Source organism: Anser brachyrhynchus, assembly GCF_964034855.1.
Source record: "Anser brachyrhynchus genome assembly, chromosome: 2".
NCBI lineage: Eukaryota > Metazoa > Chordata > Aves > Anseriformes > Anatidae > Anser > Anser brachyrhynchus.
Genome location: NC_137695.1, coordinates 72,563,685 through 72,707,863, shown reverse-complemented (window position 1 = coordinate 72,707,863; position 144,179 = coordinate 72,563,685). Strand labels below are relative to the sequence as shown.

General features: G+C 39.0%; 3 protein-coding genes and 1 long non-coding RNA gene across 11 annotated transcripts in view; 3 read left to right on the top strand and 1 right to left on the bottom strand.

Annotated features, from left to right (window-relative positions):
* MYO10 (myosin X) overlaps window positions 1-51,198 on the top strand; it is a 552,927-nt gene extending 501,729 nt beyond the window's left edge. For all 3 annotated transcript variants that reach the window (XM_080580154.1, XM_080580153.1, XM_080580152.1), the window contains exons 20-41: window positions 18,011-18,135; window positions 18,269-18,383; window positions 21,661-21,767; window positions 22,820-23,029; window positions 23,356-23,395; window positions 23,804-24,706; window positions 25,980-26,103; window positions 27,435-27,678; window positions 29,762-29,857; window positions 33,121-33,214; window positions 33,954-34,009; window positions 36,578-36,720; window positions 37,867-38,061; window positions 39,153-39,310; window positions 40,632-40,755; window positions 42,533-42,830; window positions 44,515-44,722; window positions 45,340-45,476; window positions 46,349-46,469; window positions 48,475-48,927; window positions 49,302-49,493; window positions 49,781-51,198. In XM_080580154.1, coding sequence (XP_080436280.1) covers window positions 18,011-18,135; window positions 18,269-18,383; window positions 21,661-21,767; window positions 22,820-23,029; window positions 23,356-23,395; window positions 23,804-24,706; window positions 25,980-26,103; window positions 27,435-27,678; window positions 29,762-29,857; window positions 33,121-33,214; window positions 33,954-34,009; window positions 36,578-36,720; window positions 37,867-38,061; window positions 39,153-39,310; window positions 40,632-40,755; window positions 42,533-42,830; window positions 44,515-44,722; window positions 45,340-45,476; window positions 46,349-46,469; window positions 48,475-48,927; window positions 49,302-49,493; window positions 49,781-49,891 — 4,254 coding nt within the window. In that variant the 3' untranslated portion in view covers window positions 49,892-51,198. The remainder of the gene's footprint in view (window positions 1-18,010; window positions 18,136-18,268; window positions 18,384-21,660; window positions 21,768-22,819; window positions 23,030-23,355; window positions 23,396-23,803; window positions 24,707-25,979; window positions 26,104-27,434; window positions 27,679-29,761; window positions 29,858-33,120; window positions 33,215-33,953; window positions 34,010-36,577; window positions 36,721-37,866; window positions 38,062-39,152; window positions 39,311-40,631; window positions 40,756-42,532; window positions 42,831-44,514; window positions 44,723-45,339; window positions 45,477-46,348; window positions 46,470-48,474; window positions 48,928-49,301; window positions 49,494-49,780) is intronic.
* Window positions 1-53,545, bottom strand: part of LOC308189764 — a 55,729-nt gene extending 2,184 nt beyond the window's left edge. The window contains exons 1-6 of one of the 2 annotated variants that reach the window (XR_013946590.1): window positions 53,487-53,545; window positions 42,765-42,971; window positions 39,974-40,130; window positions 33,099-33,226; window positions 19,227-19,325; window positions 1-10,963 (exon numbers count right to left, since the gene is read on the bottom strand). The exon at window positions 1-10,963 is cut by the window's left edge and continues 2,184 nt beyond it. This is a non-coding gene — a long non-coding RNA (uncharacterized lncRNA). The remainder of the gene's footprint in view (window positions 10,964-19,226; window positions 19,326-33,098; window positions 33,227-39,973; window positions 40,131-42,764; window positions 42,972-53,486) is intronic. The other variant, XR_013946591.1, reaches the window with a different exon arrangement.
* A 9,705-nt stretch (window positions 53,546-63,250) lies between these two features.
* RETREG1 (reticulophagy regulator 1) lies at window positions 63,251-128,576 on the top strand. Of its 4 annotated transcripts, none has more exons than XM_080580218.1 (9): window positions 63,251-63,600; window positions 76,353-76,459; window positions 78,130-78,160; window positions 115,971-116,097; window positions 117,892-117,976; window positions 118,526-118,663; window positions 120,518-120,582; window positions 121,730-121,856; window positions 123,117-124,318. In XM_080580218.1, exons 1-9 carry the CDS (start codon window positions 63,368-63,370, stop codon window positions 123,362-123,364), a joined length of 1,161 nt encoding a protein of 386 aa, XP_080436344.1. In that variant the 5' UTR covers window positions 63,251-63,367; the 3' UTR covers window positions 123,365-124,318. The 4 variants fall into 4 exon arrangements, with proteins under 4 accessions (XP_080436344.1, XP_080436342.1, XP_080436343.1 ...); XM_080580216.1 differs by lacking the exon at window positions 123,117-124,318 and adding an exon at window positions 124,334-128,576 and having other exon boundaries at window positions 63,259-63,600; XM_080580217.1 differs by lacking the exons at window positions 78,130-78,160; window positions 123,117-124,318 and adding an exon at window positions 124,334-128,576 and having other exon boundaries at window positions 63,259-63,466.
* Window positions 128,577-128,805: 229 nt separating this feature from the next.
* ZNF622 (zinc finger protein 622) lies at window positions 128,806-138,009 on the top strand. 2 transcript variants are annotated; one of them, XM_080580214.1, is made up of 8 exons: window positions 128,806-128,962; window positions 129,428-129,513; window positions 130,595-131,203; window positions 133,290-133,544; window positions 134,280-134,442; window positions 135,236-135,348; window positions 136,379-136,522; window positions 137,106-138,009. In XM_080580214.1, exons 3-8 carry the CDS (start codon window positions 130,597-130,599, stop codon window positions 137,231-137,233), a joined length of 1,410 nt encoding a protein of 469 aa, XP_080436340.1. In that variant the 5' UTR covers window positions 128,806-128,962; window positions 129,428-129,513; window positions 130,595-130,596; the 3' UTR covers window positions 137,234-138,009. The 2 variants fall into 2 exon arrangements, with proteins under 2 accessions (XP_080436340.1, XP_080436341.1); XM_080580215.1 differs by lacking the exon at window positions 128,806-128,962 and adding an exon at window positions 129,281-129,334.
* The last annotated feature ends 6,170 nt before the right edge of the window (window positions 138,010-144,179 follow it).

Sequence of the window (144,179 nt, the reverse complement as noted above, 5' to 3'; positions counted from 1 at the left end):
AATATTTATTTTTAAAAGTCTTTATTTTAAAAAATCCTTAATACAGTGGTCCAGCTTCAAATTTTTATGCAAATCCTACTGCAGTTTATCTCGAGCGTGTACTTTATACACCAGCCTCAGTCCATCAGCAGACTGGCATGTAGATGTCTTTGTGGTTTTTGTTGTTTGCTTTTTTTTTTTTTTAAGAGGCTGAGCCCAGCAGTTAAAATCTAAAAAGCATTAGGCTCTAAATGGAGGCATCTTTATGGTTTACTGACTCAGTTGTAGAGCTTTGGGGTAGCACTTCTGCAGTGAAGCTGCAATGTTTGGTGGTGCTGGGAGCTGGCACATTATGAGGTAAATTTGACTGGCTGTCCATAAGAAGAAGAGAACAGAAAGCCTGGTCATTGCCCTTACAACTTCCCTGTAATACTTTGAAAGTAAAGGTAATATATGATGTGGCACAGCTACAACTGCAGGGGGTGTGTGGTACTGTCTGTAGAAAGCTATGGTCTGGTAGTATTCATTTAGAGGTGTGTAATTGCTCATGTATTAGAGATCCTTCCTGCCTATTTTAAAAAATTGTCTTTAATCTCAGTTGTTCTCAATAAATATTTGTCTTAAGAAGGCTCTCTGGCTGCCAATTACTGCTGTCATTGCTGCTGGAGGAAGCAGAGCCGCAGGCTCTGAGCACGGATCAGACTTGCCGAGGCAGTCCGGGTATGGCTCAGAGCGCTGCTGTTTGGGCTCATGCTCCTGGAGAGACCAGCCATTTCCCCAAAGCAGAGCATGTTGCCCCGCTCTCGCATCTCTTGCCACAAGTACACAGGGCCAAGTATGAACTATTTGTCCTTACTGCTTTAACTAGCTCTCATAAGGCTTTATTCTTCATCAGGAAGGCACAGTCATAAGGTATGGCACCATGCCCAGCTGATGCTGCTTAATTCAGCTACCTGGATCTTGTCGCCTTGGGTTTTGCAGAATTACATAGCTTCAAATCAAGACTTGTGGAGTATGTCCCAGCTGCATCATTTTCTGGCACATCACTTGAGTAATTAGGTCAGGCACTAGAAGACTCCTCAGGTAAAAGTGATAAAGGGAGTGGGTGTAAGGAAAGCAATGCTTGCTTGCAAAGTGCCAGCAGTAACGTTACATGTGGATCTGAACCCATGGAACAAGACTGTTCCTGCAGCGAGTCTTGTGCTGCACAGGCACTGCCCAGCTTCTCTGATGTCTTCACACAGCGTGCCAGTAATGCTGCCCGGGGTGCCCCTTTGTCCCTGTCTCAGAGCACAGCTGCTTGCTGGGCTGAAGCAGGTCATTCCTCTCTCCAGGCAGTTGCCCAGACAGGCATGTCCTTCTTCTTCATCAAGGTTTGTTGCTAACTAAGCAGGGCTGACAAGGCATCCCTTTGCTAGTGTATTAGAGTTTCTTTCAGTGACCACGTGTAAGGACTGTAAAAAGTGAGGTGTTTAAAGCTCGAGAGCTGGGATGGGTGCTACCAGAGAGGGAGCAGGCGCTGTGTTGCAAAGATGGCAACAAATCCCAGGCAGTATAGGCAAACAGACTTTTTTGAGTGTTTTGTGAAAGTGCCCAGTTGCCAGGTTCTCCAGAAAGACCATTTGGTAGGAGTCTGTCCACAGGTCATTTTCAGATCTCTGGTAAATGTGGTGGTGTCCTCGCAGGAACAGGGTGGGAGGCTGTGTGGAGAGCAGATGCTGCTTTGGGAGGAGGTGGCCCAAGCAGCGAGCTCCAGACCAATTTGGGGGGGGGGGGGGGGGGGAGCCTAGGGTTGGAGTATTTTTCGAGTGCAACACTTGCTGTGTAGTTATTCTTTCTGAGCTGATCCTTGTGATATTTAAAAGTGAGAACTTGGACTGCCGCAGCAGTTCCTCTGCCAGCAGCATAAGGTCTTACCGGTCTTACTCTGCATTTTGCACTACCTGCTGGCTTCTTTGTGTGTTTTCTGAATTCCTTTGTATGTGGTTAGGTGACATGGACAGGCATTTGCAGAATTGCAACTGCTGATCGCAAATCTGAAGTAGCTTCTTTTTATATATACCAAGCAAAGAACTTGGCTTTTCTTCCTTCTGGTGCATTGGCACCATGTATTTGAATTGCAAGCATTGTCATGCAAAATGTGTGCGTGGAAAAAGTGTGTACTTCATCAAGCTTTCAGAGTTTTCTTTTTTTAAATGCAACAACAAAAAAAAAGTCCTCCCTCATCTCTAGGTGGCAATTTAAATTCAAATCCTGTTTGCTGTGTTCTCATGGTAACTACTACAAGGGAATATGCAGAGTCCATGATAAATAGCCATCGTTAAAACTCCAAAAGCGTATCTGGGGCAGAGAGTATTGTTCTCTAGCAAAAACTTTAGCATTTGTAACTCCCTTGCTGAACTGTGTCTTAGGGCATTTTGTGCGTTTTATCTCTTAAGATTTAGGAATTTGTTGGCTGTGAAATATATTTACATTCTTGATGCTTATAAAGTGAGATTAGCCCTGCTGTCCTGTTAGTCAGGAATATCTACAGCGATTGCTGTAGAGCCAGCCCTCGCTAGGCTTGACTTCCTTTGAGTGCAGCAGGAATGAATTAAGCAAGTACAGCCAAAGATATCACATGAAAGACTTGAAATACCAGTGAGCTGAAGAAAGCCCTGGTCTCTGTGTGTGTGCATAGCTGCAACTGCTAAAGATTCAGTTTTTCACAATGGGTGAACGCTGAAGGGTGAAGAAGCCTTAAAAGGTAAGGGTCTAATTCATGCAGTTGTGTTTTTGTTTTTAATAATTTTAATCTTGCATGCTTGGAGCTGCAGTGGACTTGTAGAAAAAAGAAAAGAAAGTGCCTAGAGTTTGGCAGAGCAAGCTGTATTGGAAATGTTTCTGGTCTTGTATTTTCTTTTAAAGAGGCTAAATGCATGCAGAATCAGGTTTATGAACAAATGACTAAATTAAGGGTCTAATCATATTTTTGAACGCCAGGAGAACTTTCCTTCGAAGTGGTCTGCTTTACTAAATCATGCTCTGTTTGAAAGTTAAAGGAGTGATTGTTCGCAGAGCAGGAAAAAAGTCAGCAGAGCTGGAGCTGTGTGTGCAGAGGGGGGAAGATCTGAGCTGTGGCGATGGTCTGCTTTGTGGAGAAAGATCTTTTCTGTTGTTTAGCAATTCATGGCATAGATTCAGGAGAACCAGCTATGTAAAGTTTAGGAATGTAGTATCCCTGCACTTTATTAAGGCATAAGGCACGGCTGTAGTTTGGCTTCGATTACATTATAAAAAAGTGACAGTGGGGACAAATGCATTCGGGGGTGGGAGAGTCTAGTGAGATTATCTGCAGCACCCAGAGGTTTAAACTGCTCTTGTAGTTCTGCTGGTGAAACTTGATGGGACACATTTGAGCCAGTAATTCTTTCACTGTAGAAACACAGGAAACTGAATGTGCCTGTATATATATATATAAGTAACGTAAAGGATATTATAACATCATTGTATTTTGTCTTTGCTCTGTGTCATTTGCCTCCTTCTGCCCCCCATGAAACAAGCCCCACAGCCCAGCAAGTAATACAGCTCTGTTCTGGGATCTCCATTTTGCTCTTGTTTTCCCACTTAAAGAGCTTGCCTCTGCGAACATTAGAATTCAGCCACAGGGTAGAAAATTAAGCTAAAATTGCTTGAGAGAACCTGTTGTGAAGGGAATTGGTCTGATCCTGTGTCATTGAAGTCTATGGGAGTTTTATTCTGGTCTCAAGACGACCAACCCTAGATTTGCCTTGCAAATCTAGATGGAGGTGATATGATCTGATAAAGTGCATATGGAACTGGGAAAGGGGATTCTCATAACTCCTGACTGTTCTTCTCGTGCTGATGTTAAGATACGTCCTTCTAAACCCCAAGTGGTAACAGTGGCAGTAGGTCAAAAAGTAGGTGGTATTTTTGTTGTATGGAACATGAATTAAAGGTATTTGGTATTTCTTTTGCTAAAACTGCTTAGCTTCAAAAAGGGGAGCATTCATTTTGTTTCTCATTTGTTGTTATTTGCTTATTCAAAAAAAATGTAGTTACAACCTGTGTACCTTGCAACATAAATAGAAGCATAACAACATTGATTTTTTTTTCAATACAGCTAGATTGCTGATAGGAATTATCTGGAAGTTGTAGTATTCACAAATCTTTATCAGAGACACTCTCATAATACAAAAGTCATGTTAAGAGCGGATGGTAATGTTGAAGAGTAGACTTGGGTCAGTTCTTAAACTTTGTCTTCATATTTAACTGTATCTGTGTATGTATGTGTGGCTTTCGTTAATTTAATCAGAGTATACTGAAAACAAGCAAAGACTTCATGGGAGAAGAACTCACTGTGAAAAGTTCATGAAGTACATCTTGCAGTCACCTTGTAACATACTTCAAACATGAAACAGCTGAAAGGGCATCAAAGCATCTTAATTTTGTTGAAAACACTCAAATTGTTTTCTAGTGTTTTTAGGAAGTTGATACATCTAAGAAGCAAGGCATGTCCATTCCTAACACTGTTGTTATGTCAATGTTAGAGAAATGAGATTGCTTTTTTAGTTGTATGAAGTAGAATTTAGTTGTAAAATCCATGTTGCAGGACAACAGCTGAGTCCTACCTGCGTGATGGCAATTAGCCTAACCTACAGGAAGAGTTTGAGGTTGCTGTTGTTGGTCTGTCTCCCCCAAGCTCCTGATGCATGCTCCCTGCTCCAGCAATAAGGAGCTGGACGGCAGGACTCAAAGCTCCCTGGAGCTTTGCTGTGGAGGTGGTAGAAAGCAGAATTCTGCAGGCTCTGTGGACAGCATTAAGTTTGTTGTTTGGTCCCAAACACAGGGTAAGTGTACACTTTAGGCATCCGGTCTGCAGAGTTCCTGGTTTTCTGCACATGAGCCAAGAAGCACTTTGCACTGTGTAAATCATTCAGGCCACTGAGAAGTTTCTAGTTTTGGCTGCCACCTTGGATTGTCTCACACACCTGTGAGCATTACACAATGTTTGGTGTAGAAAAAGCAAGTTTGTTGCTGAACTTAAGTGCTGTGCTATATTTTCAGAGCTGACATGATGAGATCTATAATGGCATTTTCAAAACTTACTCTCTGTGGACCTGGAAATCTTAAACATTAGGTACGTAGTAACTAGGGGATTTGGTTGGTCTCAAACTTTTTATAATCAAGCAAAGATAAAGTAGATGAATTACGAGAATATATCCACTTTCAGAAAGCCAGATAAATGCCAAACTTTTTGTGACACCAGCTTTCTCAAATGAATGGCTGCCCCAGATTCAGCATGAAAAGGACCAGTATATCTGCCTACAGTTTGCCAGCCACACAACTTGTGCATATTTAGACAAAAAGAGATGGTGTCCAGCCTCAGAGCTACACTATCATTAACTAAGTAGTCTTTCATAGGCAGAAATGATGACGTTTGCTGAAAGTGGCCTAGCACTTAAGTTAGCATCACAGAAGTAGTTAATGTAATCAAATCATTCACAGAGCAAACAAAATCTTGTTTAGGAAAGCTGATTCTATCTTCAGTGTCTCTTTCTGACTCAAACATGTAAGGGTTCTGTTTTGTTGTATACTTAGCGCCAGTGTATAAATTTCTCAGAGAAGAAATTGCTGTTCAGCCATCCAAAATTGCTGTTTCCCTGTGACCACTGGCGTGCTCAACCTAGAGCATCTCAAGATCAGCCAAGTTCTTAAAGGGCATATACATCTCATTGGCTTCAGTGAGCATGTCTGAATGCTTTGCTTAAGTTATTCATGCTGCTTTGGGTGTGCTGGTCAGCACATAATGGAGTACCTGGAGCTTTGGAAAAAAAAAGTGAGGCATATGTACAGCTCTCTTACAATAGTGTACCCAGACTGACATTGCAAGTCATCTGTGCAAAGAAGCAATATCTGTTGCTCCAGTGAAGTGCAGTCCACAATGCTCTCCAGTCCCAGGAAAACGTAGGTTGGGTATGCCAGCAGTGAAAATGCATCTTACCAGTCATGGTTTCTCATGATTGTGTCTTCCAGATTTTCTGATCATGGTGAACAGGGATAGAGGAAAATACACTTCTGGGGGGCAGAAAGAGGCACGTTCTTATTTAAATGTGACACAGCAGATTGTAAAACCATAAATAAGGGCAGAGCTTTTTTCCACAGGATCTTCTTTAAAAAAAAAAAAAAAAAAAAAAAGGATGGAGTCAACTAAGCATGTGCTTCATGTAACTACGAAAAGATGGAACTTGCCTTAGAGAAACAAAGGGCCATTGATCAGTGTCCCTGAATGTAAATTCTGCATGCTTCATGGAGATGAACAGTGGCATCCCAGTTAAATCACTGAGGTGGTGGTTGAAGGTTAAATTAATTAGGCACTGATGTCATTTTATCATCTGTTATAATTCATTCTCTATGTGTATGTGTATCTATATATTTATACTTATACTATATCTATATAAATACATATTTATATAGATACACACGTGCAGTTAGATCACTTAATAGCTGTATTAATTGTTTTTTTAAATGGCATATTGGTGTTAAGGGAGAATTCTTGCCATCTATTTTGGGTAACTCTGGATCATGCAAATACTGCAAAGTCAATCGACTCTGTAGTTAGCTCTTATTTCACAAGCTACACGGGAACTGGAACAAACAAGTAAGTTGGTGCAACTTCTTTTTGTGAGAGAAAAATATACGGTCACTTTGTTTGCAAGTGTTAGCGTTTGCCAGTATGTTATCTATAGCAATGAAATCACAGTGTTCTTTTTGTTTGTTTTTGGTCTGCCAAGTGAAATTATTAGCAGTGCTGGTAGGAAGTGTGGGTAGCTAGCTGCTGCTGCTCTAGCCAAGCTTCTGCCGCTGATGTTGACTCATCTGTTCCTTCAGCCTGGACACTGCAGTAGCACAGCTAGCTGTGATCTGCATGGGGGGGAATATAGAGGGAAAGAGGTCCTCCACCCTTTGTTTAGATAGTATATCAAGAAATCAGTAAAGAGGCTTTTTGTTTGGCTTAGGGTGGAAATTGCAGAACTAACAGAAAAAAAACTAATTTGATTTTGATGTGGTTCTCTCAAACATCAAAGAAGTCATGTAGGAGACTTTCCAACTCTTAATTAAAGAGGGGGGGATCTGTTGCATTTTAACAAAGGAGTCCAAGGAGAACAAATGCATTGCCTTTTTCTGTGATATGCACATACAGAAGAACAAACAACTGTCTTCATTTTCTGTTCTTCCCCTGCAAACACGCGCACAGATGTATGCGCATTTCAGTTGGCCTTGGTATCTGGTGTTCTAGCTGGTTGTAGATTTGCAGAGCAAGCCCTGAATGCATAATGTAAGAATGTGTAGAGATAGAAGAGCAGCAAGAATGAAGGACCAAATCCTAAGAAAAATGCCAAAGTTAGACTGATGCTATCTGAGACGTGCTGAGATAAAAGAAGCGGTAGTATTTAACATACTGATTATACGGGACTAAGCTGGGTCATTTATCCAGGCCATCATGCAACTCTTGTCAGCCATATAGATGTCTGTGCTGATCATGGGGATCCTCATGACTTTCTTCTGTAAGCTTGATTGTCCTCCTGCACGCTAACACCGTATCTGAATGTAAGTATCTGAAAGATCTGAAATGCCCTCTTACAGGTTTTAGAACGTAAAGCAGCCCCTGGATGTCCTGGGCACCCCCAGACTGAACAACGAAGTCCTTGGTAGTGATGTGAAATAGCAAGTTTTATGTGGTGGTGGAAGGGGTAACTTCGGCATGGAGAGCTGTGCAAGCCTGCAGCTGCTGTGGGCTGAGCACGGGGGTCCCAGGGGGCCGAGGAGCGCTTGTGCCTCGGGAGCACTGGGTCATGGCACTGCTGCAGCCAGCAGCAAGAGCTGGGGCCATGCGGTGAATGGAGCCCTGTGCCTTTGCCGGGATGGGAATAATCTGCCCTTTCAGTGCTGCCCGACCTCTGGTTTCCCAGCAACTCGAAGCTGCGCGGCAGAATATTTTGCAGCGTTCCTAATTTACACATATCAGATATTGGCCGGGATTGAAGCCTGGCTAATTTCCCATTACAACTTTCCAACAAAAGGCTTGATACATGAAGAAGAAGAGAGAGGACTCCTTAGGAGATAACTCCTTTAATTCAGATCTTTTCCTCGATACAGGAATTGCACTGGAAAGTTGACTTTCATGAGAAAGCAGCACATCTGCGCGTTATATCGTCTGCGTGCTCTATAGGCTTCTCTGTGGTCTGGTGAGAGAACAAACTGTGTGTAGGAGCGAAATGCATCAGAGAAAAAGAAACTGCTTGTGGCTGCAGTATTGAAAAAGGGGTGCGATCAAGTGCTAACTTCCTAACATTGCTTGAGTCCGTTTTTTGATTTTCAACTAGGAAGTTGCTGGCCTTCATGGACATGCAACAAGCACATACGCTCCACATTTAATTAAAAATAACTCAGTTTTTTATTAGTTTTAAACTTTACAGTTTTCAGAAGTGTGATTCCTGATTGTTGTAAGATTTTTTCCTTTTTTTAAAGGTTGGAGTTGATGATGTGAAGGATTTTTTTGTTACTTGCTGCCAAATGCGTGAAGGGTTTGTAATGACTTAATCTAAGCTAGTCCACAGTGCTGCAGCCTGTCTTAGACAGTCAGCCAAACTTCCCTTGTTGGACTGTCAAATACTTGCATAAGAAATGAACCTGCTCCCTGCCAAGATGAAGCTTGTGTCTGGGAAGCGCAGTTCTGGATTACAATGAGCACTGTGGGTCAGGAGCTGGGTGTCTCCTTCCTATCCTCGATGCAAAGTCCGTGTTTGGGAATTCCCATACCAAAGGTTATAGAAGCCAGCACTAAGCTTTTTAAATAAATAAATTAGCATTTTTTCCACAAATAGAGTGTTGAAAGGGGACCACTGAGATCATTTAGTTGAACCAGCTGCATGGCAAACTGTAGGGAAAATAGCACCTGCTGGAAGAAGGAAGTCCGGCATTTTCTTGAAGGGTCTAGTTCTAGTGGTCTTAGAGGGTCCCACCATCAGGAGTAAGCTATTCCAGTTAACACAGTCGGGGGGGGAAGTAATGCCTTTTAGTTTAAATATGTCTTCTGTTGAGTTTCATGCTCTTTATGTCTTTATCTGCTACATTTTAGAAACTGTTGTTGAAGGTAAACTTTTACTTTAGCTACTTACAGATTATCATCAAGGCCTTGCAGATTTCTCACTGATGAGCTTCTCAAGGCTCTTATTGAAGTCCCTTGCTGCTTTTTTTCAGTCTGATCTTTGTTCTCATGGCTCCTCTCTAAATGCTTTCCAGTTTAGCATCTTCCTTTATTGCACTTCAGATTTGGATGCAATATTTCAGTCGCAGTCACACAGCTGAGGAACACAGGTTAGCCCACAAATCACTAAACTGATTTCTTAAATACCAGAGAGCTTTTAGCATTCTCTTAAGAGCAATGCCCCAAAACAGAAGACTTAAGTCCTAAATGGCATTCAGGTGCGTGGTCCTAAAGGAAGAGAGTGTGACCAGATCAAGAGAAAGTGTCAGGTTGGTGCCCTGGGACTCAAACTCAGATTATTATGATTTGGATTTACAGTTCCTCTGCTGCTCTCCTTGTGCTTCGTGAGCTGGTGTCTTTGTCCTCCTGTGAGTGCAATGTTAGCTCCTTCCACCCACGTGTAGCCAGTAAGCTCTTGTGGCTGGAAGTGAAGTTATTCCCAGCCATTTCTACCTCTTTCTTTCTACTTACTTGCAATAGAGAAGAGGAGATAATATCCCTGTATCTTCTCCCTTCCTATGGAGCTGCAGCCTGTATAAAAGGCTTGCTTAGTTTTGTGTCACCCAGGGAAAGCAAGGGGAATTGCAACAGTGGTGACAAAAGTCATCTGCAGTACTATTTCAGGATGCTTAACGCAGTACCACTGCTGAAGTAATACTGTGTTAGCATTTTAGTGAGAACTAGCTACTTGGAAGGTTTCACAGACTAAAGTGTGAGATTACTTGTAGTAACGCTACAGTAGACATAAAAAAGTAGACAGGATTAGGTTCTTACAGGGATAGTTACAAGAAATGGTTTACACCTATGTCAGACTTTGGCCATGTAAGATGAAATTCATCTTAGTAACAGGTTCTCAAGTATTTTTGTCCTAATTTTCTACCCTTCATAAACCTTCGGATCTTTCAAGAATAAAAGCATGACACTAAACACCATTATCTGTGCCACGTAGGCAAGAAAAAATCCCATTATAGTAACGATCCTAAAATAGGATTTACTGCTTTTAGATACAGAAATGGACTTACGGTCAGCCTGCCAATAAGCTGTCAAGTTAAAAAAAAAAAAAAAAAAAAAGTCATAGTTGAAAAGTCTGCTGTAAATGACTAAAAGTATGGTGAAAAAAATGAAAACAAAACATGGGTGGAATCCTTGTCTGTGTAAGTTATCTAGAGTCACCACTGACCTGGAGGGTCAGGATTTCACCATGTGCAGTTGGTTTGTATGCAGGCTTAGCAGACATGGAGCAGTGTATGTATGGCACAGGCATGTGACATTGTTCTCTTAACCATTGTAATGAACAATGGTGACACTGGTGTTGGCTGTCCTGACGCGCGGTTGGTAAGGAAGGACAGCTGTCCTTGCAATTAGTACCTCACAGTGTGTTTCTTCATGGTATGTCTGTAGCTATCAGGCAGCCTGATTGATTCTCTTCAGGAGAGGCCTGCTGACCGATCACAATGTGGGAAGAATGAGGCCAGATTTGGGTTTAGTCTGCACAGGTTGGAGGTTTTAATTAGGACGACCTCAGTTGAAATGGCAATGGATTACTCACAGGTGGAGAAGGAGGGTCCATGAAAAGTTCCAGCTGGGGACTCTGCTGTGAGTTGCACCTTCTGGTGCTACCCTGGGACTCTGCCAGAGCTGCTCCAAATCTGAAATCCCTCTTTTTCCAAATGCTCTTTAATCGTCTGTTTCACATGGATGGTCCTGCAGTCACTGTTTGGGGACAAATGGCTGTGAGACCTGCTGTGCATTTCAATGGACTCTCTAAATAATGTATTCAAGTAACAAAGGCTCACTTCAGCAAAAAACTTAGCCTGAGCAGAGAAGGCTCTAAACATGCTCAGATAATTTAGGCTTAAATACTGGAGATTTCTGTGCCTTTAACAATCTGTTCCTGTTCCATGAAGTTTTAATTAGTGTGTAAGAAATTATACACTGTCATTCTGAGGAGGTTGCATTTCTCTAGGTTTTTATATCACCACTAGTTAGAGAAGTAGACAAATCCTGTCTTCAGATACCTTTAGAAAGGAAGGTTCACAAAGAGGCTGTTGTTTGTTTACTCAGGATAGCATTTAGTTCATATGAAACACCCAAAAAGAAAATTTCTCTGAAATGCAAGACTACAGGGACACCGACTAGCAAACTCATTTAAATAGCTCCACGATTGTGAGTTTGACTGTTGTTGATTAAAGTAAAAAATCACAGCAAGCCAGTCAGAATCATTTGAGCATCCTTCCCCCAGTTATGAAGCTAGTTCCAATTCTTATCTACAGACAAGCAAGCAAGACCTGAAATGTGACATCTTTGTCAATGGACCTAGCTCAGTAGTGTTCCTGACCCAGCTGAAATTGTTAAACTCTAGTACAAAGGGTCAATGTGGAAATACCAACTGCTGTATAGCTCTTAAATGGCTGCTTTCTTTAAAATTACCTTGAGACGTTCTTGCTTATTAAGTAAGCTGAATGACAGGCAGAGGATAAATACAAAACCATTTTTACATTAATTTATTAAGTCTACTCCTTTGACTGTTTTGGTGCAGTGGAAGAACTCTAAGATTACCATGTTCTTTCTATGCAGTATTATTTTTAACACTGGCATCTCTAACCTGCAGCATGAGAGCGACTAAATTCTGCAGTTTGTCACTTATCTGAGCTGTTCAGGGTTGGGAGAAAAATCATGCAGGTCAGATGCAGTATTTGGAACTGCAGAGAAGATCAGCTAATCGTGTGAATGCTTGCTGTTAGTAAATGTAGTACTTTCATGTTCAGACCTGTAGAGATTATATAAATGAGGCAGCATATCATTATTGAGTTAGCAGTGAAATCCAACCTGGAGTTTGCAGGAGAACTTTTTGAGGCATAAGTGTTGATTTAATATATGTATGCTCTTTTTCTGTCAAGTTACCACCAGCAGTGTTAGTATTTTTTTAAAGGATTTTTGTTTTTTTGGGGGGGTCATGTGAATGAAAACCTGAGAGAATTTTGGACATGCAAAATACCGTTATTTTATGTTTATCCAAATACTGCTTGGCTTTCTGCTGCCATGAAGCGGAAATATGGAATAAACTTTTTAGCTTTGACATATTCTTTGTTTTTTATCCTCCTGTACTTTCATGGTGTTTGTCTGTGTAGACACACATACTCTGGGATAATGAGGAAACATCTTCAAAAACAAAGCCAGCGTCAAACTTGCTACTTTTTTTTTTTTTTTACCTGAATCTCTTCCAGTTACAGTTAGTTGCATGCTTGACAAGACCACAGAGGGTTTCTTTTCTTAATCTTTCTCTGAAATGTGCATGGTCTTAGATCTGTGGGATTGATGCTCCACTTCCTTGGAGAGGACATGCAGGTTTTCATGCTCATTCTGTTCTAAGGGTAGCAGTTCTGGGGTTGAAACCCTGTTGAAGAGGCAGACACTATCAAAGTTGATGGTGCAAGGAGCTGAACAGTGGGTGGCTGGAGGAGCAGGGGTAGAGAGGTGAGACGGTTTGTGCGAGGTAAGACGGTGACCAACATGGATGGCACTACAGTGCCCTTGAATTCAAGGGCTCTTGAATGACAGCGAGAGTGCACTAGACCCTGTCCATATCCTGTCTTTGCGATGTGTTTTCCTATTGAGACTGCAGCTGTTTCCTTTTCACTTCTTTCACGTTGTTGGACTGAATCGTTGGCATGAGTAGAGGCTGCCAAGTAGTGTGTGTGGATAAGAATCACTAAGCGTCACGTGGTTTAAAAAAAACAAACAACGAGAATACAGAAATTTTCCTATCAGTTCAGCCAGATTATGTATTACAAGTTAACTTATTCACGTTTCAAATCCATTTGGGAGAAAAGCCTGGCATTAGTTTTGACTCGAGGAGTTGCTGATGGAGATCAGTGGACCGTGGGGAACTGTTTCAGAAAGATCTGGTTTAGTAAGTCCCCCTGTGCAAGCAGGGGTTACTTTATTTCTGAAAAAAAGATACCAATGCACTTTGGGATGCAAAAACCCACTACAAGGCAGGGGAAGACTGACCTCTTTTTAATTCATGCTGCTTTTTTTCCAGAGTTAAATTGCCAAGACTTCATTCTAGGAGTGAAGGAGAACAGATTTAAAGAAGTATGACTGTGAGAAAAGTTACTGTTTTTTTAAATAGAAAGTTACTTTTTCACATCCTTGTATCTGTTGTTCATCTTTTCCATCTCTGTACATACCATCCTACTTAAATTGCCATAGTGAGATCTATAAGCAAGGCACTGTTTTTTTTTTTTTTCTCCTGATCTCTCTATGAAGTTCCTCCTGCCTAAATAAAATCGTGAGACTGTACATAATCTGTCATTATTGTGGCTGTGCTCTTCTGAGGCAGCTAGGAGTTCTGGGATGAAAAAGGATGTCTGACTGGTGAAAGTCAATTATCCTCTTTGTCTGAATGGAGCAAACGATCTGCAGTTTTGTGTGTGTGGTATTTGCTTGGGGCCTCCACTTACGGTGCTGTCCAGGGAAAAGGGATGTTCTTCTTCCCAACCTCAGTCAGACTGTAATCTAAGGAATGATTTTATAATGAAAATTATGCGTAGGTGTTAGATGTCTATCCTAGTGGCTTCTTTTAATTGTGATTTTAGGCAGAAGCTTTGCCCTTTAGGAGGCTCACAGCATATCAGAGCAATCATTTAGCAGCTTAAGGAGCCACAGTCTCGCCAGCACAGACTCCAGGTCACATTAAAGCCTTGGCTTTAGTGCTGTCTGGCCCAAATTCAGGGGAGATGTTTGGATGCTGGAAATGATGCATTACAAGTTGTACTGTGAAAGAGTGCACTGAAAAAAAGAAAAAAAAAGAAAACAGAAAAAAACACCAACAAAACAAAAGCAAAACCCAAAACACCTTTATCAGGCAGAACAGTTCTGACTTGCAGCTATCAAAGTATAAGAAATTCCACGTAGATGTTGCTCAGTGCCTGAATGTGGCTGTGATGCATATGAGTCCGTAGACTTTGTCTGGCAATTTTGTGTGTCAGAGGGGTTTAGTGGTAAAAGTGAAATGTTTATGTTCCTCCCATGGGCAGGGACACCTCCCACCAGACCAGGTTGCCCAGCCTGGCCTTGAACACTTCCAGGGATGGGGCATCTGCAGCTTCTCTGGGCAACCTTTTCTAGTGCCTCACCACCTCTGGGTGAAGAATTTCCTCCTAAATTCTTCCTAATATCCAATCTAAACCTACCCTCTTTCAGTTTAAAGCCATTACTGCTTGTCGCTACAGTCCCTGACAAAGAATCCCTCCCCAGCTGTCCTGTAGGCCCCCTTTAGGTACTGAAAGGCTACTGTAAGGTCTCCCCGAAGATAGATGAAATATCCTTTGCATGGATATTTTATGCTGTTCTACACTTAACACCGTTGTGGCTGTTCTGAGCACAGTTCAAGTGGAGGTGGTCATTGCTCTCCATCTTGGAAGTTGTCTACAGTGGCATATGTATAGCCCTTGTGCACTGGTTCAGTAAACGCTTATGCAATTGATTTTTAAGTACGAGGAGCCCTGCTGACTGGACGTTGTGCCTAAGGTTATCCCTGCCTGTAAGCATTTATATGACTGAGGCTGAAATGCCCCGTGTCCATAATGTAAAACTACCTGATGTGAAATGTATCACCAAGTCATAAGGTGCTGAATGCTGAGGTATGGTGCACAGGACTGCATTTGTTATTTCTTCTGGTTGTTTTCATAAGACATGGGAAACCATGGATGCATTCAAGTGTTTTGGGTTTTGGCTCCCTCCCTGCCTGCTGCCTGGCTGCAGCTCTCCTTGTTGCTGAGGACTGAAGAGTTTCTGGGATGGCCCAGTCAAAAACCCCCAGGTGATGGGAGCTCTGTCTCTTCTGGTTCTTCATATTGAGAAGGGTAGGATAGAGTCCATCAAATCTCTTACCACTGCCCCCAGAGTTACTCAGAGCAGCCAGATTTGTTACTGGTGTAATTCCGGTGATAAACCAGGGCAGGATTTGACCCTCCAATTTAACAGTCTCGTGTCTTGGAGTGATTAAAAATAATTAGTAATGGGAAGTGAAGGAAATTCACGGATGTAAATAAAATTGCATTGGTCTTTGTGTTGCTTTGCTGATACCACATTAACATCTATTGCAGTGTTCTGAGTTTCTGCTTAAAAATCCAAGCTTTTGAAGTTGGGTGAAACTGACAATCTCAGCTTTTGGTGACAAAAGGCTGTTTCTAACTTCTGTAGTTGCAGGAAAAAAAGTCTTGAAAATGTTTCTTCCCTTGTGAATCAAAACATGGCTAAAAATGAAAAGTTTTTTTGTTCTTAAAAAAAAAAGTAATGATCATTCAAACCGGCCTTGTGGATGACTTCTGATTTGTTAAGTGCCTGGGGCTGGTATTAAAAGGATTAGGTAGTGGAGCAGCCAGCTGGCTCTGAGCAGGAGGTGCTCCCTCAGGGAGGGAGAGATGTCCATCTGTCCGTCCGCAGTGTCACTCCTGGGCTTTGGTGTATCCTCTCCCATTCTCCCATCTAAACACGCTGTCCTGACCGCAAGTCTGGCGGGGAATGCTGCCCTTTGAGCCAACACGTGTAGGAGTAGAAGGACCTCATCGCAGCCTACAGCTTCCTCATGAGGGGGAGTGGAGGGGCAGGTGCCGATCTGTTCTCTTTAGTAACCAGTGATAGGACCTGCGGGAATGGAGTCAAGCTGCAACAGGGGAGGTTCAGGCTAGACAGACATCAGGAAGAGGTTCTGCACTGAGAGGGTGGTCACGCACTGGAACAGGCTCCCCAGGGACCTAGTCACGGCACCAAGCCTGTCAGAGTTTAAGAAGCGTTTGGACTGTGCTCTTAGTCATGTGGTCTGAATTTTTGGGTAGACCTGTGTGGTGCCAGGAGTTGGACTCGATGATCGTTGTGGGTCACTGCCAACTCGGGATATTCTATGGTTCTGTGACAGAACCCTTAACCCAACAGCAGCTGTTGTGGCGCAGTGGATGCAGCTCCTGAGCCTCCCTGGGATGCCACGCGCCCATCTCACTGGGCATGAGCAGCTGGTGGTGGCTGAATTTCTACATAGCCCCCATCCACCTGCTAAGGCTGGATCAGGTCCTGCAGCCATGCAGCGCTGATAACCTGAAGCAGGGCAGGGCTCACCACTGGGACCAGCCACTTTAAAAAAATAAATAAATAAAATTGTTTTCATTTTTTGTTTAGTGCTATTGACTGTGGAGGAGGGTTCAGGCTGTAGTATGAATTTCAGTCCCTGTGCCAAAGGAAGGGGTCAAAAAATTTTGCTGTGTGTGGAACAGTGAGGGCTAAGGAAGCCTTCTCCCTCATGGCTCTGTGACAGCTCTGTGCAGAAGGGCTGTTGCATATACAGAGAAGTTGCCTCTCACTGCTCCAGAGAAGAAACTAATGAAGAATTGTAATGCTTTATTTTAGACATTCTGCCTTTTAAAGGAAGGGTTTAAAAGCTAATGTATCAATATTTTTGAAGCTAGCAAATGAGTTATCATCACTAGTAGGGAGTTTTTTTGTTTTATGCATTAACAGATGAAAAAAAGTTTAGACAGCTGTTTTTAATTAACTTTTGAGTCTGCTTTCATGAAATTACTTCTGATAAGTTCAAATTTGGGGGAGTCATTTATTTGCCAGGTTGAACAAGAAGCACGATTAAAGACAGTTTATAAATGACAGGAGAGTCCTCTGATTTACAGTTGCTCAGGGCTTGATCTTGCTCTCATTTCTATCAGCTGCAGAACTTTGAGTGTGAGCCACTTCAGTTTTTATATAAACCAGCTATGAGATCCTGCCTTCCAAACTTTCAATTGCAAAATACCAAAGACTGCCCTCTAATTCTGCAAATGACTGTGGGAGGATAAACTGGTGTGTTTGAGTGGACTTCCAGCTGGTGAATTTCGAGTGCGTTTACCTGTGGTGTTATTTCAGTGACAGGACTGTCAGCATTTTGCAGGGTGGTGATTAGCACTGTCCTTAGTAGCTTTGTGTGGCATTGGCTGACACTGGCTTATCTCAAGACCTGGTAGTAGAAGCACAGGTGACTTGGAGGCTTCAGAGATGAAACTGGAGGACTCCTAGGAGCAGGAACACAACTGACCAGTATTCACTGGTTTTCATGATGGGGTGGCTAGGGTTATCTATTTTCTAAATGGAAAATGGTTCCAAATGGCATGCAAACTAATAGACACTTAGAGAAGTTTTTTTTTATATTTACAGATGAAAACATCTCTGATGTTCAGAATAGAAACTCCTTGACATACAGCTTGTTTAAGGTTTGAGGTGTTACTGTCAACAGTAGATGAAGTGTCACTACATTAAAAATTAAATCTTTTCTGACTTTATGGTTTTGTTTTTTAAAACTATCACAGCACTATAATAGTGTATCTTCGATATTTGGAATTGTCTATAGGGACTGTAAGTTCAGTTGCTAAAGAAACAAAATAATTGAGCTTTGCACTGTCAGCTGGTCTGTGGTTCTTACCATCATTTTGTCCTGCATTGTAGTGGTTAGTTTCATATGAGAAATGGAAAGAGATAGTTGATTGGATTATAGGGATGTACATGTTTTATCTATGGAAATTGTTATGAATTTACCCTTTTATTTTCAGATATATTTTCATATGTTCTGAGCTGCTAATGTGCTTAAGACATTCTGTAGCCAGTTTTTAGCCTTTGTACATGTTAGATTCATATATTTTTCCCTGTGTTTATTTCCCCTGACATCTCTAACCATTGCTATTAAAATCTTTATTTTGAACTTGCTTGTTTTAGATGCCAGACCAGTTTGATCAGACTGTGGTGCTTAACCAGCTGCGTTATTCTGGGATGTTGGAGACCGTCAGGATTCGGAGGGCTGGCTTCCCAGTCCGAAGGCCCTTTCAAGACTTTTATAAAAGGTAAACACAATGACTTGTGTACTTCAGATGTGAGTCATGATGAGGAATAAAGTGAAAATCTAATATTAAAAAATAAAAGGTAAAAATAGAACTTTTCTCTTAAATGAAGTAATAAATACTTTTTGATTGCCAGGTATAAAGTCCTCATGAGAAACTTAACTCTGCCTGAAGATTTAAATGAGAAATGTGCTGTCCTACTTCGTCTGTATGACAACACAAGTACTGAATGGCAGCTTGGAAAAAATAAGGTAAAATAATCTGACTGCTACAGTAGCTTTTGCTTTTACAAAGTCGAGGGGATGGGATTTAGACTGCACAGCTGCAGAAGTGTAGTTGTAATGTTAATTACCTTTGGGCTTAGAGGAAGCTGAGCATGTCTATTGATGCTCTTGAAACCCCTATAGTAACAACTCAGAGTTGTGCTAAGGAATTTGCTGTCCGAAGCACTTAAACGTACTGCTGATTTCACTGATGGCGAAAGAGTCCACTTGGATTTTACACCAATGCTCAAGAGCATGAGCACTGGCGAGGATCACGGCAGAAAACACGGTTGCTGGACTTTGTCGTTCTCAGAAGTACCCACCCTGTGAGGCAGTACTCTGTTCTGCAAGGCAGTTCTCTGTTCATTCCAGTAAATCCACCTGTCTGGCACCTGCTCAGTTGGGGAAATCACGGAGAGGAATTGTAGCCAGTGTTGGTGTGGCAGAGTTGAACTCTACATCCATTTGCCATCCTAGTCTAAGAGTCTTTTTCAGAGGTACATGAGACCCCAATATGTGCCCTTCCAGACAACCTGAACTTTGCACCATTTTTTTCTTCCAAAAGAATTTCAAATGGTGTTTATTAAAAGAGTGGAATTTTACTTTGAGTGACAAAAGAGTCCAGGCATTTCTGCATGCTCGTTTTGCAAGTTTGATCTTGGACAACAGCTGTATGCAGAGCTTCTATCTGTCTTGCAAATTAGTATTCTTGGACTTAACAAATGATATAAAAGTATTGCATGTTCAGGAGAAGGTTCCCCACTGCAAGATCTGAGATTTCCTAAATACTAAAATTGCATCGTGCAAAGGACTACAGAGTGGATTACAAACCTCAGGTCATCACTGCCAATGATCCTTCCTGCCAGGCTTCTGCAGATTGCGTGCTTTCTTTTTCTCTAACTCCAGTCACCTCTCCAAGGGCTTCCATAGCTGAGAGAAAGGATACAAATCAAGAAATAAAGTTAGCTGAATTATATACTACTCTTGCAGTTTTCCTGTCAATTGTTAAATACAATTATGAAAAAGCTTTCACATTACCATGAGGTAGCAAAAATATTTTATGAAATCCAAATGATTTCTGTGTGAAGTGCCATTCCTCCTCATACTCTTCTCCCCAGAACTGCATGGCTTTGAAGAGTTTCCTGTGTTTCTTTGCACACCTAAGGTGTCTCAGAGATGGTATTGGAAAATTTGATTAAATCATTTTGAAGTTAAAACAGAAATGAGACGTGAAACCTGAGTTTTTCTGATTGCAACTGGAGTCATTTTTCATGCCATTTTTGTAGACCAGGGCTTGCAAATAATACAGTGATGATGATCAAACACAGAGCTAGGTGTTGGTTCCCCTTATTCTTTCAGATGCAGTATACTAATAGTATTTATGCACAGGCCCTGGACACAGCTTTAGCGTCTTAGCAAAATAACATTTATAAGAACCCCAAATTGTTTTCACCAACTGCTCAGCAGGAACCAGAGCTCTGTTGTAACCTCCCTTACTGGGGCCTGGGATAATTGCCCCCAAGAGCTGCATGTGCATTTTTAAGAGTCTTCATAAATAGCTTATTGTAGAAGAGAACAAGGGGGCATTGGTTTCAGACTGAGTATAGTATGGGGCACTATGTTATTTAAAAGGAGTAGTAACAACATTGCAATGATTCAGCTCCAGTGTGAAATTTTCTTGTTTTTTACATCTCAAGCTGCAGTGCACCTGCTCAGGAAAATGCATTAGCCTGTGCATAATATGTGCTTAATGTCTATTTTGGTTCAGGAAGTAGCTGAATGCCTTTCTGAATGAGAATTTCAGTACGTTTTTAAAGCCAGTGTGTGCAAAGCAAAGGAAAGATCGCCCACTGAGTAAAAGAAAAGGCTTTTTATGTCACAGCTTATTTAATATATGAGCAAAAACCTTATATATAAAAAGCCACCCAGTGCAGCTCAGATAGTGGAACTCTGGGACTTTCTATGGGACTTGTTATGTTCTTAGTGTTGGTTAATTTGTGGCAAAATCTAACAGCATTCAAAACTCAGAATCGTGCTTTTCATCAGTATTTCTGCTGCTTTTGCTTCGATGATGGGCTTTTGTCTCCCTAAACTACCTTTTTCCCACTTGAACATCTCCAAAAGTCCACACTTTTTTTTTTTTTCTCTTCCAAGAAAGAAGAAAAACACTTCAAGGAAGTGGTCCTGCTTTTAGCTCTCTTGTAGTAGCAGAGCCCACGCTGTCCGTGCAATTTCCTTGTTGCCACACTCTGATGTGTAGCCTGGCTCTGATCCTAAGTAACCAAAGTATCACTGAGCAAAGTATCCCAGCTACTCACGTCTCTTACCCTGCAGAATGCCAGGCTGTTGCCACTATAGGTGATACCACAAGATTTATCCTTCATTATGTAAAAGCTGAGAAGACCTAGAAGAAGCACTGGCAGCAGTTAGCTCACCACTTGTTGAGTGTACAGTAAAGGACAGACATCAAGGTATATGGAAGAAGTAACCACATCCGCAGTGCCTCTGCTTTGCTGGAGAAGCAGTTCATTTCATTTAAGGCAAAATTAGCTGGATTAGCTAAATGCATTTCAATGCTGTATGCTAACGTTGCCTCTAAGAGCCCATGCCATAGAGACAAACTTTCCTTCAGCCTTTCTAGCCTCTGCTCACAGTTACCTGTGCGTTAGCACTGAGCAGTCGAGGTGAATGATTCAGGTTTCTCAGCCCTGCCAGAGACAGGATGGCTTGTGGAATGGACAGGTGGTACGCTGTAGGAGAACTTAGCAGAATTTCTTCCCAGATCTATCTGCACAGATAGTCTGCCGTCACACTTAACTGAGACACCCATGCCTATGTACACTTCCAGCTCCTGCCAGCCAGGGCTTTAGTCAGAGGAGGGGTGTTGTATCTGCTGGAGGAACTGCAGTGATATTGTGCTGGGGATGGGCTGGTGTTTCCCGAGCTGCTTACGAAGCTCAGCTGAGAGCTTGGGCAGCTGTCTGTCTGCAGGATGCTGGATGGCTGTGATGGATGTCTGGCCCCAGCAGATATTAAAATGCCTGTTATGGTGCTCAGGCTTTTCCTACTGAAATCCATAGTCAGAGGATCATCTGCAGGCATTTTAAGAGAAATATGTTTTGTTTTTCTTTTCTATTAAGGAAATGTATCATTTGACTCTGAATACAAAGCTCAGGCCTGCTGCTCAGAATGACGTTGGCAGCACCCTGGCTGTCCTTTATATGTGAAATTATCAGCAAGTTAAGCCAGAAGTTTTCTTGTGTAGGTTTTCCTCCGTGAGTCCTTGGAACACAAGTTAGAGAAACAGAGAGAGGTGGAAGTCACCAAAGCAGCAATGATTATCCGAGCACACATCTTGGGTTACACAGCCCGGTAAGTGACTAGAAGAGAATATCAATACTTGAACCTTGGTATGAATGGGGGAAGAGGGGGGGGAGGAGGTAGATAAATAAATACCTTGGGTACAATTCTTAACCTTTCACAGAGGTCTGGCATCCAAATACTGTACGTGGCTTTTGAAAACACCATCTGGTATCTTTACCAGACCCATGAATAAAACAAAAAGGTGTTTGAGTCATCTTGATGTAATGAATAGGACAGAATGGAAGGTTGGAGGTCAGCCATCCATGTAATGGCATCATGGTATGAGATAACGTAGTAGGAAATCTAGCAGGATGGCACCTAATGGGGCTACCCCAAATTAAATTACCAGATGAGATGCAGATTTATCTCTGCTTTTTCATGTTGAGAAAAGAGAGGGCAAATAAAACTAGTCAGTTTGGTTCTTAAAGAACCATGACATTAGGTAACTGATTAATGTTTCATTTGTTTACTTGGCATCCTGCATTATGTATTAGGTGGAGTTCCTGATCCCATCTGTTTATTCCTCTGCTTTTTCTACAAATCAGTTGAGGATAGTTTAAGGAAACTTGTTTACATAACGAGGTATTTTCTCCTCATGTGTAGAATTAGTCCTGTCCCTTATATTCTGACCAGTATGTTACTCAAAAACTGTATTCCATTTTTAATGGCAGAACTTCCTGTGCATTATCTTTCTTTTCGGAGATGTTGGATGGATACCTATGTGTCTTCTTTCTCCACGTGTGCACGTATGCAAGCTCTACTTGGTAGCATCTTCTTCTCAAGGGAATAAGAACATCCAAGATTGATAGTGTGTGTTTTCTTAATGAAAACGCAGCTCTGTCATAGTAATAAGAGAATCTCTTTCCTCTCCTGGGGAAGAGAATGTGAACTAGAATGGGGAAACCATCACAGAGCTAGACATAATAAATTGCTTCACTATTGTGGCTTGTTATTGCAAGTCACTATGGCAGGACCTCTTACGACTGCTCATTAGTCCCTTGTTTCCTTAGAAATTTGCATTATTTTGTGATCCCCGCCCCCCCCCCCTTTTTTCTCTCCAGAAAGAGGTATAGAAAAGTTCTTTACTATGTGGTTGTGATACAGAAGAACTACAGAGCATTCTGTAGTAGGAAAAAGTTCCTTTGTCTGAAGAAAGCAGCCATAGTTCTTCAGAAGCAGCGGCGAGGCCAGCTTGCTAGACGTGTTTACAAGGAAAGACTAGAGGAGAAGCGGAGACAAGAGGAAGAAAGAAGAAAAGAGGAAGAAGAAAGGTGCAGTATGCCCTCTTGCATTACACCCTACGCCATGTTAGATTTTGCTCTCTCTGTGCCACATTAGATTGTGCTTTGAAGAGCCTTTTTTTGGGGTGGGAGGTAAAATCAAGTGATTTTGGTAATCTTTTTTCTTCTTTTGCTAGAAGATGCACGTAGCTATCATGGTAGCTACATATTCACAAACATATCCTTGGTGACCTTATTTTTGGCTGTCTTTTGCATCTGGCAGATGATTTGAAAATTGAGCTATTGCCCTAGCAAAGGCATTTGATGAGTTTATGTAGAGCTTGATTTGATAACTTGTTTTCTTCCCTCACTTTTAGGGAAAGACAAAGGCAAGAAGCAGAGCGTCTTGCCCAGCAGGTAAATGATATTCTTAATGCTTTTAGCCATCCTGTTTATTTGAATATCTCAACCCAACCATTAAAAAAAATAAAAGGCATCTGTGGCATTTAAACTAAACTTATTACAAGATTTGGCAGATAAAGCTAAAGGAAACTTGATACAGTTGTTTGCATGGAAATTTCTTTCACCTCATGCTTCATTTAATTTTTGGCAAAGACTAAATTTTCTGCATATACTTGAGCTTTTCAGTATCTCTGAGTAAATATAATCATGATTTAATTTCTCTTTTTCTTTCATTTTCTTTTTGATGTAGGGACAAAGGTCCTTCTAAATGAACAGCATGGTGGGAGTATAGTATTTTAGAACAACAACAACAAAATCTAGTGTTGGGGGGTAGTATTTTATTTTATTTTATTTTGAATGCAGGCTGAAGAGGAGAGAAAGAAGCAGGAACTGGCTGCCATTCAGAAAGCCCAGAAGGAGGCAGAGCTGAAGAAAGAGGTGGAGAGGCAGAAAGAAAGCAGGCAGGTGGAAGAAATCTTGCGTCTGGAAAGAGAAATTGAAGACCTGCAGCGCGTGAAGAAGCAGCAGGAGCTGTCTTTGACAGAGGCTTCATTACAGAGGCTGCAGCAGCTCCGAGATGAGGAACTCAGGCGGCTCGAGGATGAAGCTTGTCGAGCAGCCCAGGAGTTCCTAGAATCTCTGAACTTTGCTGAGATAGATGAATGTGTCCGAAACATTGAGAGGTCACTCTCCGCGGGCGGTGGGTATCCTGCTGAGCTCACTGAACAGACTGGAAACGCCTGCAGTGAAAAGCCCAATTTTAACTTCAGCCAGCCATATCCCGAGGAGGAGGTAGATGAGGGCTTTGAAGCTGATGATGATGCATTTAAGGATTCGCCCAATCCAAGTGAGCATGGCCATTCTGATCAAAGGACCAGTGGCATCAGAACAAGTGATGATTCCTCAGAAGAGGATCCGTATATGAATGATACTGTAGTGCCAACAATTCCTGCTGCTAGCAACACCATGCTTATACCTCCTACCCATGACACAGTGAGTCTCCACAACTCTTCCAGTGGTGAATCTACATACTGCATGCCAGAAAACGTATCCTGTAGACCCCCAGACTCTGTGGAACTTATTTCTCCCGATGGAGACTATGATTACGACCAAGATGATTATGAAGATGGTGCTATTACTTCTGGTAGCAGCGTGACCTTCTCTAATTCGCACAGTAGCCAGTGGTCACCGGACTACCGATGCTCAGTGGGGACATACAACAGCTCTGGAGCATACAGATTCAGTTCTGAAGGAGCTCAGTCTTCTGTAAGTATCAATTTTTGTGTTATCTAATAATTGATTTAAGATTTCTGATATTTTTTCCATTGTACAGCTGTACAGTCACTGTAGCTGTTCTTAGAAAATTCTGTATCGTGTAGTTTGACTTATTTACACTGCGTATGGACATAGTTATCTGTTGCAATCTCAGTGCCACTGGGGTGAGCATATTAGAGTCAGAGGCAGCTCCAGCCGTGATTGCAGTCCAAGGTTATACAAGGATATGGTTCTGTCTGTTTTAATACAGAACTGTGCATTATTTCGTGAGGAGCTCGGTGCACGGGCGTGGATGCAATTCATAAGCAAAATACCTGTGTGCGCACATTTGGCATGGGGTAGTGTGGTGGGGAATTGATTTCAGAAAATACAGGTTCCGTTATGCATGCAAGTTGGAACAGTGTGAATAAACTGCTTGCAGAAATCCCCGATATGCCAGGTGTATTTGAAATTACTTTCAGAGTAAATTTCATACGATGGCAAATGGTAGAATTACTGAGGCAGACGCTTACAATGAAGAGCTCTTTTTCAGTGCTGTTTACTGAATTTACTGTGGTGTTTACTCTTCCAAAAAATATTTTTGGAAGAATATGATTTCCTCCACCACTCACAGAATACTTCTGTGAAACTGTGTGACTGGGAAAGTGAAAAAGTATTTCAGCAACACTGACTTATTTGGAAGGAATATGTTAGCACTAAAATATCTATGGCAGTGGAGGTAATGAAAGCCAAAGAGCATGATCAGCGTGGTCATTGGGATAAGCCAACAGCTCTTGCCTAAGAGGAAAATGCTTTTAACTGTCTATTTATCTATCTACACTGAGGACTCCTTCCTGTTGCGTGGCTGTGGGTGGGTGTCAGTCATCAGAACTTCTGTTCTATATCTGGGCATGGAGGAAAGCCATCACCACAGCTTGTGGAATAGGTTCTTTTTCAGGGCTTCTCTAAGCAGTTACCCACAGCACTTTGGTGATGGAGGGGGATCGAACACAACAGCATGCCCTCGTCATGCTCTTGCAAAGATCAAGATCACCTACAAAGCAGTTTCGTAAATTTGTTAAATGAAATTAGGGCTACTGTGTAATCACATAGGACAGGCTGTAGTTTACTACTGTGTACTCCCCTTTGTGAGCTGGACAAGAAGCACCAAGGAATCATGTCCTTTCAGTACATCATAAAACGTTTTAGTTGAAGAATTCTAAACCAATTCTCTCTAAACTCTTTCCTGAGAGATTATTCCGCCTTCATTCCTTTTCTTTCCTAGTTTGAAGACAGCGAAGAAGATTTTGACTCCAGGTTTGATACAGATGATGAACTTTCCTACCGAAGGGATTCAGTCTACAGCTGCGTCAGCCTGCCCTACTTTCACAGCTTTCTGTACATGAAAGGTACTGTGTGAATCAGAGATTGCTAAGTGTACAAGCTAAACAGAAATGTTTACTAAACCTTGCACTCCAGTTCTTGTGGAGTTAAGCTATTTTCAAAATCTTCAAAGACTGATGCAAAAGTTTGGAGGGAGCTGCTCTCAATTTAAGTTACTTGCAGTGGCTTACATCTGGCAATGTTTTTCCCCTCTGCAAAGAAACATTAAAAATTTTAGACTGCTTCTGTTTCATTTTACATATTTGCCAGGTCATAACAATGGAATATCCAATATAGGCATAGCAAAATAACTCGCAAAGTCCAATTGTACCAAATTTTGAAGAAAGCCAATTCCTTCTCCCAAAACCTTATAACAGACAGCATTCTGCATTGCAGATCAGTTTTACTGACCTCAGTCAACTTTCATTTGGGATCTGAAAGACTGAAAGGAAGGGTATGCATAGCAAAGGGGCATGAGAGACTGAAAGAATATACACAGGAGTTCTCTGGTTAAGATTCTTGGGTTTACCTTCTAATGATTGGCACTAAATTATAATCTAGAATTCTTCTATCATAACCATCACTATAAATTTCTTGGAATAGGAACAGGGATGAACAGGCACATGGGTACATTTGTATGAAAAATAATGTATGCAGTCATCATTAGCATGGATTTTTACCCTCTGACGTAGTTAGCAAGAAGGAATGACAGGAGAAGATTGGTTTGGTTGAGGTTTTAGTACTTACATAACTACAGTGCAAGCTGTGTTGTCTGTCGTAGCAAAACTCACATGAAGTTTACACAGTATAGCTATGCTTTGGTATGACTGAGCTCACACTGGTATATTTCCCACTTTAAGTATGCTTTTTCCAGGTTTTATAGTTTTGAGTTGAACATTGCTACCTCCTAATAGCCAAAAGTATTGAAGAAAATTGGAGAGAAGAAAGGGTTTAATGCTTATTAAACTTCCTTAGGTTATCATCGAAATGCACTGAAAACAGTGTTGGAGACCTGTTTCTCACATACAATAAGACCTCTAAATAATTTATTTTAAATAATTGTTGTATATGTATATAGCAAATATATAGTATATGTTAATATACATTATATTGGTTTTTTTTACATTTATTTATTTATTATAATTTATAGTTCCAGGGTCTTTAGGTTGCCAACTGTATGGTGGCCTTTAGGATATGTAAAAATGAGGTCTTTGGTTTCATAGCTTACAGCAGAGACTCAGTTCAACTGCACATTGTTGGTCAGCATCTTCCAGCGTTGGTTTGGTCACAGCTTCTGTTTTATAATATAATTGTGTGTCTTAACTACCTATAAACCTACATCTGCCTCTTTTGCCAGGTGGCTTAATAAACACATGGAAGCGACGCTGGTGTGTCCTGAAAGATGAGACCTTCCTGTGGTTTCGTTCCAAGCAGGAAGCACTTAAGCAGGGTTGGCTTCATAAAAAGGGGGGTGGATCATCCACACTTTCCAGAAGGAACTGGAAGAAACGATGGTTTGTTCTCAGGCAGTCCAGGTTGATGTACTTTGAAAATGACAGTGAAGAAAAGCTGAAGGGTTCCATTGATGTCCGAATGGCCAAGTAGGTTTACATGTGTTCATATGCTAGCCGTAGTTCCTCCTAAATACTTCTTGGGACTTAATCTGGGAAGATACTGAGTGCTCTGCCCTCAAATTGTACGAATGCAAGCATGAGCGTGTGTTTGATGAAGATCTTGAAAGCAAGTGTTGTTCTCACTTGGCTCTCTCTTAAGTCTGATCCAGAGTTAAGCTAGAGCCAAATACTTCAGAAAGCTGCTGCTATAATGAACCCATCTATGCTTTCTCCCAGACTGGAGGCCCTACTTAGTCTGTAATGATTCCCAAGGCAATTCAGGGCATGTTGCCAAGTCTGTTGCCGCAGGCAAACACAGAATGGAGAGGGTGGAATTAATAGGTGATGAATATATTTAAGTTAGCATGGGTCAAAACTGTATCCTTGGTATACATTTATGATTTTTTTTACATTTGAAATAATTATGGTAGTTCCACAAAAAAAGTCTTTACAATGGATATATATTCATTTCCAAAGTCTACAATTACTAAACCCAATTTAACAATTTGTCTTGCTAACAGAAGTTCCTTATGCCTTAAAATTCTGTTTCATAAAGCATGCATCAAAAAAAAGTTTTCTAAGGGATAGCATTTTTCATTTTAAACAGTCAACATGTTTTATGACCATAGATTAGCTAATTTAAAAATTACAGTTTACTGATATTGGTAGTCTTATTTCTGTGTAAACATACCTAAGCTTTCCTCCAAGGTAGAGAAAAACATAAAGAGCTGTAACACTTGCTTTCACTGAGAATCTTGTAAACTGCAATTGTCTGTTTTATTTTGTTCATTTAACAGAGTACTTGAACTAAACTAAAAGCTTAGTTTAAGCTTTTCTTTGGAAGTCTTGGTTGAGCCTTGGATTCAGGCAGGACAAAGCAAATAGTTTTGGTGAGCATCCTGACATGCCCTTGTAAAACCAATGAGCTGCTGGCTGTCAAGTAAAACTCCATATAGACTAAATTTCCTACCACAATTTTTGTGTTGAAACTGAATTCGACTCTGTCTTGTGTGTCATAGCATTTATTTAGCCCTTTTTCTAATACATTTAAACCTTCTTTTTGTTGTCACTATGTTGTTTCATTGACTGATCCCTGAAGAAGTTCTTTGCTGAACATACCTTTAAAATTGTCAGGTAAAGGTTGCTGAACCTAACCTGAACTGTAGGTTGAATCTTCCTTCCTCCCAGTAACATTGTCCAAATGAAAGACAACAATACAGAATGATAGCATTCTGTTTTTACAGCAGATAAACAAATTGTCTTCACGAGGCTGATAAGGAGAGACTACATGTTGTATGTAGGAGAGAGATTTATGAGAATTGTATAGCTGATAAGGAAGCATAGCTCATTAAGAAGGAAATAATAAGCTTCAGACAAATACAGTAAAACAGTGAAAAGGAAATCAAGTTGATTTCTTTCTTAAGCTTCAGGAAAGTCTTAATCTTCCACCAAAAACTTCCAAATGTTAATACAATATTTCAGTTACTCCTTAAAAATCTTGTGCTTTGTGGTCCATGATTTTTTAGTATATCAATACTTAGGTATCCAAACTGCAAATTAGAAAGATGTAATTTTTCAGAAGATGAGTGATCAGCTTTTTCTGGAAGTTACGTTTTTTCAAGCGTCTTTATAGTGACTTACAGCTACACAGAATCACTAATTCAGGTTTGGTTTTGTTTTATTTTTAATTTTCAAAGGCTTTCCTTTTACCACTCCAAAATCTATTGGTATGCAATCAGTTCAGAAATATATCCATTTCTAAATTCAGTTGGCCTTGCCTCTCTCAGGGTTTGATAATGCTTTTCCTTTAGTTCATGTTAAAACATTAGAGTAGTCAACTTTGTATAGTGACATTCATAAAGTAGCTTGAATATCTGTACAGTACAGGCAGAAAACATGGCAACTATCATCTGGTGTATTAGTACTGTCTGAGATAAAACACTAATCAGGTTCAACAATGCCGATTGCTGTTACTCTGAATGTCAGTAGTTTGTGATCCTCTCAGGAGAATAGCCATTTTCAAAATACGGTGACAATCTAATGCTCAGTCTTGGCATTTTCTTCTTTTCAGAGAGATTGTTGATAATACAGGCAAAGAAAATGGTATTGATCTAATAATGGGTGATAGGACCTACCACTTGATCGCTGAATCTCCTGAGGATGCAAGGTATGAAAATCATTAGGCTTTTTTTTTTCTTTTTAACCTCCCTGCCATTCTGACTTGTGTTTATCATTTATTTATTTGCCCACTATCACCAAATAGTCAGGCTGTGTTAAACATGTTGCATTTAACACTTTTTCCAAAGGCCTGCTGATGTAGTCAGCTTTTGATGCTTTTCTTTTGCATTACCCTGCTGCATTTAGCTGCACAGATTAGATCAATAAGATCCCTCTCACCTATCTAAAATAAAGTACTATTTGGGGTTGGGATCTTTTTGCTTAAGCAGAGCCTAATTCTTTTCAAGTTGCAATGGGATCATTGGATTTTAGGGTGAATACGTGTTCATGAACAAGAGGAGCATGCAACAGCCTTTCTACTGATTTAAAAAAAGGTCTTAACATTTGTTGCTGAAGGATCCATATCAAGCTGTAGGAGGATGCTGGTAGGTGAATAGCAAGCTTAACTTGTCAAATCAGGTGTAGTGTATCTTTAAAAAAAATAAACAAAATAAACCCCACACTACCATTTGTGTGAGATAATAATATGCTTGCCTATAAAAATCAAGCATTTAAATAAAGTGAACTTAGTAATCAAATCTTACTACCCATTGCATTGCTGCCCCAAGGCCAGAGCGCAGGATGCTTATGTCAACATTACTTGAGCTCGTCTTGCTCTGAAGCCTTGAAAGTTGCTTTGTGTTCTATTTTTTTTTGAAATTGTAATACTTTCCTGTATCACATGACCCTGAATATAAATTCAGCAATGCTTACAATGCAGTCATTGATTCATTTTTAGGCATCCTTAAAACTACACTTACATATGAATTTCTCAGCACTCATTGTTAAGATTCTTGTTTGATGTGAGTAAATTTTAAAATGAAGGCTTAGCTAAAGTCTTTTCTATTAGACTTGTGTACATGCCCTGATAAAGGTTCCACAGGGATCAATAATGAATTGCCAGCATAAAAACTTGTCTGCTGCCATGCATCTTTTTCAAGTTTTTTCTTTAATGTAGAAGAGGAAGCACAACACACCATTGTTGTATATAGTACACATAACATACCATCTAGCTTAAATTGTTTTTTTTCTGGTGTGTTTCAAGTTTCCTTTTTTCACATTCATCTTAGAAAACTTTAATGAGGGACATGTGTAAGGATTTCCAGATGGGCTTAAGTCAAAGCCTTGTTAATGTTTGGCTTTGTTAAAAGAGAAGCACAAAATCATTGTATTATGTTGTTTCTGGATCTGCTATTGAAAAATTATTTTGCACATGAGCTACACGATCAACTGAGGTTGCTTTTTGTTCAAATGAAGGGGGGGGGAAACCTGAGCTCCCCCCCTCTCCACCCTACCCCCCACCCCCCAAAAAGAGGAATTACTGTTTTTGCTCATGGAAGTGTATTTGAGGATAAAAGTAATGTTTCAGTGGGTAACCATTATTTCAAACCCTCATCTGTCTTTTTCATATTCCTGAGTTCTAGCACTCAGCTGAAAACCAAGGGATGGCCCAAGAGGGAGAAAGCAATAGGAGAGTAAAATCTGCCTTTGTCGTTTTTGCAAAGTGACATGATAGATTTCTTTTTCATTGTTTACACAAAGATTGCACGATGAAATTAGGAAACCTTTGAATTGTGCTTTAAAGTCCAGTAACAAATTATTACTAACTGTGCATACAGTGCTATGAAGTCTTTTTTGTCTTTAAATAAAAGGTTAACATTTAAATACATTTGCAATTCCTAAGCCTCAAAAAAAAGCTGAATTTAATTTGTAGGAATGTTCACGTAGGTGAGTTTAGGTTTCTTCAGCTGATGGTTCATTCTCTCTGGGTAACCCTCACTTCAGGGGGTTTTCAGTGACCTTGTTTTACATCAGTAATCCTTACAGCAAAGTAATTGTTAAGCACAAGTTCTCCATGGGTGTACCTCTGAGTCTTAACAAAAGAATAAAAACTAAATAAATTCTCATCTTCTTTCCCGTTGTCAGGCAGTCCGAATCTTCGTTTTTCATCATGCCTTGTGTTGTTTCTAATGAAAGTATAAGCTGTTAGAAGCTGCTCTAGGATGACAAGGCAGAACTGGTACTGTTTGACGGACTACTACGCACGTTTTCTCAAGCTATTTTGGCAATTTGGTTTCCAGATATCTACATTATGCAAAGCAGTTAGCTTGCAAATGCTGGAGTTATGGAGACAGCGCTTCAGTTTCATAGGCAGAAATTCTTTGACTATAAGCAATTGTAGAAAAGATTATTTTAAATTCAAAGCCATTAATCTTGCATTTGTTTTCTCAACCTGGTGGTGACTGAGAACCCTCTGCAGAGAGGTGAGGACTCAGTTTTAAAGGCTGGGCTTTTGAGCCCTTTGAAAACTCAGCCCCAGGTAGTTTTCATTAGAATGGCAAATTCGTATCTCAAAGAATGGCATTCAGGAACCTGCCGAACAGGCCAAGCTCTGCCCTCAAATTTCTTTCAGAGGAATTGCTTAGAGTAGTTGAGCTTTATCATATACAAATGCCAGGAGGGTAGAGATTTCCCAGAAGCAGAAGGTGTGGTTGGAATTAAATCCTTTTGCAATTGCTGCTCAGCACTGGGGCCAGAGTACTGGAAACCTCTCTGCCAGTTTCCCTACTGTGGAAATACAAGGCCACTGGAGTGGGGTGAATTGGCTGTGGTTCAACATCACTGGTCCTTCCAGCAGCTGGATTTTCTAGTGCTCCACAGGGAACAAAAAACGTAGAGGCAGTTGCTTGAGGGTTTTATTCTTTTCCCCCTCTCGATTGTGCTTCTACAGAGGACTTACGTCCTCTTGGCCTTTGGAGAAGTATCATTGTAAGAAACTATTACCAGTCATGTTATCAGTGTAGCAAAATTTATTATCTGAAGGTTGGATTTCCCAATAAAGGCTTTGTATATAGCTGGTAACCTGTTTTTTCAGATGAAATGTGCGGAATGTGTTACAAATACTTTCTAAACACTCAGATATTTTAGTGTGCTCGTTGCCAGTTTTTTTAGAGGTGCCACTTTTTATACACACTATTTGTCCTCAGGAAGAAGGGTATGACATGAACTTGGATGGGAGACCTGGAGGGGCTTGTTTGTATCCTGTATTACTTGAACTGACATAAAGCTTTGCTGCATTTATGCATGTTGACAAAAGGAATCTTAAGCAATTTCAAAAACCAGCAGAACCTGCTAGATCTCTGCAGAACAAAGGTGACAAAAGGCTTGTGCACAAGCAACATTTTACTTACGCTGCTGCCTTTCACTCCACAGCCAGTGGTTTAGTGTTCTGAGTCAAGTCCATGCGTCCACAGAGCAAGAGATCCGAGAGATGCATGATGAGCAGGCAAATCCACAGAATGCTGTGGTAAGTCAAAATCTGAAGAAATTTTCAAAGCAAAGATTTTTAGAAAACAAGGGGACACTGTGGTGGTTGCAGTTTCTGACAGTGCTAGCTGTGACACTGGCCAGAGGCTCCAGGTCCTAGGCCCTGCACCTGTACAAGAGGAAAGGCTGGCTTCTCTCCCCATCCCCATCATTTGCCTCAGTGAAAAGCGAGCACTGTTGTTGTTTTTTTTCTTTTTTTGGTCCAGTTCCCTGCCACACCACAGTGTACATCTGAGTTTGAAGCTTTGCAAGGATACAGTTAATGAGTAAATTAAAACCACAAGTAGAAAATTTGAGATTTCCCTTGTCCTGCATTTGTCATTCTTTACAACTTTCACTGGGAATAATGTGATAAATTTGGAACCTACAATCAAGCAAAGGGAAACAAAAACTTCAAATGTTTGCCCTCAGAGAATGCCATTTATAGTGGGATGCCACTTCTAGGACAAAACTTAAAGCAGGTTTGGGAGCATAGAAAAATAAGAGCAGTTTCTGAGCTGTCTCCAACTTAACTACAGATAAACTTTTACTGAATCTGTTTATCAGAGTCTCTTAGTTTTTCCCCTCATTATAATGGTTAGGAGAAACTGCTGCCCAAATCTGTGGTTCATTTTGCTTGATCAAAGCTGCTGCTTCTTTCACCTGTCTCGGAGTAAAGCACTGTGAGTAATGTAATAGTAAATGTCTTCCTCCTTTTCTGCTTGGACATTTGTTTATAGGGTACACTCGATGTAGGACTAATTGATTCTGTCTGTGCTGCTGACAATCCAGATAGGTAAGTCAGAACCATGACGGGTGACTTTCTTCTTATTATTTCTCTAGTCAAAATCAGATGCTTTTTATTTTAGTCTCTATATTCTGCTGGCCAACCACACATTGTTGTCTCCCTTTTCATAGTATCAAACACCACACTGAAAGAGGGAAGGTAAGTAGAGTGACGTTTTATGTGGGGACTTCACTATCTTCCCTGACATTGCTCCATATGTGAACTGTTCGGCTGTTTTACTAGTATGGTGATCCAAAAGCAGAAGATTAAATGTTTCTTTCACTTACACAAGTAATACTCCTGAAAAAGAGAAGCCTATTTTTGAGTCCCTTAGCAATACGGTAGACAGAAAAATTCTTGGCTAATATTTTGCCATTCATCTTCTCTTGCAAGAATGTTGTGCTCTAGATGGACGATACTTATTTCCTAAAATAAAAATATCTTTTATAACAAACAAAATAATGCAGCATTTTAAAAATAAACAGAAAACAATCAGGGTATTCTTAGCTCTTGAACTAGCAACAGCGTACTGAGGGATAAAAAGTTATCTGAGTTCAGACTGTGGCTCTGATTATAAGATTACTGGCTTTGAGGTGTTATTCTTACTGGAACAGTTCATTACAGTCTACTCATTGCAAATGTGTGAAACATCTGGGTTTAAGTTACTGGTTTCTCCTTGGCCTACCATGATCCTGATACTGCAAGTAACTGTGATTGTAAGCTCAGGCTTTCTAAATAATACAAGACAGATGTCCAAAGCTTTCAAAATGTTGTTAGAGAGGCATTTCTCCTGTAAGCATTTTTCACACAGATTTTTTTCTTGTATTTTTTTTTTAGCTCTCTGGGATGCTCATCAGGTATGGAAAGGTTTTCAATTAGGAAATTAATTTGACCAATGTAGGCAATAGAATATTTTTATCTTGACACATATGAAACCACTATTGCAAGCTTAAAAGAGAGGGGCTAAGCAGAGCACCCTTTGAATCTGTATTCAGAAGGAATCCCAAGAATGGAGTTTCTGCTGTTTCCCTAAACTGGGGAGAAGGGGAGCCTGGAAAGTTGGCTACTGTTGGTCATCAAAACCTCTTGCTTGATAGCTTGATCTACTTTAGTTTATACCTTAGCTCTGTCCTTTTTCAGTTCTCTTGCTACTGCTTATCTATAGCTTCTCTCCTGCATATCACATTATACAGCCTTCTACAATGTGCTTCACATAGCTCAGTCTCAAGCTGCCTCCTCTTCACGTATTTTAAAAAGTGGTCAGCAAAATTCTGCTGTTCAGTTCACATCTCTGTTTCCTCATCTACCACTATTCCTGAATAATTTAGCACTTCAGCACCAAAGTGGGTATGACCAAAACATTGAGTCCTGATCACTCCTTACCCACTTCTGTCACACTGGTGAGCAAGCACTACTTGTAGATAACACTTTTTCTCCCACTTTATAGAAAGTATTCAGAAGATGTTCCTTCTTCTGTTTTTCTGTATTTGCATAATTAAACTTACTTGCACACTTCTCATGTTTCTTGACTTACTGTAACCTCCCTTCACCAAGTATTACAGATTTATCTCCTAATCATTTTTATTAATTTTTCTTTATGCTGACCTCCATCAAGCTTTAAACAACACACGTTCACTTTGGACATATTGGGTCATATTTGGGTGAACTATCCCCATAAACAATTTTAATTGGTTCTAAATTCTACCCAATTACGTTCTTGCTAGAACCATAGAACAAAAGCCTATGCCCTTCTCATGCATGGGGTAGCCCAGACTGCATCATTCCCATTTTCTACACCTGATACAGGTCTTAGCAAGTGGGTGGACATAGTCCTGGGCAACCTCCTCTAGGTGTCCCTGCTTGAGCAGCAGGGTTGGACCAGATGGCCTACAGAGGTCCCTTCCAACCTCAACCAGTCTGTGATTCTGTGTGTTGCAGGATGAAAAGAATTAATGGTAAAGGGTTAAAACAAGTGTTTGTAGGCTGAAAAACCTACACCTCTAATCCAGAGAGCCATCAGCACAGTTCACTCGGGCTAGTTCTTTATGCTTCAGTGAATCCTGGTGTAGGATTGGATAAAAGCCAGACTCTCATTATAAATAGATTGTATTGTCTGCAAATTGGGATTCACTGCATTAAAAATAAAAGAATCTGTGTTCACATGCTGCTTCACTACAGACCATTGTAAATTGTTGTTGGTTTTAGCTAACGTAACTACTGAAGCAGACACTCTAAATAGATCCAACCCTGAAATAAAGTTCTGATTAAGATCGAAAGCTGATTAAAGATTTGAGTTTTTTCTCATGATAGATTTATTTTGAGAATAGGAGAAGTTGCAATTTAAATTGAACCCTTCCACTATTCAGAGCCCGACCATTTCAGTGTGAATCCAACACACTTGTGTCTTTATAAATGCTTAATGTTTTTTAGATCTAGTGGTGTTGAAATAAATGCTGTAGAGGTGGACAATATTTATCTGAATACAAAAATGCAAACAATGGATGGTGTTTATGCTTATGGTGAATGAGTTAAACAGTATGTTGACTGTAAAGGCTTTTTCAATCTTTATTTTCATAGACCCAATTCCTTTGTGATCATCACTGCTAATCGTGTTCTTCATTGTAATGCTGACACTCCTGAAGAGATGCATCACTGGATAACCCTGCTGCAGAGGTCAAAGGGGGACACTAGAGTGGAAGGACAAGAATTCATTGTGAGGGGTAAGAACCAAGTCGAATAAAGTAAACAAGATCCATTAACCTCAAAAGAGATTGTTCCCCAATACAATCTGTGTAATATGCTAGCATAGCATGGCAGTGTTGGAGCCTCATCTTTGTACAGTATAGTTTACTCACAAATGAATACAGCTGAAATTATCACACTCACAGATACCACACTCTCATAGATTAATTACGGTTGGCAAAGACCTCCAAGATCATCTGGCCCAACCATCCCCCTACCATTAATGTCACCCACTAAACCACGTCCCTAAGTGGCAGGTCCAACCTTTCCTTAAACACCCCCAGGGACAGTGACTCCACCACCTCCCTAGGCAACCCGTTCAATGCCTGACTACTTCTTCTGAGAAGAAATTTCTCCTAATTTTTGACAAATGTCAGGCATTTATAAACAGAAAGGAATGAAAATCTAAAATCATAAATCTCAGATAGCCCATTTAATGAAATACCATATTTTTTCATAGCCTGAACTTTGGATAATCCCTGCTGCTTTATAAGTGCCCGTACTTGAAAATAAGTTCTCTTACAACCTACAGTGCAAAATAACCTGCAGTAAATCAGAAGAAAGGGGTACTGGTTAGAGATTATGCGGAGGAAGCAGAGGCAGATAACTCCAGGGTAATCTTCCCCCGTATTACCTGCATGTACATAACCCTGCATTGTTGCTAAGTTGTAAGGGCTTTAAATAGTCAATAGAATCTAATTTCTGGTTTAAAAGAGATAGACTATGGATTGCTTATATAACTGAAAAGACAACATTTCATTATAAGACAATCAATTCTACAGATAATATGTAGATGGAGTTAATAAACTGCTGGTATAATTCTGATTTTGTTTTCAATTGTGCCAAATAAAAAGACACTAATGTGGACAAAAGCAGCTTTGTAAGTTGACAAAAGAATTTCTCTATGTAAACACCAAAGTTGAAAAGTTTTCATGTAGATTTTATATGGTATTTTCATCATTTCATTGCTTGAAAATTTTACTCAAAGTTGCTTAATATGTGAGCTAAACAATTTACATTGTGTTTTTGTCATTAAAAGTATGCAACTAACTTGTAGCAACTTAATTTTGTCCAACTCTATTAAAAAAAAAAAAAAAGTGTGCTTCAAATTGTGTCTTTAATAGGATGGCTACATAAGGAAGTAAAAAACAACCCAAAGGTGTCTTCATTAAAACTCAAGAAGCGTTGGTTTGTTTTGACACACAATTCTTTGGACTATTACAAGAGTTCTGAGAAAAATGCTTTGAAATTGGGTACACTGGTCCTAAACAGCCTCTGTTCAGTGGTCCCTCCTGATGAAAAAATCTTCAAAGAGACAGGTAATTGTCTGCTCTGGGTTCAAGTCTCCTTTCAGTTACCTTCTGGCCTACCTACCTAGTAATGCAACAAACACTGCATAAGAATATTTTAAATAGATTATTAGAGTTGCAGTTTGATAACCAAATCAGGTCCCTAAGTCACTGAGGTATTTTACATGGACTTACTGGGCAGAAGATAGGTAATAATGTACACAACAGTAAAAATTGTTCTCACCAGCATTCAAGTTACTGACTGACACTGCTGCTAAATTAGTTTGAACACATATGCTTTCACATTAAAGACACATGGGTAGCAATTCTGAGGGCAAACATTCGTGGAGCAAATATAAGGAGATCTAGAGTAAAAGTCCACTCGGTGCTAACCTACATACTACATCTGAGTCAGCTCCAGAGCACATTTCCATGCTGGTTTTCAGTTCAGACATGGCTGTTTGCAAATGAGAAGCATTGACAGCCCTATGTAATCTCACTGGGGTCACTGACACTTCAAAGAGGCTTTTGCTAGTGAGAGATGAAATAGGTTTTATTTAATTGAATCTGCTTCGTAAAAAGCCTATACAGTGATGCAGAGAGAGAATTTGAATTGAAATGCTCTTCTGTCATCTTTGCCACTTCATTTGTGTGAAATTAATGACGTTTTTTAAAAAGAAGTAGCAGCTCATGCTTTATACCTGCTAGTATGTGTGCCATAGGTGATGAAAGACTCATATACAAAACAAGACTTAGATTCTTCTTCTACAGACAGGACTGGAGAAGCAGGGCCTGCAAGTCACGTATCGCTCACAGTATTCCACAGTGATGTTCTCTGATCGCTTTTACTAAGATTACTGGGTGAAATGGAAGGCAGCATGGTGGTGGCTGCATTCTAAGATTATTCTTATGCTTTTTTAATGGAGAGAAACTCCTTTAAAACCATACTGTCCAGATTATGTTACTGAATTGCCAGTACAACTTCTTAGTCCCTGAAAAACTGCCAGCACAATCCAGAATTCAGCACTTGGGGTCTCATGGGACTATCTGTTTTCAGAGAGAAGTCATGGTATATTTATAGTTGCTGCTTCCATGGTTAACAATTTTTATTGTTGTGCTAGGCTATTGGAATGTAACTGTGTATGGACGCAAACATTGCTACCGTCTCTATACAAAATTGCTTAATGAAGCGACCCGCTGGTCAAGTGCCATCCAGAATGTGATTGACACAAAAGCGCCGATTGATACCCCAACTCAGCAACTTATTCAGGATATTAAGGTAGGAACAAACAGGCAGAACTGGGAAAGAAGAGTTGTTTAAATAAATATTTGAAATCAGTCTTTTTTTTATGTTGCCTTTGCAGTATGTAGTAATAAAGCAGAAAACATGAATTTTAGTCATGCAGTGACATGGACTGAAGTTGTAGAATCTGATGTATTCACTCACCTGCTAAAGGAAATTCTATTTGAACAATATAAGACCAAAGTATGAAGTGCAAATTGGAGGGGAAGAGGGATAACTTTTTTCATTAAAACAGTAATAAGCTGTACTGTTTTGGGCAACTTGACAGACGTTGCTGTATCAGGCAGTAGAGCTGTAGTCTGTGAGTTCATGAGTTAGCGGACCTGTTTGGCTATGTTCGCAGTGAGCAGCGTGCCAGGATGTGGACTAGACAGCTCCTGTGATTTTTTTATTTTTTTTTAATTCTCCCCTCACCCCCCAATGTGTTGCATTTCTTGATTTATGATAGCGTGGGTTAAGCATGTCTCTCTGCATGACAAGAAGCATGCTCTGTGAATATTTACTGCTTTATTATCCTGCTGGGGACATTGCATGCATACCCAAAGAAGGTCTTTCTAGAGATTTTTGTTAATCTGCTTTCAGGACAGGGGACGATGATTCTCAGAAGATACAAAAAAGGCAAGGGGGAGAACTACCAACCTTTTTTCTTAGTGGAAGCCTCCATCATGGAGAAAAATTATCAGATCCTAAATTTCAAAACTACGAAAGCTGTTGAGAGCCTTTCTTCAGAGCAGTAGAAATATGTGGAAGTTCAGGATTGGCAGAAGACAGTGATCACACATTTGTCAGACTTGAGCTAAGAAAGAACAGTATTTAGACATCAGAGCGGGTGCATCAGGTTTACAGCAGCTATTTTTCTGGACTGTTTTGCTGATGATAGTTCCAGCAGATTACAACTGAAAAGGCCAATTAGGTATGCTGGAGAAATAGTTCTAAATAAAACTTAAAGAACAATGTCTTGATATAATTTCAACCATGAAATACTGGAATAAAACAATCGTAAAATGAAAACACACTTCCAGAAAACCTCATGAAACTTCACTTGTGTCTCCTGCAGCACTACTATGGTTAGGTTTTTTTACTGCACAGATAAAGTAAGCTTATGCAACTACTGAGGTTAGCAGGCACTAAGCATTCATAGCCTGCAGAAAACCATGGCAGCCACAGTACCTGCAAGTGGATTTAGCACCAGATAGTAACACTGACTGATCTTTTCATAGCCAACCTAAAGGCACAAAGCATTGTATCACTGTTAATGCTGAACCCAACATCCTGCTTTTTTTTCTTACCCCAATAGGAAAACTGCCTGAATGCTGATGTGGTTGAGCAGATCTATAAGAGAAACCCTATTCTCCGTTACACTCATCATCCATTGCACTCGCCATTATTGCCACTGCCATATGGGGACATTAATCTAAACTGTAAGTTTTTCAGCCATAGAAACACTTTTCTGTATGAAAGACTAAACTGTGGGATGGGAGTTTTCAGTCCATGGGTATAGTGAAAAAATTATTCTTGTAATGCAAATAAAGAAGTTTCCCTGTTCTCTTGCAGAAGGTAGAGAACAGCAGTTTACCTAGCAGAAAACCACGTGTTTGTGGTGCTCCTACAGGAGTGTTACAGAAAGGAAAATTGCTATTGCTGCTTTAAGAGAAATTTGTTACCAACACAGCTAAGAAGACAGAGTTTGAAAAGCCTGGCACTGAAATCAAGAACAAAACCCAATTCATTCAGTCTCCTTGAATCATACACTCCTTCTCAAATTATTGTTTTTTCATACCCCATGAGGGGAGCTGCAGCTGCACAACTTCAATTCACAAGTGTAAGGTTCATCAGTTGTGGTGGGAAGTATTATTTACATGAAACAAGTGGTGAATGGGCATGCTTTGAAAAAGTAATGGTTCATTTATGCCTGAAGCAGGTGTAATCGTGTCTTTTAATATTATTTGTTCAATCGCTAACTTAGAAGTCTATTAAATGAACGGTTCACAGTTATCGATGGTTGTGAATCTGATGCCTGTAAATGGATTTGCTTGTGTTATTTTGCAGCTGCGTATTAAACAAGATTTGTCTCAGATCAGAAGTTTCATCCCTGGGAGGAGGGTGGGAGGTAACAGTTGATTAAAAGCTAAGATATTTCTTCTAACACTTCCTGATAAATCACGTGATATCCTGCTGCATGAATGAAAAAGAAAAATAAAATCCTAGGAGAAACCTCTCCCTTCTCTTTTTATTCCTCCTCCTGTCCATTGGCAAGCCACAATTCTGATCTTGAGCTGGTCACTTTTGCTGGTTGTCCCATGCACAAACGCAACATGAATGCTCTCTAATCCCCTTGGACAGAAAAGGCTAGCTCTCTCTGAAGTAGAAGTCTTTCCAAAATCTTCCCATACTAAATGTCTCTCTACAGATTGACTGATGCTCAGTTATTGCCATGACTTGCAGTTGAGTTCTAGTTACTTTCTCTAATAGTATAATGTTAGGAATGTTAGGTTAGAAATTTAGTATTTGGAAGATATGCCTGTACTGCTTCATGCTTTGATGGTTAGTAGGCCTAACTGATTCATACACCGGAGCAATCTCTCATCCCTTTAACCCAAGCACCATGGTGCTTTTAAGAATATTGTGAAAGTTCTTAGCCCATGCTGAAAAACTTGTAGTATGAAAATCAATCAAATCACCTTCTTTTCCAGCACTTAATAAGAAAGTTGCAGTTTCATGGCAGAGATTTTGTTTTATTCATGTTGTTTGGGTTTAACTGAACTTCTGCTGTAGAAAAAAGCGATGTCATGAACCTGTCACTTTCCATAATCCAGTCATGCTTTACCTCACTTAAAATCTGACTAGCTTTCCACTTTCTTGTGACAGTGACAAAGTGATATACTACCAGCAGTGTGGATCCCCTCTCCGTCAAAGTAGCTTCTCCATCAAAAATCTCTGATCAAGCAAAATACACATTCTAAGCTACATTGTCAGAAATTTCAAAATGGTATTTCATTACATTCAGAACAAATCTCAATAACAGAATAGCTCATAAAATGAGTTGGCATCATACATTGGAAATGGAAAAGATCCGTTCTAATATCTTGCATAATAAGGGCCATAGAATATATCACTGGGCAATTCCTATGATAAGTCTGAGTGCTTTCTCTTTAATATCTCAGTCTAAGCACAGTTCTCCCTGTTTTTTGTTCGCAGTACTAAAAGACAAAGGTTACACAACTCTGCAGGATGAAGCTATCAAGATATTTAATTCTTTACAGCAGCTGGAGTCTATGTCTGATCCCATCCCTATAATTCAAGGTATCCTCCAAACAGGACATGATTTACGACCTCTTCGAGATGAGCTCTACTGTCAGCTCATCAAGCAGACCAATAAAGTGCCTAACCCTGGGAGCGTGGGGAACCTTTATAGTTGGCAAATACTCACCTGCATGAGTTGCACATTTCTGCCAAGTCGTAGCATCCTCAAATATCTCAAGTTTCATCTCAAAAGGTGAGAAGCCTTCAACTACAAGAGCGAGAAGTTTCTTCACTCACTGTCTTTTTCCCCACAACATGTAACAGTGTTTAGACATCTTGTAGTGTGATTTGAAGATACATTCACTTAATGAACTGGTTATGCTAAAGAGTAAATCTGAAAAGAAAAAAAAAGTTGTAAGAAAACAGTGTTTGAGTTGATCTTGATTCTTATTCGAGGAATCAAGCAAAGCCCCATGAAACTAAATGCATAATCATAATTTACTAATGTTGACAAAAGGTGGGGGGTGGGGGGGGCTTTCTGTAATTTTGTGAAGTTGCTTAAATGACTTGTGGCAAGTATGCGCAGGTCCTGTTCCTAACTGTCCAAATCAAGTCGCTAAAAATTATTCATCATGCTTACCTTAGTTTTTTGAGGTACTATACACATAAAAGAACATTACAGTGTTTAAAGATATACTTGAGGTAAAAATGTCTATTTGCAAATCTAATTTAAGACACTAGCAACTGCTGAGGAACATTTTTGAAACATTTTTGAAAGCTAAGCATTAACCAGAATGTAGAGTTCCTCTTGCTCTGATGCAGCCGAAGAACGTAAAGTGTGTCCCCTTAGGAAAAGTAGTCCAATAGTAACAAACTGTTCTCAGTAATTTAAAAGTCACATCTATGTTTGTGCTAGAACATGGACTCTGTAAATCACTTTGCTGAATGTAATTATTTTATAAATGTTTGTAAAATCCTTGAAGACATACCTGTCAAAGTGAGATTTGTGAAATACATCAATCACTATGCATAAATGTTGGAATTTAAAAAAAATATATAACAATATTGATTCACTTTTTTAATTTAACTCAGTTCATAAAATAGTCTCCCTGTTTAAAAAAAATAAAGCTATCTGACAATATTTGCAGGTTTGTTTCAACACTATAGCTGCACGGTCTTCTTAAAGCATTGCTGTAATCCTGCAGGAATCTTTTTATGCCTTGTAGATGATGAATTTCTAATTTTTCATACACTTATAAATGAAACCTTATTAGGTTGAAGAAGCTGATATTTTGTCATTGGAAATATTACAGAAACACTCTGAACGAAAAGCTACTGAAATTCAGTGGTTTTCAATAATTAAGAGTTCATTAAATTCATTATAAATAAATAATATATTATTATAATATATAATCATAAATGAGTTCATTAAAGTTGTATTTGTAGTACTAACTGCTGAAGAGTAAGGTTTGAGAGAATCTTCAAGAATGTCATGAATAGAAATCAAGTATCCTAAGTGACACTGCTGCAAAACTGAGCTGTCAAACATGTTTTTTTCTGTAGTACCTCAGTGTAGTTTTGTCTTTATTCAACAACCGTTATTGACAAAAAAAGGGAGTTGACTGCAACAAGATTATTACAGTTATCCTGCTGTCAAATCTGAGCCGTTACAATGTTCCTGTAGTTAATGCTATAAAGGCGGTTCCGTTTTTGCTTTCTGTTAGGTTTGCAGAACAAAATGATGTGTGTACATAAGTTACTGCACAGTAAATCGTGTTAGAACACTTTCCTTGACAGTGCAGATAAACCTTTGACTGTGTCAATTAAATAGCGTACTGAATACATTAGTACTTTATCACTTTCAGGAAAGAATGGTTCTCAAATAAATAAACTTTCTGTTTTGCAGACTGGCAACTTAAATAATATTTGTCTTACAGGGTTCGTGACCAGTTTCCAGGAACTGAAATGGAGAAATATGCACTTTTTACTTACGAATCTCTGAAAAAAACCAAATGCAGAGAGTTTGTGCCATCACGGGATGAAATAGAAGCCCTGATCAGCAGACAGGAAATGACATCTACAGTGTATTGTCATGGTGGTGGCTCCTGTAAGATTACGATCAACTCGCACACCACAGCTGGAGAGGTGAGAAGTGGTGACAGACAGCTTTGGCGCAGAACCAGTGTTTCTCTGTAGTGGCAGTTCCAGCCAGTAGCAGTGTTAGCCCTTGGAAGTACCAGCAGTGTCCCTGCCAGGTGGGAGGGCACGGTCGCTGCTGTCAGGGCAAGGAAGGCTTACAGGTCTCTCTGCCCCACCCCTCCAGGATGTTCTGAAGAAATCCTGTCTACTACAACTGTCTTTACTCTGCAGAGGATTACCCAGCAATAGCGCTTTTGTAGGAAAAAATGCAGGACAGACTAAGCAACTCAATAGAGGCATTATTGGAATAACTTCAGGTATATACTGATGTGTACGAGGCCAAATTGTTTGCTAAGCAGGAACACTTTAGCCGAGTTGGTGAAATACAAAGGTTATTTATATCTGGGCAGGTGATAGCACATATATATTCTGAAGGAATCATCCTTACTTAGGATAAAAATGAAAGTGGAATTTGGCAACAATTAATACTGATGATGAGAACATCTTAGCAGCATTTTTAGCCTAATGTAAAACCTAGTTTTGAATTTCTCCTACTTATTTGTCTTGCATCTGTGGTACTACTTCTCCGTCCCATGGTTTCTTCATGTGCTGTTTTTCATTAGGTGGTTGAAAAGTTAATTCGTGGTTTGGCCATGGAGGACAGCAGAAATATGTTTGCTTTGTTTGAATATAATGGAACTACTGATAAAGCAATTGAAAGCAGAACCATTGTGGCTGATGTCTTGGCGAAGTTTGAAAAGTGAGTGCACCTCTCCTTCTCTCCCGCCAAATCTAATAAATAGGAAATAATACATTTCTGATGTTATGTGCATGGCAATCAGCATCCTTTATCTACATACTGCTGGGATTGTTTAGTCTGGAGAAGAGGAAGCTCGGGGGAGACCTTATTGCTCTCTACAGCTACCTGAAAGGAAGGTGTGGGGAGCTGGGGATCGGCCTCTTCTTGGAGGTAACTAGTGATGGGACTAGAGGGAATGGCCTTAAGTTGTGCCAGGAGACGTTCAGGTTGGAAATGAGGAGACATTTCTTCCCAGAAAGAGCAGTCAGGCATTGGAACGAGTTGCCCAGGGAAGTGGTGAAGTCACCGTCCCTGGGGGTGTTCAAGGAAAGGTTGGACGTGGTGCTTAGGAACATGTCTTAGTGGGTGACATTGGTAGTAGGGTGATGGTTGGACCAGATGATCTTGGAGGTCTTTTCCAACCCTAATGATTCTATGATGATAATGAGAGGAAAAAAAAGGAATGTCTAATGTGCAAGTACAGTTTGTAACAGGATAACTTAATAATGTCGTTTTTATCAACACTTGTCTGAGCCATAGATAAAAGATTGTGAAGAGAAACTGGGTTACAAACAGTTGACTGAGTACTGAGTCAACATTTGTAAGTCCTTGATTTAGTTTTGGGCTTTAAATACATATTTATATGTATCTCCAGATCACATAAGTCAGGTATACTTGAAACAACTAACTGCTGTCAACAATACCAGATTGATACCAGGTGTAGGAAAGCAAAATTCAGCTAATGCCATGCTGAAATTTTTCAGGTGTCAATTTAAAAAGGAGTTTGATTATGAAGGTCTGATCTCTCTCTCCCTTTCCACACACACCTGTAGGCTTGCTGCCACTGCCGAAGCTGGGGAGATGCACTGGAAGTTCTACTTCAAGCTCTACTGCTTCCTGGACACGGAACATGTCCCAAAAGATAGCGTGGAATTTGCCTTTATGTTTGAGCAGGTAAGGAAAAAGGTTTTGTTCTGAGGCACTTTTTAAGAGAAGGAAAAAAGCGAGATCTAGGCAACGAGGGGAATGTTTTGATTGTTCTACTGTTTAACTAAATGCACTGCTCAAGCAGCAAATGTAAAAATAATAATAATAAAAAAATAAAGGCAGTTCAGTGATAAAAATAAGCTTATCCTGACATAAATTAACCAAATGTGATTCACCTAGTGTTATGACTATTCTTGCTTCTGCGTTACCTGTGAATTGCTTTATGTATAGTGGTGAAAAAATTGGATAATTGGACCTATCCTAGATAATTTATATCCGGGGGGGGAAAAAAAGGATAATACCTGCATTTCATTTTGCTCTTATGAAACTGTTTTCTTAAGAAAGTACAACAAATAAAGTAAAAATGTGTAATTGACAAGCAAATTCTGAGATACCCATATTGAAAACAGTATAGAACTAATCAGCAGCTTTTCTTTTCAAAACCTGATTGGTATTTCATAGGCACCATAGTAAAACAAATCAGTCCGCTCTCAGCCATAACCATAAGACAGGTATGGTAAGCCAAAATCCACTTAATCATGGTGCTGAGCAAAGAGTGAGGCCATACTGCAAAACGTAAAAGAAAATAAGCAAAAATGATTTATAATGAAAACTAAATGCCTCAGCAGTTGGATTTCTATTATATGAAGTCTTGCAATTACTCTGAAACTTGCTGATGACAGATATTATTGTGGAAAGACCTCCTCCTTTTCTACTATACTGCAAATGGCTAAAAAGTCTTCCAGCGAACAGCTTCTTTCAGGTGTGTACTAGAGACTTAAAGATTTCAGTGTCTTGGCATGCAAACAAGTTTACACAGATGTTCTGTTGGCAGGTAAGCATGAAGTGATCAGGAGCTGACATATTTGAATTTTTGTATGGATGAAGCCTTTTCCCCTTCCCACAAGACTGGGAGCACGTTCACTGTAATGGAGTATTTCTTGCTTTTCACAGTTTGGGTTTTAAGGCACCATGTTACAGCACAAGTCTACCGGAAGTCTCCTTGCAGAGCCTACTGCTGTAGCTCGATCTAGAAACACTCATTGTTGGCTGAAGGATCTGGGCAACAAGCTTGCCTTGGTTAGGCTTAGTCAGCCTGTTAATGCCTCCACTTCGGGATGAAATTTAAACTGTAATAAGAAAATCCATGAGAGCTCTGCATCAGATTTGTTTTATTGGTTTATATGGCAGATCGTTTTCATGCAGCATTCAGTACTGACTGGTGTTCAGCCAAATATTTTATGTCTTGCTAAGACCAATAGTATTTCAGTTATAAAGCATGGCACACTCAATACTTGTGATTAATATTAAAATACCTGAAAGAGGTTCATCAGTTCTGTTGTTTTTTCAATTTGCTTTCAGTGTCAGACATGGATGTTTTTCAGCAACTAACTTCAGAGAGATCCCTTCTGTCTTAAGTTTTAGTTCTGTAACCTACATTTTTTTAATTAATTTAATAATTTTATCTGGGACCCTTTTAAGATTTACTGTTTTCCCTCAGTGCAGTTTGTTACAAAGCTGTCTTAGGGTTTTGCTCATCGTTCTGGAAACATCAGTTTCACAGACAGATTATTAATAGCACTGAGTAAAAGTAGGTAACTATTTCTTCCCAATGCCCTTGAACATAGATGACTCCTCCCAAGCAAGTGTTTAGTTCCTGATTTTTTCCCCTTTAATTTTTCTTCTCCTTTCAGTGGTTCAGTTGCCCTTACATAATTGAATTCTCAAAGAGCTGTACTAGTAAGAGAAATTCCCCTTAAGCAAGTTCATCAATTGCTTTGCAGTTCTTCTGGTACACCCTGTCTTAACCAGTTTAACAAATTTGCCATGAGATTTACCACATTTGTTTTATTTGATGGTTCATTTATTTCAGATCCTGGGTTTGCTTGGCACTAGGTCTGTTTCCCATTTCTCTCTCAGTTCTTTCAAATAGTAGTTTGTACATAAAAAGTTACCTTTTTCCTCTCTTTAGGCTCACGAAGCAGTGATTAGAGGACACTACCCTGCTCCTGAAGAAACGCTCCAGGTCCTTGCAGCTTTGCGTCTCCAGTACCTTCAGGGAGATTACACTCCACATACCACCATACCAGAAATGGAGGAAGTATATCCCTTGCAAAAGTTGAAGTCTCGAATTACACAGTCTACCAAAACATTTACTGCAGCAGAGAAGGCTGAGAAGAAACGAGCCAGCTTTCTTGAAGGAACATTGCGGAGGAGCTTTCGCAGTGGCTCTGTCAGCAAACAAAAGGTTGAGGAGGATCAGATGTTAGACATGTGGGTCAAAGAGGAAATCTCAGCTTCCAGGACTAGTATTATTGACAAATGGAAAAAACTGCAGAGGATGAACCAGGAGCAGGCTATGGCAAAGTATATGGCTTTGATTAAGGAATGGCCTGGATATGGGTCAACACTGTTTGACGTAGAGGTGAGTAAGACCTCCTGACCACTCAAAATATAGGTTGTGCTGTATAGTTGGTGATCTCATTACAGACTGGTGAAACCATAAATGCCATATCACAAATACTCAGACAGCTGATGTAATAAAATGTTGTATATTAAAAGCACGCTCCACTTAGCATGCACTGTAGGCATTTAAATCCACCACTTATCCATAAAATACAGAGGGACAGAATGCTACCCTGTAAGTTGCATGTGTGTTTAGGAGAAGCATAAAATGTTGTTCAAAGATGGACAAGCAATACACTTCTTTTTTAAAATAGCTACAGGCAAGAATCTCAACAGTAAGTGTGGTGTGGCTCCTCTGTTACCGTTACTTTTAATTTACATTCTTTCCTCTAGTGCAAAGAAGGAGGTTTCCCACAAGAGTTGTGGCTTGGAGTCAGCGCTGATGCTGTTTCTGTCTACAAGCGTGGGGAAGGAAGGCCTTTGGAGGTGTTTCAGTATGAACATATCTTGTCATTCGGAGCACCGCTTGCCAACACCTACAAGATCGTGGTGGATGAGAGAGAATTGCTTTTTGAGACTAGCGAGGTAAGAGCAAGAAGGAATTTTGTTAGTACTATGGTCTTCCTGTTCTAATAGCCAGACTACTTGGTAATTAAAGAAGCTGCTGTGACTGTTAACAGATTCTTTTTTCAGATCCCTGTAAAGCTAAAGGGAAGACATCATGAGATGGACAGAAGTCCTGAGTTTTTATTTAACAGCAAAAAACTTGTGCTGAAAGCTCAACAGTTTCTTTTACTGCTAGTGTATAAAGGAACTCATTCACATACTGTTACCTTACTAAGGACTTTCTGCTCTTTATTCTCTTTTGGCAGGTGGTTGACATTGCAAAGCTGATGAAAGCATACATCAGTATGATTGTGAAAAAACGCTACAGCACCTCTCGATCAGTGAGTAGTCATGGAAGCCAGGGCAGCTCCAGGTGAAAACAAAACCAGTTCTACTGCACTCTAAATAGAACATATCGCTGCTTGGCCTCAAAATGACCTGATGATACTGATCACATCTGTTGACAAGCTAACCAAGAACCAGAATTTCCAAGGAAAATATCTTCCAACCGTGTTGTAGAAAGACCAGAGGGTGGGGAGGGAAAAATCAGCTGAAATAGTCACATACTGGAACTGCTAGCTCACTCAAAACTTTCCAAAGCATTATTATCTTCAGTTGATGTAACAAATGCCTTTAAGACTGGATCCACTGCAATACAAGCAGTAATAAGTGCCTTACAACATTAAACCCAACTTGCATTGACCTAAAATTGATGATAAAAGTGGAGGGGAAACTTTTCGTCCTTTCAGAACACTGAAAACAAAGTTTTATTCATCCATTCTGCACTAACCTACTGGCCTGCACATATGTGGGAAGAGGGAGGGAAGAAGAGTAAGGTATATTTTTTTTGGAGAGCTGCTGGCAGCCTTCCTGACAGATGCCAACACTTTGCTTCTTCTTGCTTCTGTGGATGTGCACATTGCATATTTGAGCTGTCAGTAAATTTGACTAATTTTATTCTGTATTTCATAAGTCTTTCAAAGCAAAGGGAAAAAGTATGTGCAATGGTGTAAACAGTCTTTCTGTACATTTTAATAGTTCAGAGTTATAGTTGTTACAATTGTATGGTTACTTTATAAGCAGTTTTATTAACAAGTAAATTTCAAAATTTTCATACATTGATTTTACTATTGCAAATATGTATTACCCTATAAGTAACAGAAGTCTGCATTCTGTATCTGCTGTATTATAAAGAGAGATGTAGCTGAGAATATTTATAGACTGCTCTAATATGGAAATACAGTTATCAGTTCCCGTACTCCATAATGTCAGCATAAGTTTTTAATATTAAAAATTTTCTTTTAAAGACACCACTCTTATAATTGTGGCTGGACTCTCCAACCCAGACTGACTGGCAAAGGTCAGAGCCATTCAGAATTGACTGAATACAATGCAACTGCTTTAATATAGAGTTCTATATTTTACTTGGTTGCCTGATGAAGTTTCTTGACAGTACCCTGTAAATACATTGGGGAATATCAGCTAAAAGTAAGCTGATTTTTGACTTTATTTTTGTACAGAAATAACTGTAATATAAGGCAAAATTTTGATCAAAGGTATCTTTTAGTCCACAGAAAAAAAAAAGACAAAGTACTTACTGTTATTAAAAACCTCAGCCTTTAAGCAATTATGCCTACTTACTCAAAAAAATAAAAATGTCCAGCAATAAAGAAAATGTACATAATGTGTTTTGTTTCCACTTTATACTGAGTTGGATGTACAGAAACCCCTTAATTCTGCCAAGTCAGGAAAACAGGGCTGACTCCACATAATGGTTATGCTTGGAAAGGTGCATGTGCTTTGTGTTGTGATGGCGAAGTTTCCATCTCTGATCAAAACTACCCACTTAATCACATGATACGTGTCAGTTACACCAATACAACACCAGGGAAAGATTGCTGAGCAATTCCATTCTACAAGCAATATGCAAGTAAAACTTTTGCTGTTTGCTTAGCCTTGATGTAAAGTAGCTGGCTTTTAACTAGCCACCTGCAGTACTTAGGGCAGCGAGCACTGCCCTCATAAGTGCACACAGCCTTTATATGCTACAGGGAAATGAGAAATCCCATGAGAAACCCTCAAATTTGCCTGAACTGGCAAATAATTTCAGTCACTCTGTCAGGGACACACTTGTAAATAATGATGTTACTAAATTTTTCCCCATATTTCATGCCCCCCATCCCATGACAAAGAGGAACTTACCTAAGGAAGAAAAGAAAATGAGAGAACTGTAACTCCAGTATGTGCCTGTATATGAATTGTTAGTCATATTATACTGTATATATTATCTGTACATACACAATATTGTATGTATTATGCACACACACAGTACTGGTGACTAACAATTCTGATTTTTCCCATATACAAGTTATTTAGAAAGAACTCAGCTGATTTTAGCAAGACATCCCTGGAATAACACAAAAAAACAAATTTCAGCCAGTGTTGCAAGAGGGTTTAGTTTTGTCCAAGTGCTGTGGCAGGGACTTCTCTGAGCATGTTCACAAACAACATCACAATTAATAGGTGGTTAAAAAAAATAAAGTGACAGTCTTGTTGAGGGTTATAGCCTTGAGAAGCCAAAGCCAGTTCTCCAGTCCCAATTCATTTACAGAATCACAGAATCGTCTAGGTTGGAAGAGACCTCCAAGATCACCTAGTCCAACCTCTGACCTAACACTAACAAGTCCTCCACTAAACTGTATCACTAAGTTCAACATCTAAACATCTCTTAAAGACCTCCAGGGATGGTGACTCATCCACTTCCCTGGGCAGTCCATTCCAATGCCTAACAACCCTTTCAGTAAAGAAGTTCTTCCTAACATCCAACCTAAACCTCCCCTGTCGCAACTTTAGCCCATTCCCCCTCGTCCTGTCACCAGGCACGTGGGAGAATAGACCAACCCCCACCTCGCTACAGCCTCCTTTAAGGTACCTATAGAGAGTGATGAGGTCTCCCCTGAGCCTCCTCTTCTCCAGCCTGGACAATCCCAGCTCCCTCAGCCGCTCCTCGTAAGGCTTGTTCTCCAGACCCCTCACCAGCTTTGTTGCCCTTCTCTGGACTCTCTCAAGCACCTCCATGTCCTTCTTGTAGCGAGGGGCCCAAAACTGAACACAGTTCTTGAGGTGCGGCCTCACCAGAGCCGAGTACAGGGGGACAATCACCTCCTCAGACCTGCTGGCCACACTGCTTCTTATACAGGCCAGGATGCTGTTGGCCTTCTTGGCCACCTGAGCACACTGCTGGCTCATATTCAGCTGACTATCAACCAGTACTCCCAGGTCCTTCTCTACCAGGCAGCTTTCCAACCACTCATCTCCCAGCCTGTAGCTCTGCTTGGGGTTGTTGCGCCCCAGGTGCAGGACCCGGCACTTGGCCTTGTTGAACTTCATGCAGTTGACCTCAGCCCATTGGTCCAGCCTATCCAGATCCCCCTGCAGAGCCTTCCTACCCTCGAGCAGATCGACACACGCACCTAACTTGGTGTCATCTGCAAACTTACTGGGGGTGCACTCGATCCCCTCATCCAGATCATTGATAAAGATATTAAAGAGGACTGGCCCCAGCACTGAGCCCTGGGGGACTCCACTAGTGACCGGCCTCCAACTGGATTTGGCTCCATTCACCACAACTCTTTGGGCCCGGCCATCCAGCCAGTTTTTAACCCAACAAAGCGTACGCCAGTCCAAGCCATGAGCAGCCAGTTTCTTGAGGAGAATGCTGTGGGAAACGGTGTCAAAAGCCTTACTGAAGTCAAGGTAGATCACATCCACAGCCTTCCCCTCATCCATCAAGCGCGTCACTTGGTCATAGAAGGAGATCAGGTTCGTCAAGCAGGACCTGCCTTTCATAAACCCATGCTGACTGGGCCTGATCACCTCGAAGCAATTTACTTCCTAATTGACCTGTGGATGTCATCAACCATTAGGAGGGGTAGTTACTCTTAGTCAATACACAGAAGAAGTAGTCACTACCTCTAAGAGCTTCTCTTCATGCTAGTTCCACCAATCTTCCACACAGATCTCAGTTACTGCTGTGGAGGCAAATAAAAAATTTTGTAATTGTTAATACTCGAAAGAATGTATAGTTATAAAAAGTTATTTTTTTTATAAAAATCAATATCACATAATAAATAAGCCTAGGTTTGAAATGTCAATGTTCCTGAAATTATAAAATACTTAAACATGCATTTAGGCGATAACCCAGGCTTGGAAATTATTTTGGTTCAGTGAAGACATCCCAAAACCACAAGAAATTTCTTACTAAAGCAAGAAATTCTCTCCTGCTTATGATTTCTTCTGTTACAGTAGCAGTTGAGCTTATCTGCACAAAGAAGAGGAGCTTTTCTCATAAATCAGACTACATTTTTATTTTTGTATTGAAATAAAGTTTTTTTCCAACACAACAAACATTGCAGAAGCCTAGCACTACTTACAAGAGGTGAGCTGTACTTCTGGACAGGGTATAGGATTGCAGCTGCTCCACCATGTTGTCATAATGTTTGGTTCTAAAGAACTAAGCATGTGCTTCTGCCTTAAACCTTGGAGTTCAAAGTCAAGTCCAGTTAAACTTTGTCCTTTAGTGCATGCCATCAGAAAACTAAGACATACAACAACAGAAAGCTATCTCAGCTGTTACAAGATCACTTAACTTTTTTAAAGAGGACTACTACTTGAGGAAAGAAGAAAGGAAAAGGGTATGGGCAGTTCTCCTCTGCCAAGCTGTATCCTCAGTTTTCCAGCTTCTGTTTCGGTAACTCAGTGGTGGAGCACAAGCAAGCACTGCATAAGGCTCCTCTTCTCTCCAGTAAGTTCTTGTATTTTCTGAGGCCTGACAGTACATTCCTGGTTGCTCCATGTTGAATGCATCAGACATCACAAACTACTGACTATTAACCAGCTAAAGGAGTCTAGGACAAACTAGGTTCCGTCCCTCTGGAGAGATGGGGAACTTTACTGTGTATTTTGTGGTCTTCAGGACTTGAAGCTATCCTGCTCTCCAGGAGAGGTATGAGCAGTTCCTGTTGTCTCCTGCCTGCCACTCCCCAGTGTACAGGCCAATGCTGCTGCCAGCACCCCACCAGCTGGTGGCCATGGAGCACCAGTGCTTCTTGCGGGCCAGCTCCAGGGTGCTCTGCTGCAGGTCACATCAAGAGCACTGCCACGAAGGGGCCAGTTACTGCGTGGCGGGACAGAGCCTGACAAAATCCCTTTGGGCAGAAACGGCGCTGTCCATGTCTGCCAACTGCCTGGTCACATACGGCCGCAGTGAGAAAAGGCAAATGACCCCACTGGAGAGATGGGCTGCCAGATCCCTTCCAGGGCAAAAGCTGCTCGGTCAAGCCTAGGAACACGCCCAGGTAATCGGCAGAGTAAGGCAGCAGCTGCAACGGAAATACAGTCGTACATCATCATATTAGCACACCCCTATCCTAACGCCCTTAAAGCTGGCCATGTCCTCAGGCTTCAGTCTAACAAGCACTTTCCTTGAGCCTTATAACACAAATACATCCATCTGTAAGGGTGCCAGAATCCTTAATAAACTTAATTATAGAAGTTAGGCACAGGAAATTGCTTCACCCAAAAAGTGTTGCATCAGAAACCTAGGTTTCAATCCTTGTGTTTCTGAGACATACAGCTGTAACAACAGGTACATGCAGGTTCGCACCAGCACAAACGCCAAACGGGCTACAGAGCTGAAAGTCATCCTGGCATAAGCCCTGCGTTACAGCAACTTGGGTAGAACAGTGGGAATTCCTTGGGTGCAGACTAGTTCTCACAGCACATACACCCCAAATCATCATTTACAGCTCTGTGAAGCAAATATGGAAGAGTACCAAGCAAATATGACAGCACTGTCTTGACTATAACTAATCCTGTATGGTGTGCAGCCATAGAAACCCACTGCATTTCACTCCATCAGACAGGAATACAGGTACCAATGGTGCAGCTGGCACAACTACCTCAACACACACAGCTGCAAGGTGGGTGAGACTGCAGAGACAAGCATTTGCAGTATGTTGACGGGACTTCACCCGCTTCTTTCAAACTACTGAGTTACTAATTCCAGTCAAACTCACGTTGCAAGCAAACACCTAATAAGAATCTTGATCTCCTGAACTACAGTTTTTAAACAAGCGCTGTCAAACATCTGATCTTCATAGAACTGCTCACACACATAGCTCATGTCTAAAAAGTCAGTTCATGAACAAAGTCAACATTACAATTAAATTCAACTAATTACTTTCCTCTCCCAGTGTCTAAGACATTGTATGGTTTTACCACGATACTAATATTTTTGCTTCAGTCACTCTCCTTACAAATAAAGCCAAGACACTAATGTACAAATTTGCTAATTCCCAGTGATTTTTATTCTGCCTTACTAATCACACTCCCCCTTTATTAGCTTACCTGTTTCATAAATTCTTAACAGTCAGAGAGGGTCCTGGCCTGCTTGGCCTGCTCTCAGGCAGAGTTGACCAAAGAGCGCAGTTAAACCTATAATGTCATTATTGACTCTCCCACATACATTCAAACAGCTAATGCTATATAAGAGGTTAATATAATTAGGTCCAGAATTAGAACCATGAAAATCAATTAAAGTTATTAATCTTCCACACCATGATTAATCAGACAAGAACTGCAACATATTTTAGTGTTGAACAACACCTATAAATTTTTGCATAAATATTTTATGAGAAGGCTGTACAGTACGATTTCTGAGCCAAAAACATTTGTCTTAACTGGTTTCTTAATGGGCTTTGACCATAGCTGCTGAGTCTGTGAACATGCATTTTCTTTCAGAAATTCCTTTGTCTCAGGTCCTAGACAATTATATCAAAGATACTTCCTTTCTAACTTAAAGTTGATCAGTTTGTATTATCCAAGCAACCATCTAATGCCACATCAACAACTCAAAATGTTGAAATGTACACCGTTAACACTAGCTCAATTCTGTAAAACGCAGATTCAGAGAACACTGCATTTGAGAAAGGAACACTGACTATTGCTTTCACACGTATTAACCATGCAAAATGGAGTACCTCTTGCAGGGCTATCAGAGCATCCCGACCAACATCTCTATTATAGGAAAAACTAAAATTGAACAATAAGCATGATTCTTCCATATATTACTTCACTATTGGATTCTACTGTTAGAGCTTCAAGTTCACCAGCATTATGAAGCAGCATAACCTAGTGGCGAGAAAAAAAAACTACCAAATACTAACATTTGTGGATGAGAAGCGGCATCAACATTCATATCATAACATTGTCTTTTTTTTTTTTTCATCTTGTACCACCTGGTAGTTTTAACTTACAAGGCCAATAGGTCACATGAATTCCAGCTGCCCAACAGAAACATTCCAGTGTAACATGAGTATTTTTGAAAAGTCTGAATTGGGAAACTTCTATTTTGCTTAGCATGCTATGCATATTAATGGGTTTCTTCCCATAAATATACATCTACGCAGACATGTTGTTAAAAGAACCAAGTTTTCACTTCATCCTATCAACTAACATTGTCTACTACAATCAAGCATAATTATGTATCCCCTAAGCAGTCTCATAACCTCAGACAACCAAGCATTTCATTTTAAGGCCACCTACAAGCTTTTGCAAGCACAGACTTTTCTTAAGATTTGTTTTAGAAATCAACCACAGCTTTGACTTGTAAATTACAAGTTCTCATGTTTTTTGTTATTTATATTGGGAAAGTACCTGGGAAATCTGTTCAAGATTGCACCCTGCTTATTACGCTTGGCACTGTGCAAACACACATTATGAGGCCAGTAAAGACTTCAATCTGTAAAGACTTCAATCAAACAGAAAAGACAAAAAACAGGTCAAGAAGACATAAGGAGGAAATACAATCTTCCCCCTCTCATGCAGCAGGACAACGGGAATACTGGAGTGAGGAGCTCTTCATTCCTAGCCAGTGCTCTCTTTTCCAGATTAGTGTAACTTTAAAAAGCTAGCAGAGGCAGCACAAACATTCTAAACACCATAATCCTGCTGATAACAATGTGTTAGGGTTTGTATTTTAATTATGTTCTCCCATAAATTGTCCTTTTTTTGATAAGGAAAGTTAATCACAAATTTATTAGATCATGTGAGAAGTAAAAATAAGGAGACAGTAAGAAAAAGCAACATACAGTCTTCATACAGTACCAAACAACTTTAGTGACTGAAGTTCTTCTTGTAGAATATAATTTGGGACAAGATATACTATGCTGCATTTGACACACAAAACTTAAAAATATTTTTACTTCACAAAGAAAAAAAAAAGCAAGAAGCAAAGCTGAGGGTTGAGAGAAACAGCAGAGGGCAGTCTCTAAAAGCATTTCTGGAAGGTGATTGATGTTCTCTCAGACTAGCAATTATGTCTCTGAATTTCCCTGCATTTCCTTTAGCTATTAGTTAGTTACAACAACCAAAATACACCTCTACTGAACCCCAAGACCCGGAATACTTAAGTGAATGCTGTGTATTTAAAACACTGGGCAGGGGATGAAGGTGGAGTAGGACAGTTAGTGCCTACCACTCTTAACAGATACACAAACTTCTAAGTAAAGTACTTTAAAAGGTGCAACACAGATGTTAACTGTATGGTACATTTTAACAAATTTTAACATTTTCTGCTTAACATTATGACATACTCAAGCCAAATAAAAGAAACAGTTTGGAATGTAGTTTCAACAATGCTCCACAACAGAGTAGAGACCTTTTGGAGGCTGAAAGGCTAAGACGGTGTGCATAAAAGGAGAAAAGCTCTTTGGCTGTTATTAATTGGGAAGTTATTCTACTCTTAATCCACAACTATAAAAGATATCAGAGGTTAGTAAACACTGAGAAAGTCCACAAAAGCATGCATGAAGCTTCAAGCAGAAACAGAATTAAAGAAAGGTGCATGCTATGTATATCATGTATGACACCAGGAGTTCAAGTGATTCAGGGAACTAAAGGCTTTCAATGTTAATTAGGGAATATTAAAATATAATTATTAAAATAAACAACATAACTAGTGGACACCTGGAGAAATATAATCTACTGGGGAGAGGCAGCACAGACTGTACAATAAAGCTCTGTATTGGAGTTCTTTGATGGCTTTAATGACCTGTGCATGAGGGAAAACTTTCATGTGGATTTCCAAAAGGCAAAACTCATCGCCTAAGGCTTTTAGGAAAGCTATGAAACCAAAAAAGAAGTGAAGTTCTGATGTGGAAGAATAGTTGGCTGTAAGATAGGGAACAGACAATAAGAGGAAATGGTCCACTCTCACCATAGAGAGGAGACCACCACTGAAGTTCTGCAGGGGTTCTGCAGAGGCAGGGGAGGTGGGGGGGAAAACCCAATCCCAGATCCAACTGCACAACAATAAGTTCTGAACTGATTGTTATCACTAAGGGACAAAATAGTGACAGTGTAGTAGTTCCTGGAAAATATTGACTCAGTATTTGGAACCAGTTTTAAAAAATAAAATCAGATGTTAGAAATTATTACCAAAGGCACATCAGCATACCATAGAGCAGTGCTACGAAACTATCTAAATCCGTGACCCTACAACACACCACTTTGAATGCAGTGATGATGTGACTAGAACTGCACAAGAAGGATATGCTAGAACTGAAAAATTTTCAGAAACGGGCAACAAGGATGATCACAGCCTTGGAACTGCTACTGCATGAAGAATGACTAAAACATGACTCTTCAGCCTCAAAACAGAGGCAAGTTAGGAAGTGGCATGGTGATGACTGGATACAGAGTCCATAATCGTGCACTAACTACGGGTCATTAACAGGACAAGGGAAGTGATTCTTCCCCTCTTTCTACCATGTGTGAGACCACATGTGGAACACTATGTTCAGTTTCAGGCTACCAAAACAAGACACGCTGACATCCTGTAAGGAGCCCAGAGGGCCCATAGAAGGTCAGCATGTGATGTAGAATGAGGGACTGAGAGAGCTGGGCTTGTTCACTCTGGAGGACAGAAGGTTAATGGGGATCTAGATGATGATCTTTAAGGTCTCTCCCAACCCAAACCATTCTATGGTTCTATGATCTACATGCTAAGCACGTAGTGTATGGTTATGGGACAGAGCAGTCCTCCTCCTCTTGGAGGATGCACAGCAAGTAAAGAAGAGGTAAAGAACAAAAATTGCAGCATGAAAAGTTTTGAATAGGAAATTCTTGTTTGTGAAGAAAATATTCTTCACAATGAAGGTGGCCAAACACTGGAACAGGCAGCCCAGAGCATGCTGTAGTATCTCCAGTCCTCAGAGACATTCAGAACTAATCTGGGCATGACAAGGAGTGACCTGACGTAACCGTTTAGTAAGAATGCAGACCAAATGTCTTCCAGACGTTCCTTCCAAACTAACTTATTCTGTGGTCCTGTGATGAAATAAAACAGACAGAAAACAAGTTTTCGTTTTTGTTTTTTGTTTCTAAAAAAGGGGTGTGGGGTGAATCTACACAGCAGGCAGCAGACCTGTGTAACTCCTTGATAAAGGACGCCGTTGTGTCTAAGAACATGAATTCAAGGAGCTACTCTAGGAGCATTTGGAAGAGAAACCCAGTAGGGAATTACTAAATAAGCAAGCCATACTGGGCTCAAGAAATTTTCTGACCAGAAAACAGTTGGGGGCTGGGAGAGAATTGAAGAGATAAACAAAGCATTATATATATACTTGCTCAGTTCTTCTGTAGTCTAGTTCTTCGGCTTTTATTGTCTCCACTTCTGAGAAGTGCCCAACCTAATAAATCTTAACTTAAACAAACTATTAAAAAGAAACAAACCAGAAAATATAGGACAGAGATTTTTGAGTCATTTTTAAGCTACCTTAAACAGTATTTTAGGTGCAGTTTCAGAAACTATGGAGATCTGTAGCTGATAATGAAAAACACACTGAAATTCGTATTCCACCCTCAGTCCTCCTTTTCCTGTTGCATGAAGGTTATTCTGAGAAGCAGAAAAGATCTTCAGACTTCTTAGTTACAACACTCAATATCTGCTTTAGTGTTGAAGATTTAACAGCTTAAAATCACATCTAGTAGATTTTTGTATTACCACACACACAAAAAAAACAAAAACAGGTAATATCAATGAAGTGCAGTATGAAGAAAAACAGAATCCACACCTTAATCCAAACAACAGAGAGAGATCTCTAGAGGCAAACATGAACTTTTTTTTTTGTCAAATTGCATGCTTAATATACTTTCACTATTTAATAAATGTTCTTTAATTAAATACATTTCTCTTCCTTTTGTCCTCAACCTAATTCAACTTTTCATTGGTTTTAAAATCATTAATATAATTGTTTGTGACAAACCGTTGGAATTATTTGGTGGTCGTATTCAGCATTTTAGACTGGAAACAGCCTTCTGGCCCAGCCACCAGACCAGAAATACTCCTCAGTTGCACATAAAATCTTCTACCAGATGTGAGATTTGACAATATAGCGACACTTTGTACAATGAAGAGCCATTACCCAAGCAATTAAAAAGATGGTCATAAAAGCTTTGAATGTATCGGATTGGTTGAATGTGTGAATTCTAACAGTCCTAATAAAACCACGATTTTTTTTTATTCAGTTACTTTCTAATTGGTGAAAAATGAAGGAAAATTACTCCGTATATATTTTTTCCCCACAAAATAATCATTTTTAATACATCAGTTCCAAAAGCAGCTCCTCATAGGTCAGCATTCAGAGCAATCCATTGTCCTGCACAAAAGCAAATTTGGGAACCAACCTCCAAATTAAAAAAAAAAAAAACTTGGTAAGTTTGTCTACTATTATTGAGTTATGCATTTTCCACTGAAGATACTTTCATTGTTGTTTCAATCATAACATTTTGAGCTGAAATACTGATGTTAACAACGTTACTCTATGCTGACATCAGAATTTTAAAATGTATTTCAGAAGCATTAGAATGCTTTGATAGCTGTAAACTCCTTTGACACAGCCGTTTAGGAAGCTTTCTCCACAGGCTTCATCAATCATTTACATTGCAGTCCCTGACACCAGAACTGCACTCTCTAATCTCATTCTGCACATTACAGCTCATACATGTAACTGTTCACGGGGTACTAGTCCTAGATTTTCCCAGCACAAACAGCACACAAACCTTTCAAACCCTGGCAGACAAAACATTAAATTACAGACAGATCAAAGGCTGGGAACATACATACTATTACATTTAACATTTAAACTTCCAATGGTCACGAATGAACAATCCATCTCTTCTCTCACACTGTTTATACCAGAGTGTTTTCAGTAAATTCAGTCATAAATCCAGCCCAATAACTATCTACAGTGAAAAAGAAAAGCTGTCACCTGCCAATACGTGAAGCATTTTTTCCATTAGCTAAATTACAAAAACTATTCTGGAAAAGCTTTCCACTAATTTCCATTCATATGCTTTATGGTATAGGTCAGAAAAGCAGAGGCCTGTAACACAGAACGGAAGCAAGTTTAATCGAAATCTGAAACAGTTCCCACACCCATAGTCTATGCTGCCCTCTGAAACAACCCCTCATCACCCCCCTTTTCTGGGGGGGGGAGATTCTGCAGGTCCTGTGACAGTCTGAATCAAAGGGATTACACTATACAGAGCAAATGCAGAGGTACACGATCATACTCAAATGTTTCTGAAAAACATTTTTAAAAACATGAACTATTGGAAAGAGCGAATTACCTAAAATCTGCCATGGCTGTAATCCTTGGGGCCACAGGTTTGTCAAGCCACTATCAACATTTCACAAATTCAGTACAAACTAAGACCTAATGTTGGTTAAATCCAAATTCAAACATTTTAAGCAGAGTGTGCTTCCTGTGGCTAACCATCCCATGCTCACTTTAACAGTGTGTAAGAACACCTGACTGCCTTCCAACCTTATCTAATGGCTGTTTGGAGCTCGCTAGACTTAAATCCTGAATAGGACAGCCCACATGACCAAAATAACTCAATGCTGGCAAGGGAAAGCTAGCCACCACTGGCTGAGCTGAGGAAGGTTTAGCAGTGTTACGGGCAGCATTCACTAGAACACACAAAAAACCATCCTAAAATGGCCTAGAAAAAAAAAATAATAAAAAAAGATAATTAGTTAATTACTAATTAGAGGCTCCTCTATTTGTGCTCCTTTCTCTATCTCTTCCTCTTTGCCATAGGACCCTATTTTTACTCCCATGGACTTGATAAAATTCCCTCTACTTCTGCTCCCCAAAACAGGCAATCGGCATCCGTAGGCAATCACTGCACATGCTCTAGAAAGGAGTCAGATGCTCAAGCGGTACCACAGAGCTCAGCAACTAAGTAGGAGCTCGCTCACATAGTGGACAGCTGCCCCTCTGCCAACCCAGGCAGTGCATCCTGTCATGACCAAGTTCTTTTCACGACAAAGCTTCATCCACCAGCACAGGACTGAAGCAAACCAGCAAAGCACCTCTCCACCCTTGCTGCCACTCCTTCCCAGGACCTCGTTGCCCGTCCCCGTGCTCTGGGTTACAGGGGAAGCCCGTCTGTCCCCTGGCACCCCGTCAAACCCTCACAGACAGCCCCCACCCACTAACGGTCGTGTGTACCCCCCCCACGCTAACGGCCTCCCAACCAACCGTCCCTAACGGCGCCCCGCGCACGCGCCGCCCCCTCCCCATCCCCATGCACCTGCCACGCGCACGCGCGCGCCTCGCTCCACCTGCTGCCACCTCCCGTGCCTGCGGTGACGTCACTGGCGGCCGTTGGCGGCGGTTGGCGGGGGGTAACGGCCGCGCCCCGGCCCCGCCTCCCTCCGTCCGTGCCTCCCCGCCGCCGGTGCCGTCCCGTGGCAGCCGCAGCCCGGCCGCTGCCGCCCAGCCATGGCGAGCGGGGAGCGCCGACAGCCGGAGGCGGGCGGGGAGAGCGACGGCGGGCAGGAGCGGCCGGAGGCTCGGCGGCAGGCGGCGGCGGCTGCCGAGGTGCCGGGCGGGGCCGGGGCGGCGCTGCTGGGCGAGACGGGGCTGGCGCTGGGCTGCTGCATCGCGGCGGCCCTCAGCTGGGAGAGGCCCCTGCGCAGCCTGGGCGGCTTCATCTGCGCCAACCTGCTCTTCTGGTGCGTGAGGCGGCTGTGCTCGGGCGGTGGGGCCGCGCGTCGCTGCGTGGGCTCTTCCCCAGGGGCTGGCGGCCCGGCATGGGTGGTGGCCTTGTTCGGGGAGCCTTTGTGCAGTGCGGGCAGCAGGCGTCGGGTGATCTGCAAGGTCCCTTCCAGCCGTTCTGCGGTTCTGTGAACGTTACTGTAGGGCACCTGTTCTCTTTCTTGGCTAAACTATTTTACTCAGGTTGCATTAGGGGTGGCTTCGTTGTTGTGTTTGCAACAAGTCTTCTGTTCGTGCCTGTAGCAGACCACTTGCCTTTCATTGTGAAATTTCTTCAGAACTTTCCCCCGATCGTAGCTGCTGGCGATGCCTTCGATTTTCTCATCTAAAATGTTGCTGTGTGCCCACTTGTTCACATGGAGCAGTCTGTGTATCAGGACTCCATCTAATATTACAGTAGAGACTTTGAGACTGAATTGTGTTTCCTCTCCTGTGGTTAAAACTGCCCCATTTCCTCTCAAATGAATGAGAGGCAAACAACCAAAGAGGTAGACTAATTGCAAACTCCACTTAGTTCTCTGTAACTCTAACAGCGTGATGTTTAAACACGCGATCCAAGTTATGGAAAGAGAACTTTCTGAAGCTTTGTGTTGCACATGAAAATCTCTCTGCAAATATTTTTGAAAACATTTTATCCTCTTTAATCCCAGGAGCAGCACACGTGATGTCTAATTTAAGTTGCCTTTTATTATCAGTCTTGCTGTTAAGTATCCGTGGTAAGTCTTTTCACTGGGAAAGTTACATGGTTCTGCTCTTCCAGTTTCAGAGTTCATCTGCTTTTTCAGCAGTGTGGAAGGGTCATAATGCTTTATGTTTCTTTGAGATTGTTCTTGATTTTACCAGAGCCAGTGTTTGACAGGATTCGTTCACTTCTGTATCTCAAGGAATAATAGCTACTGGGCAACCTGTTTGCCATTCTTTTGTGTGACTTTGATCATAAGCAAAGCGTATAATGCATGTAGCATATAACATGTACAGAAAATCTCCTGTGGTAGTCCCGCTGGCAGCTTGCTAAGTGGCCAGTATTTGATGTTATTTTACCAAAATGTGTAGCTCACTCTACTTTTTTTACTGTCAAAATGAGTCAGAATGAAAAAAAAGTCAGCACAAGGACTGCTTTTGTTTTGCTGGCATTGTCGTTGCTCACCAGGAAGCTCCCTGTCCTGGTGCCACAGGATCTGAACGGTGGGAACAAATCAGGGAAGACTGCAGTAACGTTTTGGCTGGTAAAACTCTTTGGTTTGAGACCAAAGGACATCAGGAATGGTCCTGTTAGCAAACCTGTGAAATCAGACACTTAGAAAATGAGACACTAGCTTAAAGCTAGCCTCACGTTTCCCTGCTTTGGTGTTGGCATCACGGATTTGCAGTGCAGTGTGGTTGCTGCTTCTGCGCTCCTCTCTGGAGATGCAGCTGGCCGTCTGGGTTTGCCGTGACTCAGCCTCTCTTCACAGGGCTTTGCACTTCCAGGCCTCCAGGCCGAAGAAGGGCCCCTCAGTTACTGCCACACGCGCCCATGCCCTGTGCCTGGAAGCATCCCTGTCCTTGTGCAGGGGCGTCTCACTCCTGGTATGCAGGGCCTCTCATCTCTCTGTTCCGCAAAGCTGAGAAACGAGAATGGCCAGAAGGACAGAGGGCTGCTTCTGGATCAGCAGCAGTACTGGCAGGAGAGGAAGGACGGGGAGGTGAAGTTCACTTGTGCTGCTTTCCAAATGTCAGAAGAGCAGTCATAGTTCCTTCCTCCCACCCTTTTGGTTTTGGTAGGGCAATGCTTCCCCTCCATTAGATTAGTTCTTGAACCTATGTACATCATTCAAAACCCCTTACAGTATGAGCTGCTGAGGGTTAACTATTTGTATGATGTCTTGCCACAAGATCTCTTTTTAATATATTCGAATGTAACCTCTTTCCCATGAAAAATCTTTAAACCGTGGTACTGTATGAAAGCATTTTCATTGTTTTCTACTGAAATAACTTGCTTGTGGGTGCAAGAAATTTAATTTAAACTAACTAACTTAATTTCATTCTGTTTTCCAAAATTCCTTCATTTTTGAACATTGCAAATAAATAATCATGGGCTGTTTAAAAAGGCTTAAAGCAACTTGGTTTTGAGCATGACTTCAGGACGTTCTTGGACTGGGCATTACTGTATTCTAACATTTTTTAGTTTCCCTGGAAATTCCTAATGTAAAAGACTGCACTTCTAACCTAGCAAAAGCTAGTGCAATATACTTTACTTTTAATATTTTTAAGAATAAATAAATATCAAATATTTATAATAAAATTCAGCTTTGATATATACTGGTATATTTAGTGAACTAACGTTGTGTAAAAAAAAAAAAGAAAAAGAAACAAGGCTGACAATAAAAGTAGAAACAAATCTGATGACTGAAAAAGCAGCCATCACTTATCACACCATTATTTATTCACTGTGAACAGCTTTAAACTCCCCTGCAAATGCCCTCAATGGAAGATGTTTAAAATGAACAAGGGTTAAATATGTATTATTTAGCATCTAATTATCTGATGTGTGATTTGGATTGTTTCTGCTGTAGATAGTTTATGGACTGAAGTCAAAATGCCACATAAAAAAAATAAAAGAAAAAATAGGAAAAGAGAATGTGGCATTTTTCTTATTTTATACATATAGTACAGAAAAAAAAGGAGTGCTTCTTCCCATGTGCAGGCAAACTGCTGGTGCCAGAAGCTGAGTCTAGGCATTCCAGGTGTTAGGCAACGGATATCTAAAATCACACCTAAGATTGAAAGTTAAGTATTAAGAGTCAATCTTAGATTTTAATCTACTATCCTAGCTTAATTATTACCTTTTTTTGTGTGTATGGGAGGGGTTGCTGGTGGATAAAATAATTTCATTTTTATTCTCTGTCTGTCAAATTTTTTTTTATGAGATCCAGGGGGCAGATTTATTTTTAGTAATCCTATATTGTCATATGTCTTTTGTAGTTTGTAGATGGTTTGTGCATTTTTAACATTATACCTTAATTTCTGCAAGTCCATCCTTAGATACATAAGTTGTGTATATCCACTGATTGCTCAAATCACAGATTTCTTTAGGGTTTCTTGGGAACAGTGACAGTAAAAAGGCTAGGATCTAGTAGATCTCTGTCTCCTTGTGGAAAGATTTATTGCATTGTATTGCTTTATCCTGTTTGCTGTTCTCATTGCTGGCCCAAATCCAACTTTTCTTTGAGGATTTTTATACACTTTCGGATATACAAATTGTATGTTACTGCAGGTCTCTCGTTAACAACGTTAGATGATTTTGTACTGGATGAACCAACTAACTGATTGACTCTAAAAGACAACTATCGTTCCTTGGTTTAAAGACAGAGAAGCTGGCCAAATTGTGCCATTAAAATAGTGTCTTTTGCCATCCATACTCAAATTTTGGGGAGTTTGGTCGTAGACCTAATGGATGTTTTGATTTTATGGAAGAATAAATTAATCAAAAGAAGAAGCAGTATTTCTTATATCTTAAGTAGCCATGTGTATTGCTTCAGATAAAGACTGCTAGTAAAGTTGTTCCAGGTATAAAATCTAATTGCTATTTAAGTATTAGTAACCAAAACACATTCAGAGTTCACAGGTTTGTTCTGTTGTTGTTGTTGTCTGGTTTGTTTTTTTAATAACTATCCAATTTTCTTTAAGACTTGCTATTAAAGTTTTTCTTACTTGAAATCCCTGCTTGGCAACAATAATATTTTACCATGGAGAGATCTCAACATTTTTTTCATTCCTTAATTTATCCTTTTAAAGCAGGAAAATAGTGCTGGGCTAAACATTTCTTTCAGGTGTTTGCACACAAACTGTAGTGTCAGTACCACATCTTGATGGATAACTTTCCTATAAAGCAAGGTTTCAGCATGTTTATAGCAGTGTGTATACATGGTATATGCAACACCTGGATTTCTATTCTTTGTTATAAGAATTTTTTTTAAAAAAAAAAAGGGCTCCTGGATAGGCCAGTTTCTAGCTATTCATAACGCTGTGTTTGGTATAGCAATGTTATGATGTTCCATTTTAAGTGTCTGAGAAAGGTGATTGTAAACTTCTGCCTATTCTCAAAATTGAGCATAGGTACTGCTCAGAAGGTAGCCCTCAGCAACAGGACATCTCAGGCATCAGGGTATTTTGAGCCTTAGGAATTTCACTGCTTACAAAATACTATTTTCTTGGTTTTGTCTGTTGTAGGTGGTCTCCTTATACTAGTGATGTTGTTCCTAGAAGGCTGATGTGGTGATCCTTGGTGTTTTTCAGTTGGTGTAGCAGTACTGCCTGCGGGTTGTGAGGTTAGTGGCTGTTTTCCCCAGCAGTTTGTGTGGTGCTGTCTTTAATGATGACTCGCTTAGTAGGTGTAAAAGGATCCCGTGGCTTTTTTCCATCCAAACCACTCATTACCAACAGCCACCAGCTGCCATTAGCAGGAAATTCACAGAGACTCTGTATTGACTCTATTGGCTATCTAAATTTGGCTTTTAATTTCACTTAAACAGCTCTGGATTTTTGATGAGTCCGGTTATTGAAATTGCAAGTAGCAGTGGCTTACGCCCTATTGCTTTAATCAGCTTACACAGTAATTCAACTGTTTCAGAATCCCTTTTCCTCTCAGTCTTAGACTTTCCCAGAAGCTTCCCATACTTTCAGAAGTAAAGTTAAAATTTCGATGGCAATACAAGTCATGATTTAGTTTTAGGGACTACTTGTTTTCACTCAACCAGTTATAAGCTTATGTTTATTTTTTCAACACACATTATTAACTTTTGAGGGTTTTGGAGGTAGAGTGGAACAGAAAGCTAAATTAATTAAATTTAGTTAAGGAAAAAAAATAAAGCCATTAACTGAACAGTTTATTAGTGACAGTTTGCAAAGCTTTGGCTGAGAGATTAGTTTACAAGAATGAAAATTGACATTGTTTACGAGCCAAGCTGCATTACGTAAAAAGCTGGGCAGTTCACAGCATTTTTTTCAACCACTCAGAAGAAAACAGAATCAATCAGAAAAGAAATTGGATAGGATAATTGAGGAACTGAGGGAAAGCAAGCTTTACTGAACAATTTAGGTTCAAATACAGGATGAGGACTTTCCAGAAGATGGAAATCCCAAACAAAGCAGAATAGCAGAATTGTAACATGGCTTGGGTTTGTTCTAGCCTGATGAAACTAATAAATTCTGTGTCTAGCACAGTTGTTCTGAGAGACAAATATATTTTTGTGTGTATTAACTGAAAATAATGAGACTTTCCAAATAATACATAGAATTTTGAGAACAATGGAAGTTATAGGGGGATATGTTATGCTCCTTGGTAGACGTTATAGGACTAATGAGAGCATTAACGAAAAGGACACTTAGGGCAGCGTGGTAGAGGTGGATTGTGTTAACATCAAACTGCTGCTACTGTATGACAAAATGGGATTAAGATTTCTTCAGTGCTTTCCCAGAGTATAGGTTAATTAAGGTGATCTGGACATGTTTCAACAAAAATAAAGGAAGCCAGGCTCTTTGATTTTGTGTTTAATTCAAAATAATTTTAACTGACGGAAATAGCCCATTTTCGCTGAAGTGGCAGTAGCATTTGATGTCCTGATAGACTCAGAATGTATGGTGTTTAGGTCGCTTAAATTTCCACCTTCTTAATTTTTTTATTTCAAATGCCTATCTGAATGCAATTGGTTGGAGAAAATCTGATCTGCAAGCTACAAATGTTCAAACACAATTCTAACTTGCTTTTCCCAAGAGGTTTTCCTGCAAAGAGTGTGAGATAATTTTGCAGTGAGACACTTTATTATTAACTTGTTCGTATTTCCCAAATCACCGATATGCTTCCAAAATTTACCACTTATAAGTAGGTTTATCTTTGGCAATTAAATGGAAAGCATTTTAAAGTGCGTTTTTTTTTTTCTTGGTATTTTTTGCTTAGAGAAGAATACTATTTTCATTTTTATTTGTACCTATTTATAAGTTAAAAATGTTGTTTCTTCTAGTTGGGGTAGAGAGAATATGCAATTTGAATTTTTATCCTGTGTGTTACTAACCTTTAGGTAATAATCATATAATTCTTTAGAAGTGTTCAGCAGCCTTTGCCTTTGGTACTGCAACCTGTTCACAAACCTCTGAGAGAACCATCCCTTCCACATGTGTCTGTCAAAGTTGTAACAGTTTGAGTTTGTAGCAGTCTATTTCTTATGATAAGTTATCTTATTATTCCCAAATCTTTATTCCTAATATTCTAGAAGGTTTTCTAGAGAAGAGCTATTCAGGTTCTTTGATTTGATTTGTGCTTTCTGGCTGAACAAATACAATACTAATCTGTTGAATAAAACCTGGCAAATAAACTTCTTGAACAAAAGGTTGATTACTGAATTGTCTTTAACAAAGAAATAATTAAAGGGAATGTGGCAAGTTTTAGAATAGTAGTCATGCCACTTCTGTTTATTGTTGTCGTTGTTTTGTTTTGACTTCTTTTTATTTATTTAATGTTAGAATTTTTAGTCTTTTGGCACTATCCTGTGGAAAACATTTGGGTTAGCTTATAAGTCACGAATCAGCTACTTTCCAGTTCTTCATTCTATTCCTGTTGTAATATTTTATTAAAGTCTTAGATATCTACTTTCTTGAGTAGTCATTCTTACAGAAAACTTAAAGAGAAAAAGGTGTTTCTTCCTAATTTATATCTCTACAGAGGCTTTTACTTTTTTCCACTAAATGAGAAGTATTTTTAAACTTTTTAATGTACATATTTTAAGAAACAGTCCATTACAGTAATCTGCATGTTTTTGGCTAAACAGACACACAGCTATTTATCTTCAAGCTGCCAGACACCAGAAGTGGCAGTGTGGATATTGTAAATTTGGATTAATATGCTGTGATTTCTTTGCAAAATGGGAGTTGTGGAGTAAATATTTGTAGTGTTTTCTTGAAATAATTTTTTCAACAACTTATGCTTTTTGTAGGGGTGAAGAGGGTTGTTAGAATTTATAAAGACTTTGTTCATTCTAAAATTCTTGACATTATATACACAAATGTATTTTGTTACATGTGGTATGTTTCCCTCTCTGCAGCAGGGAACCTGCTATACCACAGCCTTTTGTGGTATCTTTCAGACTTGTAGATTAACAGTTAAATACCACATACATATAATAAGAGCAAATACAAACTGGATATTTTGCGAAAACAGCAAGCATAACTTTTTCTACCATAAGTGGGTATCTATGCTTTTTGTGCAGCAATGGGGAAAGGATTTTTGCACCATAATTCCCGATCAGGAAATACTTCATCTCAGACCTAAATGTGCTAAAGGAACAACAGGAAAAATACTGAATTAGAGTTTTGGATTTTAAATGCGTTGAATATTTGAGTGTTTGGATTTTAATATTTATAGATACTGCATTTTAGTATTTCCAGAACACAGATGCTTAATATGAAAATAATTTACATCTAAGAGCAGTTAATGTAGAAGTTGTAAATTTACATGTTTAATGTGAATTTTTGCAAACTTGGGATTTTTTTTCTTCAATAGGAAATATCATTCAAAGTGTTAAATTAACTTAAAAAAAATGAAGTTGAATTTAGCTTATATTGCTTCTTGATTTCACGAGAGGGCAATCGAAGTGACCTAGCCACCGATCAGTAAGTGCTCAAGCCTTCTGACGCTGCCTTTGCAGTGTGTTTCAGCAGTGTTCTTCAGGAACTGCGTTTCATGCTGTGTTTGAAAAACACCTGCTGCTACTCCCCTTCCCCCAGTCCTCTTGCTTGCACTGGTCACCAGAATTTGTTGCAGCAGGATTGGTGCTGATCACTCCAGCAGTAGGCACGGAAGAAGGATCTACATTCAGCTCCAAGCGAGAAAGAGTTGCAACCAGGAAAGAGTTACAGCCATGTTTTTTCCTTTTCTACATACCATCACTATGGGCTTTTCTGAAACAGTGTTGGGCAGTTCCCTGTAAGAGCAGGAGCAGTCATACTTTCAGAGAGAAGTTGCACTGTGGTGTTTAAGAAAATGACTTTGCAGTGGAAAAGCTGCTATACTGGAAAGCTGCTATTACATTCCCCCTGCAAAGCCACCTTTTTCCAGACTGAGCAAGACCAGGTTCCTCAGTTTTTTCACACAATGCAAGTGCTCCAGCTCCTCCCCTCCCTCACCTCCAACTCCATCTTGGTGGTTGTCTGCTAAATTTTCTCATGATCACTGATGTCTTTCATGTTTTGGGAGACCCAAAACCAAGCAAAGTATTCTAGATGTAATTTCATGACTGCTCTGTAAAGGGGAATTGCTCACCACCTATGCTGTGCGTGAACTCCTGCCCATGCAGCCTGATACACTGTTAGCTTTCATCACTGCCAGCCCACACAATTTACTCATGCTAAACCTACTGTCACCCAGGACCTGCATGTCCTTTTCCAAGGAGTATCCCCTCAGCCAGTCAGATGCAGGGGGTTGGTCTGTACCAGGTGCAGGACTTTGCCTTTGATTTTCATCAATTTCATTTTCTTTCAGTTGTTGCCTCTAGTGTGCTCAGCCAACCTCCCACCCCCCCATCCCCATTCCCAGTTTAGTGTTAGTAATAAACAAAAGCTTGATCAGACAAAGGGCAACTTTTTAACCTACAGAACTGATGGGAATAACACCTGAGTTCCCATATCCTTCACATTCATCTCTAGAGGTTTGCAGTCCTTCTTTGTTCTTTCCTGCTATTCCTTGACAGTACCAGTTGTGCCCACATGCATGCGTGCAACAACAACAAATAGTAGTCAAGTCAGATAAGCCTTTGCAGTTTTTCTGCAAGACCTCAAATCCAGGCCATTGACAAGCAGTGAGCCTCTCATGACAGTGTTTTTTCAGCAGCTGTCTGCTTCCATTCCCTGCAGAAGATAATCTTTAACCCCTTAACAGTTTCTGCTTCCTCTTGGTCTTAGCACTGTCTTCAGGCCCAGCTGGTTTTGAGGCCTCCTTTAATGCAGGTGTCTTCCCTGTATTGGCTATTACAGCATGGTATGGTACTGATTCTGCAAGTTCAGCTCAAAGGGCAGAGAAGGAACCTTTCCTCTGCTGCCAGAAGTCCCAGGCTTCCAGCCTCTCACATTGTGGGAATCTCCATCCACTGCTCAAGGTCTGCTTGGCCTTCCTGCTTTGCAATGCTGGATTTGAGTTGGTGCCTCTGCAAGATCTCTGCAGATACCATGTAAATCACCTGTTTGTAGAGTCATACAAGGATGTGGGTCGGAAGGACAACAGGAGGTCAGCTAGTCCAACCTGCCCAAAGTAGGTCCAGTTAGATCAAGTTGCTCAGGTGCTTACCCAATCAAATTCTGGAGATCATACTTCCCCGATGGTCTGCCCCTGCTTACTGCCTCCAGTAGGTCTTTCATTTGGCTGCTCTGTATGCCGCCCAGCGACCATCTCCACGTGAGATCACTGTTGCCATCCGCCCAGGGGAGAGGCTTGAGGTATTTCTTGCAGCCCCCAAACCAGGTGGCTGTTTCCTGCCTCTGGAGCTTTGTCAGAGTGAAGGCCTCTCATGTCTTGGGGATGCCTTTTTCAGCCAGTGCAAGGGCCTGAGTCCCGTGGCACCTCACAGCTGGTTTTATGAAGTCCCACGCTGCCTGCAGCAGTCCCTTGCCACACTGATATGCAGGCTACCCTGTTAACCGCTGAAGTCATTGTGTAAAGTGCATAATTCTATGCATTGTTTTAGCCTTTGCTTTCTGAAAAAGCTATCTCTATCAAAATACTGCAGAATTTTACGGGGGAACATATCTTTGTCTCTGGAAATGGTTATTTTCCACACCACTTGTAGCAGCACGTTTCTTCAGTAGAAGAAATTAAACAACTTGAACTTCAGCCTGTTTTGTTTACTGATCTTTAAAAAAAGCATAAAAGCTTCTTAAGTATAAGTAGTATAAGTATCTAAGTATAGCTGTTGTTTTACTAAACAAATATTTTTGTTCAATATGTGGTGATATCATTCTGGAGCCTTCCAGTTTTGTCAGGAATGCTTGTGTTTTAGAAATATAATAGTAGATTCTAATTTAAAAAAAAAAAGAAAGGGTGGGGGGAGAAAGGGGGAACCCCAAACCTAATTCCTAATAACAAGCAAAAGTACGACTGAAACTTCTTGTTGATCTGGTTGCTATGCATCATGTTGATAATTCCTTCAAGAATTTTGAATCCCTACACCATTAGCATAATACGTGGTTTTCATATCCCAGCATGTTGGACTAACATTTTGATAAGCTGAAGGTAGATACCTACCAAAAAAACTAGGGAGGACATTGTCAGCTATTGACTGGTAATGGATTTGAGGATATATGTCAGAGTTGTCTGATGTAAGGTTTGCAGTTTTTCTAATCTGTATTGGTAGAGCACCTGGGGGCTGACACAGTGGCTGTGAATGAATTTCCAAGACAGAGCCTTTCTTGCAAACGCTGTGGTCTAAATTAATGAAACAATGGAGGGGGGATTGTGACAACTAATAACGCTAAGGCACTGGAAGTCCAGTCAGAACAATTCAAAGCTTTCCAAGTAAGTGAAGAGCCTTTGCTCAGCTACTACATTAGCTGCTCCAAATAGATTACATTGTTGTTTCTTTTCCCCAAAAGCTGTGGAGCAGAAAAACAGCAGTATCAAGAATGTAGAATGAAATGACTTAGAAGCGTCTTTCAGACAGCACGCTACCTTGCTAATCCTTTTTTGCTAATCCTCGTCCACATTAGTACAACTGTTTTTAACAGCAGGTAACAGCTGTGATTGCAGTGAAACTATGAGTATGGATTAGTTGTGACTGTAAAGTAGGTCAAACACTCTATATATTCATTTGAAAGATAGTAAACATCTCATCTTACTTTAAGAACTAGTAAACTGTGTGTATTTATGCATATGTGAAAACATGCAAAAACTTCAGTATTGATTTATTTCTTTTACCCACAGAGGATGGCCCAGTGTTAATAATTAAGTCAGAACATACTGTTTGATCCTAGGAAACCTTAATGTACAAGCACCATGAAGAACCTGTAGAATAGTCATGGTGTTAAGGCCATGCAGCTTAAAGGACTGCATTTGTTACAAACTTTAGGCATTTAGAAATCACGTTTAAATTCTTTAGTTTACTTTTCTCCACGGTGTCATATCTCCACCCCTTCACTTTTTTCACTTGTTAGCAAGTGAAAAAAATAGGTTAGATGGAGTCTTCAGTGCAGTTGAACTTCACCCTTAAACAAAATCAAGGATGTTTAATGTTGAAGATTATTATTTGATTTAATGAGAGCTATGCTTGGGCAGTTTTGAAAAACTTTTTTCAACATCTTTTCTGTAAGCATCTCTTGGTTTTCTTGAGCTCGCTGAAATTGTAGAGGTACTGAATGGAGAAAACATTTTCTTTTTTTTTTGTCCCCATAGAATAATAATTCATACTTTGTATAGATGTAGAAACCCTTCAAAAAAAAAAAAAAGACTTTCAGAATAAGTTATCTGTTTGTATTGGAAGACATATCCTGGTCTGGTCAGGGTGATGGGGCTTTGAGTTTCTGTGAATTGTATTAAGTGTGAAAATTAGCGGCATGGAGATTTTCTTTGATGCAATCATATTTTCTTAGAATTTCAAGGAATACTTGAGCAGTTTTTCACAACTGCTGGATATGCTTTTTGTGGTAGAAACACCTAGAAGGCAATTTTCTTTGTAAAAATCCTGGTGTGCTCAAAGGGTGTTACTTGGCTTCCTCCAGTGCCTATACTTGCTTCTTTACATTTCCTTTCCCCTCTCTTCTGTAGGAAAACTGCTGCAGCAACTAGGTGGGTGGGTGGCCAAATGCCCTGTTTACAAATCAGTTTCTCGAAAACCTCTCCACTTTGTATGATTTTGTTTCTGTTGGTATTCTTATTTGATCCACTGCCCTGCACAGTGACAACTTCTTGTTTTTGACTATCCTCAACTTCAGTTCTTTATTTGTTTTGAAGTTACTTTTTTGCTCTTACCTTGAAAATGATCGTAATGCACTCATTATTTGTAATCAGATCTTTGACTTAAAGTGCTCGAAACAAACGATTAAAATACTTATTTTATTTAATTGAAGGTTAGATAGAAGTGCTAATCTGGACACACCTGGACAGTAAAGTCAGTAGTGCATGAGATGATAAATCATACATTGTGAGTCCAGGGCTGTTTGACTTGACTAGACATATTGTAGTTTTTTTTGTAATGAAGAACAAAAGCACAGAAGCTCAATATGAAGTTTGAGTATTGTGCCTTGAATTGTACAGTTTTACCTCATCTTTGCATTTGAAAGAATCATTCGTATAAAAATCTGATGTGAACTGATATCCTGTAGAAAATACAAGGAAATGTTTAACCTTTATATGTGAATAAAAAAGAAAGTTGTTGTGTCAAGACAATTATTTTTACTAAAACCTTAAATGATTTAAATAGTAATGCTTCTTATGCAATAACGAAAATATTCAGGCTTGTATACTTCCTCTGTGCTTTGATAAAAGTGTGAACAACATTCTATGTCTGAAGGAGACTGTCATGCTTGGAACTCTCATTGTTTGCTTTCTGTGAAGACATTGTGGGGACAAACTAAATTCAACTAATGTAGTATCAGTCTATTTTTTCTCTTTATTTTCTATACTAATAACAGCTGTCATTATACGTATACTTCCAATAAGTTTACAAGTGTTTATTTCTTAACATTCTAGGTTTGTTGCTCTGACGCCTTGGAGAGTGTATCATCTGACTTCACTCATAATACTTGGAGTGCTAGTTCTTCAGATAATAAAGGATTTGGTCTTATCCAGGATAAAAGGTAGGTCAGTATACTGTTAGAGTTCCTTGCTTAAACACCCACAACTCCTTTACTAAATCCTCTTTAATATTATGATACAAGGATTATTGCAAAAATATTAGCTAATTTCTGAGTGAAATGACATTACTGCAATTGGTAATAGATCATTGTAGATTGTTCTACTATATTTTAGAGACAGGGCGTTATGAGATTTGTTTCAGCATGAGTATAATCAGTTTCAATGAACAGTCATTCTTGTATTTTAACTACAAGGTCTCCAAATCCATTATCTAAAATACAAAGTTTTCCTGAAAGTTCCTACTTCTTCTGACATTACTCTAATTAGATCACTGTTGGAAAGTTGTGGAGATCTAATATAAATTGGTCAACTTTGTAATGGATTGTGAAATAACCTATCTTTCTCACAGTTGAAATAAGTGAAACAGTATTTTTTCTAGTTTTTGGAGTGTTGCGTTTCCAGTGTATACAGTCTTATCTAAATACTACCAAATTAAAAAGGGATTTATTGGCGGTTTTTTATGTTGTTGTATTTGTTTTAACTTTTTTTTGTCTTGTACTTCATTACCATCTTGAAAATTCTCTGGCAAAAGGTTGTTCATCAATGTATATTTCTTGTTGCTAGGAAGATTTTCTGAAGTGGCTTATTTTGTTTTTTCTTTGACGCTGAATAAGGTGCAGTGTTTGAAAAAATGCAAAGGAAAGCAGGAAATAAGTGTCAGAGAATCACAGTATTCCTCTGCAACATTGCTAGCATTTCATTTTTGACCTCCACAGCCTATTCTTTCCTGCTAAGTTACAGCAGTTATTCACAACCTTTTTGAAACACATTTCATTGTCACTGCCTTCTGCGGAGTCTCCATTACCATTGTTTCCTGCTTGAGTGATGCAAACTTAGAGGCCAATTTAAAAAGCTTAGCATGATTTGATTTTTAGACTCTGTATTGTATAAATAACCTCTAATGTTGAATACCTCACCAGTTGGAAGGTGGTGATTTACACAAGTAAATCTTAGCTGTAATTACTGACTAATATTTTTGTATTGAGCAAATCCAAGATGTACCACTGTTGACCAAGCTACCATCTCTTCTTTGTTTCTCTTTTGTCTGTTCCCCAGCCCTCTGTTCCCGAGCTTTATGATTACGGAATCGTTATTTTACTACAGTTAAATGTATTGCCTTCAGTGGTATTGTACACAAAGTTCATGAACAGTTAGGTTTTTGAACCTAAGAATAGAAATCTTGTAGTGACAATTGGTGTCACTCCAAACAGCAGAATAAATTCTTCCCAGGATAACACTTTTGTAGGGCTACTTCACACTTCCAGCCAGCCACTAGATGGCAAGACTATTACAGAGTCATAAGGAGTGTAGAAACTGGTTGCCAGTTTGTAGCTGTAAAGCAAAAGTTATGTTGGTTGTCTTCTCCTTCCACATGAAAATATAGCAACAGAATACAGTATTTTTTTCATTAATGTTTTAAGCTAGTATGTGAAGTTTACATAAAAGACTTTTTCTGAGAACTGTTAGTTTTGTTTAGTTTTAAATGTTAGAGAGAATTCCATATTCATTTTGTCCTAAATCTGCACATTGCTTATGAATAAAGAAGAGAAAAACCTATATGTGATTTCTGTTTTAGTGCATTGTGTGTCATCTTACATTCTCACAATTGCAGGTGCACAGCTCTGGAGGAGAATCACTGACAAGTAGGTATATCATTTTTAATATTCTGGATATATAACATATTTTCTTACAGTGAATCTGGGATTTAAAACACAGTCTACTTTCTCTGTAATTAAAACAGAACATGAATGATTTTGATATTTGCATTTTTTCTAAATTTGTTACTGCTTGTTCCAATTTTAATTGTTAATAACTTTCTGAAAAGTATTTTTTCTGATTTGAATTATAATAAAGAATACAGTAATGTCAAATAATTCTAGAAATGCTTTTTCTTATTATGATTATCACATTTTGTGTTTTCTGGGAATTAGTGTTTGCTTTGAAATCAGTTATGAGGGAAAAACACTGTGTTGGTTAAGGAGGTGTAACGATGTTCTAAAAGAAAGTTAACAAGTGCTGTCCAGAAGCAGGTAAGCTTGCTGTGGTTTCCCTTATCTTTGTAGTAGCCAATACAAATAATTGCTTTCCAATTTCATTTAAAATAAAAATTACTTGATATCCGTAGCAATATAAATTAATAATTGTGAATTCAGTTGTCTTGCCACTGGGCTGACTCAGTTTACAGGCAAATGTTTGTATAATGTTGGTAGGGTAGAGTACATAATCAAATTAATTTGTTTTGGGTTTATACAGTGTCTGTAAATGCTTTACAGACAATTTCCAAAATAAAAGTTTGTATGATAAAAATATTATTCTTCTAAATAGACCACCAGGGCTAGTTGGACTTCTGGATAATTTGCAATAACAGGAACACAAGATCAGTCCAAATATGCAACTAGCAAAGTATCTTCTCTCTGAAGGTGGCCAGCCAGGAGGAAGGTGGCCAGCAAAATAGTATGTAAGAGCAGGACAAGCTTTTAAGATGCTTCTCCTGGTATACTTTCCCACCCTCCAGCAGTTTACAGTTAAAGGACTTCTGGGTTCCAGATGTGGTGTATTTTACTTACCTCCTCCAAGCTGTTCTCAGTGGACCAGAAAAGGTCCATGATTATGTCTTGTTGCTTTTCTTATTACAAAATTCTGGTGTTCTCGGTATCCTATAGCAGAAAGACCCATAGCTGAACTATGTGTTCTGTGAAAAACACAGCCTTGTGTTTGTTTACTGTTACATGATAGTTTCTTAATCCCATCCTACTTTTCTTTTTTTTTTTTTTTGGTTAGAAGAGTTAGTAAACGATCACACTATTGATGATCTTCAGCAAGCCTTGACTTTATAAACTTTTATCCTGTCCTGTTAAGTCCATGGCTACTTAATTGTTTCTAAAATAGAAGCTTTCTTTAGGTTTGATATCTTCATTGTGATTTTCTGGACTTTTCTTCCATTTCTGTTATCCTTCTTGTAACGGGTAGGCAGAATTAGAAATTGTGTTCAGCTTTCAGGGAGACTTTGGACTATACATTAGCATAAAAATGCCCTCATAATAAATCCTAATGCTTGATTGACTTTTTAAACCTCTACTGAGCACTGAAATGATGTTTACATGAATATATAATCTCAAGATTATGTTCCTGAGTAGTAAAGGTTAGCTTAAAGCCCATGTGACGTTAATTTTCTTTTTCCCCCGTATGAATCTCTTAATTTTTAGACATTTCTTCCATCTTTTGGCAAGTACATTGCTTGATGCTTTGTTGAAGTTCTGCAGTTCTTTGCAGTTGGTCTTCATCTTTACCAGAATAATTTAGCATTGTAAGGAGACTCATCTTACTGTTCACTCCTTTTTCCAGAATGTTGTACAGACAGTTCAAAACTGTCTTTTATTTTCATACTTGCAAGGACTTCCTCTCATATTCCATGACTTTTTAGCCTCCATAAGAGCATTTTCTGAGAGACCTTGTTGAAAGCCTTATAGGAAATGCAGGTATTTTTTATGAATATCAGTGTTCATCTTCAATCTCGTTGACTTTGAAAGCACAAATGGTTTGTGATGTGATGTCCCTTTAAAAATTGTGCTTGCTGTCTCCCAGTGTACCATAGAACAGGCATGCATGTTCTTCATTAGATTTTCTGACAATTTGCACAGAACAGAGATGAGTCTTTACTGATTTGCAGTGCTCTGGCATAGCTCCTCTAAAAATAGATGTTGCTTTAGACATTTAACAGTCCTCTGCTTAAGGCGCTTTGAGAGGTTATTTAACGTAAGTGACATTTCAACTGTTTCATTCTAACTTTCAATTAGAACTCTTACAAGCTCATGTAAAGACTTTGCATTTTTTTTATGCCGTGGGTATTTACGGTTCTTTTGTTGAGCACGTGTGCACATTGATCGGGTTGAAAATGGAATAATTGCTGTAAGACACTGGGGCTGGTGCTCCAAAGCTTTTTGTTTTCCTTGGTCTTGGACTTGAAAGACTGTTCTCATGTTATCTTACACTAGCAAGCTGTGTCAAACATATCCCCGTACTGCTGGTTAACAAAAACCACTACCCCATGGAGAATCACATGCTCTTAAATAACATACAGAGAAAAAAATTAATAGATCTATGTTGCTTTGAATGCTTTGCTTGTTCTAATAGGTCAAATGTGTTCACAACCATTCTCTGGCATTGATGTTCACAGGCACAAAAGAACTGAGTCCATAGCACTTAATTGCTCTATGGTCCGGGCAGAATATCCACGTGCAGGCTGGAAATGATTTCTGGTCTGTGCCAACTGCAAAACTGCTTAGAGGAGATACCGGGAGAGTGCTAGTTGGCAGGTGCCAAAACTATGCCAAGAGCTGTATTCGTGGTTTAACTTCACAAAGGACCAGTCCTAGCACACAGCAGCATTGACACACACTTCTGTTTATCAAAATAGACAGAAAGTAACAAATGATACAAACAGGCTAATTTCCTACTTTGTGTTTGTTTCCCCAGCTGGAACTGGTCCTCAATCTCATTGGGAGATAGGGTTGATATTCTGATAAGGAATGATGATAAGCCAAACTTCCCTTGAAGCTATTAAAGTTAATTGCGTTAAACAATCTTTTGCTACAGTGTATCCAAAGGGGATAAAACTGCAAGTGCTTTATTAACCAATAACTGTTTATATTCAGTTCTGTAAGTTGCACATAGTTTTGCAGTCCATGATATTTCATAATATTTATTAGTACATTTGCAGAACTGAGTGTACTAGTGTCCACATACAGCAAAATGTTTTTTAAATGCTGATGTTGTAATCTCCAGCTAGTCAAGGATTGAAATTCTTATTTTGCCTTCACTGGGATCAGGTAAAATCTTTAACTATAATCATTAAGAGGTTCTTGCTTGTTTCTTACAAGTTGTTTTACATAACAAAATGTAAAAAATGCTCAACACCTTTTAAAAGCAAGAATAATTGTTCAGAAGTTATTTCATACCCTTGTGTAGATTCTTCCCTGTGCTACAGGTATGCAGGTCAGCAGCGTGACAGTGAAGCATTATCCTGAACCGAGGGTTAGGTTAGGGAGCTGGGCTGGCTGAACCTGGGCTAGCAGCCAGATACCCCCCTGCCTGTGTGCACTCACCCTTCTCGGTAGTGCTAGGGGAGAAGAAGGGAGGAAAACCTTAGCTGGATGAGATAAAACAGGGAGATGATTTGCCGGTGACAGTAACTGGTAGGCAAATAGATTCAACTTGAGGAAAGTTAATCTAATATAATGACAATTAAAACAGATTTGGGTGGAGAAAAAACAAAGGCATCTTTGTTAAAACAACACCTTTCCTTCTCCCTTTCCAGGCCCAATCTCCCCCTCCATTCCCCACTCCTCTTCCTCCTGAGCAGGGCAGGGGGCTGGGGCTGGGGCATGGGGCTGGGGCTGGCCCTTGCAGCTCCTCTCAGCCTCTCCCTTTCCCAGACTGTCCCCGAGGCGAGTCACCACCATTTTGGCTGCTGGGCCCAGCCGTGACCTTTGGTAGGGCCAGAGGAGCCTGCACTGGGCAGCCCCAGCATCACCCTGCGCTTTGGCAACAACACAGACACACACCCTCACCCACAGGTGCCCACAGCCCATATACAAGCTTAGTGAGGGGGAAATTTTTGTTTCATATGTATGCATAAACGTGAAAAGCTATCTGTATGGTTCTTCCCCAAATGAAACTATTACTGACTTTTAAATTTACAAAGTAAATGAAGGAAAAAAACCTGGAATTCAATGCACTTTCTATCATTTAAAAAGCTTTTTTTTTTTCCATTAATGCTGATGATTTTTTCCAAATATCTGCTTTTTTTGGATGTTTTGTTTTTAAGAAGACCTTTTGTAAAGCGTCACTTTTAAAGCTTCCCAGTTTCATGATCAATCCCAATTTTAGGATTGATTTTTTTTTATATTTATGAAAGTTGTACAGTAGATGTTCAGAAATTATAATCATGGAGACATTGCTTTTGGTAGCACTGTGTACAGCAGTCTAATTCCTTTTGACTTTTACTAAAGGATACCCAGTCTTTTCTTTCCATACATGATACTATGTGATGCTCAAGACCATTACAATATGATCTTGGATGTCACTGTGTCTTAGACCCGATGGTTTTAAGCTGTTACCATGCATCCTCTGTCTGGCTGTAGCCACTTTTTCTTGAAAGAAAAAAAAAAAGAGCACTTTGTTATGCAATTCTGGTTTTGAAAATTAGTCAGTATCTCATTGTGATGTTTCATAAATGGTAGCACAGCTTTGTGAGGATTTTCAGAGTAAAACTTTGTGTTGCACTATTATGTTTGCCTTGTGATAAAATATCACTGTTCTGATCCTTGCAGTTTTTCGCAACATTCATGTACATTGCACATCCCTTCTGCTGCAGGTATACTCTAAGCATCAAAGATCTAAGCATTAAGAGTCCTTCAGTGAAGATATTTTTGATTTGTTGCACTTGCTTTCAGTCCTTGTTGATCTTTATTCAGCACTGCTCAAGCACTGACAAGGTAGAGCAACATGCTTCTTTTTTGTTGTACTACCTCAAATGGAGAATGGTAATTGTCTCCTGTTTAAAATGTGTCTATGTAAGAAGACTCGTGGCTTCTGTTTGTAATGGAGACATTTACTACTACATGATGTTAAAAAAATTTTAAAACCAGACCAAGATGAGATCTCATCCTGAACCTTTCTCAGTGCATTCTGTTTCTGAATTTGCTTCTGTTCCTGAGGAACTTCTAAAAGGGTTCTCCTGGCTCTGCTTTCTGAAGAGAAGAACCTTTCTGGGAAGAAACCCAGAGTGGGGCTTGCCTAGCAGATAGACTTGCACTCTCCCATTCCCAAGAGGAGGGAAAAATAAGAATACGCATTACCCTGAACAGCATGTCTTATCCATTGCTGCCCACATTTCATCAGACCAGTCAAGATTTAGACTTCCGTAAGAGGAAATGGGAACATTAAAAGAAAAGAGGCTCTTCTTGGTTGCAGCTTCTAACTGGCAGCCATCTTTATATTGAAGCCATTTAGTACTTGATGTTGAAAACCATGAGCTGATCATGAAGTTCTGTTCGGTATCTGGCCAGATTGGGTATTTCTAAGATTATAGCCTCACTGACTGTTGTGGTTTAACCCGGCCGGCAGCTAAACACCACACAGCCGTTCGCTCACCCTCCCCCCTCCCTCTCTGGGATGGGGGAGAGAAACGGGAAAGTGAAGCCGGTGAGTTGAGATAAAGACAGTTTATTAAGACAGGAATATAATAATAACAATAATAATAGTGATAATGATAATAGTATTAATAATAATAATGTGTAAGAAACAAGTGATGCACAATGCAATTGCTCACCACCCACTGACCGATGCCCAGACTATCCCCCAGCAGCCGGCCCCCCCACCCCTGCCAGCCACCCCTATATATTGTTTAGCATGACGTCAGATGGTATGGAATACCCCTTTGGCCAGTTTGGGTCAGCTGTCCTGGGTCTGTCCCCTCCCAGCTCCTGCTACACCCCTAGCCTTCTCGCTGGCAGGACAGAGCGAGAAGCCGAAAAGTCCTTGTCCTGGTGTAAACACTGCTCTGCAACAATTAAAACATCAGCATGTTATCGGCGCTCTTCTCATCCTAATCCAAAACATAGCACCCTACCAGCTACTATGAGGAAAAATTAACTCTGTCCTAACTGGAACCAGGACACTGACAGAAGCCTACAGACACACAGAGGTTGTTGTCCAGAACATACCTGTTTCTTGCTAATCCCCTCCAGTACCTCACTCAGACATTTCTTTCATGACTTTACCGTGGTGGTGGATGTGGCCTCCCAGTGCTGTTGAAGTTGCTGCCTACTTTCAGGAGAACAAATGTTATTGATAGAATACTACATCCATTACTGGGCTAGCAGGTGTTAAATCCCTGCCTTGGTAGATCAGCTTCAAATTCAGAATGTAACTTTTCAAGACCTGAGTTCACCTTTTGACCTACACAAATTCCATGCTTGTGTCAGCGTAGATCAAAGAAGTCTGTATACATTATAATGGTCATTGCAGTCTGTGAAGTGCAATATTGTGTACTGACAGTGTGCAGAGCTTGAAAGTCATAGAAATGTTTGGTTCTTGCTTGGTTTTGTTTGTTGTTTTTTCCAAGAAGAAAAAAATCTTTCAAATATAATTATAACTCTGTAATGCACTGGTGCAAAATTCTCCTAGTATGTCACAGACAGCAATCGAAAAAACTCATGCTATCACGAAAGATGAATAATTCCCCCTTTCATCAAATTACCACACTATGAGGATGTGCTTCATTTATTATGTCTGAGGCTTTACATACATCTGGTTTGCATATGCTTTGCCTGCTGCATTGGTTTAAGACAGTCTTTTAGTCATTTGACTAAAGATTTCTGATCTAGCCTGCCTAGTCGTCTTTCGTGATCAATTAAGAAAGAGTAGAAATACGTTGTGAGGTAGATAGCATGATTTATCTTGTCCTAAATCAGATGTCTGTAGGCTAGTCAGATATGTCCTACTTTTTGTTTCCCTTGAATATACTGTAAACCTAGGGTGAGGTAAGTAAACACATAAGGTCCCCGTATCATTCTTTCCTGTTGCTCTGAAGGCCTATCTATCTTAAAGATGTCATTGAACGATGCTAATGCCTACGATAAGAAGCTCTCTCTTGCAGCAGTGTGCTGGGATACCGTTACACAGCAGTAATCACTGCAGGGTTTGACAGACAAGCCTGGGGACTAGATTTACCTCTGTCACTATGTATGCAAGCAGTTTTTGTGAATTGAATATCCAGCACGGTATGATTGCGTCTTCAGATCACTCTTGAGACCTTGAGGATATGTTGCTTAATCATATCTCAAAACAAATGTCCTTTCCCTCAGGGTGTTGCTGAGATCTGTTTGAAGATGAGCAGATTAGGTAATAAGAGATTTCCATTAGGAAAACGAAACAATCATGGTTGTAACAGAAATGTTTCTGCTTTATGCGTGTTAATCCATCTCCTTGATGTGGTACATAGTAACAAAGCTAAAGTAAGCCAAAGCAGTCATCTGTGGGCCAGTGCTGAGATGGGGCTATTGCTATCAGTTTCTGTTGCTCAGATGCTCAGTCTTGGTTTGGTCATCCATATTAGATCTGTTCTTCACATGGCTATACACAACTGCATGAAGTCTGGTAACAGGCATTAGAACAAACAAAAAAACGCTTCCCTGTGGATCTCTTAAATGCCTCAGCAGACAGAGGGCAGGATATAGTCTAGTAAGCAAAAATACACTTCAGAATGCAAATATTGCCTTCTTGGGTTGCTTCAGTGTAATCTGAAGGCATCAAGTGCAATCAAAGAGTTCTACTCCTGACATAAAGTTTGCTGTTCTGTTCATTTTAGCTCATATGTTCCTATGAGTTTATGTTGTGAAATATATGTAGCTACATAAAAGCTATACAACATACCTCAAGTAGTTCTCCTTAAACATATGACTCTTACATGTTTTTGGTTTAAAAAAAAAAAGTGGTTGCAGTCCTGCAGAAAACAGATATGTACTTGTGGAACTACAGTCTTAGCAAATGAAATGTGAGCTTTATTTACAGATTGAATTTAGATTTTATTTATACAGTAGCCACTGTACTGCTTAAATCTAAAACAGAATAATTCCATTTTTATATAATGCATTGTCCCAGTTCATATAACAACATGCATGGTTAAATATTATTCTCTCTCTCTCTATACATATATATAAAAGCCCAGGCTCTTGTAAATTGCAGAAAAAAATGTATCCATTATAAAAACAGCTTGACGCTAGTATTTTTTTTAATAGTGCGTTACCTTTTTCATGCTTAGTGGTTGTCATTCCCAAGTTGTTAACTTAGTTCTCGGGTAGTGTGTTCTTTTTCAGAGTTTACTTTTATAGTTGGTAAACTACAAAATCAACACTCTGGTAACATTTGGTATATTAGTTTTCTTACAGGAACGAAAAGTAATAAAAGTTTAATAGAAAGTCTGTAACTTACTCAAAAGAGTCACACTTGAAGTCTGAAGAGCATTTAATGTGTTTTCCTATACACCTCTGCTTGCTTCTTTGTTGGTCGGTTCTTTTTTTAAGCGCAGGGAAAGGAAGGAGGTGGCATAACCTTTGTAGATACTCTGTATCCTGTATCTTAACTGTATCTTTGGTTGGTTTGTTGTAGGTGGTAGTTCTGCTTTTGTTTTTGTTTTTCTGCATGTAACAGATTTCTTCTCATGAAAAGAGTGGCTTACAAACTTTTGAGGTCAGACCAACTTCCTGTGATTCTTTAGTAATTTGTCTTCAGTGTGATTCTTCCTGAGCCATCACATGACATTTTCCACTTCCTCAGCTCCAGGAGCTCAATTCAACTTTTGTTATGGAGTTTGCATGGAAGAGGTGAGGGGAGAAAATACTGGAATTGTCTAGCCTCTTTACAGTTACCAAACATTGCATATCTACTTCTGTAACCCTAACTTGTTTTCTGTCCCTATCAGTTAAAAATAGCAATAAGGCATTCTTGTGATATCAAGAAAAAAGTAACTTCTGAGGAAGTAAGGGCAGAAGCAAAGGACCAGGGGAATTTTACTGAGGTTTCTTTAGCTGTTTTTAACTGGGATATATTCCATCACCCCAATTTGATATTTGCTGACTTGTGATTTAGGCTTTTTGAAACTTTGATCATTCGTGTTGCTCTTCTCTCAGTATCCATGTATTTCTTAGCATGTTACCTCAAACCAAGGCCTTCTCATTGTTAAGTAAAAGAGATTAATTGTGCTATATATTATAAACATCTTGCAAATACATCCCAGGCATAGATTTATTTTCTCTGAGACTATTGCAAATAACTTCCAGCTGCTTAGATTCTGATTGGAACACTCTTCTTTTTCTCTATAATATTTGTTTAGTATTTCTATTTTTTGCATTTGTATATTTGGCTCATCGAGTATCATACGTCCCTGGTGAATTTGACGGGTTGATAGTTTCCTACCATTTTTCAGTCTGAGTTCCTCTGTGAACCCTGATTCTGTCTGCTATAGCATCTGCCACTCCTCTCAGGGTATTTTCACTGAGTCATCTGAAGGATTAGCACAGGTATTCCATGAAAGTGCTAAGGATGTATAAATCTCATATAATGAGATTTTTCTAATATTTGCCTTTTGGTGTGACTTTTTTATTAAATGTGCAGTTATTGGTACTGCATATAGGACATATTTTAGCAGTTTGTTTTTAAATCTTATATAGGAAAGTTTCAAAAGCATTACAAGAGTTAAGATGTATGCTCCTATTTTTTTCCTTACTGCAGGTTAATTACTTTTAAAAAGAAATACGCCTTCTTTTTTGCTTGTTTGTATATGGAGTAATCCTTGTTGACTGCTTTAACGGCTTCTCAGCTGTGTTGTTAACTTAGTATCTCTCTAAGTATCTAAGTGAGAGCAGTTGATCTGAAATTGCCTGGATCACTCTATTTTTTTTTACCTTTAATAAACTGTAACTCCTGAAGAAATGGATTAGTCTTTTCATTCCTGTCTTTTCCTCTGATAATATTTTTTTAATTCATTAACTAGTTGTAGTCAGAATTATCAAGAGTTATTTAAAAATGTGTGAACTATTTAGACAGCTCTGACAGGTTTACTAGTTACTGTATATTTTGGCTTGGGTTTTGCAGCACCAAGATACTAGGGAGTCATTTAGGAGATTGCCCTTGTTTACTTCTGAATTTTTTTTCCTGCTCTTCTGATAGCAAAAGTGTTTTTGTGCAAATCTTTAATTAAACTTTAAGATACAGAAGAATACTGAAATTTCTATCAAATCAGACTATCCAAGCTAATCATTTCTAAGTATTTTGAAGCATTCTTTTTAGTTTCTTTTCATGGATAAATGAATGCTATTTCTTGTATAAATCAGAAGGAGAAATAGCACGGAATAGGAGTTTTCATGTGGAGGCTTCTAGAGGTCCTTGTACATAGCATTCTGTCAGTTTGCCTCCATGTTGGAAAATAGGTCACCTGGGCACCAGCACAATGAGACGTGTGTGTTTAAAATACCTTTATTTAAGTGAAGTCATTGCATCCATGGTTAAATGTGTGAAATAAATACCTGACATAAATATAGCCTTTGCAAACTGCAGGGTATGCTGCATCCTGTGCAAAAGTGACTCAGTAATTAATTTCCTTTGTTACTCATTGGTAAAAATGAACTCTTGCACTCAGTTGAAAAAATGCTAGCTTCATAATGATGGGAGGATGGAAATACAGCCTTTGTTCATCGCTTTATATATAAACCTATGTCAGCTTTTCTTCAGCAACTTGTAACATAAAGCCATCTCTACCTTTATTTTTTTGAGTAAGTATGGAGCTACAGTCACCTTTCAATTATTCATAAGAGTTTTGCCTGTGGATCTGTTTATGCCCAAAATGCAGTTCTGTTAAAGTTGTCTGTGAGTGCAGCCAGGTGGATTTTTACATTGTGAACAACCTAAGAACTGCTAATTCTGAGCTGACCCAGTTTTGATAGCTCTGTGTCATTCTTGCTGGCATGTCACATAATACCCGTATTAGCACCACTGAGGAAAAATGTAACCTCCAAAGTTGTTGTTGTTGTTTTCGGTGTGTTTTTTTAACCTTCAGCTTGTTTTCAGCATTAAGAAAACAAAACAGCTCCTGAAAGCTGATGAGAGTTGAAGGGAGATTGATAAAGTGAATACAGTAAGTTCAGTCGAGGAGGTGGGTGGAGAAACAAGCCAGAGAAAAATGCAATAATAGCTGGTGTTACTCTGCAGTTCTGCTGTGCCACTTGTCCCTTTCTTCACTTTGTACCATCTCAAAAACAAGTGCCTAGATCTACTCTCCTGTTTTAGGCAAGAGTAAGTATGGCAGATCCTGCAGTTGAACTTGCTCTTTTGTACAGTGCAAGAACATTCAGTTGCCTGTAGTTTGCCAAGTTTTCTCAGCTTTCAGCGAGGGAGTTTAAAGGTGTCCTTCACTTGTTAATACTTTCTTGTTCCACACTGATGCAGCAGTATTATCACAAGTGTTTTTTAGCATGAGAGATAAAGCTTTAAAAGCCTTACTATAGGGAAAAGAGAATGTACCCTCTCTTGTGTTGAGTTTGTGGGACGCATTTTGGATGTAAGGTGAGAGCTGCAAGCTTCTCTTCAAATACTTATCTATCCCACCTTCACAGGTTGATTTCTTAAGCCAGTGAACATCTCTATAGGAAAATTATACCTGAAATACTCAAGAGAAAATTGTGCTGGTACAATCTGCCTTACTTTTTCTGTATGTCTTGAGGGACCCCTGTTGAAGCAATTAATTAGCTTTGCTTGTTCTGGGGTGCAAGAGCTCCACATAAAGTATTAAATGAGTTGTAGAAAAAGAGAAAACGCTCACGTACTTCGTAAATCTAAGCAGATGGTGTTCACTGACCGTTTTTGAGCAGATCAGCTTCTCAGAAATACTGAATTCTGTTTGCTAAGGCATAGCATCTATTGTTCTTTCTCTACTTATTCAAAATTGCTTGGAAATTCTCAGCTTCTGACACATACATTGTATATGTTGTTGTCAAATCTGATTAGTACGGCACTTGCGGTATAAAACACTTTGCTTTGTTACTTTTTTGACTCGTTTATATTAACAAAGTGTTTATTATGAATAGCATGCTTCAGAGGCAGGGTGTAGAAGAGTACGCTCTTATTTTGGCTGCTTACCTAAATAGCATTATAGGAAAATCTGTCCAAGGACATGATTGACATGTATTTCCTCAATAAGAAAGTGAAACTTGGAATGAAGTGTATGTGGGGGAAAGTGGAAAAGACCCCTCTTATCTTAGATAAATATCCAGTTGGAGAATCCAAAAGGTTTAAACATACTCTCATAAAATGTCAGCCAAAAAGTAACGTTCTTTCTTAGACAGGTGTACTTCAGTGCATATGTTGAACTTAGCCTCACGTTATGAACTGTCTCTTGAAGGGCAGCAAGATACTTCCTACCAGGCTCAGACAGGGAATGGAGAAAACTTGGATACAGTCACAGCATTCTGAAATGAAGAGCCTGCAATTCCCTGCCTCTGTCAGCTCTCACCCTGAATATTTATTCCTCATCCATGAACATATTTGAATTAGCATTTGGTATTCTGGGATTTTCTAATTTATGGTGGTAATCTATTTCAAATGTCTTGCAAGTTATTTTTGTGTCTATGCAGAAGTAGCTGTATATCAATACACTAAAACAAGGTCATTGGTTGGTGTGCAATCTTGAAAATAAAAAAATTAAAATTGAGGTATTGTATTCCAAGGGGCTGTAGACAGTGTAAACTGGAAAAGTCAATCTCTCGTGAAGTAAAGAATGCCCTTTTTAGTGCAACTCCAAACTCTTAAGAGTCAGTAAGGCTTTCTTCTGCATTAAAGATATCCGAGAGCCCAGGCAGACTTAATAAAATGTTTCAGCCATTTTTCTAGACAGTGAGATCTCAGCTGATTATATTTTATCTTTGAATTGGTTAACAAACAACAGTGTTTTTTTAGAGTAGCAAGGTACGAAGCCTGGTGAAGAGGACAGAAAACTGACATACAGTCAACACATTCTTTTTGTAACTCCCTGTATGGTCTTATCTTACAGTACATTTGAACTACTGTCTAGTTTAGGAACAGTCTGTTTGATTACCAAATAGTTATTTGGTGTGTTTGATTGTCTCAGGGATTTGTTCTGTTCACAAATGTAATGCTGATATTTTTTGCCTTGTGTATATTTTCTAAAAAGCTCTTTATAATTAGGGAGCGTTGCATGGTATTATTATAAATGCCTGAACTAGCAGAATATTATTGCAATAAGCATGGGACAGATCACAAGTACAGAGAGGAAGGCTGCATTTCTGACCAGTGTGGACCTTTGAACAGTATGACAGACCTCAAATTGCTCATCAACAGAGAAGTTCATAAAATTGACCTTTTTAAAGGGTAAAGGGTAAATTTATGTTTAAAGATTAATGTTAGGACGCTCATGTGCCTTGTTCCTTATGTTTATTCCATTGCACATGTAACATTTTCACCATGGATATTTTTATTCTATTCTTACCGCTTTCCATTTTAACAGTTGAACAACTGTGGGAGATAACTTACAATCCTGAAGTCATTTGACTTGTCATCTTAAAGGGTATTTATAAACTATAGCATTCAGGGAGCCCCCAGTGTTACTTTAAATAGAGATACTACTTTTAGGATTAAGAAAAAATGGAGTGTTTCATTTTGAAGTTGCTTTTCTGAAACAAGTCAAATCATATTTGAATAAAATCTCATAAAAGCAGGTAGCAAACTTAATTGTGTTCTGTATTTTAATATAATAATGAAAGACTGCATGAAAAGCAAATGGTATGGGTTATGTCAAACAAAAATATGAAAGAGGTATTTTTCTGCTGTAAGTACAATTGGCTTTTTTTCCCTTTTAATGTTGGTCTAAATAATCTGTTTCCTTTATGAAGAAGTGTTGCTTTTGTTATTTTACTATTTGGGGACAGAACTAAAATTGGTCCCACATGGAAAGGTTACTGAATCAAATCCCAAATCTGCCATAGGTTTATTTATCACAGGCATTTGCCTCCCATTTTCAGTGATTGCTTGTCACAGTTGATGCCAGTCACAGAATTTTTCTTGCCACATCAATCAGCATCAATCCAATTATGAGAATATATATATATATGATTGTACATGGAAATTGAATTGTTCCAGGCCAGTTGTACCTGAATATTGGTTGCAGCATTGTCAGACCAGTGTTCACATCATTCTGCAGACAATGAAAAGGTTTCTAGAACCTTTGAACCTCTGAACAAGTCATTGAATCCGTGGCTCTTTCCTCTGCTTAGGAAGCTTGTTTTTCTGTACCATTGTATGTGGCTTGATAAACTGTATTATTTAAGTAACATTTTGTACTGTCTCAAATCTCAACAAGAAGAACACAGGTTGTAAAGTCTATAGTGCTACGCAGTTTTCCATAAGCAATATACTCCCCATATGCAGCAAGAATATTTTGCACAAAAAGAAAGTATGTGCATGTTTCCCAACAGCCTGTTGAGTTAATGTCAAGTTTTCAAATTCTAAATAACTTATAAAGCGTATTGGAAATTTAAGGGTAATAAGAAGAAAGGGAAGAAAAAAAGTCAACTTTGGTTAAATTGACAACTCAAATGTTTCTTACTTCCTTTATGAATAATGGAACAAGGAATTTATAAGAATATAACCGAAAGGATTTCATTGCGTAGAATCTTTAGAACGGTGACAGTCAATAGCAAGAGTTTATAAAGCAGTAGGATATTGACCTTTAATTGCATCTGGTTTGCCAAATACAGGCATTAGATTACAAAACGCATGATGGAAATTATTTACTGAGGGCATGAGAACTTAGTTGTAGACCCATTTTTTTTCTTGTTGCAGACGCCTGGGTTGTTGTAACACGTGAGGGTGTGTTTCCCAGCACAACATCTGATTAGTCACTAATTTAGTAAGGAATGTCCTGGCACACAGTTTTGTCAAAGCATGTGAGCCTATCAGCAGAGTAACATGTTATATTCTTTCATGTGTTTCAACATACAGTTGAATAAAACAGCTCAGCTGTTTTGAAACAAATGTTATGATATTCCTTCCCTGAGTCTGCTTTTTTTTCTTCTTACTGGCAGAAGAGATGTTGCATATGTTGCATGTTTACCTACTGAAGTGCATTTGGTGCCTAAATTCTTTCTCTGCTTATATTCCAAAATGCTGTAGTCAGAATCTAAATAACAATGGAATTCTGCTCTTAAGCTACACATCTTTAATTTTTACACTGAGGAAAATACAGGGCGGCATATACTCATGTCGTTTTTCATGCTCAGCGTAAGTTTCCCCATTCCTGGAATATATGTGAGGTAACCAGATGTACTCAGGAGTCCAATTTAACAAAAATTTTCAAAAATATTTACTGTAGCTTAAAAATACGGAAGTTCTTTCAAGTCCTGCTATATGTTATGTTCACAGCATCATATGACAAACACTTTCTTTTCCTAGGTAAGATTCTCTATAACAAGAACGATCCTCTTCCATTTCTTAAGCCATTTCTTATTAAGTGCTTTGATTAGTAGTACAACTAAGAGATCACTGACATAGTTATGGCCATTGACATTACTGTAGGCCAGTTCATAACATCAGGATAATTTTTAAGAGAATTTTGTGGTGAATACAAAAAATGTCTACTTTTTAAGTAGTAGAAATATGTTAAAATAAGTATTTTTAAATGTCAGAAGTATTTAAAAATCTGTGGTAAAAATCACAGACAAGAAAACCGAGAGAACGCTGAGTAGGGTTTGAGGTAGGCCAGTAGAATTTTCAACAGGCATTAGCTGAGTTTCCTTGTTCTAAAAGGAAATAAGTCTGGAATTCAAGAGAAGATTTTCCTGTGCTTTAAACAAACAATAAAAAAAAAATGTGGGAGACAGGTGAGAGTAAATGGCTAATTTTGTGTTAATGGAAGGTCAGAAGGAGTCTTTCAGCAGGGTGTGCTGGAACCATTCTGTTAGATGTATTTCTAAGATACCATAAGGAACATGCCTTTTCTCTCCCATTATTGGAATGAGGAAGCATAAAAATAGCAAGTAGCAGGTTGAGAAAATAAAAGGATGCAATTAAGCTTTGGAAATCCTTAACACAGGATTGTTGTGAAAACTTGAAGTACATGTGGATTAAAAATATAAATTACAGGACAGTTCATTGAAGCAAATTAATTGAAGGCTATTAAAATACAAAGTCACCTCCTCTGAAAGTCCCTGATCTACAGTTCATTTGAGGCTGTATTGTATTTTATAGAGGTATCATTACGTATTTTCCCGCATCTTATTCTGTTCCTTCAGTACCCCTAGGTACTCAATTTTGGCAACTGTTAAAAACAGGATACAGGGCTAGATAAACCTTTGGCTGGCCCAGTTTACCTGTTCTTGTTAACCACATTACAAGCATAGACTTTTCATTTAGTGATGTAGTACTAAAGTAGTCACTTAAGACTGAAATAAATGCATCTATTTATTTCTGCATTTATGTATGTTTTTAATAATTTGTAAATAAATGTTAAAGTCTGAGAAATTCTGGAAGGGCATGTTAGATAACCATTGCCCAGTTTTACACTGTTGTTACCAACAAATTCATGGGAAATTCAAGGTCAGAATGTGTCGATGAACTTGCTTTAATGCATTTGAGTGTGAGATCAGTGTCATAAAGTCAGTCAGAGCAGTGATGTCTGAGGTTTGCGTGTGATCTTCTAAAAACAAACAAAAACAACAAAAAACAATTTCTTAACATTTTGAAGAACATTTAGCCAAATGCACCTGTATATTTCCGTAGAATGCGAGCTGAAGCAAAACCATGTAGGGCTGTTGTCTTATGTATTGACTGCAAGGACCCCAAATGTGTCTGAAGAAGTTTTCACATCATAGCTGTACAGGAACAAAACTGATTCCGTTGTCAGTTCACTCTGAGCCCCCAGTTTTTCTAGGATGGACAGCTTGGCAACTTCAGTTATCATTTGTTTGCTGAACTCAGTATTTTGTACTATAATCAAAGTCTCAAAACATGTGGGAATTCGGCTGAAAACTTCTTAATCTGATGATGAATAGAGCCCTAAGGAAGCTTCTGTAAAGGACATATAAGCAGAATTTTCCATTCAATACTTTGAAAATTATTTCAAATCCTTTGTTCAAAACCCTTCCAGATGTACTTAGGAAAAAATATTTATTTCATCAGTCATTAATCAAAGAAATTGCATACTGAAGAGGGTTTTTTTGTTTGTTTTTTTTAAAGAACAGCTTTAGCATATGGAAGTCAGTCTGTTAGGGCTTCCTTTGTCAGTTCCTGGGGTGATTAGGAAAGAAATGCAGGACACCTGAAAAGTAGTTGAAAGACGATGTATTTGGTGTATTTAAGGTGCTCTGAATATTTGCCAAATAAAGACCTTTTTTAATTTTTTTTTTAAAATAAGAAAAGCTTACTTCCCTGGACTAAAGTAAAACTTATTTTTTTCACCCTTCTGTTTCCCTCCTGTGTAGGACATCTGTATATCAACAGAGAAGGTTTTTCAAAGCAGAGTTATGTCTGAGGACAAGATTCTGAAGGAAACAGCAAAAGCTTTAAAAACATACCATGCAGCTTACACATTTATGTATATAAAATACCAGTATGTATGAGTAACTTATAAACTTAAAGCTTAATTCTTCAGTATACTGATGGCAACATATGCAATTGAAAAATACTTCCTACAGCTTAATAAATGATTTCTTTAGAAATCTATAGGCCTCCATGAAAAATGAGGGAGAAGAAAGTTAAAACAGGGCTGCTATTTTGCCTTGAGAAACAAGGCGTTCTGTACATATGGTCTAAAAGCCCTTGTGAAATGGATTGAACTTAAAAAATAGGAAAGGAATGGGGAAATTAAATTATTATATACTTTGGTACAAAAGTCTAGATAAGTGAAGTTAATTTGTCTTCCTGATAGCATTGTCAGCCTCTCAGCAGAATGTCATCCATATTATGATCTTTTAAGGCAGGGCTAAGGTTATCAGGTTTAGCACTTCTGGCTGAGTGCTCTGGCACCATTTACACAACCAGTTCAGGGCATTCCTCTAAATTGTAAGTCTGCCTGTGTGCTCTGACAGACAGGCTAGGCTGCAGCTCTGCACTGATCATTGCTCCTGATGTGAATGTCTCTTGGCTTGTATTATCCCCAGAATGGTTTAGCTCTGTAGTTTTTTGTGGGAAGGTGTGATTGTAGGAGGGGGTTGACTTCTCTGTTGCAATCTTGGCTGCCCTCTTGCTTGCTCTGTGGTGTTTTATTGGCCTTCCTAGCTTTAAATTTGCAGTTATTTCACAGAGAGCTGGATGCTAAAACTTCAGAAGGATTGTGGTTTGACAAGTATTTGCTTTGGAGAAGCTCCAGAAAGAAATTGGGTATACTAGTCACTCCAGGATAAAAGTTTACTTTGTTTTCATCAGTGAATCTCAGAATTAATCATCCTATTCAGTCGGCAATTGTATATGTATATGCATTGCCATCATGTGAAACATACCATTTCTATGTCTAATGTATTTCAGATGCTATTTCTCATTATTGCCCATCTCACCCTCCTATTCTGTTGTCTGTGATATTATTCAAGAGTATTTTCTTTGTTTTGATGTTAGCATTTAAGAAGCTTATGTCTTTTTTCTTCTTCCAACTGGCAGAGCTGTAATTGAGATTAAATGGTAACTTGAACTGTGATGATGAGTTCCTATATATTATTGTTGTTTTGTTTGTTTGTTTTTGTTGTTGTTGTTTTGCTTTTAACATTTCGGTTGCTCTGCATACACAAGTATGTGGCTTCTAAAATGTCATGCATTATTTTCACTGATCTGTTTTAGTTGGTAAATACTTCAACCTTTGTTTATATAAACTTACATTTTGATTTTGTTGTATTAGATTTACTAATGTGCCATTACATGTATTGGAGTTGGAAAGTAGTAATAAGTAGCATACAAATTACTTATTGGTCTGTCAGAAAAATCTGGCCTAAATCAAGTCACAGCAGTGATAATTTAATACTTTTGTGTCACAGATCTGCATTTTTATAAGCTCTTGCAGTGAGACTAAATAAGGATGATTCTAGTGAAAAAACTCTTTTTGTAGGGAGAGAATATTCTGGTTTTAACTTCAGACATAGCAAACATTAAGAGGCTTTATCTTCCGTCACACAGTAAATCAAAAAATAAATAAATTGATGAGAAAAGTTAACAGTATAATTCGGTAATCTGTCTCTCTTTTGTGACGTAGGCATTAACAAAGGATGAAGCCCAGAAGGGCAACCAGAAGAACCAATATAAAGTCATATTTAGAATGAAAAAACCTGGCTAGCAATCCTGAATATTAATCAAGAACTTTGGCTGATTGAGTTGGGGCATAAGAACAAGTTGATGTCAATGAGAATAATCGATAATATGTAACTATGTTCTATGAATCCATTATAATGTACATGAAGTCCTGTGACGATTTATCCTTAAGTTTGTAATGTCTAATTCAGGGCTGGTGACCTGGACTTTGATCTAGTTATGGCTTGCAATTGCACTCTCCGCTCTGAGATATTCTTATGTTGCATCTAAGAATAAATTATTTAATAAGGTGGAAAACTGGCTCATATCCTCCTCTTCATAGGATGATGTCAGTATCAAAGTAATGGTGGGTTCTCTTAGCAAACTGTTAGCATATTAGCAAAATCATTTGGACATGGACATTTGTTAGTATGTGTCTCTGAGTGTCATAGTAATCTTAGAGATTCTGTAAAGCTGAGTGATTTCCTACTTTGAGTTTAATTACATAGGGAAATATCATCCAAATATTCTCTTTTCCTTGGTAGCTCAATGGCAGTCTGTGGGTTTTTTTGTTTGGTTGGTTGGGTTTTTTCGCATTGCTTTGTGCTGTGTTTAAGAGTTACCTTAGAAGGCAACAAATTTCTCAGGTTTGTGCTTTAATGCTTTGTATCAACACTTTTGAAAAATATTTTAAAGTCTTCATGTGTCCTTAAGTATTTTCTATCCTTTACCAATTCATTCAATGCAAGCTGATTTCATTGTATAAATATCTTGCTACTTGCTCTGCCTTACATATAGTTCACCTCTTTTCAGTGGCAGAAGAAATCATGTCTGAGAATAAGCAGATTCAGGTTGCTACAAACCAAGAGAAACTGGTGGAGATGCAGGTCTCAAAATCTTGAGTATATGCCTCAGAAAGAATTTGCATTTTAATGTGACTTAACTAAATTACAGATCATGATTGTAGATGAACTAGTGCATAAGTACCTTTCTAGGTCTTCAGGAAATTGGAAACGTGGTATAGTAAACAAAATAACAATTTCATGAAATGGTGTGTAAAGAGTCTCTTCAAAAAAAAAATGGAAAAATATTCAGTTACCTTTACAAATTGCTCAGATCATTGCTAGGTGACATATTATGTGGGGTTTTTTTGTTTTTTTTTTTTTTTCTTCTCCAAAATGTGTTTCTTTTATAGCTGTTTGAGATCCCATGGCCAAAAAGCCCCAAGGCAGTTGAGATTTTCAGCCTTAGTGGTAAGATCTTCTACAACCCTGTCTCCAGCTCTTCTCCGTTTGTCACACAACTCTAGCATGATCTATCATATTTGTACTAGAAGGAGATTTGCTATCTTCATGTGACTAAAGTGCAGTTATTTGCTTTTTAAATGCTGTTGAAGTGTCTCTTACTTCCTTTAACTCTTCTTTCTGCCTGTGTTCAAAAACTTGGAAATACGCTCATGCACAGTGGTGCACTATTATGCGTGCTTTATGTTGAAACACTAATACCTCACAATGAATTTATTGTTCCTGATGCAAGTCAGGTTTGGGTGTCTGTTGATAGTCTTGTTGCTATGATATTCCATTTTTTCATGATTCTTTTCAAATGCATGTTCACGTGCTTTGTTCTGCTGAGTAAATATTTCTTGCATGTGATATATCATGTTTAGCTTTTTGAATGTCACGTATCTTTTTTTTTGTCAAATCCGAATGTTGGCTTTGTTTTGTTTTGTTTTCCTGAATATGCAGCTTGTGATTTAAAAAATGCTGTAACAAATAGTTATTTTATTCAGGTATGAAGAAAGAGTCCTACATAATATGCAGGATTCCATGAGGAGAGAGGAAAAAAAATCCGGAGTGCATATTTTCTTTACTTTTGTTGGTCTTCTGTTGAAAAATCTTTTTTTTTTTTTCATTCCTAGTATCATGTACACATAATACAAAACTGTTTTGTGTGTAGTAGGTGTCTTAAGGTTTGTTTTCTTCTAGCACAACGCTTACCAGACTGAGGTCATACCCAGTATAATACTGCAAAGAACTGTGCATATTCAGCAGGTCTGTCTTGATGATTGTTCATTTATGCTTGTATGAAAGGCTTCATCTCTTCTAAAACAAGCTTCCTGTACCTTGGAGTGTATGATGAGATCTCAAAGTTAAGTAAATATAAAATAATGTAATATAAAAACTATATCTAATTTGAAGTTGGATTTAGAAAGAATTGGGACAGGTATTCAACAAATTTGGATGTTGAAAAAATTGGAAAATTGGGTGTGCATTTCAAATTGATGAAATATAGTAAAACACTTACTTTTTCGTGTGTGCATGTATAAATGCATAAATGTACATGCATGCAAGCACACATAAATGTGACCAGTCTATTCACTTTTTTATATTGAAAAAAAGGGGAAAAAATACTGTATTTTGGGGAACTTTGTTTATGTTATTAAAAAGAGAGGTTTTCTTACAAGTAACATGCATTTCAAATGAGTTTAATCTTAAACATGCTTTTGAAATTATGGTAATTTTTAAACTTTTAAACAGACTCTTGCTGAAAGTAATATCAGCATAAACTGTCTACAAAAAGTAAAAAGCTAGACTTCCCATTTCTTCTGGAAATCTGATCTAAACTTTATATTATTTTTGTAATTTGATTTTATGCTATGAGTCAGTTGAGTTTTTTTTAGATAGTTTATAAGTATATAGTATGATGTTTGTTATTTTTATTCACATTATTAAAAGTGAGACTCACTCATAGCTGAATAATTTGACCAGGGTTATACATGAAAAACACCCTCTTACTGTCTTTCTAGATGAGGAGAGAGACAGAAGGCAGCAGTGATTGTGACTAGTTCTGGAGCTGGTAGACAAGTTAAAGCATGACTAACTAAAATAGTTGTAGGTTTGCAGACTAAGTGGGATACGCTGTCAACCACACGGTGCCAGATGATCCTCCTTGTACTCCACATGGACAGCGTGTTGTCTTTCACCCACCTACTGAAGTCCTTGAGCATGTTCAGTATCTGAGTATGTAAAACAGTGCATCTACACTATTTCCGATCCTCTCAGCTACTCAGTAGCTGCATTCTTGTCTCTGTCACGAATGTACGCTTATTTTCTTCTCTTGATGATGACATCCTTTGAATTCTTCAGTGGCTATCTGTAAAAGGAAAGTTTCATGCAGATGTCTACACTGTTTTGTGAGGCCATTTACTTTATGATTGTGATATATGTTCAGTCCAAATCAAAGATAAGAACATAACAGGTAGGAATTCCTGATCAAGTAGTATGTCAGGCTGGCATCTGATCTATGCACTAGCACATCTTTGGGAGGGTTTCTTAATTCATGTATGTAAAGAGAGCAGTTATCAACAATCAAGGAAGTAGTCTAAAGAAGGTTTGTGTTTTTTTTGTTTTTTTTCGTTTTTTTTTTTACTTAAAAGAGGGTAATGTAGACGATCAGAAGTAAGGATAATTTCTTGACGTTATCTAAATGTAATGAAGAAGACTGTGTACTCTGGAAAGTTTTGTATACAGCTGTGGTAATGAAGGCGAACCGAGTGTGAGGAGCAGCTCACTGAAAAGGTAAAAATGTGACGATTAGTGTAATCAGTAATTGTAGTTGATTTATCTTGATAGTCCTGTTAACACATCAGGAGCAGGAAATCTTTGAGACACTTTTTAGTGCCAGTAGATGATAAAGTAGAAAAGAAGAATTTAGAGATCTGGCCATAGCAGAAGAACTAAATGTATTTTCTGTTTCTGTGTTCACTGTGAAAAGTTAGGAAGGTTCCCGTTATAATAATCTTCTTTAGGATTTCTTTCCCATTAGAATAATCTTCAAAGAATCTACAGCAAACTGCAGCCTCTCTAGAAGAGGGTGATAAACAAACAGAATAATAACAAATAGTGTTAGGGCTCTACAGAAATTCAAAGATGAAATACTACAAGCTTTACTGTATAACTTTTGTACCAAGACATTAGTGGTAATACACAATTATTTTTTTTTTTTTAAAAAAAAGGTTGTAGGGGACACCTAGGGAGCTGTGGGCTGGTGATGTAGTCTGTACTGGGCAAAGTGGTGGAATATGGAAGGAAACAACACCAAAAAAAAAGTAAACCGCTTGTTAAAGACAATACTTCTGGGGAGGAGCAACCCTTTTCTTAGAAAAGGGGAACCATACTTCACAACTCTATGTTCTTTAAAGTATTAAAACAGTGCATTTATGGGAAGAGCTGACCAATAAAGTCCAAAAGGCTGCTATAAGAGAAAAATTAGTTCTGAATCTGTGCATAAAGTTATTAGTTCTGAACTGGCCATTCTTATTCAGAAATTAGATGCTTTGATCATAATGAATTGTCAGTGACAAAAATGTCAGTGTAGTAATTACTAATTGCCAAAAACAAATTAGAATTGCTAAGAAAGGTACAGAGACAGAATAAAAATATCTTAACGGTGAGGTGTAAATAGACATCATGCCCTCACCTGGAATAACAGTGTATGTTTCTGGTCTCTTCCATCCTAAATTGGTTACAGTATACATGGGAAGAGTTAGGAAAAGAACAGTGAAAATGTGGATAGGGAAACAGCTTTTCCCTCCTCAGTTCTGTCATTCCTTGTTACTTTGAGTTTTCCACGTTGAAAAAGTTTAAAACGGATTTTTAACAATTCTAATACCAGCTTTTTTCTAGGCAGCTCCACCTCACAATTCTGCAGTTCCATCAAAAAGAATATTGTAAGGGTCTGTAAAAGTAATAGTGTGAAAATCTAATGTGACGGAGCTGTCATCTATCTGGTCCAATAGACGTTCTTAGAAATCAGCTGAAGCTGGAAGTGGCTAGTTCAGAGCAGCTAAAATCAGGTGATTTTTCAAGCAGCACATAGTTAATCTGCAGATGTCCTTCCTGCTAGATGTTACGAAATGTTATCACGGAATGAAAATCCTCTGAGGAGAGCTAAAAACACAGACCTCACTGCTGGCTCTGGAAATCCATGAGACACCAGTTGGAGCCTGGAAGAACATTTGGAGAAGGTAGCAATGCATTTTTTCCTAGGCTGCACTTCTGGACACCGTTGGAGGTGCCAGATACTCTTTGGCCTGATTCAGTACAGTACTTTTGTTCACCTACTGCTGTCCCACCCACGTGTATTTGAAGTCATTCCATTTCATGCAGCTGTGAAGTAGCCTGGAGCCGTATCTGCTGGAAAAATACAGTTTGGTCAATACAAGCTCTCATTCCCTTGCGTATGGAAGATGTAAGACAAAAAAAAAAGGTGGTGAATTTTCTAGATGGTTGTCTTTGAGACAACTACCTTTGAGGTAAAATACTGTCATTACAGTACTGTTAACTACGTGCTCATACTGTTTTGAAATCTGATTTGCAAAAATGATGAGCACTGAAATCAGTAGAGTAGTCCATGAGTGCTTTATAAATGCTCTGCTTTCAAAGTAACAGGTCCTTGACATTTCAGTTAGATACTCATTTGGTAGACAGTTTGGAACTAAATCTATCAATAAGTAGAGTGATAATATCATCCTCACTGAGGGCAGGGGAAGAGTTCTAAGGAATTGTAAATTGTGAAACATTTTTCTGTTGCAGTGATGAGTGCTGATAAGGTTCTGTACAAATAATAATTTTTATGAGAGCATGATAAGGGAATGAAGAGTCCAAAGTAGTACTGGAAAAGTAGGGATTATAGCAAGTTCTAATAGTGGTACACAGGAATAGGCACAATACTGAAGTCTCTTCAGCTTACAGATGTGGCCATCAAATATATTAAAATGGGTGTGGTGCCACAGTAAAATGCAAGTGGCTATGTTAAACTGTATTGTAATGCATATGAACAAACGAGAAATTACAGTTTTACAGAAGTTTTGTTTTCATTTTTGATGCTACATTTACGTTTTGAATGTTGCTTTTGCGTGTTTGCAGATTTCAGTTATTTGTTTTTATTCTTTTCCTACTTGTCAGACTTCAAATTTTGCTCTGAAAATGAAACTGTCACAGATAAAGATTTTACTAAGGAACATTTGGAGTTAAGCAGTTCTGTTGTTTCAGGGTAATCTAGGATGAAACACAGCTCTCATTATTTCAGCTATACATATAAGTAGAAAAATAAAAGAATATTCAAATAAGCAGGTATAGTTTGCCGTGGAACTCCTCTGAGTAGGACAGGGCTTTTATTTATATTTATGTATAAAACAATAAATTACACAAGGTTTTGTGTGTGTGTGTGTGTACATATAATAATTTAGAACTAGGATTTTATTCCTGTTTTTATTCTCCCTCTTTTCTGTTTAAAGTCCAGTAGGATTAAACCGTTACAAGAATGACATGTCATACGAAAGGTTGAGGAAAGGTATGGATACAGAAGATTGGATAGGATTAAGAAAAGGAGAAAAGAACTAATGAGAATGCTAAGTAGTAAAGTAACAGTAAATGCTAATAGTAAAATAAGTTGTTCTTCACAGACACCCGGTGTTCCTTTTTTTGTTTTGTTTTTCTCACCATTTCCTGAGATCACTTCATTAATTTAGATACTTGCAAAGTAAATATAAATCATACAATTTAAAGTAATAGATTATGCTGTTTTGGGAATTTTTACAGTTTTTATTTAGATCTTACTGTTTGTTTTGAAGCATTTTATATTGAAATAAGAAGAACGGATATGGTCGCTTGTAGTTTAGAAAGTTAAGCAGCATCCAGCTGTATGACCCACAAGGCATCAAGTACAGCTTATCAAATTGAGGATACAGGGTGGTTATTTTTTAATCTGCCATGGCTTTGTTCCAGCCTTATTTTATTTTTTTTATCTTTAAGATGTGACATTCCCAGGACAATTCTTACATGCTGGACAGGCAGATCTAAGTCTTGGTGTGGACTCCCTTATAGAGAAAAAAAAATCCATGTGAGGGTCTTTGGGTGGGATAATTGTTTGAAAACATACAAAGAACAGGTCAGGCTGTTAAATGGAAGAAAGAAGCTGTGCGAAGGAGCAGTGCTGAACAACATAAATACGTGACCCCTGGAGTCTTGGGCTGCACTACAAAGCTTCATCAGCACAGATAAGGTGGCTGGGGTGTTGAAAGTTTATAGAAATATAGCTGGTGTAGCTGGAGTGACAGAATCCCTGTCATGCATGCAGCAAAAAGTGATATGAGGAAAGTGATTTTGTTAGTGCACCTTAGGTTGTTCACAAAGAGTTTGGAAGTATTTTGGCAGAAAGCCTCCACCTGTCGGCATACTTTCACTTATGAGAGGACTGCCAGTATAATTTGCCACTATACCTATGACAGCTGAGACTGCTTGTGGCAGACAAGTTTGGAATCAGAACTTAAAAATAATGCAATTAATCTTTAATGAAAACTTCTCTTCCTAATCCTTATTTTAAAAGAATTGCTAAGTTTTTATTTTGGCTGTGAATTTAGTCAGTGGAGAAAAATTTTGCTTGTTCTGACAGGTTGTGACCGGCACTTTGTGAGAAGTAAAAATAGAAATTTTTACAGTTACAGTAAGCTCTTCACTCTTAAGTTTTCTAAATGTGTTACTTTAAAGCGCTGTGCCATTTAGCTTCGTATCATTTTGGTTTATGCTCACTTGCACCTGAGCAAATGGAAGACATTGAGGAAGAATTCCAGTGGAAGCAGAAAAATAAGATGTAATAACCGGGTGATGATTCTCTCTCACATGACCCAAAGAAAAAAAATGTTGTGCTCTTGGCTGTGCTTGCTACTAAACACCCTGTCATAGTGTGCGAGGTGAGTCACGACTTGTTTATTTATAGCATTGGCCAATCAACGCAGAACACTCCGAACTTCATTCAAGACAAGCAGACACTTAGGATGTGTTGTAAACATTTGCTCTCTGAGCAAGGAGCTTTTCTCCACTGCAAACAGAACAGGTTCCTGGTGTGGTGCTTCTAAAACACAAAGCAGACTAGAAGATCTTTGCCTGGATTATCTAAATTGGTAGAGAGAGTGAGACATAATTTTTTTTTACGTCTGAAATGCCAGACAGTGAGGATCTGGGACAAGATGAAAGGTACTGTAAATTGATTCTGATGGCCTTTTTGTACAACATAATATAAACCAAGGATTCCTATAATTAATCTGTATGATGTCCTAAGTTTTCATACTAGTTCTAAGATCAGTTTGCTATTTGTTATAACAGATAGTCTAGTTCTTGAGAGCTTTGCCTCTAATGCTAATCTAAGGCTTCTTAGAAGAGAATAATTGAATCTTAATATATACGTAGAGGTTAAATTGCACAGGTCTTGTATAATTCTTAAACTAAATCCAAATGGAACAAAATACTGGGTGATTTCTACTTTGTCCCAGCCATGGGACAGCTTACAAGCCTCAAAATGTCAGAGAGGCAAATACTTTATATGGAGCCACATACTGACAGAACCATAATTCATTAGTAGGAGATAGGGCACTCTGTCCCTTTGTGGTATGCCTGTTGTTTTGAAGTTTAATTTTTATCTTAATAAAACCAACAGCCAGGACAAGAAGAAAGTAGTTGGACCTAAAACTTCACAGCAATTTAACAAATATGGTTTTTTGAAATGTGATCTAGCACATTCCCGTGGAAATAAATGTGCTAATTAAATTTAGCTAAATAGATTTTAAAATAGATATTTTAAAAGCAGATGTTATTGGTGTTTGGCTATGACAGAGTTTATAATTTAGATTTCTTAAAGTCCAAACTGTCTTTCCATAGTTAAGATTTTCACTGTCTTGATGCTAATTAAAATGTTGGCTCCAAAACAGCATTAATAAATACTTGATATTGGGGGAAGAAAAAAAAAATGTCCTGTATGTGGAAGTAGACTTTTTTTAGAGGTTAATTTAAAAGAAAGTAGTACATATAGGCAAATAGAAGAAATTGTAAGAATTAAAGGTGAGCATTCCATTATGTCTTGGGACTTGATTTCTTCTTTTTATATTTAAATTTGAACATTGTGGATGCTTTTCCAATATGTATGCATATGCGTTGTTGCAGGATGGGTGAAATACAGAAAAATTTCTGGTGGTCTGTTGTAGATTTGATAGGGCATTGTCACCTAACTGGATGAATGTGGGTGAATGGATCCCCAGTAGCATAATTGGGTCTTTAAGGGTAGGGTCACCTACGCATTTCCGTTTGCAGGGATCTAAGTTGTGCCCTATATATGACATAGATGCAAAGTAATTGTAGCACAAGGTAACACTTTTTTTTTCCTTTTAATGAAATGTTTACTAATTATGTGATAGCCACGGAAGTGTAAATTACTATTCATTAAAAACTGTTTAGCTGGATCTCCAGTTTGTTAAACTGTGTATTTTTCAATACAGGAAAACAACAATATGTATGACACGTTGAAAAAGAGGATTCAGATCATAATCACTTTTATAAATATATATATTTATATATTTGAATTGATTTTATGAAGGATATATATCACGTCCTTCCTTGGAGATATTTTATCAAATACAAGATTGGAGATCTCATCAGCTGAGAAAAACAAAATCATAATTTTGATTTTTAAAAAAAGTGTTTATCAGTATGCAAATGGAGGCAATTTCTATGCAAAACATACACACTTTGTCATACATAACTTCCTTTGTTCTCAATTATTTCTCTGTAACAGGTTTTGGCAGTAAAAAAAGAGATAATACTAGGCCCAAACCTGTTAAGAACTTTTTATTTTATGAATCAAAACTTTTTTGTTGAAAAAGGACAAACATTTCTAAAGCAGTGACCTGAAAAATCATTATAATAAAACCTGCTCTCCCCATTTATCACTTCTGAAACTACCATTGAATTAACGTTACTTCCTCATCCTTTGCTATTGACAAATAAGGATTGAGAAAATAGTCTAATCAAAAGGTTCCAATTTTTCTGGAATTAATTTGTCTTTTTTTTTTGTCTTTGTGACAACAAGTGGGATATAGCTCAGGATCATTTTTACAGATGTGCTATTGAGATTTAGTAGAGGTCAGAACATTTTGGTCCAAGTTAAACAGGAAGGAATAGGAGGAGGAGCTATGGGAACTGTACTGGAGCAGTATGGGAACTGTACTACAGCAGTGCATTTTAGGGTTGCAAAAGAAGAGATATTAATGTAAATGCACAGATAATGGGGTTATTTTGAGGGCACAGAGAATGAAAGAGCTATTGTTTTATATATTTTTAAAAAAATTGTAGAAGTTGTAGAATGAGGTTTGCTTGCTGATTGCCTTCAGTATGCTGCAATCCTTGTAGTCCTCAGCTAAAACCAAATACTTCATATATCTCCTCCCCTTATGTCCCACACTTGAAAATGTATAATACTGTGTCACGGATGTGTATTTCAACATTATAACATCATTAAAGCTGTGGCATTGGTCAATAGTTTGTTATTCATACTGTGAATCTAAATATATAATAACCAAAGGAACATAGCAAAAATATTTCATAATAAGGATAGTAAAAAGGCTTAAGAATTGTGAAGATCAGGTACCCGCTCGTATCTTCTGTTCTGTTTTGTTATGATCCCAGGTAGATAAAGAACAGGGAGCAAAGATGTGGTCAGAGGTCAAGGATTAAAGTAAGGACATAAGACAATGTTATCCCAGTTAAACACAACCGTTGGTGTAGGATAGCATAATTTATTTAAAAATAATAATAATTGACACTTCATGAGGAATCTTAATGATGGTCAAGAATGTATTAAAGTTACTGTGAATGCTCAGTTCTGAAGTGGTGGAAGCCCATGGCTGTATGTGCTTAAAAGAGGTACTGAAGTGTAACTAACTGTATTAGAACAATGTCCTTGTTCTAATTGCTATCATGTGCTCCTTATTGAAAAGCATGATGCACTAAGCTGTTAGTCAGGAACCTTTTCTGACTTGGATAAAAATGAGAGGTAGCTGTCATTTTTAACTATATTTTAAACCAGTTATTTTAGAATTATAATCTCAGTGCACGACCTCTACCAATACGTGCTTAGACTTAGAGAAATGGAGATCCAGTTTAAAGTCAAATCTGCATGTTATTTCATTACTGATTTGTAATTATGTAAGAATACTTGTTTCTGCTGCTAATGTTAGTTAATAAAGTGGGAAGCATTTGATTTCCTTTTATGACTGAATTCAGTGCACAGATGTAGGCAATGTGTGGTTAGCTTATGCCAGGAAGTTGCAGTAATGCGTCAAGGTAAATGGTCACCAGTTCATACTGTTTGCATTGAAACCCATTGAAAACGATCAGAATGACGTTCTTCACAGAAAGAGTTAAAACTATCTTGTGATATCCCCCAAAAAGTTGTTATGATGTTCTTGTGGGTTAAAAGTATTCTTTGTTTGGCACTTGAAAATGCAATTTTCCTTTTTTGTGCAGCTGCTCTGCAACTCAAGGAATGCTCAGCTCATCTTTCCTAGCTGTTTGACTTTTAGAGGCCTTGAACTAGAAGTATCCCAGCTGAAGAATGTGGAGGCTGAGGAAGAAAATGAGTTGAGTTTGTGAAAAGGGGTTAAAAGAGTTGTCCTTGAGGGGAAAAAAATGTAAAAAAAAAAAAAAAAAAAAAAAAAAAAAAGCTTCCAGCATATGGGCAGAGTTGTTTTAAACAACTTTATGCTTCTGTTGGCAGAAATAAAACTTCTTCACTGTTCTAAACAAAAGTAGTGGGATAGAAATGCCTCTTCTGCATGACCAGTTTCTGTCACAAATGCTGACCTGGAAGATCCCAGGCCTTCTGCTGTTTTAGTAAAAATAAAACAGCCCATATAGAATAGTAATAACATTATACACTTTTCTAAATAGAAAACAAGTCTACAATAGCATTGATGTGACACTGAAAGACTCATTTTCATGCAAAGATGCATTTAAGGAATCTATGCTGACTTAGTAAATCACGACTTTGGACTAAGCACTTGACTGTCAGATCACATTTCACATTTTGGATGACCTCAAACTGGAGTAGGTGGCATTCTTCTCAGGAGAGCTGGATGAGAGTAGTGTGGACCAAAGGAAGTGTTTCCCATGAGAGATGACCTGTCAGTTAGCTTAGAAGAGTCTGTGTAGAGAAGCAGACAGTGGAACACCCCAAATTTTACTAGGAGCGCATTTTTGTTTATTTAGCAGGGCAGTCAGCTAAAAGCGACACAAAGTAGAATCTGCTGCATTGAAGAACTTGTGTACTACAGTTACCTTGGGGAAAAACAGGAGTTAAACAGTTGCATCTAATCGTTTAAGAAAAACAATATAGCTCCTTGGCAAGACCTTCTAAGGCGTCTGATGTTATACTTGAGTATAAGAGAGAAATGTATCCTCCCCAAAATAAAATCCTAGTAGTCATTTGTATTTTTTCACCTCAGGCAGCCTATAGGACAAGATGAGTTCCCCTATCCCTTTGCAGAACACTTGTGTTTCTCAACTCAAGTGTTTACTCTGGGGACTTCACTGAAGTTTCTTTAAGACAAGTTTTTTTGGACCAGCAATATTGGGGGGGGGGGGATAAAAAACATAAATAAACATCTTTGTTTATGGGATTGATACAGTTTAGCAGCACAGCAGTGACGAGTTGTTCACATATCAGTTGAAGAGAATAAAATACCATGATGACTTTAGTGTAATATACACTGTGCAGGAAGTATATACAGTCAGGGATGAAAGGTTGCTTATATTTTGTTGTGTTGATAGTCATGTGTTGAGCAGTCTGCTGTGCAGTCCACTGAGAAAAAAAAACACATCCAGCCTTGTTAAATGCTGATCATTTAAACATATTTATTGTACAGTAATATTACCAAAAATATTAATGGTCAAGAAATAAAAAGGGGCACGTGTTACTGAAAGCAGTGTGAGAAGACCATTTTCCAGCTTCTTGTTGCATATTTTCCCTTCAAAAAAAAAAAAATTAACAGCAATTTGAACTGACTTGCTGTTAGTAAAAAGCACAACTTTGAAGTGTCCGAGGAAGACAGATGAAATCAGAGGGAAAACAGTTTAATGTTTGAGCAGCCACGTTACATATTATTTATATAATTAATTTAAGTCTTAGAAATAATGTATTTGAACTACGAGATTGATGATGATCAACAGAGATTTTTGGACTGGGACATGTCAGTTACTCTGTAAGGCTGATAAACACATTCTCCAGCTTCAGTGTAAAAGGAAAATCTGTCTTAACTTTGTGTATGTTAGAGATACCAAGTGTGCTGAAGCTTTAGCATTGAAAAGATGTTCAGTGTGCTTGGTTAAAGGATATGCTTGCCCCAATATTACACTGAGCCTTGTGCAGCGCTTAGAGATTAGCAGTGGGAAATAAAGTGTGTATGGATTATCTACAGGATGGAGAGATTTCTGTAAGAAAAGCTTAATGGACTTTGTAACATAAAGTTTTTAGATGAAGTTTCTCACTGAAGTCTGAGAACTATATTCCTAGGCGCTTATTGTGTTCCCCATTCTTTCAATTACATGTGTAATCCTTTCACAGAATTCTTTGAAGAAAGTGGAATTCTACATGGTGCCCCAGTGATTCATTTAAACTGCAAGTTTTGTTGATTTTGTCATAGCCACATGACACAAAAATAATTACTTTCGTACACTTAAGTATTGTATAGGATCCAAAAGTGGCACAGGATAAAACAGAATTCTGCATATTTGCCTTTTAAATTTGACATAGGTTATTAAGATGCTATGCTGTGAGCTCAGTGTTTTTTGCTACTTTGTCTTTCCACATAGTACATACAGCATTCACAAATTTGGTATATTGTATTACAGTAAGGCTAATCAATATTGCATTATTTTCTACCACACAGTTCAGTGGTAGATTTAGAGATTTTGTCATTGGTTCTTAATTACACTTAATGGTAAATTTGTGCTTTTTACACTATTATAGATTTTGGAGAGAGAGGGATGGTTCTTTTCATTTTGAGTATGTGGTCACCTGAAAATTAAATTACTGGGGTGGGAGGGGCACATTTAGGTATTATTCACAAACTTTTTAAAAATCTAAATACCGCTTTGTATCCATTATCTCTGTACCTTAATAATTTCAAAGACAATCTTTAAAACATAATTTTTGGCATAGGTACATGCCAGGTATAAAATGTTTGCTTCAAAGAGGGGTAACTGCATCATTATAGTCATTTCTTTTTGCACTATGGTGCTTCCTTTCCTCTCAGGAGAGAACTGTGGAAGCTCTGAAAAAGTAAAACTTCATGTTTCAGTTTTGATAATAGTTTACATACTCAATTTCATTTGTTCAAGCTTTATACTTAACTCCTGATTGCCTGTGAGGTTTGTCCTTAGATATCATGTCCCTTACAGCTGTGTCATTTTATCAAATGTTTATCCTCTGAAATGATAATAAACACTCATTGGAATTGGATTTCTATAAGCTCTACGTATTATTTTTTAAAAATGCCAAATACAAAATAGCCACGTTGCCTATATTTTGATTTACATATCTTTGGTAATTTAACTTTGAGCTCTTCCACCTTGACAAATAGATTCTAAGTTCCACTTAAAATTACAGACTCTGCACAGGTTTGCAGCGTGTGTGTTTACAGCTGGGAAATCAAGCAGGTTTAGAAGCTCTGTAATTATTGCCTCCTCTGTTTATGTAGGTGCAATCCTTCAGTTGCCACATCATGTCTACTTGCAGTAGACCTGCTGCAGTTCTGAGTAGTGTATATACATGAAAATACATATAACCGTGTACACATAATTAAAAAAATCCAGCACATCACGAAGAGATCTTTAAACCAGTAACATGAGAGCTACTGACCTTTCTGAGAGAAATGTGATGGGGCTTTGCTTGAACAGATGTCTAGATACAAAATGAGAGCATGACACCATCAGTCATTTTTAGAGAATGTAATGCCAGTGACTCTTCTGGCCAGTGTTTGTGACTGTGATGAGTTGAAGCATCTGGGGAGGGAGGGTGTGTTTTTTTACAGCTACTAGGTAACAGTTTACATATTTGCTCACTTTTAGAAATGATGTAGTAGTTAGTCAGAAGGATGTGAGTAATCAATTTTCTCTCTGAATATCTTAATTTTATTGGCAGTAGCTTAAGCATGGAAGTGTAGTACTTCATTTAAAACTCAATATAAGTGATGAGAGTATAAAATGTTACTCTCTCTAAAGGGTACGCAGAAAACTTTGAAGCTGTTCAGAGTTGGCTACTTATATCCTCAAAGGGACACCCTGGAGGAGTTTGAAAATCTGTTTTGGCAGGAAGGATAGGTTTCACATTTAAGTAATTTATTAAGGTACTGTAAGTAACATCGCGCTGAAGTACTTTATGTTCTTGATTGACTGATGTCACAGTCTTGCACTTCACGTTATACATCTGCAACACTGTATGGATCATTTTAGTTTTTGTTTTTAAATTTGATGACTGAGAACATAATTTTCTGGAGTGGGCATTGTTAAGTGCCCATTTGATCTAATGCAAGTTTAATCTCTGTTTCCAAAAGAGCATGCAATAACCTCTCTACCTTTGCATACATAGAAATGTACACTGTACCCCCTTCTTTCCCTCACTCCCCCATCACCAAGATCTCTGCTGCTGCCCCCTTGTTCCAGCCCTCTGCATCACACTGCCACTCGAGCTCTGGGGAAAAGGGACAAGAGGGACAGATGTTACCAGGGCTGACAGCTGGTGGGAGATGCAAGCATCAAGAAGCTGCATGTGCATCTGGCTGTTGCACTGAGGATCTGCAAGCCAGCTTTCTTACGTTTCTAGTTGCCTAAGATCAGAACAAGACCTAAAACTCGCTGGTGTTCCTCATAAAATAAAAGAAGTGTGGCTGTAGCAGAACTGACAACAATGCATCATGGTTTCTTGTGGCTTAATGCTACAAGAAACTGCCAAGTATTCTTTTGCGAAGCAAGCTTAATAGTGGGTTTGTAATGCTTTGAAGCCAACTTCACCTGTACAATCCAGTCCTCCAGCTTGGTTTCTTCTTTGTTAATGCACCACATACAGACCACAGAACCAAAGCATCTAGCAATACACTGTATCTGAGCACTGCAGCTCATAGTTTCATCATCTTTTCGATTTGGTACAAGAAAGCAGTATTAACAACCAAGAGAAGCAACTCCAAAGAACTTTCCCCACGCTTGTTTTTCTGCATAATTTGCTTGTTTGACCTGACAGTATTTAATAGTCTCTCTGTGCCTTGTAGTATCTCCTCCTCATTGATCTACATGAAAATAGTCTGCATTATTATCATTGTGGCTTATGCCTTCACCTTTTTTTGTTTCCCTGATTAGTTTTTAACAGTAATAAGCTAACTATCTGTAACTGCCCTGTGTATTTCAAAACTCTGTTTTGAGAGCAGGACCAGACCTACCCATTTTCTCTCTTCCATTGAGTTCCACTTTAACTGCCAGCAGTTTTAAATAAAGGATAGGAGTAAAGTCTGTGAAATGATTTTGTAATTCATAATATTGTAACGATAGTACTTTTCAATACTAGAATAAGCAGGCAACTCTTAAAGTACTTACCAATGCTGCAGAGTGGTTTACAAAAGCTGGAAGCAATGTTTCTTTCAGGAGAATAGCCCATCCATAAAATGACATTCTCACAAGACGAAGCCCTAATATGGTACTTTTCTCAAGCCTCTAAATATCAGAGAGGATGGAAATTGAAATTCATATTGTGGATGTGTAGAGGATAAAAAGTTGTGTAACATTCCTAGTCCCTCCTGCTGGGTTCTTGGGGTGTTCTTCCTGAGCTATTTAATATTTTTATCTACATTCTCTGTCAGAGGAAAGCACCTGCGTGCAGTGCCATGCATGGCTGGCAAATGTGTTGCGTTTTCTCAGTATTGCAGTATTTGCTTTGCCCAAGGCATGAGACTACTGTCCTATGGCTTTCAGATACACTACTTAAAATTGTTTGTTTTTTCTTGATAAAAAAAAAAAAATCTCGGTGAATATTCAGTAACATAAGAGGTAATCCCACTACTTCACTACTATAGCAAATACTATATTATAATAAATACTAGAGTAACACCAGGAATACGGCAACAATTTGGGTTTCAAACTTCGATCAGTTTTACACCATGTTTGAAATACTGGTTTTTCTAAAAGCTGTGTTCTGTGCTTTACTATGCATTACAACAGTTTGAATATGACACCCCCCTCCTTTAATGCTGTTTAAGTTCTGTATAAAATGGCTTCCAAACCTCACTCTGACGCTGCTGTTGCTGTATCACCACCTTGTGGCGAAGTTGCTGTACACAACTTGCATGCAAGTTGTTGATGAAGTTAAATAGAGGCAGAGAAAGATTTCTCCATGTGTAAATAGACACTTTTGACTGAAATTCTTCCTGAAAAGCGGAGCTGCTTAGGCCATGTATTTGAAAATAGGAGAAAAGAAGGTGGTTAGCCTCCATTATGTTCATAAAGCCACTTCCAGGTAATCAAGATGTCCATAGTGCAACAGAAAGTATGTAAAATGCCCATGTAAAATAAAAATGAATGTCATGTGTATGTTGGAGGAAGGCTTATTCCTGGTTTATATCTAAATTTCTAAAAATTCACAAGTGTAAGGTTGGGCAACAGTTGGACCAAGTGTACAATTCAGCAGGAGCCCACAGTCTCCTTATCCTGTGTATTTAGAAAACCATAATTTTAAGAAAAAGTTGCTTTAGACTCATCAAGAACATTGCTGAACTGGATGTCAGATATGTTTTCCGTGTTTTGGCTGAAATGTTAGTTACGGGTTTCAAGGAGAACTGACCTTTTGCTGAGACATTGGATTTGAAATTCAGAGGAATTACAATTTTTTTTTCTTTTGTCATTTTGCAGAAAGAAGTGATATAACTTTGGGGTTATCGACTGTAAATGTATAAATGGTAATTTGTTTTTCTGTTGGGAAAAAAGTGAAATACACATTTCTGCATATAGTTAGCTGCCATTTGTATAGTTTCATTATTAATCTGTGACAGGAAATCTGAAGTAATAATGTAATCCAAAACCTTTCTTTACATTTGACGTTACAATGTAATGAACCCAGTGTAATGTAGCCCATGCGTGGGCTACATTATTTTATGTGCTATTATGATTCATTGATCAAAGCTTCTGCTAATTCAGGCCTCTTTACCCTTTTAATAACTGTTCTTTCAGTGAGTGCCATTTTAGTATGTCCTGCATGCTGACAAAACTATGTGAAAAGTAGTAGCAAATAACCACAGCCCTGCTAAGAAAAGCAAATCAGAAGCTTATCTTTTTAGAAAAAATCAATATATCTCTTGTAGCCTGTGCAATCGTATGTGTAACTTTCCAGTAAATCACCCTTCAAATTCCAGCCCATTTTCCTTCAACGTTTATCTCCTTGTGCTGTGTAAGTAACCCTGTTGCTCTTGCTAGGGAGGTGTGCATTGCAACTCTCAGTGTGGTGCACTGAGAATAGAAAGGGTGGACAAAAGCAACCTGTTAACTGACTTTCAACAGAAAATCCAGAATGCTTGTGAATGCTTATACCTTTTACAACATGTAAAGGAAAATACGTATAAAATATGTATATAACGTGGTTGGCTTAGAAGTTGATAAGGCTTCAAATGTTTTCAAACAGCTCTAACTTTCATATGAGCTACAACCAAAGTTGTTGGGTGTTTGTGTTTGTTTTACTTAGCTGGGAAGTCATCAGTTCCAGGCAGGACTACAGACTCAGAATAAATCAGTGCATTTCAGAAACACTGATGAATTTATTTGTATTTCTTCAAGAAATGTCCCACTTCAAGGAACAAAACCCTGGTAAGGTAAGCACTGCCAAGTAAGAGTAATAATTTGATATCATTTGATACAAAGGTGAGGAAAAAAAAAAAAAAACAATGAAAAACAAAACACATACATTTAGTCATGAATTTCTGTTAAGTACTACCTGTGCAGATCACTGGTAGGTAAACAGCAAGAAAATGTGCCCACAGTAAAGTTTATTGCAATACAGTTCCTCCTCTTTTAGCTGCTGGAACCTCACCAGTCATTCCATGGAAAGGCAATTTAAAACATCACGATTTAATAATAACTTGTAAAAGCAAAAACAAACAAAAAGCTCTTCAACATGGCTGTGGTTTTTTCCAAATAATTGTAGTTTTCAGAAATAGCTGTATTATATGCATTATATGATAGAATTCTTCATATTTTATTCTGATATTTTTTTCTTCTGTATAGCTCTACTTTGTTTTGTTTTTTGTTTTGTGTTTTGTTTTGTTTTAGTTTGGTTTAGTCTGGAAAGACCGAGCTGGAGAATCCAGTTCATGAAGAGACAAGCAAGAATAAGGTTTATTCTTTCCTAATAGGAAGAAGATGATTATGTAGTTGTAGCCCAACATGAAACAGCTTTCTTTTTGAAAGAAAAATGTAAATAATATAGCAGTATATAATGGCAATAGTACTGGAAAATGTAGATTTAATTTTTACATTTGTATTGCCAAATATAAAAATGTAAAATGAGAATATTATTTTTTCCCTCTTTTGATCACAATTAACTTTGCTACAAAATCCTTCATGAATTCCAACCCTTCAGAATTAGCAAAATGAAATTATTTAGTAGTGCATACAAATATCAGGAGTTTAGAGTGAAAGTACAGATCAAGCAACAAGATCAAATACATTTCAAAGATGTATGAATTCCACAAAAAGTAACGATGTGGCTTAGAAAATAAAATTATGTTTTAAATAAGTTGGTGTGTATTGAGGTAAGGAAATGTGATATCAGTATACACTGTACTGTAATTTTGTCCTGTAGTAACATGACGAAGTAAGTGTATCTTTAAGATATATCTAATCCTGATTTAGAAAAGTTGATTTTGACAACATGTTTTCCTTTCTTTTTCCTGATCTCATTCTCTGAGGCGCATCACTACTTTGCAGTTTTGAGTAAATTAGGTACAGGTGCTGTGTGCAAAATTATTGTAAACTTTGAGCAGATCGGGTCTGTACTCAGCATTGTGCATTTCAGAAAGATGCACTGTATGTCTCAGTCACAGCAGAGGTTGAATCTCAGGTTTTATGTTCAAAATTCAGCTCGGTCTTGTCCTAATGGGGATGCTGGAGTGTCCAACAACCATCAAGAAAATGCTTACTATCATTTGAGAGAGAAAATAACAGAGGAGAGAACTGTACTACTCATAGGAAGGGTTTCTTGGTTTTTGAAAGCATGCAGCAAGTGTGCATTGTATAATTGCATTCAGTGATTTGTTTGTTTCCTGCATATTAAGTGCTAAGCCATTTTTGTGTAATGAAGGCAAAGTAATTTCTATTAATTTTAGTGGTAACTGTGAAGTTGTTAAACCTTTGCAGTAACAAGAGAATAAAAATAGCATATTTTTGTAATAGAAAAGAAAGTACGTCCTGATTAGCCCAAATGCACATTTGATGTTTATTTGCACAAGTGTTAAAGGATTTTCTAATTAAATATACATATACATATTATTTTCCACTGCATTCATTACATTTAGAATAAAACATTCTGGAGAATTTTTCTTTTGCAAAATGATCTAAATATTTCTAAAAATTGAAGCGTTAATGGCCAATTTTAATGTCTTTGTCAGTTTTGCCTACTCGTCTGCAGTGTATGTACATTTTTCACTGTCTTGGGAAGTTACATTCCTGGAGTTGTCCTCTCCTATGTCCTGCGTAAGTAGAGTCTCTCTTTCTTTCACGATTTATATACACAGTTTGTTCATTATGTGGTCATTAGTATGTATAGGGAGTATTATTTTTATATATATATATGTGTATACACACATATATATACACACACATATATGTAGGTTCTGACAATGTTATTTGTTCTTTGGAAGTCAGCTTACGAGTATTTTCAGTTTGTTGATTTTGGCATAATGTTGTATAGCTGTGTATCTCAGGTAGGGATGTCAAAATCAGACTAAGTCAAGATAATGATAAATATTACAGTGATCATAAATTGTTCCTTACTGGAATTAAGAAAAAGTGTAATTTGGTATCAGTACAATGGTATTGTTTTGTGATGAGTAGAAATAGCTCCTAGAAAATGGCTTTGACATTAACAGTTTGTCAGATATGGGGATTTCACAATGTCTTCTAGGCAAAATTAATTCTGTTATGTAAAATTAATAATTATCTTATATAATGCATTAATATTTATTTTTTAACTTCTTATAAAGCGGTATTTCAATACGTTTTCTGTCTTTATTTTTGTCACAGTATTGTGTGCCTTTTTATGTCCCTTCCTCAAGTGCAATGAATTTGGACAGAAATTGTGCAACAAAATCAAGTCTGTTCTGATGAAACTAGATTTTGGAATAGTGGAATACATTAACCAGAAGAAAAAAGAGAGATCTGGTGAGTAACCAAGTGTAGTACCAAGTAATGTATTTCTGTATGCAGAGACCTTTTTATTCACCTTGCACACAGTTTGGCTTGTCCTGTGAAGCCAAATGTAAAGGTGTTTTGGACTTTGAACCTGGCTACCATTGTTAGCTTTATGAGTCATAGAGTATGTCAAACATCTGGGTATAGTTTTTTTTAAAAAAAAAAAAAAAGATTTCATAAGATTTCATGGAAGGAAACAAGGCAAGATTGATGGTTCTCTTCATACATGATTAACTGTACTGCTTGTAGCTTTTCAGAAAATACTACTTAAGGTAAAGTATGAAATGCTTATTTCTCTTTAGATAAGGCAAACTCATCCAGGACAGAGAACCACTCGAGGATACAAAACTAGTGCATCACAGAATTTTCAGTAAGAGTCTGAATTCTGTTCTAGCATCTAAATCTGCCTTGTTTTGTTCCCAAGAGCAACAAGGAAAAAAAGAGGTGTTTTCTTCCCCAAATACTCAGTAAACATTTAAGAATTGTAGTAGGATAGTAACTACAAATTAATCAAAGTTTTTAGTTAGACAAGGATTTAAAACAAAATCTCACCTATCTCATGAATTCCATATAACGTCAGATACCTTTAGATTTTAAGTAATAAAGCTGTTTCCAGAAAAACATGAATGAGGTTGTCTGTGGTTTCCTTTTTGTGTGTGCTAGTTTTGGTTATCAAAACCGAATTGTAGTTGTGATCAGATTATTTGCAGGTAGCCTAACCTTTTTTAGTTGGATTCACGTCAGTAATTTCCTATCTTAAAATGTGCATTCCTCGTAGCAGTTCATAATACAGTGTGCTGTTCCTACATACAGTGAGTGTAACCATCTGCCTTTTTGTATCTCTTACATATAGAACAGTAGTTGTTAGAAATAAAAATAAATCAATGCATTATTCCTTCTTTTCATGCACCATTCCACCTTATTCTAGTTTTAAGTGAATCTGGCAGAGAGAGAGAGGTCAGACTATTGTTTCAGAAATTTCATAAGCCAGTTCTGGGAAAATGGTCCAGGTAAGAGTTGTGCTTTCCTGCCTCTCACCCTCCAATTTAATTTAACCCAGGCAAGCTCCTTACCTTGCTTCACCACTTGAGTTCAGCTCTTGAGTTCATACACCCTCGTACTGGCACAAGAGAGGAAGCAGCAACTTGCAAAAACTGGCAATCAAGAACGTCACTGTGCTTTCCAGTGCTACTGGCTTATCTTAGTTTAAAATATTCATGAGACTGTTCTGAGAGAGAGAGGAGATGAGGTGAAAATTACTTGTCTGTTCATTGTTAGGAGCAACATCCTGCCACTTCAGAGGATGCTTTGTATGCATATTTGCATATGAATGTTATGAAAGCAGGGTAGCTGGGTGCAAAGGAAAGTTTTGTGAATGAAGACTACACACAATTATCCAGAAAATTGTATGTTCTCATATAAAAGTAATGTGTTGGAATAACTATACTGCCTGTTTTAACAGTGTGTTGCAATTATGCCTTGTACTGGCAGCGTAGTTTAAAAGATAAATATATATTGCCAGGGCACATTATATTAGTGTGAGCAACAGAGGCTTCAGAAGGAAGTACAAAACAGGTAAATAGATGTGTTGGAATGCATTTCAGAGCAACATTATCTCTCTTGCCTTGGCTGCTGCGCAATATATTTTGATAAATATCTAGCCTTTTGATCAGCCTTTTCTTCTCACCTTGGTAGCATAATTACCTAAATGATAGACAATGTCAACAGGTGACAGTTTGCTGTACTCAAGCTGTGTGATAGCACACACAGAACTTGGAAGTCCATTGTCACGAGTAGGATAAAAAATATTTTTTTTTCTTTCAGAAACAGCAAAAACAAAACCCACAGAAGATGACAGTGAATTAGACATATCAGCCCTCTGTCCTAAGGTGACTTTTTTCAGTCAGCCCTATCTTCTTTTTAAAATCTATATAGATAATGGAGAGTTTTCTGTGGAAGACTTTAACCTCCCTAGGAGGCTCTGTTCCTGAACTAAGCAGTATGTCTTAAAAGTGATTCATAGTCTCCATCTTTAGACCTATACTAATTAATTTGCTGCGTTCGTGACTTCTGGCCTTCAAGATAATGGTTTCTTTGGCCTACTAAACTAAAAATGTGTTTAGTTTATATTGGCTGTAGAATGATTAAACCAGAATTTCATAGAAAGGGCAGGTTTTTTTTGTTTAGTTTTCAAAAGTAAAATTGCTGGTACTTTTTATCAAATTAAATTATAAAAGGGAAATCTTCATAGAAAACCTATATTATTCGTCTGATACTTGTTTAATGACTTGTCAGATCACATTCAATGATAGTGTAAATCAGTATTATATCTACAAATATCTTTCCAGGTATGTATGAGAATAATCTAATGCCTCCTTTCTCTCTTAATATTCTAAATAACTATATGGCAAAGGATTTTTCCTTTATAATTAGAACATCAGTTGAATAAAAAAAATAATGATTTGGATTTGTAGAAGTTCTTAAGCAGTATTAGATCAGTCGTGTGTAGAACCTGACTTTGACAGTGATTGCTTTGAAGGTGTTATTGTATAATGCAAAAAAAAAAAAAGATATCTCATGGGAGATAAAAACTTGTTGCAGATGTAATTGAACAGTTATTGGATAAATTCATAAAGGATAATGATTTTTTGATTTAGCTATTTTTAATTGCCTTATGGATAATTTTTTTGTTTCAATGCAACTTTTTACAATTTCTTTATATTTATGCGTAGTTTGTATTTGCAAGCCTATTCTGCATTTGTTACACTAGGACATTACTTGAATCCCATACAATGAATAATTGGAATTTTCTGGCTTCTTTAGCTTAAAACCGTCTTCAATTAAGAAGAGGGATGCTTCACTTCTAAGTATTCTATACTGTTATTTTCACGTTTCTACGATTAAAGCTTAAATAGGAGACAATGTATTGTGCTGTGATATGCAAGAGACCTCTTTTTCAGTATCTAAGCATTGGCTTCCTGTTGTGTGAATTTTTTGAGTGTAAGAATGCAATGTATGGGACTTCTTTGTATGTAGGTTAGTCCTGCGGTTGTTGCCAAAGAGCTTTCAGTGTCTGACACAGATGTATCAGAAGTATCTTGGACCGATAATGGGACCTTTAACTTATCCGAGGGGTATTCTCCACAGACAGACACATCTGATGGTATGTAGTGGCTTCATCTATTTCATCAATGAATTGCACTCTTGTAAGTTATCTGAAAACTATTAGAGAATTTGAGGACATAAGTGGGGTTTGGTTTTGGTTTTGTTTCTTTGTTCTTCCCTACAGTGAATTTAGAATTAATTCCAGTGCTTATTTTGTTTTGGATACATCTTCTATGAGAGCTGTCTTCATCTTAAAAATAATCAAGTAGTGAACTAAGCATCTAAATACATAACTAGTGGTGAGTAAAACAGACACATCTGGATATATGCCAGACTTAGCTCTCTCTTCCATCAGACCTCTTAAGCAAGCAAGTTAGTATCAATAATGCTTTTCAGGGTAAACTATATGAATAAAAGCTGAGGAAGAAGAAGTGAATACTTTGAATTGATAAACAGCCAATTAAAGAAAGTATTGTTAGGCTCTGGATACTAGAATGCTGATGAAGACATCCAGCCATGAGCCTGAATGAAACACAAAAACTAAGACAAGGAAGAGATCCTCAAGCACTTGTCTTGATCTTGACTAGATCCTGAAATTCGTACTTTTTACAGACCAAGGTTTCAGTTAGTACTTTGCCCGAATAAATATTAAGAACAACAGTAGTTTGGTGCAGTCTTATGTGTGGATTTATTTCTCTTTTCTAGGAAGAAATTCAATGAAAAAGGCAAGTAGGGTGGAAATACTTACCAACATTATAAATGCCAAGTTAATAATTTAAAATATTTTGTTAATATTTCAAGCTGTAAATAGTATCTTATGATAATGGAATCATAAATTGGAATGTCTTCAAAGTAGCTACTTTCTGTCTCATTTCCAGCTAGTTCTGCTGCATGGGTTATTGTATCAAAGATGCAGCATTTCACATTTGCTTTTGATGGTCTTCATGACATCCCCTTCCAGCCCATTAATTTCTCCAGCCTGTTGAGGTCCCTCTGTGGGCCTTGACCTCCAGAATATTAAATGCACCTGCCCCACAGTGGCTCCTTCCTGTCTGTGAACTTGCTGAGAGTGCACTCCGTTCAGTCATCCACATCATTGATAAAAACACTGAACAGCGTTGTGTCTATACTTCTGAGAGACGCCACCATCCAGTTGGACGTTGTATCACTGATCACTGCCCCTTGAGCCAATTTTCCACATACCGAGCAGTTTACCAACCCAGTTCACTCACCAATTACGCTGTAAGGATAATGTGTGAAACTGTATTAAAGGCCTTGCTAAGTTAAAAATAAACATCCACTCTTCTCCCCTACGGAGCCCTTCAGCAAATTGGACATGCACACAAGTACAAGACCAGATGGGATGCACCCGAGGACTGTCTCATCTCCTGTCAAAGCTCTGTGCATTTGAGCCACCACTCTGCAGACAGCGTAACCCTTCTTCCTCACCTTTCGAGACTGTTTTTTCCCAAAGAAAATGGGAAAATTGATGAAATTGATGTGTCAGACATTTTTAGGATTCATTTCCTTAGCTCTTGTGAAAGCTCATATTGCTTGTTTTCATAGGAAGTAAGTTCAAATTGATTATATTTTATTTTTACATTCATACACTGTCTACTAGACCAAAGTATTACCTTATGCTCATTAAGGCATATTCCACAGGCCATGTATTGTAATCAATATGTTTTCCACATTTCTAATAACATACTATTAAAACAGTCATTAAAATCCAATCTTTTATTTGTTTACATTCTGCTTTTTATCCTTTTGAAACATGAAACCATACCGGTAATCTGTAGAGTTCCCATTTTTTCTCTTCTATTTAGTACAAGCATTGAACATGAAAGCAAAAATTTATGAATTAAGTCTTTACATTGTTTTTATATCTTTATTTAAACATGTTATTAAAAGTTTATTAAACTGTTTAAAAGCTTATTAAAAATTTGTAATACCATCATATAGACGTATTTGTAATATATATATATATATATATATATATAGTGAAGAAAAGGAGTTTAAAGACTTCCCACATTATAAATTTTAGCACTTTAGGTGGTTGGTGTATTTAGAACTGTCTGTGCTGAAGATTTGCATGGGTTGCTTTTTATACAGCTAAATACCACTTTTTTCCTCAAGTATTATTGGAAAGAGTCATTCTCAAGCACTTTTTCCAAATCTCTACATAAATATTGCGAATTGACTTTAGGTAGAAAATTTTAATGTGGAGTCACTGAAATGGGAAATGTAACTGAATGCTTGTGTTACTTCTCTTTTTTTTGGGATTGGAATGATTTTCACACAAAATATGAATCCAAATTCAAAGTCAGGCTGATACCAGTTGATTTGAAGTACTAGATTTTTATTTTATTTTAAATGTAAGATAATGCTTCTCTGCATTAAGATTACAGAAGACTACAGAATAGTAAATGTATTCAAAGGAAAATTTACTAACTGCATTTTTACACTTGGCTGCTTTTTTGGGGAAGCGTTTTTTGTTTGCTAACACTGTTTCCTTCTGTCAATCCTGTGTAATAGATTTTGACCGACCTAGTGATCACGAGGAAGCTTTTGCTAGAGATCTCTCAGAATTCCCTTCCTTAGAAAATGGTGCAGGAACAAATGATGATGATGACTCAAGCATTGGCATGCCCATCCAGCAAAAAAGAAAAAAAGAACAAACATATTTCAAGGTGGATCATTCTTCCAGACAGAGTAAAGAGAGACCATCCACTGCAGGGCTCTCCTTGCCTTTGACCAGTGACCAAACCTTTAATTTAATGAGTGGAATTGCTGGGGATGTCATCGCAGCTGCAGTGTCTGCTGCCATCAAAGACCAGTTGCAGTCTGCACAGCAAGCTCCCTCACATGCGGTGCCCAGTTTGAGTGAAGAGACAGACACGGAGGAAGCTGATGATTTTGAACTGCTTGACCAGTCTGAGCTTGAGCAGATTGAGAAAGAATTGGGACTTTCACAAGGCCAAGAAGCAGAATCCCAGGAGAAAAAGAAGTCTTCAGGCTTCCTTTCAAATTTGCTTGGAAATCATTAACCTGGGAATTGCAGTTGGTGACACAGAAGAAATGAAACACAAAACACACACAAAATCAAATGCAAAAAAGGAAAATTCTGAGCTGTAAGCTTTAACTATCACTTTAGATGTGTTGTAATAATTTCCCTTATGCAGAGTGAATTAACAGGATAAATATCAGCTGATACTGATAGTTTAATGTTTCTGGTAGTTAAACCTCAATGTAATAGCATGGAAATGAATTATCTATCCACTGTTTGGTTGCAGATGAGTGTTGGAGGTCAGTTGTTCAAAAGGTTTGGGGAAGAGGGTTTTTTTTAATCTTTTTGCCAAACATACATTTTGGGGTCCTTAGCCAAAGTTTCAACATCAGCAATTTATTTACTCTCAGTTGCCAACCGTGGTTGGCAGTCATAATGGTTCACACAGCAAGGATGAGTTATCAGAGGATTGCAGTGAGATTAAGTCTTGCCTCCTTCAATCATACTGAAATGTACGGAGCCCTACAGTTATCATTAGGTATAGTGCATCTACTATTTATGAACACGTTAACCAGCAGAACTCTAGTTTAACTCTGTGCAACACTATCATCAGAGGACTTGATTTAACACTTAAAACCTTTGAATTATTTTGGATATGGTGATGCATTTCCAAGTTTTTTGCTGTTTTAGGCTTGTAGAGTTGTAATGTGGCACGCTATTTGACTGACCACCTGCTGTGTTCCGTGATAGAGTCTGGTCCTTGGCAGTATTGCCTGTGTAAAGTCAGCCAATACATTTTTATATTTAAGAGTTAATATGTAAACTGAACAGCCTTTTGGGGAGCAGGTGGGGTAGTTATTGTTTGGAGTAGGGAAGATATAAGAGAGGCAAAGAGAAGGGCTTTTTTAGCTGCCACTTCTGTAATTCAAGATTCTGTGGGGTTGGTTTTTGTTTTTGTTTTGTTTTGTTATTTTTTGTTTGTTTTTGTTTTTTTTCCCTGGAACAGCTGCCATCACTTGCAACAAAAGTTGTATTGCAAGCTGGATCTCTTAATACACTTGAAGTATTCAGTGCGGTCATTCGCTATAGAAATCACTCAGAATCCTCTTGGCACGTAAATTAGTAAAATAAAAATGAACTTGTTTAAATTATTTGCCATTTTAAACTCCATGTGTGCTCAGTGAATGGCATGGGATCTTAAGCAGGTTACTTGTTTGATTTTTCGTAGGGCTTTTTTGTTCACCTTTAATATAATCAAATTGTAATACCAAGCAATAGTAATCAAAGAAGTAGGAAGAAGTAAAGCTAGTTTTTCTAATGTGATGTAAACAGTTAGCAGAGTCGAGGGACCATGTCAGCTGCTACTACTACTCAAGTAATTTTCCATTTGCTGGCATTTTAAGAGGTGAATACTGTCATCCAGGACCCTCAGAAAGTACAGCAACGGAGTGTAAAAACGTTCACTAACATATATGTGTAGGTAAACCTGTGTTTAACTCCATTCTTTTTTTTTTTTTTTCCCTGAGGTGAAAAAGTAGGCAGATGGCCAAACAGATTGTAGCTGAAGAAAAGATGCTGATAATTTTTGACACTGGCTTTATCGTTGCTTGTGTTTTTGTGTCAGTAATGCATATTGATTGTGTTTGCTGTCCTTTACCGGTAAAAAAGTGAGCCTGTGCCTTCATTATCCAATCCATTTTGAAATAAGCAGATGCCAGATATAGATCCCAGAAGATGCAGCTTTTGAAATGGTAACATCTTAACATTAAAAACAAGTTTCTGGAAATTATTTTAGAAATGTGGCCATATCGCTTTCATACTGTTAGTTGTTAAGTTTCCTTTTCAATTTCCCCAAGTCTGTCCTTCCCATTTGGAAAAACAAAAACAAAAGAGGCTTTTGCTGAAAAATCAGTAAGTTCAAAGGCCATTTAAGTTTCTCAGACAAGTTAAAAATGTTGTCTCCTTGCTGCATGTATAGGACAATCTATATATTAAGAAGAGTACAACTTCCAAGTTGCTGACAAGACTTTGCAGGGTACCTAGGCCAAGTGTGCTTCCCGAACAAGGGCACTCGCTGGTGCCAGAAGATGCAACAGGCGCCAGGACGGGGAGAACTGGAGAGGCAGCAGCGCTTAGCGAGCTTTGCTGAAGCGGGTGGATGAGACATGCGAACTAGCTGTCGGTGGTGGCATCGCAACAGCGTGCACTTTATTGTTGTTTTATGAAGAATGCTGTGGTTATAAAAGTACCTAACACAGGGGTGCTCTTCTAGAATAATTAGATCAAGAAGGATAAGCAGTTGGAGGAGTTTCTCAGACTTTTTGTAAGTGATCCATTTTCTGGTTTCAACATAGAAAAACAGATCCATTTTTCTTCAATAAAGTATGAGTCACTTTTTTTTTTGGAAAGTAAAAGCAAAACTTGAGCAAGCAAATCATTAAAGCTTAGGGACATAATTAATTACTTATTTGCCTGTCTTGAATTTTGTCTGTTTTCATGGTAGTTGATTACATGGTATTTTTTTTTTTATTCAAGCCCCTAAATACTGTGAAAGGAGGTAATTCTCTAACACTTACTATTCCTCCTAAGATAGTGGAAAGATGCTTAGTTTTTATGGAAAATTACCCCTACCCTCCTAAGTAAGCGCAGGTAAGAAACCCTTTGCTCAGACACAATACATTCCACTGCCAATAGTTGGAAAGCAGAACACAAAGAAAACATTTCTCCCCTTTGTGAAATCCCTTCCACACCATGTTTAGTTGGAAATCACATGAGAAACTTTCATTTTGCTGTATTCTAACAGCAGCCGCGATGTAGCTGTTACGTACAAATGCCTGTCACGTAATCTGCCAGTGGTCCCAAAGTCTTCGCAACGAAGTGTTGCCATCATCTTCCAAAATTAAAAAAAGTAAGGCAGGAAAAAGGGCAAGTGAGTATGGGATAGGCCATGGCTTTGGAACGTGCTTTTGTTACATAGGAGGCCTGCTTTCAGACAATTTCCAGGCAAAAACCAGCACAATCAGCGTGGAGGCTGTGGATCACAGAGCATGGACGTGTGAGCAAGCGACCAGGAGGTAATGCCAAGCGTGATCTCGTGGGATCTGTGCGATGCAGGAGCTGCCCACGTGCATGCAGCTCTGCATCCTCTGCCTCCAGTCGCATGGTTCACGTTCCTCCTTGCCTTTCAGTGGCTTCTTCATGTACCCGCACCTGGAGAAAGCTACGTGTGTTAGGGCAGGGTCTGTGGGATGCAGCTCACTCCTTCGTACTCACAAAATTTCCCTGTGCGCTATTACATCTGAGTAATCAATACTGAATTGGTGGCCTTACATGCATTAAGTCCAGAATAAAAGCACTTTTCAATGCAGAGCACTTCTCCTTGTGCATGTGCTAGACATTTACTACGAGTCTTGCTTTTGAAAACAAAATCATTCTACACAGAGGAGGAGGGGAAATAATTTTAACCGAAAGTAATAGGATACAAGACAGTACTTGTTTTACTTGCTTTTTGTTTGTTTTGCACTTTTCCAGACTGTTCACCTAAGCGTTCAGAACAAATTCACTGTAGTCCAAGTGCTTGTTCTTAGCTTAAGAGCAGTTAACAGTCTGTAACACCTCGACAGGTAACCAGAAACTGGAAAATTACAAAATGTCTTTATTTAAAATATTTTGCAGCACTTTACCTAGCTTGATTACTATTTTGTAAACATGGAATTATTATATTGATTGTTTGTAAAACCATTTAATAAATATGTGTTAGTTTTTATCTTTCATTGTATCCAACTGTATGTTTGTTCCCGAGACAAGGGGGTGGAAAAAAACACGCAGATGTTTGCCGCTCCGTCCTTTGTTCCTTTCCTTCCCCTGATGCGCGGCAGTGCTCGGTGGGGTGGGGCTCCTCCTGAACAAACACCTCGCTCGTGCCCCGGCGGTGCCACCTTGCCACCTCGCTGTCCGGGGGCAGAGCTGGGTGTCACACGTTGCTGCCCAGGAGCTGAGATGTGGCCGCCGCGGCGGCAGGGGGCGGCATGGTGGGGCCGGCCCGGTCCCACCCCGCGGAAGGTGGCGGCCGGGCCCGGCCCTTCCTGGTGGTGGAGCGCGGCCGGCACCGGGACGGACACGGACACGGACACGGACACGGACGGGTCCCCTCGCAGGTGCGGGCTGTGGGAGCGGGACAGGACGGGACGGGCCTGACAGCGGCCCCGGGCCCAGCTCCCGCCCCGGGGCCTTGCGGCCCGGCCCGGCGCAGGGACGGGGAACGGGCCCAGGCCCGGCCGGCGGGTGGCGGCGGGGACCGGCGCGGGGAGGGCTCCGCAGGGAGCAGCAGGCCGGGCGGGCAGGGCTCCGGCCCTTGGGGTGAGGCCCGTCAAGCCACACGGCGTTTACTTTCCTTAACCCCCTTCCCCCTCCCCCCTCATATATGAGGGAAAACTCGGCGCTTCGTTCGTGGTGTGGGCGGGAGGGAGACGCTTCAGAGAGCGATTGGGACTCCTGGGGAGGCAGAGAGTGTGCTCTGCTCTGTGATGGTAAACGTCCGCTCGGTGCGACACGCGTCAGCTGTATTTCACGTGAAATAGTATGGCCGCTATTTTCTGTTAACGTATTTTCTGCCACTGCAGGATTACGGACAGAGCGAGCAGTAAGTCAGGAGGAGCCCAGTTCTCTGGGGAGCTGCTGTCCCAGGCAGAACCTTCCAGCTCTCTTGGTACGTGCCTTTCACCATTGCTTCGCTCTTCTGGGAGCAGCTGCTGTTCAGACCGCATTCCTCATGACCTATTACTTACCTTCCTCCTTCCCCCCCCGAGTTTAAACCATGTTTTTTCTAAATCAATTAAAACATGGGGGTACTTTTAGTGATCTCCAGTGAGAACACATTTCATTGCTCTTTGCTTTTAAGATGGTCAAGAGATTCCGTCACCTGCTTTGTTTTGGCTTTGTTTTAAATCAAGTTTCATTAAGCACTGAGGAGGAAGGTAATGTGTGGCTTTTGGCTTTGGAAAGGAGGGCATCAATGAGAGGTCTCTACCCTCCAGTTGTCCCGTGACAGCCCCGGCAATGCAGCTCAGCATTGATGAGGCACTGCAAAGGCACTCCTACGGCACTGCTACCCCTGATCTTTCTTCGCTTCCTGGTGGGTAGCAGTGTCTTTGAGCACTCGATCTGGGTAAGACACCAGGTTAACACCTCTGGGTTAACAGTTCTGCGGGACAAAGAGTGCTGTCAGCTGCACATGCACTGCTCCAGAATAACTGAAAGGTTTTTATTTTTAAATGGGATGATTTTTTCTTCTGTCTGACGGGATTGTGGAAAACTGAAAACAGGTGTGCAAGTAGGTTTTCTGTTTTTACCCTTAGTTTGCCAATCTCTTCGAAAGCCTGTAGTTAGAAGAATACAAGCCTGATGGGAACCTGTACTTTCTGGTCTTCAGTAAAAAGGGGCAGAGCTTTTGAAGTACTGTTATTAAGGCTGGGAGCTTCCATCTCAATCTGTCTCTGAGGCCTTGCAAGCACAGCAGGTGCTGAGTCCAGAGCTGGGATATTGAGGTGCTGCTGTGGTACCCATAATTTCTCATAGCTACATGTGAGCCTTTGGGGGTTGGAGTTAGATGATCTTTAAGGTCCCTTCCAACCCCAGCCATTCTATGATTCTGTATTTTGATTGTCCTAGTAGGTAACATGCCATTTGCTAATGTTGGTGTTTAATAAATGTTATTTTGTACCAGAACTGTATCTGTTATGCTGCTGGTTGTTTATTAGTGTGACTATTATTTTTTCCCCACTTTCTAGTAATGGCAACCTACACGTGTATCACTTGCCGCGTGGCTTTCAAGGATGCTGACATTCAGCGTGCCCATTACAAAACCGACTGGCACAGATACAATCTGAAGCGCAAGGTTGCTGATATGCCTCCTGTCACCGCCGAGAATTTCCAAGAGAGAGTCCTAGCGCAGAGAGCGGTAGCAGAGGAGCAGAACAAAGTCACTGCCACCTACTGCACAGTTTGCAGCAAGAGGTTCTCCACCTTCAATGCCTATGAGAATCACCTGAAGTCTAAGAAGCACCTGGAGTTGGAGAAGAAAGCTGTTCAAGCTGTCAGCAAGAAGGTGAAAATACTGAATGAAAAGAACCTGGAAAAGGGGCTTGCCCTGGAGAGTGTGAACAAAGATGAAATGAACGCAGCTATACAGCAAGCCATCAGAGCTCAGCCATCTTCATCACCAAAGAAAACACCTTTACCTCCTAATAATGCAAGCAGCTCTCCAGTTTCCATGGAAAGCACCAGTCAGTTGCAGAGTAGAGAACGATCTGAAAAACCTCCACGTCTGCAGTGGTTTGAACAACAAGCAAAGAAGCTGGCCAAACAACAGGCGGAGGAAGAGGAGGATACAGAAGAAGGTAAGGCAGTAAACAGGCTGATGACAGGTAGCTGGGTATAAGCTGTGTAGTTGGTTTTGCGTGAAAGTCTCCTTTTGTTTCCTTTAGTAGTGCAGCTTTTTTAATTACATGAGGTCTTCCCGTTGATTAAGTTTTCATCTGAACAGAGGATTTAAGGCTGGTCCATGCTTGCAGTTAGGGACTCCATGTTACAGTGTGTGATCAGCCAGCTGTGCAAGATACTAACACGTGCAAGGGCTGGATATAAGCACTGCTAACCTGAGCACTGTTTCCTGTGTGAAGTCCCAGGGGAATTCCGGGGCCAACACAGAAGGTTACCCTGAAACTGCTTCTGAAAAATAGATGAAATGAACAAAAATCCAATCATGATTATTTGTACCATGGTTCACTTTACTGATCTGTTGAGAAGAGATGGGAGTGGGGCTTCTGTTTTTCACTGCCCATCAAGATCGGAGGTGGAAGTTTGCTCCATAGCCTGCTGCTCTGTGGCATAATTTCTCAGCACATTGGCATCTATAATAAAAATAGTTTAAGAGTTGCTGCCCCAGCTGCCTGTTCCTGCTGTGCCACCCTCATCACTTGTGTGGATACAGCTGTTTGCTGAGGGCTGGCCTGGGAAGTGGACAACTGAAATAATCAGAGCTTCAGGACTCCCAGGAGGGGTTATTTTTAACCTAGACATTTTCAGTGCTGTAGCTTACAGTGCAGGCCACAAAGGCATCTCTTAGAGCATTAGAATGGGGTGATTAAACAGCGGCAGGGGGGCCAGGAGTGAATGAAATGGGAACATACTATTCCAACCTCAGTACTGAAACCATTGTGGCATGTTACTACGTCTGTTACAGTATTTTTATGCTGGTGAAGTTTAAGTTGCAGTCTCTGGGGAATCTGTGTGTAGAATAGAATTGTTCTTCTACAGGAGAAGAAATGTATGCTGCTGAACGTGGATCTTAGCATCTAAAGAAGAAGGCAGCTTGCACTAGTTTTGTATTAATGTATTTGTCATAAATTGTGATGCTAAATCTCAGTAGGTTTCCCAGTGTTAATTTGCCTTTTAAGTATTTGTCCAGGAGTGTTCCTTACATGTCCTGTTAATTCAGTTTCATTAAAATCATTAAACTATATCCTGTAGCAAAGATCTTTAATTAGCAGCCTGCAGCACTGGGGAGTGTCCCTTTGCCTGTTCTCAAACACTGTGTGCCATGGCAGTTGGAGCAGTGGGAGCGAGAAGTGGGAAATGCTCTCTGTGCCACATCTGCCCTCTTTGAAAAAGATTTCTAGATCCCTCTACCCATATAACCAGATTCCTGGTTCACTAGCTTTTTTTTTTTTTTTCAAATGATAATTAGCTAATAGTGCATCTGACAGCTGATTAAGGATGTAGATGAAGTGTACTCTGCTGCTGTTGGTTTTAAACGTCTATCATGTTTGGCAGTGGCCCTGTGAATTTACAAAAGGTCAAAATAAAGTTAAGAAATAGCATTTCCCTGTGGAGTTAAAGCCCTTCCTGATGAGTCCTGAAGCCTACTGTCAGTACCTGTGGGGAATGCTCTGTTGCTTGTAGCCTTCATTGAGAGCTGCAGAAATCTTGCAAGCATGTAAAATTATTATTAAATCTTGGGTAACTGTGAGAAGTGGCTTGTTCTTCTCCTTGGTTAAAGAAGTATGTGTGAACAGGAGTGTGTTTTCCCTCGCTGCTAAGTCACTGCTGGAAATGAGTATTTCCGTGTTTCTGATGGAGTTGTATTGTTTTTAATGAGGCATGCATGTGTTCTTGTGCTGTAGCGAATTAAATTAAAGGTCTTGAAACTGCAATTAAGTTAATAGTTGAGAAAATGGAGGGGAAAAATTTGAGACCTGCCAGCTTTTTTTATGACCAGTCTTGAGCTTTGCTATGTGTTTTACAAAAAAAGTTGTTTTACTGGAAATGATAAAACCTTGCACCTGGAAATAAGCATGTGGTACTTAGCTGTAAGAATAGATAATGCAGTATTTTCTGAAAACTATTTTTTAACTTATTTGGGAACTGTTCTGCTTGGAAGAAATAATCAAGTAAATAAATCTTTCTTAATTTTCCATTGAAAAGGCTGGGAGGATATGGATTCTGATGAAGACATTGGCTCTGATGAAGAGATGGAAAGCGTGGGAGAAGAGGAGGAGGAGCAGGCAGAAGCTGGAAGTGCTCCTGCTGTCGGGGCCATACCAGTTACAGACTGCTTGTTCTGTTCCCACCATTCAAGATCTCTCATGAAGAATGTGGCCCATATGACAAAAGTTCACAGTTTCTTCATTCCAGACATAGAGTACCTTGTGGATCTCAGGGGACTAATTAAGTACTTGGGTATGCCTGTAAATCTTTGATTTTAACATGGATAATTATAGACTGTTACTGCTTATTTTCACTTGGATACAACTTAAAATGTGTTTTGGTGGTAGTGGTGGTTTTTTGTGTATGTGTGAAATTGGGAAGCTGTCTAGTTCAGTATTTTGATCATGGTGAGGTCCGTGGGTTTTCCAGGGAGAGTGAGAGGAAACCCTACTGAGCAAACACGTGGCCACGTACCCTGTAGGTCTTGCATGGTTTTCTAATGCTGAGAGAGTTTTTCAGGTAACATGAAATTTAGGACAAAACTCAGTTACTGTAGTGTGCATTTGAGCCATCTTATACTGGGGGAGGTTCTGAATACCTAATGAGTCATAAGTGTTTGCCTCATCTGTTGACAATGCCAGTGAGACAGAGCTGAAAGCTAGGCAAAGAATGTCTAGTGTGTTGTCTAATGTGATAGTGATGAGCATAAAATACTACTGGAGTATCAGATAGGAAGTTGTAATGGAAGCTTGAAATGTTTTATTGAGTATACGTAATGATCCATACCTAGTCACATGAATTCTTTAAATGCACAGACTTTGTCCCCGATGGAGCCGTATGATCAAGGCATAGGAACAGCAGGGCTTTTCTGGAGATGAAGGACTCAGGGTTCTTCCTCAGTCTCTCTGCCTTCAAGCTCAGAAGGCCACATCACTGAAATGTTAATTATTGAGTAGGAACCAATAAAAGTGTCAATTTTATCTGCAGGAGAGAAAATTGGTGTTGGGAAAATCTGCATCTGGTGTAATGAAAAGGGGAAGTCCTTCTACTCCACGGAAGCAGTACAGGCTCACATGAACGACAAAAGCCACTGCAAACTCTTCACAGATGGAGATGCAGCATTGGAATTTGCAGACTTCTATGATTTCAGGTGAGGACACTTCTTTCAGTGGAGCACAGCAGACGGCAGACAAAAGAACAGTTAAACGTTACATCACATCACAATCTCTTATTATTAGTTTTTAAAATTCGGTCCTGTTTCTGTTTTGATGCTTATTTTGTGTAGCTGTTTTGTCACCTTTCTGGGTTAGCATAACACCATGATGGGTTCTCCTCTCCTGTGACCACTAATATCAGTCCTATGTGGAAATGTATTTGGAATTCTATTTTGTATGTTTGCTGTTACTGAGTTTAGGTTTCAGTCCATCAAAGATCATAAAAGGATAGAAATATCACTTATGTTACCTTTTAGGCTTTAAGATCTACTGTAGATTTTTTTTCTTTTAAGTAGCTGGAGTTAAACAGCACTGCTGTGGTTTAGAGGCCTCTTGTTGGACTTCTGGAAGTTATCCTCAGCTGTGATCACTTTGTTCAGAAACGCCTACTATTATGGTTACAGGTGGTATGGGGAGCTTCTTGGCATGCTCTCCATAGATCTGCAGAGCTGATGGGCTATGTTATATGGTGGTGGCTTTTCACAATAAATAAATACCTGTTAAGAGCGCAGCAGGAGAGCCACACTGGGCTATAGAACTTGGAGGTTCTTGTCTTCAGCCTCTGTTCAGGGAAAGGTGTTACTGGGAAGAATTCTTAAATCAGGGTAGGTGAAACATGATGGTGGTTGTGGGTTGCTGTAGCTGTACATGTCGGTTCTTTTGTGTAATGGGTCTGGATAGCTGTGGCTGCTCGCCACATGTAAAACACATACTGCTTCTCCTCTCTAGGAGCAGTTACCCTGATCACAAGGAAGGGCAAGATGGGGAGGTGTCCGGAGAGCTCCCAGCAGAGAAAGACTTGGAATACGATGATGACACCATGGAGCTGATCCTTCCTTCAGGTAGGCACATGATCTGTGTTAAGATGTACTTTCTCTGGGTTTCTCATAGGTGTAGCTGTTACTTGAAGTCATTGTGATAAGTGTTTTCGTTTGGCAAGGGAGCAAGTAATTTTGCATTAAGTGCATTTGGTGTTTTGTCTTCCCTTTACATGATTTTCACTACAAAATTTAAAGACCTGTCTGTCATTTTACAGAAAATACTAAAATAGCTTAAACAAACTTGGAAGCCTTTTTTTCTTTCTTTTTTTTTTTCCTTGCCTTTTTTTCCTTTAATTTAACTTCAGCATTAATGTAAATGTGGTTTGGGGCACAGGGTTCCTTTGGCTACTTGACCCCTTCATTAACATGTGATTCACATGATAACACTGCAAGAGTTTCCTTATCTTGCGTTAGTGCAACATGGAGAGATTATAACTTAGGTTATCTAGTGTAGTTTTTTTGCAGAGTGGTAGCAGGTACACTGGTAACAGATTCAGTAAACTACTTCAGTGAAACAAATTTCTTTAAATGACCTTACTCTTGCCTTGTAACAGTATTTGAGAATTTGGCACTCCTACGTATTTTTGTCGTTGTTGTTGTTCTGGTGTTTTTGTATGAGGGGACTGCAGCCCTTCCATTCTGAAAAGTGTGGCTAACCATGCAGTTACAGAAAGGAGATCTTCCTGAATTTCACTGATGTCTTCAGTGGTTATTTGAAACAGCATTCCCATTCTGCTTATTCCCCTAATTAAATCTTTTTGATAACTACCTGTTTGTTATCTAAGCTAAGGCCCTCTTGAAGAGTGTTCTTCAGGGTCTGGAGGTGGTTTGGTGTTTTTCCTTAAGGTAAAGTGCACTACAGCAAACCTTACAGTAATTGCATTCAGTTTATAATAGTCCTAAAGATTTTTTGTTTTTCTTCTTAAGGCCTTAGCCTTTTAAAAAGCATTTCTTGGCATTTGAACTTTCCACAATTTTCACAATATGCTTAACTACCATATTTCAGAAACTGCATTATTATGCGTAGTAAGATGTCTCCTCCTCTGAACAGGTGCCAGAGTGGGTCATCGTTCTTTAATGAGATACTACAAGCAACGGTTTGGTCTGTCAAGAACAGTGGCTGTTGCCAAAAATAAGAAAGCAGTGGGTCGGGTGTTGCAGCAGTACAAAGCTTTGGGCTGGACAAGCCAGACAGGTAGGTGCCAATTTGAGCTTTTGGCAGGTGATAAGATCCTAGGATATCATCACAGTACAATAATGTAAGTCAGGTTTGTTTCATGTTTGTGGGGTTTTAGTTAGTTTTCCACTCAATTCCCTTTCATTCCTGCAGTCCAAGCAGAAGAGGAAGTCGGTTTTGTCTAAAATCCATTGCGGCTTCTGTGCTAGCCCTTCAGTTCACCAGCACATTTGTGATATTTGGTGAATTCCTAATATTTTTTGGTTTCTAGGGTAATAATCTCATCTCTGCCTGTCAAAGCCACTACTCTTGATGTTTAATATGTAGCATAAAGCATTATTTGACAGGTGGAGTACTTTTTGAGTTGGGGAGCAGTGACGTGTTCTATATCCACACTGGAATGTCTTTTTCCCTTCACCACAGTTGTGGATGTTCAGAGGAAACTGTCCTTTCCCAAGAGAGAAGTGAAAAGGAACTTGCCTGTATGAAGAGAAAACATACAGCTAACTGCTGATTTCAAGAGATAGATAAGCAGTTTTGCAATTTAGTAGTGATCCTACAAACATTTATCCCTCTTTCCCTTCCTCCTTTCTCTCTGAAGGGGCAGTCTTCGCTCAGCAGCGTGATATGCAGTACCTGCAGAGGATGAAGTCAAAGTGGATGCTCAAGACGGGAATGAGTAACAATGCTACAAAGCAGAGGCATTTCCGGCCACAAGTCAGATTTTGAGTACCCCAGAGGGCTGCATGCAGCTGTTTTTGGAAAGAGGGATTTAATGGTTTCTGGCTCGTGGGTTGTGTTATTAAAATGGATTTGGTACCTAACAAATGGTGGTATGTATGCTGGTGTGCCTCCCTGTCTATGAGAAGATGTCCTGCAGGGAGCTTGTCTCTTCCACTGAAATGATGGTTGGCTTAACTTAAAAATGAAAATACCTTAAATGGAATCCGTGGTGAAGTAATCATAGCCATGAATAAGGATGCACAGTCTTAACTGCTCGTCTTTGTGCAATACCTTTCCGTGGGGCAGTTGACATTGCCATTTGTCTGAATACCTTCAATTTCCAACTCTGCAAACGGCTGAGGCCAAGAGAAGATCCTTGACCTTAGCTTAGATTACATCTAAACTGGAGATAGAGAGTATTGGAGGTGTTTACTTGTGGTGTCAGACATAAGTTAGCTGGGTATTTTGGACTTCTAGCTGGCACTATTGAGGTGGAAATTTGAAAGCAGAAATTCTGGGAAGGTTAAGTGATAACTGTTTGCAGAAATGCACTGATGGGAAGCATAACTCCAGGATTAATTTTGTCCCTTGAAGCTGACTGTATTTGCTTAATGCTCCAGGTCAGGGCTGGGTTAATGACTTTCAACATAAACCAATTGCACTGTATTTCATGAATTTTCATTACCTAAAAACTGCTCAAAATTATGATAACATATAAGTGAATGTTCATCTAAACTTCTGATTATTTGTTAAAAAAAATCCTGATTAAAACTCTGAAGTAACTATTGATGTCAGCTTTTGTTATTCCCATTGAGAACTTGTGTTTTATGATCTTGCTGAAGGAAAGTCACCTGAGACATGCATGGCTAGAATGGAGTGTCCTTCCTGCCAACAGCATGCTCTCCCACTTGAGCATGCAAACTGTTACAGACAGATGTAGAGAAAACTTGAGTTAAAGAGCTCAGGCACCAGTGCTAGTGTTGGTCCTGGTGTTGTAGATGTTAAAAGCTTCCATGGCGTTACCAGTTCTTCTGACCTTCATGTGAAGAGGTGGACAATGACACAAAACATGTTGCCTAGCTCATGATGCTCTTGAGCTGTGCTATGCTGGACTTACAGTGTCAACAGGACACTGTCCACAGGAAAATTGCTGCTTGCCTGCCTATTAGTTATGGAGGTTAGCTGCAGCTGCTTACGGTCAAGTCGCATTTCTGCATTTTAGGATTGCTCTGGACTCCCTAGTAGTGGCTTTGATTAGCATGATTTTAGTAAATTTTCTTCCTTTCCTTTAACGTTCTATCCATTGTATGACTGGAAATAGCAGGGGAAATTTATAAGAACTTTGTCAATAACATTGCATTTTGACCTCTTAAAATAATCCACTAACGTCTCCCTAAGAAGTAAGTGCAGAAAAAGTAATACTGTCAGCATAGCAGCATTTCTGAAGAAGTATATAGACTCCTAGGAAAGCAATCATTTCACAATGGATGCATGCTATGTACTTTTGTTGTATGGATTTTTTGTTTGTTTGTTTGCTTGTTTAGTACATTCTGCTGCCTCGGAAGCTTTCTGCCATTCCTGTTGCAAGATACAGATTTGACACAGCATTTTCTAAACCAACTAATCACCTTAAAAAGGTACAGATGGGTGAAGGGAAACTGAAGCAGAGAGAATTTACAAAAAAAAAAAAAGATAAGCTGTCTTCACATCCAAAATCCTAGCTAAAGTTGGTTTGATTAACACCTCCTTTCTCATCCTCCCTTTTCATGACAAGGCAGAGTTACTGCCATTGTGTATCCATTGTGACATCTAGCTCACATTTAAATTTATCTTAGAGGGTTTGCTCTTGTGAGAAATATCTAACTGTTTCTCACACTCTGGGTTATTGGACTTTACTCTCAAAGTTAGCTGAGACTGGATCTTACTCAAGCTGGATCATGACTCAAGCTGGGTGGCTCTTAAGACATCAGCTCCTTTATTACAGCCATAACTTGGCTGTACTGTATATCTCAACTTGCCATTACGGTAGAGATTTCTAGCACTGAGGGTATTTCCTACTTAAGTTTTTCAGGCATCAGCATCTGGCTCTTGAAACTGCTTGTATATTTTCCTTCAAAGTTGTAGGTTACTATCAAAGGTTCTTAGGTCTATGGACAAGTTAGGTTGTCTCTACACAGAGAGTAAAATGAAGTGCCATAAAAAACGTACAAAGGGAAGGGTCAGACTTCTGAACCAGTCTTAACTTGAAGCCTGCTGAACATGCTTTGAATACCAGCATTAGTTGGCACAAGAGCAATGTTCAGACTGTAGCTGCTGGAAGACACTTCTGGAATATCTGGAATTTATATTAAGGATAGCACAATTATCCTGGAAAAGCCTTGAACATAACCTAGTATAGTTGCTAAGGTCGTAGAGATAGGTGTTAAGAAGCTTGGCTGTGAAGGCAGAAATGCAAAGAGGTAACTGACACGGAGAAACAAGTGGGTTTGAGTCCAGTAAAGTTCCAGCTGCAGGTGCATGGAGTTTGCTGCCCTCCTGGACAGGAAAGAGCAACCAAATGAATCATAGAAACTACTATGAAACTGCATATGAAACTACTGTAGACTCACTCAAAGGAGCCCGCTGCTTATGAAAGAATGGGGATTGTCTGAACATCCTCAACAGTCTAGTTCAGAAAGAAATGCGATGTGAAAAATGGTAGTCATTTTTCAAGTCACAGGGAAGCTGACAGACAATTTGTATAGTATACACCTGTGACTCCTGCCCTATACTTCTTACTACAGTTTGGTCAGAAGAAAATGGAGATGTGGGGGAACATACTGCTTTATTATTGGAAGAGTTTTAACTCAAAGATGAAAATGCATACCTTGGAAAACCAGCAGAGGGCATAGGGAAGCTTTTCCCAGAATTGTTTTCACTACAAAAAGTCTAGTAAGGGTACATTCATGCAGAGGCAAAGCTCGCCACTAAAGCAAGTTAAGATTAGCACTGACTTCTGTGAGATGAATTGCTATGAGTATCTTTATTTAGGTCCAGGGAGAGCATTGCTAGCAAAGGGTAGTTAGGACAAGTATGCAGATTATCTGCAGTACTCAGAAACAGTCTGCACAGCTTGCAGGTAACTCCAGCTATGTCAGAGCTGAGAGTATTTTTATTAAACACGCTTCATAGCATTACAGTTTAGTCTTTTACCTCCCCTAAAAATTGTACAAAGGATAGCGGAGGTCAGTTTTTTGTTCCTTAAAGGAATTCCTAATGATGATGGTTCCCATCAAGGAGCTAGGTTTCCAGCTACATTTTAGCCTTGCACTTTTATTCTCCTGCTCTGACTTTGTGTTTTCTGGATCCTAGTGTCAGAATGAGAAGGAAGTAAAGTCTAGAGGCAACCAAGTAGATCTGAGACAGCCCCTGGATATAGTGGGTGCTCAGGGGCAAGAATTTAATGGTATGATTATAATTCAGTGGGTGTGCTGCACCTCCCAGAGGAGGAGGTGATCCCTTCTTAGGCTGGTGCATTGATAGTAGGAAGGGCTTGAAAGGAGCACAGAAAAGGTATCCCAGTTTGGGCAAGGCTGGGGTCCTGCTGCTTGCCTGCCCAGTAGTATCGGGATGTTGGAGCCATCCTGATGCTGCATCAGGCATTGCAGAATGAATCAGCAGGACGAAAGAACTGGTGAAGCTGATACAGCTCGTCTGCCATCTCCTTTTGGGAACAGCTCTGTTGTACGCCTGTTACCTAAAAGCAACCAAAATAGTCCTTGAACAGAAAGCATGCACCCATTATCTGGAGGGGAGGGGTTGGGAAGAGAGAAGCTTATGGGAGGTGGAGTGGTGGAGATGCACAAGAGTCAGATACGTACAACATCCTAACAGCTTGTTACACTGAAGTTGCAATCCAACAAGTAAAGATCTATTTAAAGTGAGCACTCCCTTTAAGAGTGCATTTTTGATCCCTAATTGGTTTCCACATGGTAGAAGGCCTGAAATGTAAAGGAGTTGGGCCATTGCCCAAGTAACGTCTGATGCTTGAGGGGCATCAGAGCAAGATCCTTTGCTACAACTTTCAAGAGCTATTTTTGATCTATTAAAACTGAGGCATCCTGTGCTAATGGGCTGTCTGCTCAGGGGTTTGGTCACCTTCCTGCATGCTACCCATGTAAAGCTGCAGGTGGAAAACTTTGTGCTTCAGAAACACAACTGGGATTGTATACTATTATGACCTGTAATAGATGAGATGTTAGACATAAGCTTTAGGATACATCTTGCTGAAAATGAAAAATGTACCTTAAAAGCTTTGAAGCTTAGTGTTTAATTGCTTTAGCTGCTTCCATTGCAGCTGGAAAGTAATAGTCACGAGACTGTCATGAATCCCCTGCAGCTGGCAGGGCCCAGGTAGTTGAGATGACCAGCTGATGGGACTTAATGTGTTAGAGCAAGTCAAATAATTGCTTTTTTTCAGGAGTCTGAGCCAAAGAAAATCCGTGTTTTCTCACCCACTACATCCCATACTAACCCAAGTAAGGTGCAGCAGCCTGGCACTTCGGGTGCACTGCTAGCAATAACAGGAGACCCGTAACCAGTTCAGTGTCCAGGGTACAAGACTGAAAAGCACCATAATAAATGCTAGTTGAGCCAGAAAGGGAGTCAGAATCACTCCCCTCTAAAAGTAGTCAACACTTCCCAGTGTAAAGTTACATGACTTGTCGCAAAAGCAAAAATAACAGCAGCAGCAAAAACTAATGGGTAAGAGGAAAAAAGGAAAAAGAGGAAAACTAATTTTCTTAGGAGCTTTAGCTCTTTATTCACTGCCAGTTCAGTAAGAACATTTTTTAAATAAAGCAAGCCTAGAAAACCCAGCTAGAGGTTTACAAAACAAAGTGGCTCAGCAGATAGTTACTAGACCAACAGAAGTTGCATTTATACAACAAATGACTAAACCAAGCACCCCAGGCACATGAGAAGAGCACTGCAGGATAGGCTAGCACTCAACTGTGGAGCTATTTTCCAGGAAGCTGGGAAGAAAAACCAAGCCTCTGAGCATACACGCTTATCAGCTACAGTGCTCCAGAAGGGATTTCTGCCTGTGCAGTGTGCTAGTATCAGTTTCTGCAACAGATAACACTGCAGCCCCTAATACAAGCTGAGGCCTGAGTGTGGTGTCCTTGCCCCAGTTTCCTCAGTTATTTCAGTTTCTTTTAAACTAGTACAGAAGGCATGCTTGTAAACCTCAAGGCCAATTTGCCCTACGTTGCTCCCCCTCGACCAAATCCCACCATGCAAAAACAATTTCACATTTCCCATCCCTGCCAATGTCTGTTAATGATTTGGCAAAGTCTGTGTAGTCATCTATAGATATCTTGGCGGCTTCTTTTTTTGGCTCGGGTAGCTTTCCACACTTAAATTTCTGTTCTTTGCAGACATGAAAGCAATCTGGTTTTCCTGGGCAAGATCTGCCTTTGGTCTCACACAATTCTGCTTCACTAAACACCACTCATGACTTAACAGGTAGGGCAATTATGTGTTTGCTTGTGACATATGCACTGAAAGTCTTGATAAAAAATTTGCTAAAGTATCCTGAAATCTGGGTATTTTCTGACATCTCTCATAGGTGCTAGCCTCCTTAATTCCTTGCGATCACGGTATTTCAATAAATTCTGTTACTCAAGTCACCATGTTTTAACTGATCTATACTGATGAAGTGCATGCTTTCAAAGTACAGCAGATAGTGGAAAAAATGTTGAAACTACTCCTCAAGTGTTAAGCAGTACCTACTGAAATTACCCTAAATTGGCCATAGGCCAAGAATAAACCTGTACAGTTGTTTTTATTCAAATGGTGTAGGGTAGGTTGACCCCGCATCCACATGCCTGGTAAACAGCACGGTCTTTCTTCATTTTTAATAGAGGACACTTGCCAGCTACATCTGCTTTCCCAGCATTGGAAGGCTCCCACAGAGAAGTGAGCTGTAAGGTGCAGGGCTGTCTGTCATCCTTGAATGCTTTATAGGGATTTGCTGACAGGTCTCAATAGAAGCCCTATAGTTCATTGTACAGTCTATTTTTGTTTGCTTGGTTGTCCACTTAGCTCAGCCATACCTGCCTTAGCTCCATGAGAGGGCATGTTACACTGCAGTCTGTCCTTCACTTTTCCTGCAATTAAGTCACCATGGTCCTACCTGCAACACATTTCCTGGCAGGAAAATAGCATTTTGTAGCAGAGCGTAGGAGCAGCACAATCCTGAGTTAGTCCAGTAGCTGTTTACAGAGCACAAAGAGAAGACTAGGTGGCTTTGCTGAGACCACATAATTCTCAAGCAAGGAGCTACCGAGAACTAATCAACAGGATCTAACGCAACATCTCACCTTGCCCCAGAGTCTGGGTGCCTGGATCCAGCTGTATTCTAAAGCACAGAGTCCTCTCCTGAGGGCAGGTGCTTTTCAGATAACTCACCGGAACGGATTTGAATGTTTAAGTGCTTGCAGGAAGGTGCCCATTTTTTAATTAACAGGCCAGCTGTTCACGTTCTTTGTTACCAGGTAGTTAAACACAGAAATCAGCCATAGGCCTTTGAAGTTTTATTTTAAATGCCTTGGTCTTTTGGCCCCACAAATCATCCATTTTTTTCTGTACTGTGGCATAGCTCCAATAAGCAATCCCAGCACAGCCGTTAAGAATAGCTGAGGTACTTCAGGTGGGATTACAGCCAAAGTGGTACGTGCATATCATAGTCACTCAGGGTCATCTGTACAGGAAATTTGTGTCAGAAACTACAGTCATTCCACAAAAAAAATATGTACCATGTCCAAACATCAAGATCACCTGGACTTAGGAGGTCACCAAGCAGACCAGGCACTGAATAGTTTGGAAATCCACTTGTTCTTACCACTGGTTAGGTACCTTTGCACTGTGCACTTGTTTTGCTGCTGCCCATATCACCTTGTTCTCTTTGGCA

Coding starts and splice junctions, on each gene's coding strand:
- RETREG1 (XM_080580216.1), top strand. CDS start 63,368: ATGGCGAGCGGGGAGCGCCGACAGCCGGAGGCGGGCGGGGAGAGCGAC. Junction 78,161..115,970: donor TGGAGGAGAATCACTGACAA/GTAGGTATATCA, acceptor TGTTTTACTTAG/CTGGGAAGTCATCAGTTCCA. Junction 121,857..124,333: donor ACAGACAGACACATCTGATG/GTATGTAGTGGC, acceptor CCTGTGTAATAG/ATTTTGACCGACCTAGTGAT.
- ZNF622 (XM_080580214.1), top strand. CDS start 130,597: ATGGCAACCTACACGTGTATCACTTGCCGCGTGGCTTTCAAGGATGCT. Junction 131,204..133,289: donor AGAGGAGGATACAGAAGAAG/GTAAGGCAGTAA, acceptor TCCATTGAAAAG/GCTGGGAGGATATGGATTCT. Junction 135,349..136,378: donor GGAGCTGATCCTTCCTTCAG/GTAGGCACATGA, acceptor TCCTCTGAACAG/GTGCCAGAGTGGGTCATCGT.